This window comes from Amphiura filiformis, chromosome 20, assembly GCF_039555335.1.
Source record: "Amphiura filiformis chromosome 20, Afil_fr2py, whole genome shotgun sequence".
Lineage (NCBI taxonomy): Eukaryota > Metazoa > Echinodermata > Ophiuroidea > Amphilepidida > Amphiuridae > Amphiura > Amphiura filiformis.
The window spans coordinates 32,041,567-32,157,503 of record NC_092647.1 but is presented as its reverse complement, the minus strand read 5'-3'; the positions used below and the strand labels follow the sequence as shown (position 1 = coordinate 32,157,503).

General features: G+C 37.1%; 4 protein-coding genes across 5 annotated transcripts; 2 read left to right on the top strand and 2 right to left on the bottom strand.

Moving 5' to 3' along the window:
• Positions 1-3,544: 3,544 nt before the first annotated feature.
• LOC140142604 (uncharacterized) lies at positions 3,545-70,901 on the bottom strand. 2 transcript variants are annotated; one of them, XM_072164602.1, is made up of 7 exons: positions 70,792-70,901; positions 70,349-70,420; positions 17,284-17,497; positions 16,308-16,370; positions 9,933-10,127; positions 6,588-8,111; positions 3,545-5,200 (listed from the first exon to the last, which is right to left on the bottom strand). In XM_072164602.1, exons 2-7 carry the CDS (start codon positions 70,357-70,359, stop codon positions 4,649-4,651), a joined length of 2,559 nt encoding a protein of 852 aa, XP_072020703.1. In that variant the 5' UTR covers positions 70,360-70,420; positions 70,792-70,901; the 3' UTR covers positions 3,545-4,648. The 2 variants fall into 2 exon arrangements, with proteins under 2 accessions (XP_072020703.1, XP_072020704.1); XM_072164603.1 differs by having other exon boundaries at positions 70,349-70,425; positions 70,792-70,899.
• LOC140142608 (carbohydrate sulfotransferase 11-like) lies at positions 58,115-61,790 on the top strand. The gene is made up of 4 exons (XM_072164608.1): positions 58,115-58,282; positions 58,478-58,682; positions 59,325-59,614; positions 60,105-61,790. Exons 1-4 carry the CDS (start codon positions 58,235-58,237, stop codon positions 60,972-60,974), a joined length of 1,413 nt encoding a protein of 470 aa, XP_072020709.1. The 5' UTR covers positions 58,115-58,234; the 3' UTR covers positions 60,975-61,790.
• Positions 70,902-91,303: 20,402 nt separating the features above from the next.
• Positions 91,304-98,781, top strand: LOC140142589 (uncharacterized). Its single transcript, XM_072164584.1, has 2 exons — positions 91,304-92,843; positions 93,873-98,781. The coding sequence occupies exons 1-2, from the start codon at positions 92,670-92,672 to the stop codon at positions 94,422-94,424; spliced, it is 726 nt and encodes a 241-aa protein (XP_072020685.1). The 5' UTR covers positions 91,304-92,669; the 3' UTR covers positions 94,425-98,781.
• Positions 98,782-99,501: 720 nt separating this feature from the next.
• Positions 99,502-108,701, bottom strand: LOC140142587 (arylsulfatase I-like). The gene is made up of 7 exons (XM_072164583.1): positions 108,160-108,701; positions 107,280-107,463; positions 106,855-107,039; positions 104,903-105,113; positions 103,824-104,073; positions 102,896-103,056; positions 99,502-100,121 (listed from the first exon to the last, which is right to left on the bottom strand). The coding sequence occupies exons 1-7, from the start codon at positions 108,373-108,375 to the stop codon at positions 100,039-100,041; spliced, it is 1,290 nt and encodes a 429-aa protein (XP_072020684.1). The 5' UTR covers positions 108,376-108,701; the 3' UTR covers positions 99,502-100,038.
• Positions 108,702-115,937: the final 7,236 nt, after the last annotated feature.

Genomic DNA, 115,937 nt, shown 5'->3' with positions numbered 1-115,937 from the left:
TTATTAAAAAACATACATACTTTTCTTGTGAAATCAATTTGTATAATTTCATATATATTTTCATAGTCATTAATAGGTTAGCATCTTTCAATTAAATCAGAACATGCCAACCTCACGAAGAACATGGTCCCTATGAACACCACATTGTCTCCAGTAGCCATATACTTTTAACCGGAACTCATCACCATTGCACCTTTCCCGCAGTGATTTGGTGTAATGCGCCCTTAACTCGACATACTCTTGCTTCTCACGCCCAAAGAGGGCGATATTTTAGTACAATACTTACTTATTTTCAGCTCAGGATATGCCAGACGCGATCGATGCCCGCCAGCGAATAATTCATGATGTAATTGTTAATTCTGTCGGTCCGTGCCACGTCACTTCCTGGTTGATGATGCGACTCACGGTCGAGTGAAAACAAGTCCCTGATTCGATTTTTGTTGATGATTTCTGTCATTGGTGTTATGTAAATTTCGATCGCAAATAGTCAATGGAATCAAACAACCGTTTCTAAGTATTCAGAGAGGAAAAAACTTACTTGATTTACCGTTTATATACTGACAAACTTAAAATTAAATTCCATGGCCGAGTGTCGTTTTTTCCGAAATTGAATGTGACTCCAACAACATCCCTATGTAGCCTCCTTCACAGCCGGTTTCTGTTGTTCATAACAAACCGTGAGCCACATGCAGTTTGGGCCTGTAACCTCAGACGTTTGTTGATAACAAGTCATTTTCGTCCAAGTGCAAGTCATTTTGTCTAAGTCACAAGTAAGTCAAGTCAGTTTGCTAAAGTTGCAAGTCGGTCTGGGTGTGACTGAGTCGTAAACTTGAGTCGAAGTCACACGACTCGAGGTTACAACTCTGGTTGGGGGGCAAGTGGGCACGTGCTGGTGAGTCAGGTCAGTTTGCAAACGTTCTAAAAAAAACGTGACTCGAGTCGTACCTCGAGTCCAAGTCACACGACTCGAGCTTACAACTCTGGTTGGGGGGGCAAGTGCCGTGCGGGTGGGGGGGGGGGGGGGGGGCGAAACGACCAATTCATGGCATGGCTAAGTGAGTCACTACTGCTTTTTTCAGCTAATCGTTGGTAAAAAAGGACTTATTGTTCAAGTAGTCTGTAGCGTAATGAAATGTAACGCTGAATTTATACTACATCGTGAGCGATAGCGATTGAGTTTTCAACCAATGAGGTAGAGCGCTTTTGTTGCATTGGTGAAAGCGCGCTACCTCATTAGTCAAACACCAATCGCTTGTTGCTCAGCGATGGAGAGTAAAATGACCGTATATATGGGTGTGAAGCGTTCTTATGTAGTACTGTTTGCTTTAAGTAACAACCATTGGTGCGTAGATTCAGAATCCACCGGGAGCCACGAGACAACCTTGAGCAAAGTGAATTATTAAGGTCAAAGGTCACACAAGGATTAAATGTAAAATGCTTTTAATATGCCAAGTTTCAAAGGTCAATGTTCGTACGGTAATTATATCTCTGGAATGTCTAATTAATGATATATGGGTCAAAGGAAAACCAAATTATACATGGGTAATAATTTAAAATTGCTCCAAATATAAGGGACCGTTCACAAACACTTGTAAGGGAGGCCTGATGCAAAAAAAATTATCGCGAACATTTTTCGGGCCCCCCCCCCCTTTACAGACCTCGAAAATTTCAGGGGCCCCTTTTGACATGAAAATTATGGGTCAACCCCATAGAAAAGCATATAAACTCAATTTTTCGAGGAAAATTTGTGGTCATTTTTTTTCAGTCCCCCCTAGGAGGGTAAAAAAAACCCTCCCCCTTTTTGCATCAGGCCCCCAACAAGTGTTTGTGAACGGTCCCTAAGTCTTGACAAAAGGAAACGTAAAATGTATTGTTTGCCATATCTGCGTAGTCTAAATTTCATGTTATGAACTGTCAATGTTACATTACGCTATAGGGTGTATAGGGTTGTTGAATTTGGACCCATGATTCTAGAATAAGATGACTTCTCAGATATAGCAAATTATATCTCTTTGGTATTAATTTGGAAAGACGAATGTGATACTATTGTTTATTCAATTTGGAACATTTGACCCATTTTGACATAAATCACATTGATCCTGCAGAAAACACTACCATTGACTTTTTTTAATTCCTTGAACCAGACCAGTGGAACAACGTCCTAGCAAATACTAAAAAAACGTTTTTAAAACGTTTTAAATCAGTTATATTTTGGGTTTTGGTTTAGGTAAAACGTTTTAATAACATTAAAATGTCGGGTTATATAAAGGTCATGAAATCGTTTTAAAACGTTTTGTATGAAAACACACTACAACAATATTTTTAAAATGTTTTCGAAATGTCATTGTAAACTATTTTTGCAAACATTTTTGGCCAAATATTTTGTCAACACTTAAATAACATTATGTTAAAATATTTGCACCAGGCAAACACAGAAATGTTCTTAAAGTGTTTTTTACAAAACGTTTTATAACATTTAAATGTCGGTTTATATAAAGGTCATGAAAACATTTAAAAAACGTTATTGTAAATATTTTGGGCAAACATTTTTTGCAAAATATTTTTTCAATCCCAAAATAACATTCTGTTTAGAATGATTTGCAAGTAGTTTTCAAAATATGTTTTTGGAATGTTATTAAAACGTTTTTATACCATTTATATAACCTGACATTTAAATGTTTTCTGTAAAACATTTGTGTTTGCTGTGCAGTAAATTACGAACAAATGTTTTTTAATGTTATAAAAACGTTTTATACCATTAATGTACCCTTTATATAAACCGACATTTAAACGTTTTCTGACAACCTTTTATAACCTTTTGCGAATGATGTCGAAAACGTTTTGTGTTTGCTGGGACATTAGATCATCAATGATCTCTATCCTCGACTTTTACATGTCTTCTGGTATGACAACACTTTTTGCTGGAGGATATATCTCAATTAAGCATTTAGATTCTGTCTTCAACCAGACACGTGCTTCTATTGGTTATGATATCGTTGAAGATACGTCTTTGCTTAAAACTTAGCTTGTCGAGAAATTATTTCATCCTATAAGGTGATAAAGCAACATGCCCAAAGTCAACGAGGAAATCTGTGTCACAACTCAGGGAGGTAATTAACATTTACCCACCCTGTTAATTTATAGTTTGCCCACCCTGTTAACTTATAGTATTCCCACCCAGTAAGTTCAACTTGACCATTATCTAAAAATACCCCCGCCCATGTAATTATCAAAACTAGTACAAAAACTGGGTCTATTTATAGGGGTAAAATCACTTTTTTACATCCAAGCCGATTTCCTAGCAAAAACAAATCTACATTTTACATTTTGGAAAATCCACGCGCCTGGATACCATTAAATACAACTGCCCACCCAGAAAATTATTGCCTAATTTGAGGGCAAAATTTAATTAAATTGGCCACCCAGTCAACTATCGTCCAGTTTCTCTCCTACCGTGATTTTCAAAAATTCTTGAAAATTAATCTTTAACAGATGTACGGATTACATTGAAAATAAGCAAATCCTTAACACCAAACAATTTGGCTTTCGGTAAAAACATTCGACCTTTATGGCTATAGAGCAAATGGTAAACAAAGTTACTGCAGTAGTTGAAAGAAACGAAACCACTATTGGAATTTTTTTCTGGACTTGTCAAAAGCCTTTGATACAATCGATCATAACATACTCTTACATATTAAATTAGAACACTATGGCTTTCGTGGTATTGTGTTAGAGTGGTTCAGAAACTAGCTAAGCAACAGAAAACAATATGTTTATTATAATTCTTATAAATCAGAATCACGCGATATTATATGTTGTGTTCCGCAAGGATCAACCCTGGGTCCACTTCTATTTTTACTCTATGTCAATGATATAACTTATGCATCCAAAGTACTCGAATTCGTCCTTTTTGCAGATGATACCACTATTTTGTACTCCCATAAAAACGTAGAACGCCAAATAAACATTGTTAATGAAGAATTCAAAAATGGGCTATAAGAACTGTGGCAAACGGTCACTATAGAGACGCCATTGTTTGCTAATTATAACGTATTTAAGGTTGAAGATATGTATACACTGGAATTAGGTACATTCATGTACAGGTACTCCATAAATGAGCTGCCCTGTTCATTTGATAATTATTTTACTAAACGTTCTGACATATATAACTTGTTCTGACAAGATATGTAAATGACCTAAAATTAACCAAAAATAAGTGTTTTCTGATCCTGCCATACGTACAAGAGGTCCCATTCTTTGGAATTCTTTAGATAAAAATCTAAAAGCTTCAAAATCTGTCAAACATTTCCGCAATGAATAAAAACCAACTTATTTCTCAATATAATTAATCTTTTCCGTGAGCACGTCCCTTGTCTTGTCTTTTGGTTATGTTTGGTAAAGTTGCTTATTTTCTGTGCTAATTTCATTTGATTTTAGGGAAAGGCTAACTTTCAGGCCTTTTTGGTCTTCCAGCCTTTTCCTCCATATGTATCGTGTTTGTATATTTTTTGATGTAATGTAATGTAATGATTTATATGGAAATAAAATATGAATGAATATAAACGAATGAATGACTTATCCTTATTTACCTCCCTGTCAAAATTGGGCATTTCATTCTGCTAATATATTGTATACAGGTTGCGTCTGTCTAAAATATTTGTCTGAATTGCACATCGTATTCCAATGTCCATTTGTTTGAAGGGTCTAGTTGGTAAAACGCAGAAAGGAAATATATTCTCTGATACTTTATGGTTATTGTTTGTTGATGTAATGTAGTAGAAGATACAACATTCAATGAGTTAACAATAACAAGTGCTATCTCGAATACTCCATTCGGCTGCTCACAAGATACTTCTAGAATGATCCCATAAAGTGACCTTCTTTCGTAAATAAAAACATGTTCATTCAGACTAATTACTTTAGTTACTGTACCAAACACTACGGGAGGCTCTATATGCCATTGCCTAATTGGAGTAGACCGATTGGATGGCGAGCAAATACATAATTTAGCCTCGACCCCCTTATCACGGCATTGTTCATACACGACATATACGGATGTCCGTTCATAGTGGACGAGATGCAGTGACGGACCATCTTGTGAGTTTGACGTTACTTCTACAACTGCTGAGAAAACATCGTCCGCTTCTGGAGCATGTGGCTTTGCTGGTAGGTGCAGATCCATTTCTATTACCGTAGTATCCTATCAGAAAAAATTATATTTGATAGTAATCATGTTAGCTGAATATGTATTTTAAACATTCATTAAACAAATATTGCAAAATATCGTCAGACATGATAACGGCGCAAAGAAGATATCTTACACTTCTCATAATAATGCATTTCTTTCATTTCCTACCACAATGAACAGAGCACATCCAGATCTTGCAAAATATGTTTATTTCTTAATTATCAACACATGTTCAGCTAGTCTATTAACAAAATGAAAACAAAGGAAGCTGTACAAGGTAATAAGAGTGTCATTTGATGAAATGAGGTGATACATCATGTTGCAAAGGATTATGGTAAGGGTAGGATATCTATGATAACGACGTATCGCACAAAATACGCATTTCAAGATTGACTGAATTGCATTGCAAAGACACTACTATTGCAGGTTCGAGTACTCAGCATGATATGAACATTTTATACGATTACGATCCAGGTCTTTATCCCTGTTATTTGATAGTGCAGGGCAATACACCAAAGAATAGTGTAAATCCATTGCTATGGCAATTAATCCTGTTATATTACTACTTCTACGGCGAATTAAGAAAGACTATAAATATGCTGTATCCAAGTACGCATTTTAAATTTTAAAGGGATAAGAAAAGCATTTTGTTTTTGCCAGGGAAACTAATGCCAAAAATTTCATTTATTGTAATAGCGCTTTATCCGACAATAACCCATTTTTAGTGTGCCTACGCCTGCAATTGTTGTTATAGTGTTAAATGTGCCCATCTGCTTACGTTTTAGCTTCAGTAAGAGACCATTCACAAACACTTCAGATCTCAAAGTTTCAACCCCCCTTTTTTTGACATGAAAATTATGGGTCAACCCCATAGAAAAGCATATAAACTTTATTTTCCCGGGAACATTTGTGGTCACTTTTTCAGCACCACCTCTTAGGCCTCTTAAGCCCCCCCCCCTTTGCATCAGGCCCTCCCCTAACAAGTGTTTGTGAACGGTCCCTAAAAATTATGAATATAATATTGTTTTTAGATAGTTAAACATTATGTTTTAAAAAATCGGGATAGCCACAAGTGACCTTAAAAGTATGTAAAAGGCATAATCCACAATATGTCCATGTATCTCCATTTCAATAACATATCACCTTTCCCCGGCAATCGCGGGGAAAAGGGAATTTTGAGGACCAAAAAAAAAAAGAGCCTGAACTTGGAACATCACCACAAATGTTTAAATTGGTGTCAGGCCTGTTATAATGATACAGTACTTACCCTTCCAAAGTTTATTCTAGCCCTTATTGTTTAAGTTGCGAGTTTTAATACTACAGAAATAAAGCGGAAAACTGGGATGGAAATGTCACCTTTGTGTCCAATCCCTTAAATGCATCGTATCTGTCTACTTACTTGGTGATAAGATTCGACCACGTTGCCAACCCATGTTCCAACTAGTCGTTCGCACGAACCGAATCCAGATGGACTTTCTTCGTTCGCAGCAACAAATTGGTCCTGGATGATGTTGTTGATCTGTCCCAAAGCAAAATCTGCTAGCACTTTCACTCTGGTTTCATTTGACATCTTATGGCTCCTGCGACCCTCTTCGCAGATGCACTTCTTACTTTCTAAATCAATACCCAAAGTCCTGCAAGATCTCTTTGGATCAATGGGATGAAACAGTCCATTGGGATGCGTGTCGTATTTCTTGTCAAGTCGAAAAATAGACTTATCATTATCGGGTGAAAAGGTTAGCAGGGTTTGTCTCAAATCTACAATATCAATCAGCCTGTCCTGGTTTAACCTTAAAGATTCCATTTTGTATTTTCCCAGTTTTTCTTCCAAGTCATTTGAAACATGAATGAAAGAAACCGGGTGAGCCAATTCTACTTTGGCTTCAGCCGTTGTCTTTAAAAATGGTCCATATGCTAATCCATGATCTCCAAATATGAAAGTAAATGTATTGCTTTGTTTGTTAAGGAAGTTAATAAACTTAGCAAGACTTTCATCTAAAGTTTGACATCGGCGCCCACTAGGTTCATGGCATACGTTAAGTTCTAAATAATTTAAAAATGGTCCTTTACAAGTACCATTTGATAATTGATTCTGTAGCGATTCCATATATGAGAGCATGTAGTCAACTTGATATTTTCCATTGTAGCATATCGGTTTTGGATCTTCTCCGAAAGGATGTTCAAGTCCGTTGCTTTTCCATATCTCACAATTAGCTGCAGATAATCCTATTTGGTCAACACCTTTCGATTTCAATACTTTATGTAGTGTTTTCCAAGACTTAGAAACGGTGCTCTCTTCTTTTTTTATACCAAGAAATCTAGGCATACCTACAACCCGCTTTGCTTGTATCCGTTCTGACCAGCAGAGATCATCTATCCATGTCACATGGTATCCACCGTTTTGAAACAACTTAAATAATTTACCGATACCTGTCCTAGCCCGATGATTTCCTAATGTAAACATCATAGTATTTGCAAAAGTGCGTCCTGCCATTGTTTGCATCAGATTATAATTAAACACGTGAGCAAGCTTATTTTCCTTAGCATTTCTTAATGCAGTAACCGATTTTGGCAAAGATCGAAAGAAATGACTATGCGATGTTGAATCCAACCATATGACGTTGATGGTTATTGCATCGCAACAGGTTTTATCTTTACATGTGTTCTGGGTAAAGTGTTGTGGTATAAGAAGCAACTGATTGCCAAGTTTCTTGTCTTTAAGTGTACACTTCAGATAGCAAAATCCATAGTTACCATTGCTCGAGTTCTTGTTGAGAAAATCAAGGATGCTGTTTTCTAAGTCATTGATGTCGGTAAATATACTCCATTTTAGAGTTCCGTCTTGTGGGTTTATAGCACCTAGCGATATGGGCGATTCACACATGCTGTCGGAACATTTAATTCCATGATAAGTGTTGTTGTTCTGCAAGCAAATTGAGTAATAATGATAATAATTTAATATGCAGAAAATCATGTATAGGCTGCTAGAATGTTGGTTAGATATATTTTGTAGGTTTAATTACACGTATTTCCATAACTTTAACTTTTTAACCGACATTCTGAGTTCCGAAAAAGCGACGATGCCTTATTTCACTCAAATTCACACAGATGACAATTGTCGACCCAAGTGTGTTTTTAAATTTGTTGAAAAATAAATCTTAACATACGTCGTATATTAATGTTTTGTACACAAAAAGTAAATGTTTGATTATAAAATAGACCTAAACATGACCTAACAGTTGAGTCCGAGCAATTGTGTAAGAAGTGATCAACATTTAAATCACATTAAATATTATCCAAAAGTTGCTGATAACATTAACATATTGGCTCAACGTTGGATATAGTAAAACCATGCCCAACATTCGAGCAGTGTAGTTTGTAAAGAGACAATGAGCACTATACTTAGTAGATCTTGCGGACATGGTCGCCAATCCGTTTTGAAATCTAGGGACACATATTAATTTGCGTTAAAGTAGAGTTCGTCGAGTGAGTTGGAATTTTCCGCCCTTGCCCGCTTGTGGTCTAGACTTACGAGACGTAGGGGTGTACGTGTCCGGGAGTATGCGTTCCTCAGATGTCAGATTTGTAACTTAAAAATTAGGGTCCCACTTGACGCCATTTGTACATATTTTTAAACACTAACTGTTGGTTATTGCAGAACAGACCTCTAAATATATAATTTTGTGCTTATGTTAATCAAACGATTGTGCTTGAGATGTTTTGATTGTTGGCAAAATATTGGGAGGGGCATTTTGATATTGTGGCCCACCATTTAAAAACTGCCCACGGGCGTCAATCGCCGTTTGAAAAGTAGTTGGGACAAATGGGGAGGGAGGGGGGGGTAAAGAGGATTTTATCGGGTGCAGCACGTCACGAACGCCTTAGCACAGACCTAAATGCATGGTTCGAGTACTCAATCAACTGTGACTCTGTCATTAAAGTAGCCAAAACAGCAAGCTTAGGCTTAAATCCGCCTTATTTAATGCTCACGTGACCAGATGGATACTGACATTACTACTCAGGAAGTGTTGATAAATACTTCGTTGGTGGGGGGGGGGGGGAAAGTTGGAACCTCGGACATCAAAAATTTGGATTTTTTTATCCCCCTTTTATGTTCTAAAATATTTTTGACCCCCCCCCCTCCCTTCATTCCTAAAAAAGAAACCACAAATATACGTCATTAACTTTAAATTACCGTTTGGAGTCATAGTGTTATACCCAAATTGTAAAGTTTCTTTTATTTTAAACTTGAAAGTGCACAAATGAATATTTAACGTTCAATTTAAAACAAAATGGAATGTGCATGCCTTCTCGTACATTTTACTTCAGACTTTTACCCCTTTTTATGACCCAAACTTTTTTTTTGATCCCCCCCCCCCCCAATATTTTCCACCAGCCCCCATCATCAAAGGATTTATGAACACTCCCTTACTGGAAAAGGAACCTTCTGCACAGTTGTCCACCGTCCAGCTCAATTGACTTCCTTGCTTGTGGAATGACATGACTGTGTTTACGTTTGTTGTAGTGTCCATTGGTAAACACATGTCGTGGTATGCGTTTAGGCTCATTTTAGGATCATTTTGATATTCGGTTAATAAGGTTAAATTGCTTCTTTGGAACGATTGTACCTGATTATAAACGTTTGATAAATGTTGCGTCTTAAACAAACCCTTCAAATTCGAATATAGTTGAATAGACCCAATCCCTTAAAATCTCCACCGTGCCATTGATGAAATGATTTTACCTGAAACTGGCAAATACTAAGCTCCCGTTGGTCAGGACACACTGGCTTCGGCTGTGATAAGTAGATCTTATGTGCCAAGTCGCATGAGTCTGGTAATGGTTGGACTCGTTTGCAGGAAACATATGGCGGATGATCCGTCTTGGGGTCGAATCGAGGCACCTTGCATTTTGTGCTGTTTGAGCTCTCTGAAGAATTCTAAACATGATAGTGAGACAATTACGATTACTGTAGATTAATGTATCTTAAATGATAATATTATTGTACCCTCTGATACTGTTCATGTTATTATGTCCGTGACCAAGTCGGAGGAGCACTCAAATAGTAATGTGACATTATTTGTGCTGCCGCAACATTTAGGAAGGGATATTACATAGCCGTTGACTACGGCAGTGTCTTTTTTCTGACAGGATCTTCTTCTTTTTACACGGCCGTGACGTACGTTAGTCACGGTTGTGTATTTAGAGAATAAAGGTATTGGTTTTAGCCACTGGAGTGCATCTATCGTCTCATATAACACGGGCGACATCATTATTTTAAGTAAAACAACGAGGCGAAGCCGAGTTGTTTTACGCCAAAAATAATGATGTCGCCCGTGTTATATGAGACGATAGATGCACGACAGCGGCTAAAACAATACCTTTATTCTCATTCTTAAACACTTTACAAATTTTAATCCAATTAAATCCTACATTTTACAAGGAACTACCTAGGGCTTAAAATCGATCAGTCCCGTTGTTGCTATGCGCCTCCGATTGGCTCAAATGGCGAGCACGCGTATCGCGTTGATGCACACGCGCTGACCCGTGTGATATCGTGTCATGTCACACGGGTAAGAACCAATGAGATTCCAGGAACGTTCTCAAGTGTTTAAGAATTTATCTTACAGGATCTTCTGCTTCTTCTGTCGACCTTTACATTTGCTCTAGCACTGACATGCTTACACAGGCTTTGACCTAACTTGGTCACAACCATCATTGACCATGCCCTTACATGTCACATGAAACTTGTGGGGTCAAAGGTCACGCAGTGTCATAGGGGTCAAATGGGTGTACACAGATTTGGGGTCAAAGGTCATTAAGGGGTCACTTCCGGTATAAATAGAAATATCTTTAAAATGTTACATATGGAAAGGTTTCTATACAAAAACGATTCTATTATAAACCATCATGCGCATAGTTTCCACCTCGATACACATGAGCAAACATTTTCGTCCCAAGAGCTTCCAAGCAAAGAACAACAAGCAGCGAATGTCTCCACCACAGTCTTTGATTACACTACACGGTTGAGTGCATAGCAGTGTAGGTGCTGTGAAGCTTCTAGCTAAAAATGGGCCTCTTTGATTGGTTTTTGTCGACACCTCAAGACAAGTTTTCCCTTCATCCAATCAGATTTTTTTTTATATCAAACGAAAGCTAACACTTCTCTCTGAAAACACTTATAGTCACTAGGTCAACAGATAACACAATTCAATGTTATAGCAAGGCGAATGTGGAAAATATGTTGAAAACTACCTTTTCAATCACACTTTTTGACCAAAATGTAGGTTTTAAAGTCAAAACCTCAAATTACGTAGGACAGTGATGTCACTTACACACATGCAATGTTTTTACCCAGTGTCTGTGGGGTGTACACAGATTTGGGGTAAAAGGTCATTAAGGGGTTTCAAAAACGTCATTTCAGCTCAAATGCATCTTCTCCCACAAATTACGTAGGACAGTGATGCCACTTGCACACATGCATTGTTATTACCCAGTGTCTATGTCTAGAGGTCTATTTTTCAAGAGCATTTTAAACAACATTGACTTTCTTAAATTGTTATTATTATTGTCATCATCATCATCATCATCATCATCATCATCATCATCATCATCATCATCATCATCATCATCATCATCATCATCATCAGTAGTAGTGATAGTAGCAATAGCAGCATAGTAGTAGTAGTTTTTGGCTCTATGGGTCAAAAACATCAAAGTGCTCCGATTTTGCCAAAAGTGGTGTCAAAATGTTTGTTTTAATAACACAATTAAAAAATAGCATCGCCCACGTTATTAGATGGGACACAATATCAATTCGCCCGTGTTCTTCAACAGCTGTGACATTTTTGTTAAATTTAGGAATCATTGTCGTTCGAATATTTAATACAACAAATTAGTAAATAACTATGATTATGTTAAAAATAGTACCGTGTATAATGCGATATCAAAAATCCGATCAAATAACCAGGGACATTTTATTTAACCACTGAATTTACTCAATACACTACAAGATTATGATGATACGATCGATTGTAAGCTTGGTGACAACACCACTTAACAGTGGCGTAGCGTCATAGGGGCACGGGGCACGTGACCCCAATCATGGTCGGTGCCCCCTCCCATACGGATGACCCACGCCACGCCACTGCCACTTAAGATACCTTGAGTGCAATCGGCGATTTCAAAGGAAGTTTATTGACCCAATTATAGTGGTTCGTCGTGGTGGCCACCAGTCTTCGCGATAACGAGTGCTGTGAGTGTTGAGCCATGCATTGTTGGTAGCCGATATATTGTCAGTCAGTGATCGTTTAAGTTCTAACGGTGAAACTTGGGGGTTACCACCAAAGTGGGCGGCGATAATGTGCAGACTCGCCTAGGGTTGTTGGCATTAAGCCTTTCTGCAGAGCAGTGATGACATATTCAAATTACAATGTGTATTACGTGTAGTTGTCAAATTATGGGAACAATTTCAAAACTCCCAACTAAATATAAACACATGCACATGTGCAACTATGTAACTTAAGACAGAATTGGATTTCTGAAAGCCTTTTATTATTTCAGACTGGATATTACTCCATTATACACCCAGTCAGCTACCTGCACAACCGATTCTTTTGTTCTGCAAGGCTCACTCAGTCATTTAATGAGGCAATACAAACGATCGAAATTGGTGTTGAAATGAGCAAAATTTTGAGTTACACCTTTTCAAAAAAAAATTTTTTTCTCAGCCAAATGAAAAGCAATAATTTTCATTTTTCAGTAAATGGCTGGAAAAACTATAATGCTTGATACTGATTTTTTTTTAAATCCTGGTGTTAAACTAGGCCTGAAATTCAGTCATTTAGTGTAAGATATTCGATTTTATAGGCTTCAGCTCGGCCCGCGAGCTTTTTCTTGGATCAACCTTTTAGCTTTTCAAAGTAATATAGTTCGCTAATGAAGGATTTTCCCTAACTTTCTAAAGCACATCACCGTGAGCTATATATCATAGTTTTGTCAGAATTTCCGTTTTGATTTCACCATCTTTCACTGTCGGCTGAAAAAATTTCTAAATCAACACGTGAAATCTAAAGGCTAGTACTAGCATTGTGGATCGATATCCCTGGGTTTAATAGGAATACCGGCATGGCTATAGTGTTGCCAGAACTTCAATATAGCAAAGAAATTCCCAGACCTATAGCGCTCCTACTGATCATGTTTAACCAGAACACCCAATTGGGGATTTAATCGCTGGTCGGGCAATTTGCTTTCAATGAAAAATTGACCTGGATAACAACAAAGGAAATATCGACTATTTCAGCTGGTTGCTCTCGAGATAAAAGTACTCACCATTGCCTACTTTACTTAGTTTGACATTTTCGGAGACTGAATGGAAAAAGGGTAAAACAAAACGGAAATTCTGACAAAACTATAACATATAGACCCACACGATGTGCTTTACAGAGGTGGGAAATATCTTTCTTTAGCAAACTATGTTAGTTTGAGACGCTAAAACATGAATTCCGTAAAAAGCTCGCAGGCGAATTCAAGGCCTATAAAAATCAAAAATATCACACTAAAAGACACAATTTGATGCTTAATTTTAACACCAGGATTTAAAAAAAAATGTATATCCAAGCACCAAGTTTTTAACTCACATTACTGAAGAAAAAAAAATATTGCTTTATATTTGACCGAGAAAATTAATTTCATAGCAAAAAAGGTGTATCTCTGAATTGTGCTGATTTTTACATGTATCGATCGACTTTTAGCGCGACTAAGCATTTCTAAAGAATTGGTTGTCCAGGCGGCAGACTGCACCGTTGAGTAGTGACCCCTTTATGACCATTGACCACAAATCTATGGACACTCTAAAAGCACAGCACGTGTGCAAGTGGCGTCACTGAACGATGATGCTTGAGAAGCAGATTGACAGAAAGAAAAAAACTAGCTAGATATGCTGCGGTCTTTAAAAAATTCCAGTCGTGACCTTCAAATGACCTCTGACAACCTTGAAATGACTTTGGACAAAAAATCATTTTCTTGAAAAATGCATGCACTAATTTTCGTAACAAAATGTAACCCTTGTTTGGCCTATGGTGACATTGACCTTCATCATATTTTGAATCATATCAACATCCAAGATGGTTTCACAAAATTTCAAAATGATTATCAATAATAATAATAATAATAATAATAATAATAATAATAATAATAATAGTAATCTTATAAGGCGCAAAATCTTCCTTGCAACTCAGAACACGCAAACACATACTTAAGCAATCTTAAGCATAAGCAAGTCTAGAACCTCTCGCAAGTTAGATTAAAATTGTAGCCCATTTGGCTTCAAGACAGTAGCATTATGCATGATATACATGTGTGATCAACGGGGCTGCATTTGTAGCACAAGATGCAGTGCAAAGTGACAGATATCTTGATCTTGTGTGTAGTCACATGTATGCAGACGCTACTGCAACTTGCTACTGCAAGGGGGCGACTGCAACGTTTGCTTCTTGTGTGACCATTTGATCCCTTGTAACATTTAGGTTTAACCAGTGGCGTGCGCAAAGGGGGGGCAGTGGGGCCATGCCCCCCCACTTTTGTTGGTTATTCGGGGATCCGGGGGAAAACGGGGCCTCACCACTTTCAACAAAGCTGCACGCCACTGGGTTTAACCATGGAGGTATATAAATAAATGGAGATTGATCTAGCCAAGCATCTTTTGTACTACGTTGGTTATGACCAATTATTGTTGAATAGGCAATTTCAGGGGATATTGATTATGCTAAGCTGATTACATTGTTAAGTCTTTTTCACTGGTCATTTATTTCAATGGGGTGCTAAATGCAGTTACTTATAATGTTTATTGGAAAGTGCTCATGCTTCAGAAAATTTAATATCAAAATGTCATTTTCGCCAAAAAATTGCATTGAAATCAGTCTTTTTTAATAAAATAAACACCCTATCTGTAGGCCTATATCTGTGGTCATATTGTGACCCCCTACATTTTGGTCATGATTCTTGAAAAATTAAATTAGGCTATGACCCTCTATTTTTCTTTTCAAAAATTATGACCCCCCCGGTATAGGCCTATTTGGAACCCCCCTCCAAAGAAAAAATGATGCCCCTAATAATATTAATAATAATTTAGGCCTAAATACTGATAATTATTTATTATAAAATGAGAAGTTTAATGATGATGAAAAGATTTTAGCTGAATTCGAAGTACTTCCGGTAAATTTTACTCGCTTTAACTCAATTGGCCCAAATTGGCCCAACATAATTTTTTTCACAATCGGAAGGTAAAAACGTTTTGCTTTCATTTGCACTATATTTGAACTCCCTCAGACCCCCTTAAAAGCTTAATATATGAACATGAAAACTAAGTTTATTTGTCAAGTTACGGCACAACTAGTGTTGAAAACAGTTTCATAACTTGAGAACAGAACATCCAAATTTCATCGGGTTTTCGCACAATCATACATTGAAACTATAAGCTATCAAAACTGGCGACTTTGAACATCTAATTGACTAGCTGACGTCATTATACAGTCTCTTTTACAAGCCTTCCGGTACGGGTCAATGTAGGGTCAATTCCTATGAGGAAATTTTGGGAGTGACGATCAATGAACCATGGTAGAGTCTCATAACCATCGTGGAGATCAATAGCTTGGCTGAAGTGGCTAGTCATTCAAGTTTGGTGACTCATTGAATAGAGGTAATCGGATAATCTCCACTTAAGAGATTAGAATTCTGGCGATCATTCTCCATTTATTTATATACCTCCATGGTTTAACATTTATAGGCGGACATCTTGAAAAATGGCGGTCATCTTGAACTTTGAATTTGCTGAAGGTTTTACCTTAGTAACCAGAACGACTGAATGTTCCAATTATGTTGCACATCCTGCTAGGAGTATTATCATAAAAGCTAAACTGAGCAGCGGGGCTGAGTCACATTTGCGCAAGAGAGAAAGTTATATTTTCCGTCGACACCACATGATGTATAAGAAGGGGGAAAGTAAGTGAAGTAAATGCATGGAACATGGAACATAACAGCTTTTCATAATTATTTTAGTTAAACTTGGGTAAGATACATGGTACATGTGGCAATGTATTATTTAACTGCAGAAACTTACCACTGACTTAGCGTTTTCGATCTGTTTATCCCCAGCTCCATGAATTATCAGATGAGACCAGGACTGAAATATGAACAGTAAAGTGTATTGAAAATGAAGAATTGAAATGCCTTGAGTAGAATAGGAAACGGTACTTTCGTTCATTTGCTTGCGAAAACAATAACAAAATTTGTCCAGTTTAAGGGCTGGGTATGAACGTTTGGACAGTATTTATTGTGGGACATTAGAGCACATCAGACATATCAAATTGCATTCTAAATACGAAGAATGTCATTCTGATATCCAATAATTTTGATTTTTGACATTAGCAATTTAATACACATTTTATGGCAAATCATTAAAAATTGATATTTTTGATATTTAACAGTACTTGAAGTAAACTTTATAAATCTGATGATTTATACTTAAAGTATGTAGGTGGGATGAAAAGCCGACGATCAATTGAAAATTTGACCTTTTTCGTATTGAAGATATGGATTTTTTCCCCAAAACACCAAAAAAATTAGGTCTTTTGGGAAAAAATCCGTATCTTCAATATGAAAGGTCAAAATTTTCAATTGACCGTCGGCTTTTCCTCCCTGCTACACACACTTTAAGAATATGTCATTAGATTTATATAATTTACTTCGAGGCCTGTTATGTATCACAAATTTGAAAAATATCAAATTTTTATAATTTGTCATAAAATTTGTAATATATTGTGATTTTCGAAAATGAAAATTATTTGATATCAGAAAGACACGCTTCGTATTCAGAATGCAATTCGATAGGTCTGAGGTGCTCTCATGTCCCATAAAAAATACTGTCGAAAGGCAATAAACGCTCATTTTAGATCCCTTAATGACCTTATACTAGCATTAAATAAAAAGTAACGTTTATAATCCTTTCTTTTGCTGATTCTGTAGCCACATTAGATTTGCCGCATATTTGATCGAGTGATAAATATGTAAATATACCAATTTATATATATCCGTACTTCTTTTGCGTGAACATTGTGAAGACTAACAGGATGTCCGGTGATATATTTATCCACTACCCCGATTTGGAATATTGCAACGATGACACATACAAAGCCGATCAGGGTTAATAATCCCCATGGTCTTCTCTTCTTACAACCAGGACCTGTGTTAGAACCGATGTAGATATCAGCAGCTGCTGGTGTAGGCCTATTGTATGCTCTGAAAGTAGATCTATAATATAGCAAGTTGTATAAAAACATTATTTCGGATTTTGTCCAGCGATAGCTTGATTTTAGATTGATTTTACAACATAAAACTATTCGCTGTATATAATATACCCAGCGATAGCGGAATGCATGTTTAATAACATGTGGACTCATGCTGTAATTTTAAATTACTCATGCGTGACGTTTGGCCTCAAATGGGTAATATCAAATGTAAAGTCTGGGGTAGTGAATCTTAATTGCCCAAGTTTGATATAAAATTGGATCGGTTGAGCCCATATTTATTGGTCGAGCTATGAGTTTTAAAATATTGGACGAGACGTAGTAGAGTCCAATATTTTAAACTCATAGCAAGACCAATAAATATTGGGCGTAAAGCATCCAATTTTATCATTATTATGTTTTGGATCCAATATTATCACAACTTGGATCCATCAAAACATAATAATGGTCATTATTATGTTTTCAGAATCTTAGTCCCTATAGACGAATCCAAATCCACGCATTCCTACACCTGACTAGCAGCCTTTAGTTGGGTAGCCGTCGGCTACAATGCACCCAAAATGTGAAATGATTCGGCCTTGGCGTAAATTTTAAACTGCATTCCATCGCCCGTTTTACACATTCCGCGAAAACACAGGTAGACAAAAGAATGATTAAACACAATAGGCCCTATAGTTCCCTTCGGCTAAACACACAGCTTCTACATGGTCTATTCGCTGTTGAAGTGACATAATATTCGGATTAACTACACCATATCAAACGCTACAAATGGATGTACTTGCGAACAAAAGGACTATGTATGAATAGATGCGACGGGATTACCTGCGGAATTATCTCTATTGTATATATTATTCTATTAACCCTCCTCGTCCTTGCATCTTCTCTAGGTGTTAGGCGGCTTTTATTTGCACAATGGGGCGCTCAAAACACCATTTTGTGCTAGCGGCTACCCAAAGATGGCCGACCAAATCCTGACCATGACTTGGCTCGTTGGATTCGTCTATACTTTGTACAGAGCTGAAGAGCCCGATTTTTTCACACACTTGGACGCTATTTATTCAAAACCGCGGTTGTTTTTCATATTCTCATACCCAAATATTTAGCGTGAACATTTTAAATCTTAAATTTCCCGCCAGTGTACGTTCAGCTTAAGGACCACTCGTATGGGGAACATAAATTGCATAAATGAGACTATCGTACCGTCCTTGGTATCGTGTGCAAATTATGTTATTGAAAATGAAAATAATAAAATGTAGCTGTCAGCCAGCCAGCGCGGCGGCGACGGCTCTCTTAGCGACAGAGAATTGTCCACAGATTCCAGGCACGAAAATGGACCACTCGTATGGGGACCATAAATTGCATAAATAAGACTATCGTACAGTCCTTGGTACCGTGTGCAAATTATGTTATTGAAAATGAAAATAATAAAATTTAGCTGTTAGCCAGCCAGCGCGGCGGCGACGGCTCTCTTAGCGACAGAGAATTGTCCAAAGATTCCAGGCACGAAAATGCAATGTGACATTTTTACTTGTTTATAGAGATAAACAAGAGTGGTTTGGTGAAATTACCCTGACAATAATTATAGTCAAGTAAGTTGTGAAACCGGCCCTAAATCTCAATGTGAAAAGGTTCCGAATTCGGCACCCTCGCCGTTTTTCTGGTTAGAAAATGAACCAAAATTATTCAATTTCCTGACAAAACCTGAGAATTTCCTACCTCTCAATGGGTTTTTTCGAACTACCATGACTACTAGAAGACTCGACAGGCTTGACAGGGTTTGCGATTAGCACAAACACGTTAGGGTTTTGGATGGAAATGGAAGATAATAAGCTTACAACATGATGATCATGCATGAGATGAACGTGTCATGTGATATGGTTGGTCCAAATTATGTTGAAGCCTGCACTTTAGTTTGTTTTATATCCGGGGCCGGTCCATTTCACGAATAGTCGTAACTTTACGAAGGGTCCTTGTTCAGTAGGCAGCCCTATCGATCATAAATAATTTTACCGGTACTTAATTAAATGTATGACTATGTGGCAATGCATTGAAAGTTACCATCGATTTCTAATCTTAGACTTAGGAAGTTAAGAAGAGCTGCGAAGCGTCATAAATGTTGGGTATGAACCCCTGGACGCTATTCCACCCCGCCGGCAACGGCCAATAGGCGCTAGCCAGCAAATCTCCAAATCGGTGAGCCCTGCCATATTTTTTCCTTGGTACCTGTATTTGGCCCGCAGATTTTGTCATCAAATAGGCTAATTATATATTTTTGAAAATTATTTTTTAACAAAAACACAGTTAGGTTGACAATTGGCATCCCTTTTGAAAATAAAATAAAATAAAACAAAAGAAGATTTTCAAAAGGGATGCCAATTGTCAACCCTAATGGGTTTAAAAAGTAAATTTCAAAAATATATAATAAAACGGGACGGTAATTATCCCAAATAACCGGTTATACAGGAAGATAGATTATTAAAGTATGAATTTCTGCCGTTCATTCTTGGAATGGACTGTTATTTAAGAGTTTGAGGGCTAATTAAAAAAAATTAAGAAGCCGTGACGTCACACCATTGTTTAAAATATTATTATATGCCCCTGGGGGACCCACTCAGATATATAGGAGCTACATAAACCTCTAACAAACATTTGGGAAAAGGGTCGGATCATTCGCTATCAGACGGCGTTTAGGGAATAAGGGGTTTCACCCCTGTAAATCGCCTCATTATAATTTGTATACTGCTACGTGTGACTTTGTACATATCATGACTGCAATTATTTGACTTGAATATATCATTTTTAAAATTCCCGTATTAGTTCAAATGTTCTCGTGGTTCAGTGGTAGAATTCTCGCCTGCCACAGGTCAGGCGAGAACCCCTGGATGTAAATTAATTGATCTCGCTATGAGTATTAAAATATTGGACTCGACTACGTCTCGTCCAACTCACAGCTCGAACAATTAATTTGTAGTATTGGGTTCAAACCATCCAATTTTATATCATAATCGGTCAAATAATGAAGGAGATGCGACAGGAAGAAGCAGAAGGAGGAGGAGGAGCAGTAAGAGGAGGAAAAGACCACGAAGTCCAGACGTGACCTTGAAATTTGGGGTCAAACTGTCAAAGGTCATTAGGAGGTCACTTCCAGTGTAAAACCAAATATGTAATGAAGGGAAGAACAGATGATTATTATCATGATTATTGTGTTATCAACTGATTGAGTGTCCCAGATTAGAATCGAAATAAAACAAACAGAAATGTTTTAGCCATATAGTGATCTTTGACCTCGAGTTGTTCACAAAATATTTGTGCCACCAATAGTACTATTGACCAAGTGTCATCATTGTACTATGTAAGTTGCGGAAGCCGTAGCATTTTTAAGGTATTTGACATCAATTCTGTGTACACCATATAGACAGTGGTTATAGCCGATGCATATGTGCATGTGACGTCATTGCCCTATGTAATTTGTAGGAGTAGCATTTTAAGTTGAAATCACATTTTTTGGCCATACTGATCTTTGGATGACCTTTAAGCCCGAGTTGATCACGTGACATTTGTGGCACCACATAATGGTCCGAGAGACCAACTAAGGTTAAAATAGCTCAAAGTATGTGACTACGAGGGTTTATTATGTGATTGACAGAAGAAAGAAAGAAGAACATGAGCGGCTGTGGCCCTTGGCCATTTTGCTAATGACTAAGGGAACTACACACAGAAAAATCGGACCTTCATTATGTAAAAAAATACCAAGTATAATGATATTGTGTATAATTTCGACAATTTTTTACACAGGTTAAGTAAAATGTCATCAAAATGCTTTACCAGTTGTAATGTAATTTTAAAATGCACCTATTCGAAAGGCAAAACATACATAGGCCAGATATTTTGCCGAGTTTATGTAGTTTTTACCTATTTCAGGTAAGAATATAGCGCCGACCGAAAGCAATCATGGCGGACACGACGTGTATGTGATCGTGTAGCGCATGCCTCCTGAAACATCATTCAAATAGGTAGGTTTCGAAGTCATAAGTTGGAACCAAACTGGAGATTCGTTCGATAAGCTCATGTATGGATATCTTTGAGACATTAAAAATGGCTATTTATGGGTTCATTTACTAGATTTATCAACATTGGAATTTACATTGCAGCGTACGTATTGCCGCGATCATGATTACGTGCTACGGCGCGGCATTCATTACAGTACGATACTGTATACTGCGCCCGGACACTGCGTGTATACATGGTATAGCAATGTGTGTGTTGAGATAGATAGCGATGTAAAACGGTGTAGACGTGATAATGCATTGAAATGACTTTGGTAGGTAGTCCTACAGTACCAAAGGCTTGAAGCATTTCAGTGGCTTAGTGTATTATTATAGCATTGTATCGTACATGTAATACATGCGAGAGAGAAATGAGTACGAATTACATTGAACATTAACTAGATAGCGGGTTGAACTGATTAAAAGGAAAACAAAAACAAAATAAAATATTTCATGCATGAAATTGTATTGTTGAACGAATCTGACAGTTGACCAAGATCTGATGACTTCAAATCTATCATGAATTATGTTTCAGCATAAAATAAAACAGAAAGAAAGAAAGAAAGAAAGCCCCAATCCTACCTAATAATGAAGTATTTTTTTTGCTTAACTGGTATGTTTTTTTACAAATTCAAGGTTGTATGAAAAATACCTATTTGTTAGGGGGTTCATATGCTACATAAATGTTATGTATGTTTTACATAGGTTGTGTAAAAAATACATAACAATTATGTAGTAAAATACCTAATAGCCGAGGTAACAAATTCTACATAAAAGTTATGTAAATATTTTACTTAATAGCCATAGTATTTTTTACTTATCTGCTATGTTATTTTTACATAATTCATGGTTATGTAAAAAATACCTATTTGTTTGGGAGTTCATATGCTACCTAATGTTATGTATATTTTTTACATAACCTGTGTAAAATTTTTTCTGTGTGTAGACATGTTGTATAAGACCACGAACACCGCCGTGGTAACCCCTTAACGACCGCCGGCCCACCCCATACAATAGACCTGGCTAAAGTCGATGCATGTGTGTAAGTGACGTCACGGTGTAGTGTGTTATGTTATTTGTGGCAGAAGAGGCAAGGTATTTCATCTCGGACCGGACGTGACCCCTTAAAGAACTTTGATCCAAAACAAAAAAACCCACAAATAACACATATACATTGAGTAACAACAATTCATGTCTGAACTTATCTTCACTCTGCTGTTTTTCCTGGCAAATACAACTTTTGAAGGTATTTGCATTTATACCGGAAGTGGCCCCTAAATGACCTTTGAGTCCGAAATAAACTTACAGGACAATGTGTTCTTATGACCACGAAGACTGTCGATTGTTTTAGTCAACTGGTAGCGACACCTAATGACCTTTGACTATGATCTATGAATATAATACCTCATAGAAACAGAGCAATTAGACCACGTGAAATCGTTACATTAAATTGAAAACTGAATGCTTAAGGGGTGAAGCTGGTAAGGTGACGATCTCCGAAAAGTTTTTCGATAAATTCATTAATTTCTCAAAAAGTAAAAATCTCAGTTCAATAAATAATGGTTAAAATGAAAGCCAATATTGGGGCATAATTATCGTATCATTATAATAGGTCTGGCACCAATGCAAGCATTTGTTTCGGTGTCCCAAGTTCATAGTCAAATATGCTGACGCTATTTTTTACAAATCGCCTGGAATTGCATATTTAGGTTTCAGCGATTGCTGAAAAAAGATAGGTATGTTTCTGAAAAGCGTTTCCGCTTGGAATGTAGATGGCTATTGTGGAGCTTAATGTCCGTGATTTTAATTTATAAGCTCTTCCATTGACAATTTGTAACGTCTTTTGCACAGCATGCGGGTCGCCTGCTTGAATCCCGATATTTTAAAAATTATGTTGTTTTTTAACCAAACAACCAGCTAAAAGAGTTCTCTAAACTGTCCTCTAACCGCAGATAACATTAGATCGACTGTGCTATCGGTAGAATTTAAACGAGAACCAAAAGTGTTCGCCAAAGTCATGTAAATATGGACTATCGCGGAATATGGCGTTTTAGTAAAAGTTGCATTTTGCCAGTGCTTTTACTGTTCTTGCTATGAAGAACATTATGAACTTACCTCCAACGTAGAACATAGTTGGCAAATATATTCCGGTTCAACTATGACTTATTCCAGATACTTGATCTTTGCTATTGGCAAACTTATGAGCATATTTGTATTTTGTAAAATGGCGAAAATATTGCAAAATTGACCACTCCACCAGTCATACGTTAACACCTAGTTACAACGTGTCAAAATGTTGTCCTTTCCGATTCTGACAGAATCCTCTTATAGAGGAACTATCCAAAGAACAACAAAAACTTAGAAATGATATCAATGCTACCACTGATAAGACCAAGTGCAGAGAAAAGAAAACAAAGAGGAATAAAATCCTCAAAGAAATACACAAACTGGTTGAAAAAGAAAAGACAAAGAAAATAATTGAACAGGTTGAAGAAATAGAAAACAATAAAAATGACTCAAACAGAATGTACCAAGCAGTTAGACAACTCCAACAGTCTAAACCAAAGAAAAAACTTGTGGTTGATGGAGAACATGGTCTAACAACAAATGTCAAAGAACAAGTTGAAATAATAACAAATCATTTTAGAACAGTTTTTCACATTGACTCAGAAGAAGAAATACCTGAAGTAAAACCAAGAGAAATGAAAGTACCTTTCACAGCAAGTGAAGTACAAAAAGCTGTAAAATCACTAAAATACAATAAAAGTCCAGGCTGTGACCAACTCAAAGCTGAACTTATTAAACACAGCCCACCAGTCATACATCAAGGAAAAGCAGATTTACTAAATCATATGGCCAAAACTGGAGATCATCCTAAAGAAGTAAAAACAGGAATACTAATACCTATACCAAAACCAGGGAAAAACAAGGACCACCACAAAATTTAAGACCCATCATTCTTTTATCTGTAATTAGAAAAATTCTTGCCATAATCATGATCACAAGAACGGCAGAAAAGTTAAATAGCCGCATACCTATAACTCAAGCAGCATACAGATCAGGTAGAGGTACAACAGAACATGTATTTACCATCAAAACTCTTGCTGAAAAAGCAATAACATCATCAAACTATGAAATAACTATTCTTTTACTCGATATGAGTAAAGCCTTTGACACTATCAAAAGAGACTTACTCATGCAAGATTTAAAGGAAGTACTTGATGATGATGAATTACACATGTTCTATCTACTACTCAAAGATGTAGAAATACAAATACAGGTAGATAAACACACTGGTGATAACATAATCACAAACATAGGAGCTCCACAGGGAGATTGTGCCAGTGCAATACTTTTTACTTTTATCTAGCTAAATCCCTACAAGCTGAGAGAGATGCAGATGAAACTGAACATAATTATGCCATACCAAGAGAAGTCTCCAATGATACTCTACCATCACATACAGGATCACTCCTATTTCAAATCCAGCCCAGATCAAACATTTCAAATTGATCAACAATATGCAGATGATATAAGCTGGATAACAACAAATACTGGACAAATCACCAAAATAAGAGAAACAGTACCACCAAAACTAAAAACGAGAAATCTAACAATAAATCAAGACAAAACAGAACAATACAAAGTACACAAAGATGGTCCATCAGACTGGAAAAAATGTAAATACCTAGGAACATTACTACATGTAGATACTAACGAAGATATAAAAAGGAGAAAATGTCTAGCAATAGCATCATATAATCAACTCAAACATTTCCTCAAACAAGAGCAAACATTACAACAAAAATGAGAATTTTTAATGCGTATGTAGGATCCATTTTTCTATACAATAGTGAATTATGGACATTGACAACAAAACTTGAACACAAAATAGATGTATTTCAAAGAACTCTACTTGGAAGACCAATATCCATCACAAAACTAGACAAAATGACAAATGCTGATCTATATACAAACACAAATGCTGAACCATGGAGCAAAACCATCAAAAGAAGAAGACTAAACTGGGTGGGAAATAATCCCATTCAATTACACGGTTGACGATGGAAATTTACTGAATTTAGAGAATGCACGGCGACCACCACCTGGATCTTGATCAATTTTGCAACAGCTGTGCTCAGTCTGGCGTAGGCCCTATAATAAGCGTCTCTTTGTTATTTACATTAGATAAATGAATGGGAAAAAAAGAGAGTTTATTATCGTGAGTTATACCGTAGGTTTGTTGGTTTAGGAATATCGCTATGTACAGCTCCAAGATATAGTATAGTGCGTTTTATTTTTTAATTTATCCCATTATTTTGGCTGCAACTGGACATAAACCATTTGTTACAGTTATTACTTATATTATTTCTTCATTTTTGGTAAACCGAAATAATAAACTATAAAACCATTAACTGATGGAATATATTTCCTATAAGGCGCGTGAAAGTCGATTCCGAGTTTATCGTCCCTCGCCCGCGGCACTTTTTGGAAACCAAAAAATTAATACCCGCGTCAAATTTTCAAAAATGCCTAATAAATAATTAATTATTTCCAAAGTATCAGTGTTTTCACCAGTTTTAGCAATTGGAAACATATATTTTCGTTTGTAAAACATATATTCATAACTTGGATGCAAAACCAGGCTCTTTTCTAACTTTTCTAGTCCTTACCCATATAAAAAACATGTTTATAAATCAAATGTATGAGTTTGGCTTTAAATCAACACGCATTTTAGGTCAATAATAAAATCTGATGAAATAATAAAAAATGAAAAAGTCACCTCAAAAAAAAAAAAAAAAAAGTGACGATAAACTCGGAATTGACTTTCATGGGCCTAATCTATACTGTCATGTTGGTGCAAAGTAGAGCATTTGTTCATCAGGTGGTAAAAGTTGTTCCTGAGAGCATCCTATGTCCCGCTGCCTTCAAATTTCAAGCCGTAACAGTATCAGAAATGTTGAATGATACCAGGCAGCTGTTATCACCCACCCCTCCCCATAAACCCCGGGCCATAAACACAACACACGCCCTCACATCCCACACACCTCGCTCTGCTTTCACTTTGCAATTGAGCTTATAACTCCCCATTAAGAACTCACGAAATCATTTTGTATTCTTACATGTCAAAACTAAGCATAAGCATGCCATTATCTTGCTATTCGGGGGGCACTTCAATTATATGAGAATGATGCCTACTAATCTCAAAAGACTATTCGGCAACATCATTAGTGATAAATATCATTAATAAAAGTTGTAAATGAAACAATAAAAGCGTCTGAATTAGGATGACGATAGAGCCAATGGAAAAAAGTGTGTGTAGGGGTGTGGAGAGGGGTACGGTGGTGGATGGCAAAAGTTTTTCGATAAATTCATTAATTTCTCAAAAAGTAAAAATCTCAGTTCAATAAATAATGGTTCAAATGAAAGCCAATATTGGGGGCCTAATTATCGTATCATTATAATAGGTCTGGCACCAATGCAAGCATTTGTTTCGGTGTCCCAAGTTCATAGTCAAATATGCTGACGCTATTTTTTACAAATCGCCTGAATTGCATATTTAGGTTTCAGCGATTGCTGAAAAAGATAGGTATGTTTCTGAAAAGCGTTTCCGCTTGGAATGTAGATGGCTATTGTGGAGCTTAATGTCCGTGATTTTAATTTATAAGCTCTTCCATTGACAATTTGTAACGTCTTTTGCACAGCATGCGGGTCGCCTGCTTGAATCCCGATATTTTAAAAATTATGTTGTTTCTTAACCAAACAACCAGCTAAAAGAGTTCTCTAAACTGTCCTCTAACCGCAGATAACATTAGATCGACTGAGTGTGCTATCGGTAGAATTTAAATGAGAACCAAAAGTGTTCGCCAAAGTCATGTAAATATGGACTATCGCGGAATATGGCGTTTTAGTAAAAGTTGCATTTTTGCTAGTGCTTTTACTGTTCTTGCTATGAAGAACATTATGAACTTACCTCCAACGTAGAACATAGTTGGCAAATATATTCCGGTTCAACTATGACTTATTCCAGATACTTGATCTTTGCTATTGGCAAACTTATGAGCATATTTGTATTTTGTAAAATGGCGAAAATATTGCAAAATTGACCACTCCACCAGTCATACGTTAACACCTAGTTACAACGTGTCAAAATGTTGTCCTTTCCGATTCTGACAGAATCCTCTTATAGAGGAACTATCCAAAGAACAACAAAAACTTAGAAATGATATCAATGCTACCACTGATAAGACCAAGTGCAGAGAAAAGAAAACAAAGAGGAATAAAATCCTCAAAGAAATACACAAACTGGTTGAAAAAGAAAAGACAAAAAGAAAATAATTGAACAGGTTGAAGAAATAGAAAACAATAAAAATGACTCAAACAGAATGTACCAAGCAGTTAGACAACTCCAACAGTCTAAACTAAAGAAAAAACTTGTGGTTGATGGAGAACATGGTCTAACAACAAATGTCAAAGAACAAGTTGAAATAATAACAAATCATTTTAGAACAGTTTTCACATTGACTCAGAAGAAGAAATACCTGAAGTAAAACCAAGATAAATGAAAGTACCTTTCACAGCAAGTGAAGTACAAAAGCTGTAAAATCACTAAAAAAACAATAAAAGTCCAGGCTGTGACCAACTCAAAGCTGAACTTATTAAACACAGTCCACCAGTCATACATCAAGGAATAGCAGATTTACTAAATCATATGGCCAAAACTGGAGATCATCCTAAAGAAGTAAAAACAGGAATACTAATACCTATACCAAAACCAGGGAAAAAACAAGGACCACCACAAAATTTAAGACCCATCATTCTTTTATCTGTAATTAGAAAAATTCTTGCCATAATCATGATAACAAGAACGGCAGAAAAGTTAAATAGCCGCATACCTATAACTCAAGCAGCATACAGATCAGGTAGAGGTACAACAGAACATGTATTTACCATCAAAACTCTTGCTGAAAAAGCAATAACATCATCAAACTATGAAATAACTATTCTTTTACTCGATATGAGTAAAGCCTTTGACACTATCAAAAGAGACTTACTCATGCAAGATTTAAAGGAAGTACTTGATGATGATGAATTACACATGTTCTATCTACTACTCAAAGATGTAGAAATACAAATACAGGTAGATAAACACACTGGTGATAACATAATCACAAACATAGGAGCTCCACAGGGAGATTGTGCCAGTGCAATACTTTTTACTTTTTATCTAGCTAAATCCCTACAAGCTGAGAGAGATGCAGATGAAACTGAACATAATTATGCCATACCAAGAGAAGTCTCCAATGATACTCTACCATCACATACAGGATCACTCCTATTTCAAATCCAGCCCAGATCAAACATTTCAAATTGATCAACAATATGCAGATGATATAAGCTGGATAACAACAAATACTGGACAAATCACCAAAATAAGAAAAACAGTACCACCAAAACTAAAAACGAGAAATCTAACAATAAATCAAGACAAAACAGAACAATACAAAGTACACAAAGATGGTCCATCAGACTGGAAAAAATGTAAATACCTAGGAACATTACTACATGTAGATACTAACGAAGATATAAAAAGGAGAAAATGTCTAGCAATAGCATCATATAATCAACTCAAACATTTCCTGCAAAGCAAAAGAGCAAACATTACAACAAAAATGAGAATTTTTAATGCGTATGTAGGATCCATTTTTCTACAATAGTGAATTATGGACATTGACAACAAAACTTGAACACAAAATAGATGTATTTCAAAGAACTCTACTTAGAAGAACAATATCCATCACAAAACTAGACAAAATGACAAATGCTGATCTATATACAAACACAAATGCTGAACCATGGAGCAAAACCATCAAAAGAAGAAGACTAAACTGGGTGGGTCATCTATACAGACTCCCAGAAGAAACTCCAGCACGTCAAGCCCTAGCTGAATTTCAAAGAAAACTAAGCGTCCTGTCGGACGCCCAAAACCAACGTGGGTGGCGCAAATGCAGAAAGAAGTAGATGAACAAACTCTTACACAGACCAATGACAGAATAGCCTGGAGAGCAGTAGTAGCGTGCGCAATGGCAACATAGCCGGAAAGCGTCTACGATGATGATGCACTGAGCGTATTGGAATTCTGATTCTTTCCCATATATTGATTGATTTTAAACAATTGATTCGAACCAACGTCCTTGATCCTACTGTAATGTCTATGGTAATGTGTTCAGAAGTTTTTGGATCTTGACAGGCGGCGAGTGGAACTTCCGAAGCCTCACGAAGAATCTTCGGCACCTACGGCATCAGAGTTTGTTTTAAACCCACTCAAACTCTGAGGCAGCTACTTGTCTCACATAAAGACAAAACTGAGAAGAAAGACATTACCGGACCAATTTATTACATCCCCTGTCAGGGGAAAACCCTGCGGGGCCAGTGTTCAGAATCTTACATTGAAAGATCTTTGAAAACCAGATTCTCAGAACACCGTCGTCCGAGTACTACCTCGTCGGAAGTCTCCCAGCACATCCACATTGAATCCCCGGCCACCAAGTTGATTTGGATGAGGTCAAAATCCTCGACCGGGACGCTAGATACTTTGAAAGGGGTGTGAAGGAGTCAATTTACATCAGAGTCAACCAACCATCTCTCAACCGCGACGGGGGCCGATACAAGTTACCCAGAGTGTACGACCGGGTTTTGGGGTCAAGTGTCCAAAAGGTCACTGATCCCAAACTTGGGTTGCCAGTCTCCAGATGAAGGTCAAAGTTGTGACCGAAAATTTGAGGTACGTCTTAATTTTGTGTTGAGATCATAAGTTTAAATTTACAATTATTATTATGTACATTATTATGTTCATTATCCAACATTATTTTGACCTTTTCTATTACTGCCACCCACCCCCACCCCCATTGACCTTGTGAATTGTTCATTCATAACTGTGACGACCTTGAGACCATCCAATCAGAACAGATCAGAATCGATCAATACGCCATAGGTCATGACCTCCTGATTGTAAACATAAAACAAGCCAAAATCATGGCGAGATCGGGGACCATCGACGTAACATCGATCAAATAAACCTTGGTCTTGAATTTCTTAAGAAGTCCTGGCCTAAAACCATGTTGTTTTTCAAGAGAAAACATATCAATCTTTGATATTCTGAAGTATAAAATTGTTGTGCAAAGTGGAACATCATTTATTTAGACTGTTTTTGCTATGGAAAAATACGGAAATTGTTCAATATTGCGAAGTGGGGTAAAGTAAAATCTCATTGAAAATATAATTTTCCCTCAGAATCATGTCCAGAATATGATTAAATTGACTTTTTAAAACTATATTCTAACAAAACTACAATGAGTGTGATGAAATACGAACATTTTTCATGACTTTCTGTCCGTGTTTTGCACAAAAATTGAGGTCACAAAAATATGTGCACTTGCGCAAGGAAAAATAGTCAACTAGGAAATTCATTTACCCGATTCATTAGTTCAGATTTATTCAAGATTCAGACATGTTCTTGACCATTTTTTGACATTCCTCAACTATTTCTTTATTTAAATTGTAAAGAAATAGTTAAGAAAAGTTATGAAATAGTAAATAACTTCTGAATCTGAACTGAATCTTAAGAAATTACCCTCCGTTGGTTTCCGTCACTTTTACGCAACTTAAATTATACAGACCAAAATAATCTCTAGCACACACAGGGTACCACAAAACAACTCGTTCATCGTGGCTTTTTTACCAAAAAATCACATTTTATCGACAGTATTTGAAATCTACCTGGAGTGCAATCGATTAAATAATAAATAAGCAAAATTTAGAAACAAATTTCAAGACCAAATATCAAACAGACAAACATCCTTAGCATAAAAACCAACGCCCGAATTGGCTCTCTAATTGTTGCGATCAGTTAGGCCCTTTTAGCTTCGCTCAGAGCCAAAAATGCAGTATTTTAAGTCTGCCAGACACGTACAAGTCAAATAAAGTTTAAAATTTGTCTTTGGTGGAATTTCTGTGGTTATATCAAACAAGTACTTCACATTACTTTTGGTACATGTACATGAAAAAAAAAACATATAAGAAAATAAATTCTTTTCCCGACCGAACTACCCAACTTCTAAAAGTGATCTATGGACAAGCAAACAATGTATTTTTTTGGCCTGACTTCAAAGATGTTAAAAATCAAGGTTTTGATACTATTGGATAGCCCTATTTTACGGTGTCTGATCTCCGCCAAACTCCCCCTTTTATAATTCATCTCCCCAAATTTTAAGTTTTCCCCTTTTGCGAAATGCTTTCCCCTTTTTCAAATATTTTCCCTTTTAACTTTCCCCTTTTCAAATAGTTCCCCTTTTCGACTTTCTCCTTTTCAAATAGTTCCCCCCCTTTTCGAATTTCCCCCTTTTCATATAGTTTCCCCTTTTCGAATTTCCCCCTTTTCATATAGTTTCCCCCTTTTCGAATTTCCCCCTTTTCATATAGTTCCCCCTTTTCGAATTTCCCCTCTTCATATAGTTTCCCCCCTTTTCATATAGTTTCCCCCTTTTCGAATTTCCCCTTTTTATATAGTTTCCCCCTTTTCGAATTTCCCCCTTTTCATATAGTTTCCCCCTTTTCGAATTTCCCCTTTTCATTGTTTCCCCCTTATAGTTTCCCCCTTTTCGAATTTCCCCCTTTTCGAATTTCCCCCTTTTCATATAGTTTCCCCCTTTTCGAATTTTTTTTTCACCTTTTACATAATACCATTTTAAAAACAGATATCCCCCATTAAAATAGTTTCTCCTTCTTAAATTTTTACTCCTTTTTTATTCCCCGTTTGACGATGCGTAGGGTTTACCAGTAGGCCTAGGCACCGACCATCTATAGTGCCAGCCTTCATGCTTCGATCCTCAGACATGTATGAGGCAATCGCTAAAATTAACATCTGATTTAAAACTTTTGGCTGTAACTTTAAAATTACTTGATAGAATTACTCCAAATTTTCAATGAATATTAGTTAATGCATAAGCTATGATGTGGATATAAAATAAAACAACTTATTGTATCAATTTTGACTATATCGCCCTGCACTACAAGCAGGTTGCACCCATCACCTGTGTATGTCTACAATCATAGATTGAATACAATAGCGCTCTTTTCAAACATTACTAATCTTACAGATGTGAGTGATCAGCATGATATAGTTCAGTGGATATGTATCGCGTGAACGCTGCAGTGCAGGGCAATATAGTCAAAAAACGACCTTTTCACCTTTTTCAGATCAACGCCCTCCCCCAAAGCAAAAAAACACACACAAAAAAACGAACCAATAAACAAATCGCATTAGTACGCTCATGAAGTAGGCCTACTCATGCAGAAATATCTTTAAAATTGATCATTTTATTTGCGTGAAATGGTAAAGTGCGATTGTAAATCGTCCCATTGAATCACATAGTGATTTGACGGTTTACCATAGTCTAATACTGAATATTAATACAAGGAGTTTCTTTAATTTAGAAATGGTAAACCGTTGACAAAATTCATAATTTAGGCCGATTTGGTGTCAACTTTTATTTGGAAAGTGTTTTGTTTGAAAGCTTGTTCAAAACTACATCTAATTTTACTATTTTACGTTTTGTTAGCTCTAACATTATTTACATTTTACTGATTTTAGCAAATGTAAATCGTCTGTCGAGATTTACCATTTTCATAATCACGAGAATGCAATGCGCACCCATATATCACGGAATCCCGTAATTATTTCAACATGACAGCGTGGTGTAATGGACAGTACTTCAGACGGTGAAAACGAAAGGCTAGTGGTTCGAGCCCCAACAGTTTCACTTTTTTTTTGTGTGTGTGTGTGACTTATTCAAACCAGTAAACTTTTCTTCTATATTCATGACAATTGACATTGTGAAACACGAAAATAAGTTTTAAAACCCTAATTTATCTATGGCATGATAATTGATTGTTTTTTTAATTGTAATAAAGACACACATAGATCCGGACATCTTTAAATGTCATGAATATGGGCAATATAGCAATTGTCAGATATAGGAGTTCGTGATCACAGTCTTTATTTAACACGCCACGCCGGTAGATGTCGTTGTTAAGCTGTGTTTGAGTTGTTGGTGGTGGTGGGAGGGGGGGTAATAGACAGTCGAAAACCGACAATCAATGATCAATTAATTGTCAATATTCAATTAAATTCTAAAACCTAACACGGAAATGATGATCACAGACTGTCATGTTCAATCGCAGTCGCTAAGGATGATTAGGGAGGGGTTATATTTGTGTGGTTGAGGGTGGTGGAGGAAAATCGATAATCGATTATCGTGTAACCCCCTCCCCCACACACCCCCACGTTCAAGTTTCATACGTTTTCATAAGTATTTACTTATAGAGTGCACATAAGGTCATTAGTTCAAATCATCTCCTCTATAGGCACGCTCCAGAAGATATGCAAATGGATGCAGTACAAAAGAATTATTTGACCACTATCTAAATAAAAGATTAGTTGTTTTATTTTGTGCCCACATCATAGCCTATCTATTAATAAATAGTCATGGACATTTTTCACGCGGTACCTATGCATTGAACTATATCATGCTGATCACTCACATCTGTAAGATTAGTATGTATTGAAAAAGAGCGCTATTGTATTCAGATCTATGATTGCCTCAGACATGTATGAGGCAATCGCTAAAATTAACATCTGATTTAAAACTTTTGGCTGTAACTTTAAAATTACTTGATAGAATTACTCCAAATTTTCAATGAATATTAGTTAATGCATAAGCTATGATGTGGATATAAAATAAAACAACTTATTGTATCAATTTTGACTATATCGCCCTGCACTACAAGCAGGTTGAACCCATCACCTGTGTATGTCTACAATCATAGATTGAATACAATAGCGCTCTTTTCAAACATTACTAATCTTACAGATGTGAGTGATCAGCATGATATAGTTCAGTGGATATGTATCGCGTGAACGCTGCAGTGCAGGGCAATATAGTCAAAAAACGACCTTTTTCACCTTTTTCAGATCAACGCCCTCCCCCAAAGCAAAAAAAAAAACACAAAAAAAAACGAACCAATAAAAAAATCGCATTAGTTCGCTCATGAAGTAGGCCTACTCATGCAGAAATATCTTTAAAATTGATCATCATTTTATTTGCGTGAAATGGTAAAGTGCGATTGTAAATCGTCCCATTGAATCACATAGTGATTTGACGGTTTACCATAGTCTAATACTGAATATTAATACAAGGAGTTTCTTTAATTTAGAAATGGTAAACCGTTGACAAAATTCATAATTTAGGCCGATTTGGTGTCAACTTTTAATTGGAAAGTGTTTTGTTTGAAAGCTTGTTCAAAACTACATCTAATTTTACTATTTTACGTTTTGTTAGCTCTAACATTATTTACATTTTACTGATTTTAGCAAATGTAAATCGTCTGTCGAGATTTACCATTTTCATAATCACGAGAATGCAATGCGCACCCATATATCACGGAATCCCGTAATTATTTCAACATGACAGCGTGGTGTAATGGACAGTACTTCAGACGGTGAAACGAAAGGCTAGTGGTTCGAGCCCCAACAGGCTCACCTATTTTTTCTTTTTTGTGTGTGTGTGACTTATTCAAACCAGTAAACTTTTCTTCTATATTCATGACAATTGACATTGTGAAACACGAAAATAAGTTTTAAAACCCTAATTTATCTATGGCATGATAATTGATTGGTTTTTTAATTGTAATAAAGACACACATAGATCCGGACATCTTTAAATGTCATGAATATGGGCAATATAGCAATTGTCAGATAACACTAGTGGAAGTTTTGGATGAGAAAACGGACATTTTGATGAGAAACGGCCAAAATGGTGAGAATTTAATTTTCTCATTCTTTTGGATGAGAAAATAATAATCGGGGATTAGCAATTGTCACCAGTTTTAATAAGACAATAATGATTGACACACACACCAGGAAGTTTCTCATCCAAGAGAATGAGAAAATTAAATTCTCACCATTTTGGCCGATTCTCATCAAAATGTCCGTTTTCTCATCCAAAACTTCCACTAGTGTCTCCAGGGTCCAGGCTTACTGGTAAAGCCTACGCACGGAAAACGGGGAGTACCCAAACAAAAAGGGAGTATTAAAAACAAAAAGGGAGTATTATTTAAAAAGGGAGAAACTATTTAAAATGGGAACCTATTTGTGAAAAGCGGGAGGAAAGTTAAAAGGGATTATTTGTAAAAGGGGAACTATTTACAAAATGGGTGAAAATAAAAAGGGTATTATTTGTAAAGGGGTAATTCGAAAACGGGGAAACTATTTGAAAAGGGGAAATTAAAAAGGGGGAAACTATTTGAAAGGGGTGATTCGAAAAGGGGGAAACTATATGAAAAGGGGGAAAGTCGAAAAGGGGGAAACTATTTGAAAAGGGGAAAGTCGAAAAGGGGAACTATTTGAAAAGGGGTAAGTCGAAAAGGGGAAACTATTTGAAAAGGGGGTAAGTCGAAAAGGGGGAAACTATTTGAAAAGGGGGGAAAGTCGAAAAGGGGGAAACTATTTGAAAACGGGGAAAGTTAAAAAGGGGGAAATATTTGAAAAAGGGGGAAAGCATTTCGCAAAAAGGGGGAAAACTAAAAATTTGGGGATATGAATTATAAAAGGGGGAGTTTGGCGGAGATCAGACACCGTACTATTTGTCTCCTGCTTCTCCTAAGATTTTACACCTAAAATCTTTATACTTTTAAATTGTGAAATAAAATGTCAAAGATATAAGCATTTTCTTTAATGGTTTTCATACAATTTGTTCAAATGTACAATGACTTTTGAGCATAAAAATTATGAGCTTGAGAAAAATAGGGGCTTTATGATTAGTGCCAAAAGTTTTTAATGTGTGTCTCTTGTGTGAATAGACCTGGATGTGTATCAGAATTCAGAATGGGGAAGGGCACTTTTTTACAGGTGGAATGATCTGGAATCACAGACATCTGCTTGTGAATTGAAATGCTGAATTGAAATCAAAGCTGAATTTAATTTCAATTCCACTTCATTCACCATCACTCAACATGATTTCAATTCCAATCCAATTCAATTCTTCATTGCTCACGATGATTTCAATTCCAATCCAATTCAATTCATGCCCAAGCCCACTCATTTCGATTCCAATTCAATTCCAATGCATTGAAATGAAAATTGCCCAAAATTCATTTCAATTCAATTCGATTTCGATGCATTGAATTAACATTAGTATATACATTGATATGTGTGATATACTTGCAATGTTAACCCAACCCTATAACCTAAACTCAAACATATTTATACTCAACAATTGTGCGAATGTAATAGCAGTCATGTAATTTAATACCGGTAGTCGCCAGGCGAAAAAGGCTGAAATTATAGTCACGTTACTCTCGTAATGCAAAAGCCTGTAAAAGAGTAAAAAGATAACTCTCCAAAAGAGTGAATATCACTCCTAAACGAGTGAATATCCTCCTAAAAGAGAGTAAATTACTCTTTCAAGGTATGATATTTTCGAGTAATTTCCCTTATATCATATTTTCTCAGCTTTGATTTACACTCATTTAGGAGTGGTTTCCACTCTTTTAGGAGTGATTTTCACTCTTCTCACTCCTTTGAAGAGTGAGTTTTTCGCTCTTTTACATGGCTCATGGGCAAAAAGACGCTCATGTCCAGTTGTGTGTCCAGTAGCGAATCATGTAAAATCAGCTTATTTTTGGCACATTTCAGCCACTCAGCCCATCCCCGCGCCGCGGGTATACAGTACCCAACTTTGACTCCTTAACTCTTCGGGAGACAAAGGTGGGTTTTTTTTACATATTCGTAAACCGTATTGTCTTTGAACATGCTTGAAATTGTGTAATTAGCATCTTGCATCGTTGAGATATGACAATTTAGGGGCCGTTCAATGTTTATGTCAGGAGGCAATTGGAGATGAAAACGAATTCGACTAAAAAGTTCGCGTTCCCGCCTCGCGCTCCCTTGTTTTCCCAATCTTCTCCATTTGAAACTTAGCATTCCCCATCATGGTTCAAAAGTTTCAGGATTTCCCCCTTCAATCTCGCATCTCTCTTGGCGTATTATATGAGGCAAAATGGGTCAAAATTAAGTTTGTCCATCAAATTTGATATCCTGTAGTATGCACTTGAGTAATATTTCGTGTCTATGGGTTACATTTGATTTGGCCTATATCTCGGCCTAAATTGTCATATCTCAGCGAAGCAAAATGCTAATTTCACAATTGTTTCGGCAAACATTTTCCAAGACAATGCAGTTTAAGAATGTGTAAATGTTATAGGTAAGGTTAAATCGTGACGTTGACCGTTGACTTTTAATAAACCTTGAAAATGTCAAAGTTGGGTAGCGTTCTTTTTGAGACACCATGTATTGTTTTGTAGCGTTTTTATTGAGACACCATGTATTGTTTTGTAGCTCTTTTATTGAGACACCATGTATTGTTTTGTAGCTCTTTTTTGTGGTAAAATACCGTACTCCAAACAGTGGTAGGCCAGACTTATCAATATTGTTTTCGATATAAAGATTCAAGAATGTGCATTAAATGCACCCTATATTTTAATGGTGTTTACGTCTGTATAAGTTTCGGTGTGACAGGGTTAAGGTAAGGGGCATATCAAAAGTGTTAGTTTTTAGACGGAATCAGAAGCAAAATATACACCACAAGCAATAGTATGCGTCATTATGCCATGCGTCTTATTTATATCTGCGCGTGATGTTCATTGCACATTGAGCCGATCAACCTCATTAATGATCGATGGACTGATCATAGACTCTAAGGGCCGGTTTCTCGAAGCATGGCTAGTGGTCAGGATTCCTAAGCCATCGGGCTTAAACCCAATTAGTCTTATAGTGCTTACAACATCGTACATCACCTAGAAAGATAAATTAATATGGATCCACATGGGTAGGGCTAGCCTGCTGGCTTAGGAAGCCTACCCACTAGCCAAGCTTCGAGAAATCTGACTTAAGAGTCTATAATGGACTGATACACGCATTGACGATAGACGCTGGAATGAAATAACCATTTCTTTGTTTTAACTTCAAACTTGGTCAAACTTTGTTTAAAACCATGCCAAAGTATTCCTCTCATCTTAAGATTCAGAAAAAGTATAGTTTAACCTACCTGCGACATACCGTTCTCGAGTTATATGCCTAAGCAAAGAAGTCATAGCTGAGGTGGTGGTCAGTTCGCGAGGTCATAATATAACACGTCAAAAGGACCGACGTCAGTCACGTTCGACGGAGTGGCTCGCATTAGCGACTACCCAGCAAAATGCTTTTAAAAACTTATGGTTAAAACATAGTTAAAACGTTTTAATAACATTTAAATGTCGGGTTATAGGCCACGAAAATCTTTATAAAACGTTTTTGTCAAAATGTTATTTTTGTTTGGCAAACACTTTCGCAAAATATTTTGTCAACACTTAATAACATTATGTTAGAATGTTGTGCATAAAGTTTTCAAAAGGTACTTTGAGTGTTATTAAAACGTTTTATACCCTTTATATACCCCGACATAAACGTTTTCTGTATAACGTTTTGTGTTTGCTGCATGGGTGGTATTTAATGCCGATTTTCTTTGTACTGCCTCAAGTGAGCACCTCATCTGTTCGGACCAAAATTAAAAGGGGACATACATGTGATCTGAGAAAACGAACATTTTGTGGACAAGAAATACAACTTATTTTTTATGGAAATGTTACAATATGGCTTTAATCGGTCCTTAAAACGTTGAAACACTCCAAACGCTGATTAAAATTCGTTTGGTTTAAACGATAAATTGTTAATAAAATATTAGCCAACAATAGTAAATTTATTACCAACGTTTGTTAAAATTTTACCAATGTTGGGTAAAATGTTTAACCAACTAATTTTAGCCAGCGTTTTGAAAGTGGATAGTTCTATTTTATTATAATTGAGTTGACCAGTGTTAGTAGGATATATTGTTAAGTAAAAGATAAAATAAACACCAGGAAACGTGCAGATGTCGGTATCAAATGCTTTTAAACATGAAATAAGTCTGTTGTATCGATTGCATAAAATCTTGAAAAAAACACCGGCAGTTTAAATGTTACACTCTTTAAATTAGGGTTTATTTATTAACACTTTTGAGTAAATGAAGGGAGAAAAGAAAATTTGACTGAAGCGCGATTCGAAGCCGTGACCATCGATTGATGTCGAGTGGTGTTAACTCATTTTGTTTCAGATTTCACACCACCAAATTGAATTATATGGTTGTACGTCCTTAATTTCACCAAAAAAAACATGTACAGCTAAAGTAGGCCTAAGCATTAAAATGAGCAGAAATTTGCATAATTTTGGCAAAATTTGGATTGGTCATGATTAGTAAAATTTAAATACTGCAAGTGCACCACAGATGGGAGAGATCGAATAACTTTTATTGATTTTAAGCAGCCTTTTCTTTACAGAAACACTGGCATGATTTTGCCTGTAAAATAGGCAATTCCCGGATCGTAGACTTCGAGGGCCAGTCGTAAAAAATAATGACGGTCAACCTATATTTTTTCCCAGCCAGAGGGTCAGGCAAGGGCTGATTTTAACAATCATAGCTGTCGCTTAAAACTGAGTCGCTCCTGTGAAGAAAAAATGACGTTTTCTTAAGGCAAATTTAGCACATAATCTCTATGGGACTCTGATTTGGTGGTGTGAGATCTTCAGTTCCAACAACGAAAAGACGTTGTGTAGGCCTATAGAGTTGCATTAAATTGTAAGTTATCTGAACTGTTGAATTATTGTAACAACTTTAATTTTTCAGTCAGTAAAATCAGATACATATTAACCTTTTTTGACTTGTGGGCACGAAACTTGGTGGGTACAATCAACATTTAGAGTAAAATTTTCGGAAGGTTATTTCGGGGTCATCTGAGGTGAAATTACTAAAAACTGTCGTATGGGCATGAAACTTGGTGGGTATACTCACATGTAGAGCCAAATTTTTGGAAGGTCATTTCAGGGTCATCCAAGGTCACCCAGGGTCTTTATTAACATAGTGGAATAATTGTATAAAAAAGAGACTTCATGAATAATAAAACATTGATAAATATAGAAAATAAACATGACAAACTTGAATGTTACGACTTAATTACTGTAGTTAATTTAATGAACAACATGTATCAGTTCAGCTCAAAGGTCATTCTGAAGAAAAGCATTTTTGTAACAGTGCTGCACCGAAACCACTCATCAACTTCTGTTGACAATAGGTCAGAAGTCAAAGGTCAAATTACTAAAAACTGTCGTATGGGCAATCTGAGGTCAAATTACTAAAAACTCGTATGGGCATGAAACTTGGTACCCACACTCAACATTTAGAGCCAAATTTTTGGAAGGTCATTTTGGGGTCATCCAAGGTCACCTAGGGGTCATCTGAGGTCAAATTTCTAAAAACTGTCGTATGGGCATAAAACTTGGTGGGTACAGTCAACAGTTAGAGTCAAATTTTTGGAAAGTCATTTCGGGGTCACCCAGGGGCCATCTGAGGTCAAATTACTAAAAACTGTTGTATGGGCATGAAACTTGATGGGTACAGTCAACATTTAGAGTCAAATTTTCGGAAGGTCATTTCGGGGACATCCGAGGTCACCCAGGGGTCACCTGAGGTCAAATTACAAAAACTTGTCATATGGGCATGAAACTTGGTGGGTACAGTCAACATTTAGAGTCAAATTTTCGGAAGGTCATTTCGGGGTCACCCAGAGGTTATCTGAGGTCAAATTACTAAAAACTGTCGTATGGGCATGACACTTGACTTGGTGGTTACAGTCAACATTTAGAGTCACATTTTTGGAAGGTCATTTCGGGGTCACACAGGGGTCATCTGAGGTCAAATTTCTAAAAACTGTCGTATGGGCATTAAACTTGGTGGGTACAGTCAACATTTAGAGTCAAATTTTGAAAGTCATTTTGGGGCCATCCAAGGTCACCCAGGGGTAATCTGAGGTCAAATTACTTAAAACTCGTATGGGCATGAAACTTGGTGGGTACAGTCAACATTTAGAGCCAAATTTTTGAATAGTCATTGCAAGGTCGTCTGCGGTCACTCCGGGGTCATCTTAGGTCAAATTACTAAAAACTGTCGTATGGGCATGAAACTTGATGTGGTGCATCAGCATTTAGAGCCCAATTTTGGAAGGTCATTTTGGGGTCACCCAGGGGTCATCTGAGGTCAAATAACTAAAACTGTCGTATGGGCATGAAACTTGATGTGGTGCATCAGCATTTAGAGCCCAATTTTGGAAGGTCATTTTGGGGTCACCCAGGGGTCATCTGAGGTTAAATAACTAAAAACTGTCACATGGGCATGAAACTTGGTGGGTACAGTCATCATTTAGAGCCAAATTTTTGGACAGTCATTGCAAGGTCATCTGAGGTCACTCAGGGGTCATTTGAGGTCAAATTACTAAAAACTGTCGTATGGGCATGAAACTTGATGGGTACAGTCAACATTTAGAGCCCAATTTTTGGAAGGTCATTTCGGGGCCATTAGGGGTCATCTGAGGTCAAATTAGTAAAAACTGTCGGATGGGCATGAGACTTGGTGGGTACAGTCACCATCAGCCAGGTAATTATGCCCAGCCGAGACTCACCAAAATTTAGGGGTCAAAGGTCAAATTTCAATATTGGTCCAATCAAGCTCAAATCGAACAGGCAAATCACCATGGGTTGTTGCAGGTTCATTTACTTCTACCAAAAGTAATCGCAAAAGCAGGCGGTCGCGAAAGCAGGCGAGACTCGTGGTTTGAGAACCGCCTTGTTAAAGAGCTAAGAGTCATTTAAAGGGGCATTTTGTGATCCACAGCCTCATCCCCCCACTTTTCCCAAAAAAAGTTGAGATTTTTACACCACTGGATACCTCTGGCTTCATAATGTTTATGTACCAAATATTTCTTGCAGATTAATTCGTTTAGCAAAAATATCGCCAAATTTGAATTTCGTTCTGGTGCACCAGAACGAAATTACAACACATTGTCTATGGGGCAGTGTAATACACATAATCATGCATAACTCGCAAACGCAAAATCGGAATCAACTGAAATTTTGGAAATAAGCTTTTTCGTGGATATCTACTAAAAATGTCATAAAAAGAGGATGCTAGGATCACGAAATCCTCCTTTAAATTTAAATTGTACGCATTAAATACAAAACCTGCTTTAACTACCAGGCTATCATCAGTAGATAACAAAATATTTTCAACCTTTCTTAATTTCTTTGTATTTTGTAAATAAATACTATCTCGAGTAGATAGCGGAAAAACAAACAAACAAAACAAAAAACATCAAAAACAAACTTTACTAACAGACGTTTTCTAAATTTGTGAAATATTTTATGTTGTTTTATTAGGCCTGCAATTATGCTATCTTCAGAAGATAGCTGTTTGCGCCTTCCGAGAAAGTGATGCAGGCCGTAAGTGGGATATGCTCGCGTGTGTTCACAGAACTTGTTGCATGTCGCAAAGGGCCTGTAATGATAAATCTGATATAATGGTGGGTTTTTTGTGTTTTTTTTAACTCAAGGTTCCAAATGCTATCATCAATGGATAACAAAATATTTTCAACATTTCTTAATTTCTTTGTATTTTATAAATAAATACTATCTTGAGTAGATAGCGAAAAGCAAAACCATCAAAAACAAACTTTCCTATAACAGACGTTTTCTAAATGTGTGAAATATTTTCTATTGTTTTATTAGGCCCGCAATGCTATCTTCAGAAGATAGCTGTTAGTGCATTCTGAGAAAATGATGCAGGCTGTAAGTGGACTATGCTCACGTGTGTTCACAGAAGATGCGGCATGTCGCAAAGGAAGGGCCTGTAATTAATGATTGGCAAATCGCACCGTAGATGCTATCTTGAGTTGTTTGTGTTTTTTGTTTGTTTATTTGTTTTGTTTTGTTTTGTTTTGTTTTTTAATACGGGAACATTTAAAAATCACTTATTTTCCGGGGTGAATGTGGTGGGTTTGTGGTGGCGTGGGTAAAGCCGGAGGGGTAAAGGGTACAGTCACCACTTCCTATGACACAGACGGTGTGGAAGTGGGGTTATACTGGTCCCGTTCATTAACGCACTGGTCAGTATAGATTTCCAGAGGATGATTTAAGGAAGCCCCATCATGCACACTGCAAACGTGTTATCACTAGAGTTTCAACTGCCACTTTACTTTTCAAATCCCATTGAATTCTGTGCAAAAGATGTTGTTTAAGAATTGTGCGTGTGTCATTATTACTTGGTCGATTTCAGAACAAAAGTGATGTATACATAAAGGATAATTCACACATTCTGTAGGTAACATAAAATGTGAAATCGACTAGCATTTTGAATGCGCTTTTATTGTAAATATATCAGTCCAAATTCAAATTTAACCATGCCCGTCAATGCAATGTGCGAGCAGTGATGTCATGTTCACTCACACAGCTGTGCTAACAGCAAGTCAACACAGTGGCGTGGTGGGAAGTGCTTAAATCATCCTCTGGTAGATTTCCAGTTGGCATAGAAGTTCTTTAAACAAAATCTTTGCCCACTATAATGAAAGACAAAGATAAAGACAATTTATCGCGTCTGACGTCACCTGTCAATCAAACTCGATCACGGTTTGTTTACAAGTGTCGTGATGATGACTTGCTTAACGCGGATTTATAACCGGGCGCCTTATTGTTGATTTTGCACCTTTCGACATGCAAACCATCTCAAAAGTTAGGTATTTATAGTAGGAAACTTTCTTTGGTGAAGGCACCATGTCCACAATGCCTAGAAAAGCTGCTTTTTGCCTTGTAAAAGTACGTAATTTTTCGCCATTTGCTGCTATTCCTTTTCTCCGATCAGCACCAGATAGATCGGTCTTCCTTTTACGCGCTGATTAACCTGTGTAAACCAATCAAGGATCGTAATTGACAGTGACATCAGACGCGATAAATTGCTTTTATCTCTGTCTTTAATTATAGTGAGACGGAAACAAGTATTCCTGAAAAAAATTGGTGTCAGTTCCAATTTACAATGTAACTATTATTTTAATGTAATGTTAAAGAGAAGTTTTGCACTGCAGCACTGACAAGAACATTTAGTGGTAGTTCATTTTATCATTAAATAGGCCTAATTATACACTTGGCGCAACGTCAGCCTTCTATTCTTCAAATTTTTTCACAGGAGGAAGATGGCGAATTTCATCATTCGATATCAGCAAAGTATCAGGCCCTTGCAACTCCTATACCAGCGCAATACAAAAAGATTTTTGTTTAATTAACACTGGACATGCTGGATGTTTTATAAAAATATTGTATGTGATGAAGAAGGGGCTGGTGGTTTATTTGTGTAAAGGTCAAAATAGGATTCGGATAGGGTCAGGACTCTGTTTTGTCATCTTCCTTCTGTGGGTCTTTGAACCTGCTCATTGTCTGATGTTTTTTTTTTTTTTTTTGTAATTTTGATTTTGAAATGGAGCCTTCATCTTTGGTTCGAGTTGTATTTTTTCCTGAATGTATTTTAATGCTTTCTCTCCCCCACCAGCTCTAAGTAGGCCTACTGATAAAATACAAAAAACTGAAAAAGAAAGAAAGAAAAAAAAAAGATGTGGACACCGTCAGTTCCCCCCGTGTATTATCAGAAAAATGCTGCTGCCACCAGATATAGGCTAAGTAAAACAGCGTATATTACTATCAAGACTTATTTATCGATATTATCAAGATAGAGATAAGTGTCTGACGTCATCTGTCAAAGTGGTTGATGATGACTTGCAAAACTCGGCGGTAAACCGGGCCATGATTTTAAGCTTATTGTTAATTTTGCACCTTCAAACATACAAACCATCTCAAAAGTTTGGTCTTTATAGTAGGAAACCTTTTTGGGCGAAGGCACCATGTCAACAATGCCTAGAAAAGTTGCTTTTTGCCTTGTAAAAGTACGTAATTTTTCGGCACTTCCTGGTCAGCATGGAAGCAGATCGTTTCGGCCAAATTAATTCGTCCACAGTTGACTTGGCCATATGCCAATTCATGCATTTGGCCCCAAGCTAAGTCAGCCACAAAACAATTCGATATTGACCAAAAGGGATAAACGATTTAATATGTTAATGAATATATTTGACCGTCCATCTCGAAACAGCTGTAAAGTCGGCTCGCGGTCAATTTTGTTTTATTTCGTGTTTAGAAAATATATCATAAGCTTTAAAATGAAAAATCATTTGACTCCAAACGATATCCAGAAGTAAAAAAAAAAGAGGGTTAAGTGCACAACGTACAAAAAAGTGACTATATCTCATTGACCGATGATCCTACAGATATGCGACCACTGACTTTTTTTTTCCCTGATGACCAGAGGAAAATTTCGACATATGGCACGACTCGAGGATATTTGGTTAAAAAGATAGAGGGTTAAGTGCACAAAATTAAAAAAAAGTGACTAGGCCTATATCTCTCTGATCCTACAGATATGCGACCACTGACTTTTTTTGTTCCTTATGACCAAGGGAAAAGTTTGACATATCTCACGACTCTGTACGAAATGATGTACATCATCATCATCATCATCATACATCATCATTTTATTTTCATTCAAATCAACATACAAAATATAAAAGACACAACATTTGAATGAGGAGATGCTCAAAAGGCCCAAAGGCCTGAAGCGAGCACCCCTTACACTGCCTTAAGTTACAACATACAATTACACAAAGTTAACAAATAAAAGAAAAAAGAAAGAGGAGAAGAACATGCAAAGAAAGACTCCAATATAAATATTTATAACATTTCATATAGATGTTCCACAGTCCACACAAGAAATTGATAGTTGGAGTGGAGATGGGGGGATGGGTGAGGTCATTAAATAATCCCTAAATATTAGATGTAATTTTTTATTAGACTTTTCTTTATTTGTAACTTAAACTGGTTTACTGATTTTGCCATCTTTATATATTTATCAGTAATATTCCATTTCCTAGGACCGGAAGCCCGTGTTGTGGGGCCCCTCGCTTCGGCTACGTACAGATACGCCGCTGACATGTTTTGTTCTTTATGACCAGAGGAAAAGTTCGACATCGCACGACTCTTTAGGATATTTGGTTTAAAAGATAGAGGGTTATTGCACAAAGTACAACGAATTGGTTTGTGACCGAATGCAAGACATCACAATTCATCTAAATATACAGATTTGGTGTAAAAACAACGGTTATGGAGAAAATCACGAAATAGTTAAATTTGGCCAACTTTTTTTTTGTACATCAATATACAGGGTTCGAATTGGCATGTGGGCGATTTGGTTTGGGGCTGAATTGACGAATAGTATCGATATCGATATTGATATTTTTACAGAGCACGTGATATTTCGATATGATGATTCGAATTGTCACGTGATCGTCAAACCTGTACTAAAGGTGTCAGTTCTGCAGGAACTGACACAAAAAATTGCCCAAATTTTTACATGCAACCATTATCAAAAACATTTCAAGGTTTATGTTTTATTATATTGCGTGATCATAAAGAGTAGTAGAGTATTATATATACTTAGCAAATTGACTGTGTGTCAACCTGCTACATATAGGCCCTACATCTGTACATAAGGCGCAGAATCGCACATGACGATGAAGAATTAAACAAAGTGAGTATTTGCTACAAAATACATTATAACGTCTATACGGAAAAAACTTCAATTACGCACGAACATTAATTCATTTGCTCTACAAAATAAACACTGACAACTAAGAAAACCAACAAGTAGCCTATAGATGACTTCGTATGGGTCTTTAGAAACTTTCATAAATGGGACCAAGTTTAAAAAGGGTGAAAAGCCACACAGGAAAGATTTTTAAACTTTGGCCGCTTTTTATGTTTTGAAACGTTTTTGGTAGATATTAATTCTTTTTTGAGGTAAAAAATATTGCGCGCTAAGTGGTTCTTTGTAGCCATGCGAGGTGAACTAGTTGGATATCCATATTTCGCGGTTAATGGTGCTTTGTATTTGCGGGGCAAACTAGTTGGATATCCATATTTCGGGGTGAGTGGTTTTTGAAGCTCCGAGGGCAAACTAGTTGGATATCCATATTTCGCGGTTAGCGGTTCTTTGTATTTGCGGGGCAAACTTGTTGGATATCCATATTTCGCGGTTAGTGGTTTTAACGACCCGTAACCACCCCAATCAGCTGCATACCGCATCCAGCTATTTTATTTATCAAAATACTAGTTTTTTAATGCTATGGGGTTAACAGAATTATTAAAAAAAATAATAGCTGAACCCAATAGTTCAGCCAAGGACTGGAAACGACATATTGATGAATTTATATAGAGTGTATTCAATAAACCCAAGGCGGAACGAGAGTTGCTAAGTAACCGCTATCCGAACCATAAACACACATGCATGATCAGACAACGAGTATTCAATTTCCTCATAGCATCCCACGTTGTTCACACGTCAGTCGAATTTGGCGGTGTTGGTTTGTTAGCCCTCCAAGTTATAACATCGTTCACTTTGTGTTGAACATTGTATGTGAGCCTCGCTGTAATAACATAAAGATCAGTCTGATCAGTGTGATATCAGGGCCATGACACTCTATTCACGTGGTTTCTTTTCCAACGCTAAAAGATTACGAATTTTGGTGGTTTCTAAATGAAAAGTGTCCGCACTATCGATTGATTACGTAACTGTTATGAATAATTTATTAGTTTTTCAATGCAATCGCCTCGACCCATTAATACATATTATCTGTATTTATAAAAGTACTTGGAATAGCAATCTGGTGAGTTCACTGAACTACGCCCAAATACTGATGGAGTTTTAATGGCGCTAATCCTCTCCATACACAGATGAACAAATACAATAGGAGAAGGTCAACACATATGACCTCCTATATGACATGTTATATGAGATGTACAACAACCTGAATATCATAAAGATCAGTGTTCGTTTGTGCATATGAACTGCATATTTACAATACTAAATATTACTCGTTATATATTATGACAAATATTGGTATTATGACAACACGGTATATACATTGTATATAAAACGACTAATAGATCCTACTATCATGGCGTCAGGTCATTGGTTCATCATATCCCGTATGTTTCTTAAAATTCATTCATATTTGAGACACATTTCTGTGCCCATTTTATAGGCGTACAGGTGGATCCGGTTTTTTTTGTCATTTTCATTTCTTTTTGATGAAAGAATTAAGGTTTTCCACTGCACGGAGGCCACTATGTGATACTAATTTAATGCTATTTGTAAATGAATGCGGATTCCCGGTTGTTGTTTTTCCACAGTGTGACAACTGTCCACCCATCCAGACAACATCATCACATAATAAAACGTCTGTATTTTTACGATGAGTAAATATTAAACTGAACTTTGCCTTGGAACATTGTGTAAGACGGTGTAAGATTTTGTGGGCGCCCTCAACATTATTATCCTCTTTGTATCCGTAAATGACATGGCATAGACTGTGTGAATTCTATGAAGACTACTTATACATGGGGTCATATCCATGGACACAAGTAACGATAATTGACAACACGATACGCGACTGTATTTAGGGAGGCTAACCACTAATAATTAATAATGCCGGGTAGGGCCTACTCCTGGGCGACTCGTGTGGGCAAGGACGCTTAGGACGGTGACCAAATGAGTCTCAAATTTCACCGGGGAGGGGCACTCAAGTATGATAATGTAGGCCTATACGCATGTGTGGCCAACTTTTTTAAACACCCCCCTAAAACGAGTTTTACCCTACCAGCAAATTTAGGATCAATAGGCCTAAGCTAACTTAATACACTAAACAGTACGACAGCAACTTCGTGACCTCTTTTGTTCGACAGAAAATGTATTCGGGTTGGTGAACACGGGTTACGTAACACAATGTTGAAATTTTAGCCGGCAAACGCTTTTTATCAAAATAGCTCCAGAAATGGAAGACACGGGTCGTATATTGCTCCATTCATGTACCCTGACCACAGATAAGACATCAAACATTTGTGTAAAGCAACAAATAACGTGTAAAAGTTGAATTAAATGGAAAAAAAGAAGCTTGAACATGTCCAAAGTAGCTCAGAAAATGAGAAAACTTGCATGTCACGAACACAAAAATGTTCATATCATCAAGCAAGAAAAAGCGCCGGAATCAAAAATGGGTGTCATGTTATAGAATAACTTAAGTTCACTTGCCTGAAAATTTCGAGAATTTTGGTTGGGGTATATTCGTAGTCGTATATTGAACATGTTGAAATGTTTATCTTTGTGCGTGACTACTGTCACGCCATATATTGTACGGCCGATGTTTTTCCTGCAAAGAAACTTTCATTGTCAATTGTCCATTGTTGGTTATTTAACTTGAAAATAATACTCCCAACGTTCAAACAATTATAAAAGTCAGCATAAAGGTTTGTGTTACATTATTTGGACGGTGTTAATTCATTCCAGAAATAGAATGCACGAGTGAGCCACTGATTGGGAATAACATTGCTATTATTGTCACCGAATTAATCATATCTCAGGTATGGCTTAGTGGTAAATACATGTATTTGGAAGTTCGATCTTGGTTCGAACCCCGCAAGCACCTCTCTTTGATTTTTGATTTGATTTTTACTCATATTTTTTAATCCTAGTTTTCTTATTTTTATTAAAGCCATAATATACGATTTCGGGCCAATTTGAAGTTTTGTTATTCCAAAAATTATAACAATATTTATAATATTAGTAAATAACTGTCAGGAAGGTTTTCACGTTACATTTGAAGCATTTGTAGCGAGATAAAAATGAAAGAAAACACTTAATATCTTGACCGCTTAACTGTGGTGTTCTATGGGGGAGTAGTCTTAATAAGACATCATTTGAAGTTAGTTGCTCTATCTAGACAACGAACTTGGCTGATTCCAATTAGGTGTAATCCGAGGTGTAAGTTGGACATTGTGTAAAAATTACAAATATGCCAAAATATTAGGTTTGAAATTCGTGCATCTCATGATTTGATATGTATGCATAAAAGCTCATAAAATATGTTGCCGATAGGGGAGGGTCTAGTCCAATTAAAAATCGTGAAAATCTGTGTTGACGTTCCTTTATTTGATAGGCCTATATATATTCTTGAACTTTTAAAAATTACTTAAGTTTGACATGCTTTATTTGATTATTTCATATTGAAAGCTGCTGAACTTCAATGCATTTTTTTTAAAAGATATGAACTCGAAGGTAGGATTAGGCTTAAACATGAACAAGAAATAAATCATGAAAAAAGTGGGCTTTCAAGCTGACATTCATTAGGCCTATATTATTAAAGACAAAAGGGAGAGGAAAAAAGAAAAGAAAAACGAACTGAAAAATTCCACATCATCGATAAGATAACATGGGAATCGAACTCTCAACCTTCCGCACTGCACACTTTCGCTCTGTCCACTAAGCCATCGCAACTTGTTCGGGCGAAGCGTATTCTTTTGCTATCTTATTTCTCGTTCAACATGTTCAAGGATCTCACTCAACAACAATCTTTTCAAAACTGCTTGTACTTCAGTTAAATGAGATGATACTACCTTCTTTGACGACTACAATAATTTGTTACACAATAGAGTATTTTGCATTTATAAAATATATAACAATAGACGTTTTTAATTGCTATATTAATCAATATAACATGTATAATAGACAGCGCCGGCTGGGATCCATTTCGTGAAGCATCGTGACACTTGCAACGTGCGCTTACCGTCACGCGGACTCAAAGAATGCAACTTTTCAACCTACGACTAGGTTGTTCCACCGCTCATTTTCGCTGAAATTTTAATACAAGCTGTGATTAATTAATGTTTATCACAACAGAAAAGCATTAGACCGGCGTTTCCTCAAAGTTGTAGATATAACCATTTTAGTGATCGTGACATGCATTTTCTCTCATTTTTTAGGCTACTTCGCGCACCAAAAGTATTCATTTTTCCACAATAATTCAACTTTTACACGTTATTCTTTGCCTTATACTCATGTTTCATATCTTATCTATGGGCTCAATATGGAAATGAAGGGAGAAACGACTGGTGTATTCCATTTTTTTGATGTTTTCTGAAAAACCGTATTTGCCACCTGATTTTCAACATTGCGTTACGTAACAGCAGAGGTCACGCCGGTAAAAATTACCGGAAGTGAGCTAAGTTGCTGTCGTACTGTAAAGGAAGTTTTGGATGAGAAAACGGACATTTTGATGAGAAACGGCCAAAATGGTGAGAATTTAAATTTTCTCATTCTTTTGGATGAGAAACTTCCTGGTCTGTGTGTCAATCATTATTGTCTTATTAAAATCCGGGACTTTGGTTGACCTGTGCTAGACTCCAGCACATGTTAATGACGCAAAGACAGTTGTGGTAACACCATGGTCGCAGACCTGCAAAAAAGCTCAAAAACAGATAGTAATGAAACCAGTTTTTATTTTCCTTGCTCTAGCGAGTTCACAGAGAAGGTGTTGCTAGTACAATGCAGCGTCGGACTCTAGCTGAGAGCGTAGCCTGAGTCCAAACGGACTCCAAGAAGGGCTCTCCATACACAAATGAACAAACACAAAGGAAAGTAGTCTCCTCCGTGACCAGCTTGATTTCGATGGAGCGAAACCAAATTGGCTGCACAGGAGACGGGTAATTTTGCCATGCAAATGAGGTGAGTGCCCTCTCAAGAATAACTACTCTCTGGTGATATCACAGAGCAGACCCTTGAGAGGGCACTTGGCTCATTTGCATGGCAGTCGGACTCTCCATTGTATTTGATCATTTGTGTATGGAGTGCAATGGCGACCCGTCATTGTATTTGTTCATGTGTGTATGGAGAGCCACTCTTGGAGCCCATGGGACTTAGGCTAGGTCCTCAGGTAGAGTCAGACGCTGTATGTACTAGAAACGCCCATTCTTGATTCTGCGTTCATTCAATGTTAGCATTAAATTTGTATTGCCCGGCGGCCCCGCGTAATGGAAAAACCTGAATTTGTTACATAAAAAGAAATGAAAATTAAAAAGGCAAGGTTCCACCTGAGTACATATTAAATGGGTGTAGAATTTTTTTTTTTTTTTATATATGAATTTAGACAAACATACGGGATATAATGAACCTTTGACATGACGCCATGATGACATGATTTTATTAGTCGTTTTATATATCACCTATACCGTGTATCATAATACCAGTATTTGTAATTTTATATTATATAGAACTAATATTTTGCATCATAAATGCGCAGTTCATATGCACAGACGATTACTAATCTTCACGACTTCAAAATAACATGTTACAAAGCAGGTAATAGGTCAGAGAGTTGATATTCTTGAGAGGGCACTCTATTCACGTGGTTTCTTTTCCAACGCTAAAAGATCACGAATTTTGGTGGTTTGCAAATAAAAAGTGTCCGCACTATCGATTGATTACGTAACTGTTATGAATAATTTATTAGGTTTTTCAATGCAATCGCCTCGACCCATTAATACATATTATCTGTATTATCAAAGTACTTGGAATAGCAATCCGGTGAGTTCACTGAACTACGCCCTAATACTGATGGCGTTTTCATGGCGTTTAATGGCGCTAATCCTCTCCATACACAGATGAACAAATACAATAGATGAAGGTCAACACGTATGACCTCCTATGTGACATGTTATATGTGATGTACAAAAACCTGAATATCATAAAGATCAGTATTCGTTTGTGCATATGAACTGCACATTTACGTTGCTAGATATTACTCATTATATATAATGACAAATATTGGTATTATGACAATAAGGTATATACATTGTATATAAAACGACTAATAGATCCTACTATCATGGCGTCAGGTCAATGTTCATCATACCCCGTATGTTTCTTAAAATTCATTCATATTTGAGACAAATTGCTGTGCCAATTTTATTGGTGCACAAGTAGATCCGTGTTTTTTTTAATTTTCATTTCCTTTTAATGAAAGAATTAAGGTTTTCCACTGCACGGTGGCCACAAGGGTGATACTAATTTTAATGCTATATTTGCAAAACGAATACGTGCTCCCGGTTGGCTCTATAGCGATTTCACAGAAAAGGTATTTCTAGTGCAATGCAGCGTCGGCCTCTAGCTGAGAGCGTAGCCTAAGTCATTCCGGACTCCAAAAAGGGCTCTCCATACACAAATGAACAAACACAAAGGAGGGTAGTCTCCTCCGTGACCGGCTTGATTTCGATGGAGCGGAACCAAATTGGCTGCGGAGGAGACGGGTCATTTTTCCATGCAAATTTTTCAGTGTCAGCCGCCTGTAATAGGTGCTGGCCTTGTCCTATTGTACTTGTTCATTTGTGTATGGAGAGCTCACTGACCTGTTAATAGAGGTCAATGGAATAGCTTCTTTATGGGGCACCTCTCCATCGGTTTCAGGGCGCAGTTCATTGAACTCAGCGGGATTCTATTGCAAGTGCTTTTATATTATTACAAAACGGATCGTGGTTATTGCCTTGACAAACCTAATAAATAATTCATACCAGGGATGAATAAATCCAGGGGTGCGGACATTTCATTGGTCGCAAACCACCGGGATTCGATACAAGTTTGCGTTGTAAATGAATGCGTGAATAAGAGTGTCATCCCCTTGGCGCGATATTTGATTTCTGAATACTCAAGTTGCCGTTGAAAATGCCTAAAAATCATCAAGATATTGCAATACTGTCTAAAGTGATGTAAAATGGTGGCAAATTTGTATGATTTATCGCACATAATTTCTGGGTAGCGTGGAGAATCATTTACATAGGATTTTGGAGAAAAAATGTGATAATTTTAGGGAAATATAGAATGGCGGAAGAAACAAATAAAACATTTTCCTGGAATGTGTAGACCATACTCTTTCTGTTCCTATTGATTTCTATACAGAAATAATTCTTAAAATGAAGTTGTTGGATGATTTTAGTTGGCATTTCTAGAACGTAAACATGTAGGCAGATAGTAGAGAGGGCACTCTATTCACGAGATTTCTTTTCCAACGCCAAAATAGCACGAATTTTGGTGGTTTGCGAGTGAAGAGTGTCCGCACTATCGATGGACTACGTAACTGTTCAATAGGTTTTTGTAAATGAGCTAGTGTTAGTGGGTAAGCTGTACATCTCTTTTGCATTGTTAAGACAACCACGCTAGGTTTTTCGATCAACGTACTATGCGGGTTTGGTCAAGCGAGGATAATTTGTAAAGCAGCAAGTAATGGTGAGGATGTTGCCCTTTTTAACTACTTCTGACTTTTGATTTAGCCCAAAATGAATCAATAAAATCGTGTATAAGATATTTGTGGGGATATTTGGGCGCTATTACAACAATTTAAATAAATGGGCACTTCTGGGTTGCATATATTATAGACTCTATAGAATTTAAGTATGATATATTTTCGATGGTAAATATATTTTCACTTTCAAAGTTTGTAGTTTTCATAATTGCAATTTCTTAATATTATATAAAAGGTGAGAATAGGACTATAAATGTAAGAGAATGGGATAATTTTGATTGTTAATAAATGCGAAACGCCGGCGGTAGACATCAGCAATATCAGGGATTGCCGCGATTCTTGCAGTAGCTTTTATGAATAGAATACAATAGTGGATACAATAGCGGAACAATAGAGCTCTCTTACGGGCAAATAAACCTCGTCGCGTTTTGCTAAATTTCACTTCTTCTTTTTCATGAACTAACCGTTATTTTTTTAAACTTGTGGCAAAACTTCGACCGAAGTTTTTAATACACATCGTCGTCCGCCATGCTTATTTTTCACAGATATGGAAATTAAGCGGAACTATACAGGGAATATGAGAATCCATTTATATTAGAGGTAAGGTTAATAAATAACACTGACAATAAACTAAACTATAAGAATTTGGAGCGGCTGCTAGCTCGAGATACTCTAGCTAAAATACAGGTTTACATTTACTATCTTACATTATCTTGCTGCTAAACTTATTTTGAAAGATAATAAATTACTATTATAATAGGCCATTATAGTCATGCTCGAATTGGGGCCAGAACAGGATCATGTCAGAAATTAATATTTTGTTCTGGGTCTGATTATTCGGACTAGAATTGGGGCTCGATTGAACATGCTGATTGCTTGGAAGTTGCTTGAACAGTTCGATCGTGTTGCATGGTGGTATGTAATTATACTTTTTGTCGTGTTTTAGAAAGAAACTCCTGCTCTTCTTTGCTCTTCTTACAGCTCCAGCTCTAAGGCCCGGGCTCTAAGCAAAGTATTCTAGCTTTTCCAAGTCCCCAGGGTATTCCATCATGGGCAAAATTGAGATTTTTACATGTTAGCTAAGGTGTGTTTGCAAAAGCCGCACTGGTTTTGTTCTCGAAATAGCCTAATCCAGTGGCGTAGCTAGGGGTGGGCAGGGTGGGCGACTCGTGAACCCATGAGCTTCCGGGGGCTTCGCCCCCTGGACCCCCACCAAGGGCCCTAAAGCGGGCCCCTGGACCCCACGCCAGTGGTCGCTCCACTCCCTATGCTCGCTTCGCTCTAGTATTTATTAACTTGGGGGAAATTTTTGGAGCCTTGCCCACCCTGGCAAAGAGGGCTGGCTACGCCCCTGGCTAATCCGATTATTAGGATTTTGCAACGCATGTTAGGGGCTATGCAATAATTATGAGCCCTGGGGGAGGGTATAAAATGGGGGGGCAAGAAATTGTTGGCGAGCCAAAAGGGGGGGGGAAGCAATTTTTAGCCAGCCAAAAGGGGAGGGGACAAGCGCCATTCATGGGGCGCCTTTTAAATAAAATGCTCAAAAAAGGCTTAGGAAAACAGTACGGAAACGCTTTAATATGCAAATTTTCCTGCTCGCTGCGCTCGCTCGCAACATATAGGCCTAGCTAGACCATTTAAGGTTTGCAAATTGGGATTCCAAAAATTTGGCATGTGTAAAGGGGGGAGATTTTTTGGCGGGCCGAGGGGGGGGGGGCGATTGTTTGGCAGGTCGAGAGGGGTGGGGCAAGCCATTTTTGGCGGGCCGTTCGGAAATACCCCCCCCCGGTGGGTCATAATTATTGCACAGCCCCTTATTATGTAGTCCGAATAATCAGTTCCAGAACAAAATAATATTAATAATTTCTGACAGGATCGTGTTCTGGCGTTATTATGTTAGTTTTAAATTTTAATGAAAGTTCAATATTATTTATATTAGTCAATTGATATAGGCCTACATAATTCCCCCAAAATTATCTACGTGTACCAAAAAAAGCATCAAAGTTGAAAATGTTTCTCTTCAAGTTCACAGTTCCATTAAAAAAAAATCAAATAAATTGTTCCAAATTTTTATAAACAGCAACTGTGGTATAAAAATCTGGTCAGTTTTAATGTAATAAAAATAAAAAGGCATGAAAAAAGCCCGGGAAAAAAGGCGATCGATTCGGATCGTTAATTAGATTGAAACATGCCCGGAAACATGTCAGTTAATTTTATTGTAAATTTTCAGTTGAAAGGCCCTAGGGTAAAATTCTTTTGTGTGTTAGGTGATGAGTGTGTGGTTTGCTTTCAGAATTATTTGTGTACGTTAATTACCAATATCGAAATGAATAACCCATATGCAAGGTAACAGCAAAATATAAAGGGTTAAAAAATACCCCCCCCCCCTAAAATTACAAAACATTTCTTTGCATAACTTGACATACTTTTGGTTGATAGAGGAATAGTTTTGCTACCCTCCCAATATTCTTCTTTTTGAAAATCATTTTTTGTTGGTCAAAAATTATCACATTTTCCAAAAATGATGCTTTCAGAAAAAGTCAGTATTGACTATTGACAAAGTTGAATCCCAATTCAAATACATGTAGCTAATAATATCTCTAAGATATTTCATATTTATGTCTTCTCTATATTATGTTGTCTTTATACACGGCTTTCAGCACATCAATGACACTAACAAAGGTGCCAAACCTGAATTTGGATGTTTTTACGCCCCTCCCGAGGAGCAAATCAATCACTGAATGGGCCTTGAATTGGAATTTCATAGCGATGCCTCAAAAGAGCCCCAAATGCGAGTATTGGGGGGGGCTTTGGGGGCGGGTAAAAGCAGGGGGGGGCAAAAATGAAGGGGCGGCGGCAGATATAGGGGCTGCAAAAAGAATAAAGAAAGAAAAAAGGGCGTGACCTAAGGTGCGGTAAGAATAATTATTAAGGAAAGAGGGCGAAAAATTGTTGAAAATTAATGAAACTATAGGCCCCTACCTTATCGACTGTCTAAGCTCTAGGCGGTGGTGTTAATTAGGGGACGGCGGTGTAACACCTGTAAAATTAAACTTCAAAAAAAAAAAAAAATGTGCGGAAAAAAAATGTGCTCCTAATAAGGACTTCCGGGAGTGGGGGGTGTGTGGGGGGGGTGGCAAAAAAAATTTAAATGAGTAATTATTAAAAAAAATGACGAGGCTTCAAAAAAGATACGAATAGGGACGATAATAAAACTAATATTCTGACTGTAATGTGTGCAAGGTTCATGACCTTGGCCTATTATTGTGCTCCCTTCATCTGTAACAATATACTTTACTTGTTGTTTGATCATTCGAGCTTGTAAATGTTGGCACTGCACTTCGCACACACATAACAATTGAAGCTGTAGGCCTCTTACTGGATAGTACACATGGACTGCAATAATAATTTATATTGATATACAATGTATATATAACATTTTACTGTAAAATATGGCTACTTCATCTGTGGAAATCGAGACTACGCGTGGCGGTGCTAAAGTAAGCATTTTCTAAACAAATAGGCCCTAATCAATAGCTCAAAATCATTTGTAACATATTGATGCCTATGATAGACAATTGACAGCAACACGCAAGCTCCTGCAATGGGCATTTGTTTGTGCCCTTAATGTACTAATAGTTGTATGATGATCTACACATTTTATTTTGCGTATTTATCATTTTACTTTGATACAGGTTCCTTCTCGAGTACTGCAGCAACAGCAGGATTTGAACCGAGATTCAAAAGTTGGCGACTGGGGTCGGACGCCTGGATACATTATGGCATTTGGTGCATGCTCGTGTAGCGCCAGAAAATTATTTGCTGGGGCACTCTGTCTTTATCTTGTTGGTTTCACATTTATGCTCGGCTTTTGGAATGAATCAACAGAAGAAATCGTAGGTAAATATTCAAAATATATAAATTATGTACTTAACACTTGTGATGTGAGCCGGCGATGTGAGCAAGATGATGCCAAACTTATCATTTATGATGTAAACAAAATGTTTAGGCCATACATGAGTAGGCCTAGGTCTATCAAACATGGAGGTAGTTTGATGGAATTATAGAATGTCAAAATAAATAAATCAAACAAAGAATCAAAACAAAGAAACAAAAATCTGGTCCAATAATTTTGCTCATCGATTTACAGCTATTTATCATATTGTGGTCCAAGTTCATCATAAATAATTTAGTGTATTTGTTCACTGTTAACTTATTCATGAAAGATGAACCTCATGGACACAACATATTCGGATATTTACATGGGTAGCTATGGGTACTGCGTTCCGGATTACTAATTGTATGGATATGTGAAGTACAAGAGTGGTACCGTATACATTCAGGCATTGGCACAATCTTGATAGCATAGTAGTTTTACCACTTCTCGCATTATACGTTTGTACAACGGAAATACGGTGATATATTCGTGACAGATTGTGAATTGTTTGCATTTTTAATAAACTCATTTTACGATTGTTGAAGAATTTCCTAAATTCTCTTACATACCATACATGTTAATCGTTATCTTTATCATGTTTATAGACTTGAAAAACTACGATTTCCCTGAAAGAAGAGTGAAGTATGCAAGTGGTAGAGATGAGGCGCAAGAATCCTTTAATGTGATGGCATCTTACTCAAACAACTCATTACAACTTAACCAAGATGAAGATGATGATGCAGATGTAGTTGATGATGGGCACGGAGTTAAGAACGACGCAGAGGCTGAAGGACACGGAGTTAAGAACGACGCTGAGGCTGAAGAACACGGAGTTAAGAACGATGCAGAGGCTGATGGATATGAAGTAAAGAACGATGCAGATGAACCTGATGAGGTACGTCATCTGAACGAAATCATGCTATATCGTCCTATTAGTCATTAACAACTTTAAAACAGTTATAACCAAGTTACTATATATAATACAGGCATACCTTTTCGCTCATATAACCCTAACTTAACTCCACCTGTAAGCTAATCTATATTAACCAAAAGAACCCTTAAACACTTTTAAGGAGTGTTCTTATAGTCAATTAATTGTCGTGCAGAAGTGGATGCTTTATATAGCACAGAAAACATTAAATCAGTTCGAATATTTACAATTCTTTTTACCCATTTGAATTGTCTTCGTGTGTGGTATATGTTAGTTGAATGTAGAATTATATTTTCCAGGCATGTCGTTTATGGTTTATTATACGTAAAAGTAGGCCTTTGTGCGATAGATAATGCGTTCTCCTATATTATTGATATCAGTACAGAATTGTTTATTAATTTTTTGTAGAGGAATGGTGTTTTATTTTAATTTTTACATCACATTTTTCCAACAGGTCCCAATAATGATGACCAAATTACAATGGGAAACATTACAGGAACATCGGCGCTCAGAGCTGAAACAGGCATGTCAAAAACTCGCCGACAAGCCGCCGTTAAATAGTGACATCACAACGGTCATGACAAAAAACAAGCGACTTCTGTGGCCCTTCATAGTCAATGACAAATATAAGCTTATGTATTGTTACATATCAAAAGTAGGCTCTACTCATTGGAAAATGGCTTTTTTAGTTTTACAAGGAAAGTATAAAAGAGTAGAAGATGTACCTGGGAGTAGAGCACACGATCCAAGTCTCAAGAAACTCAACTCATATCCAACAATCGAAGAAATCTCAAAACGTCTTGACAATTACACGATTTTTATATTTGTGAGAAATCCATTCGCAAGGGTAATATCAGGATATAGGAGTAAACTTTTGCAACCTAATCCATCCTATCACAAGAGCGTTGGGAGAACTATAGTGAAACGATACAGGACAAATCCAACGGACGAAGAACTAAAGGGCCATGACGTCACTTTTCCAGAATTCGTCAAGTATCTTACAGATCCGAGAACAAAAAGTCTTGATGGTCATTTTAAGCCGATGTATCAGATGGTTTTACCGTGTAGCGTAAGGTTTGACTATATCGGCAAATTGGAAACCGCGGAAGAGGATGCGAAATACATATTGGAAAACACGCATGTAGATCACTTGATTCACTTTAAACAAACGCAAAGAAACGTTAGTCATGATCAAGCAACTTTTGATAAGTATTTTGCTGAAGTACCGCGCGATGACGTGAAGAAGTTATATCAGCTGTATTATCCTGATTTTGTATTATTTGGATATGAACTACCAGAGTATATGAAACACTGGGTGCAATGACACTGAATGCATGGTGCTATAATTGGGTATATACTATTGTTATTTCACTCCAGAAAATTGATTTCAATTCTATTCAAATTCAATTCTTTCTACACCTGGAGTCTTGCTATTCAATTCCAATTCAATCCACCTTGCTTTAGAATTAATTCAATTCGATTCCAATTCAATTTTTCAATTTCAAAATCATTTCAATTCAATTCCAATCCAATGCAGTGAAATTAACAGCTAATCAATTTCAATTCAATTCTGAGCATTCATTTCAATTCCAATTCAATTCCAATTCCAATATAGTTGCAGTTTGTGTTAATTGACCACAGGCACACTGTAAAAACTGTGTCTAGAGATTGAACACTTCTTTGTCCTCGATTTGTAAACACATTTAAAATCTAAACACAAATGTCAAACTTCAAAACATCAAGTGTTTAATAACTAAACACAAAGCATCAAATTACTAAACATGTTTAGCATTTAGACATGTTTACAAATGAAGGACAAGATGGTGTCTAGGATGGTGTTTAATATCTAGACACTGTTTTTGCCGTGCATGTTTTAAATTTTACAACCAATTTTATAACACTTGAGTCAGCAACACAAAGTCAAAATCAAGTACACTACTTGTCACAAAAGCATTTCAACAAAAGATACTTTATGGTTCTTAACTCACTTTTTACATTCAAACAATGCAGGTGATCCTTGACCTCTGGGTCCTATTTTATGAAACTTTGGAACTTCTTAGTTCTTAGGTGACTGATTTCCTAATATTTGTCTTAACTTCTTGTCCACCACTTATTTTTTACATTAAATCCGAAAAGGTCATGAACTGTTCGTTTGAAAACTGAAGATTTAAAAGATATGTTGTAAAACCATTTCCTGCATGCTTCCCTGTCCAGTCATACCTGGCTGAGGGTTTCAATATTTCGTATTATAATTCTCAGCATCTCCACAAGTAAAACACTGTTAAATTTAACAAGAGCACCAATGGCGCTGTGGCTCTGTGCTTTATGGTGACAGTGAAAGTCGAATGTGCAACAGGTGAAATCATTATTTGAGTATATGTGACATATTACATTCAATGGGTACGTCAGGTCGGTTGGTAGCTATCTCATTTGCAGAGCATACAATGATACATCAATCAATTTTGGGAATTAATATTTAGCCACATGGATCGAAACGGGTGGAATTGGATGGAAAAGGGTCCAAATGGGTCTAAACTAATCAAAATGTATCAAAATAGGCCTATGTCAAGAATAGTGTTAGTCTGAATAAGAATTTGGCTCTAATTGGTGACTACCCACCAAGTTTCAGACTAAATACAACAGTCAGAGATGTCACAAGCTGACCCAAAAAAATCCTGAACTAGCTAAGCATAGCGAGCGGAACTCTTGCCCAGCACGGCCGGGGGGTCCCCTTAAGGGTCCCCGGTGGGGTCCAGATGGTTTTTGCACATTTAGCACCACAGGAAAGGCCATTTCAGAGGGTAACAAGGCGGTTCTCAAACCACGAGTCTCGCCTGCTTTTGCGACCCCCTGCTTTTGCGATAACTTTTGGTAGAGGTAAATGAATTTGGCGGTTATCGGCTGGGCACGATTATCTGGCTGATGGTAACTGTACCCACCAAGTTTCATGCCCATGCAACAGTTTTTACTAATATGACCTCAGATGACCCCTGGTGGCCCTGTAATGACCTTCTAAAAATTTGGCTCTAAATGTTGACTGTACCCCCCGTGCTAAGTTTCATGCCCATATGACTGTTTTTTCTGCCCTGGTGGCCTCAAAAATGACCTTCCAAAAATGTGGCTCTAAATGTTGACTGTACCCACCAAGTTTCATGCCCATACGACAGTTTTTACTAATTTGACCTCAGATGACCCCTGGTGACTCCGAAATGACCTTCTAAATATTTGGTTTTAAATGTTGACTGTACCCACCAAGTTTCATGCATATACGACAGTTTTTACTAATTTGACCTCAGATGACCCCTGGTGACCCTGAAATGACCTTCCAAAAATTTGGCTTTAAATGTTGACTATACCCACCAAGTTTCATGCCCATCCGACAGTTTTTACTAATTTGACCTCAGATGACCCCCCTTGAAATGACCTTCCAAATATTTGGCTTGAAATGTTGACTGTACCCACCAAGTTTCATGCCCATACGACAGTTTTTACTAATTTGACCTCAGATGACCCCTGGTGACCCCAAAATGACCATCCAAAAATTTGGCTTTAAATGGCCGGGGTTCAGGGGCCCACCTTACAAATTTGCAATCAAATTTGGCAATACCAAAGAACTATTTCATCAAAGTAATAAATCAAAACAGAAAGATGCTTCCTTTACGAGTTATCACTCATTAAACGTGCTACTTTGCTATACTTTACATGGAAAGCGACTATCTTAAAGTCATCATATTTCCTTAATTACATGACCGATCAAGCTGGTATTTGGTTATATGATGCACAATTAAAAATTAATTATTAAAAGGTTTGGTGACCTCCGTTGACCTTTTATGTGACCTTTGACCTCACGAAATTGGATAAAATATGTTGCGCTGAAAATCTAATCAGGTCGAGAACCTCTGGCCACGCAACTCCCCACCAAGTTACGTCACTGTACCCCATACGGATCTCCAGATAATCTGTTCACAAGGTATTTTGCTTATTACGCATATATTATGCAAATTAGGTACTTAATTACCATATTTTACGATCAAAATCTAATCAGGTCGAGAACCTCTGGCCCCGCTACTCCTCACCAAGTTACGTCACTGTACCCCCATACGGATCTCCAGATAATCTGTTCACAAGGTATTTTGCTTATTACGCATATATTATGCAAATTAGGTACTTAATTACCATATTTTACGCTCAAAATCTAATCAGGTCGAGAACCTCTGGCCCCGCTACTCCTCACCAAGTTACGTCACTGTACCCCATACGGATCTCCAGATAAGGTGTTCATAAGGGTTTTTTGCTTGATATGCATCAAATACGCATTTAAAATTATGCAAATTAGGTACTTAATTAGCATTTTTTGCGCTGAAAATCTAATCAGGTCGAGAACATCTGGCCACGCTACTCCCCACCAAGTTACGTCACTGTACCCCATACGGATCTCCAGATAAGCTGTTCGCAAGGGTTTTTTTGCTTGATACGCATCAAATACGCATAAATTATGCAAATTAGGTACTTAATTAGCATATTTTGCGCTGATAATCTAATCAGGTCGAGAACATCTGGCCACGCTACTCCCCACCAAGTTACGTCACTACCCCATACGGATCTCCAGATAATCTGTTCACAAGGTATTTTGCTTATTACGCATAAATTATGCAAATTAGGTACTTAATTACCATATTTTGCGCTGACTGAACCTACCAAGTTTCATTCCCATATGACAGTTTTTACTAATTTGACCTCAGATGACCCCTGAAATGACCTTCCAAAATTTGATTCCAATGTCGACTGTATCCACCAAGTTTCACGCCCATCCAGTAGTTTTTACTAATTTGACCTCAGATGACCTCTGGTGACCCCGAAATGACCTTCCGAAAATTTGGCTATAAATGTTGACTGTAGGCCCTACCTACCAAATTTCATGCCCATAGGCCTACTAGTTGTTTTTTTTAGTTTCCGAAAGCAGCCATCGGTTCAAATAATTGATCTTTGTAACTTTTTTCTGATCAGGGAATACTATAAAAAAAAGTGATTTCCCCACCCACTGTCATTGATTGCTTGCCATTCCTTTTGATTTCTCTCAAAATTTAGCTCATGATTAATATTGCACAGCCTATAGTAAAAAATGAAACTTTGCAACTTGCAATCAATGATTTCTGAAACCACTAATTTCAGTCACATTTGAATTCAATTATTATTATTATTATTATTATTATTATTATGTACTAACATGAAAGTTCATCTGTGTTGGTAGACTTCATAATTGTAAATTTAAACTTATGATCTCAACACAAAATTAAGACGTACCTCAAATTTTCGGTCACAACTTTGACCTTCATCTGGAGACTGGCAACCCAAGTTTGGGATCAGTGACCTTTTGGACACTTGACCCCAAAACCCGGTCGTACACTCTGGGTAACTTGTATCGGCCCCCGTCGCGGTTGAGAGATGGTTGGTTGACTCTGATGTAAATTGACTCCTTCACACCCCTTTCAAAGTATCTAGCGTCCCGGTCGAGGATTTTGACCTCATCCAAATCAACTTGGTGGCCGGGGGATTCAATGTGGATGTGCTGGGAGACTTCCGACGAGGTAGTACTCGGACGACGGTGTTCTGAGAATCTGGTTTTCAAAGATCTTTCAGTCTCACCAATGTAAGATTCTGAACACTGGACCCGCAGGGTTTTCCCCTGACAGGGGATGTAATAAATTGGTCCGGTAATGTCTTTCTTCTCAGTTTTGTCTTTAGGTGAGACAAGTAGCTGCCTCAGAGTTTGAGTGGGTTTAAAACAAACTCTGATGCCGTAGGTGCCGAAGATTCTTCGTAAGGCTTCGGAAGTTCCTTTAACGTAGGGCAAAACTACTTGTCCTTTTGTCTCAACGTTTGTAATTTTCAGGTTACTGTTCTTAGACTTCCCTTCTTTTTGCTTTCTTAGCTTTGTCAAAGGACCAGTTCGGATAACTGCACTTCTTTAATGCACTGTTAATGTGCGATTTCTCCTCCGCTATGTCCTCTTGCTCAGATATGATACTGTCCGCTCTGTGGTGAAGAGTCTGGATTACACCCAGTTTATGCTGGACAGGATGATTTGAATCAAAGTTCAAGTATTGATCCGTGTGGGTCGGTTTCCTATAGATTTTGATTTTTAGCGTACCGTCCTCTTGGATGACTGTATGAGTGTCGAGGAATGTGAGTGACCTATTTTCCTCGCCTTCTGTCGTGAACTTGATGTCCGGATCGATTGAGTTCAAGTGATTCGTAAACTCCTCCGCGTATTGTTTCTTTAACTTTGTATGGGTATCGTCGACATAACGGAACCACCACAAGGGGGGGGGGGGGCTGATCTTATCACTTCCTGTTCTAATTGTTCCATATATAAGTTACAGACGATCGGGGATACAGGTGACCCCATAGCCGCGCCATGGATTTGCTGATAGTAATTTCCATTATACACAAAGTAAGTACAATTCAAACACACTTCGAGAAGTTTTGTCACATGTGCCGCAGACAGGCGGGTCCGATCACTAAGTGTGTTATCCTGTTCCAGACGAGCTTGAATAATTCTTAATGCTTTGTCAACGGGTACAGAGGTAAAAAGAGCAGTGACATCATAAGATCTTAATTCTTCGTCCTCCTCTACAGTTTCGTTCTTAATTCGCTCTGCGAAAATCTGAGAATTGGCAACGTGGTGTTCTGTCTTACCAACAAGAGGGGCTAAAATGTCAGCAACCAATTTAGCACTACTGTATGTGATTGACCCGACGCTACTCACAATGGGTCTGAGTGGAGTGTCTTTCTTATGAATTTTAGGCAACCCGTAAAATTTAGGTGGAGTTTCGGTGGTGGGGTACAACTGTCTGTACTCAACTCTGTTGATACCACCCTCTTTCTCGATTTCAAGAAGCACAGATGTTAATTGTTTCTTGTACTTACTGGTTGGATCCTTTTTGCCTAAGTTCTTGTAGGTATTAGTGTCAGAAGTTTCTCACACTTGCGATTGTATTCCTCACTATTCAAGATGACCACTAATCTTCCCTTATCGGCTGGTAAGATTTGGATTGACTGATCTTTCTGAAGCTGTTGCAAAGCTTCCCTCTCCTCTTTAGAAAGGTTAGAGTCAATCTTATTACAGTTCGGGCGAGTGACAAGGGAAAATCTGTCATGGAATGACCATGTACAACATATTGAAAAGAAGGTAAAACCAGGCTTGTACTATCTTAATAAAGCAAGGTCACTTATTCCATCCAAGACACTCGATGTGTTATATAAGACCATCGTTGCACCTCACTTTGATTACTGTAATGTTATATGGGGTACATGCAACCAATATTCTTTTCATAAGGTCCAAAAACTCCAAAACAGAGCTGCTAGAATCTCTACTGGTGTTGGTCGATATGAATCTGCGACGGCAGCATTAAGCACTATGAAGTGGCACAATTTAAGAAAAGGCATGATAATCACCTTGCAAGTACTATGTATAAAATAATGAATAACCATGTGCCTTCCTATCTGACAAATAGATTTTCTATAAGAGATTCTGGGTACAATCTAAGGGGCCACAAAAACGTTCTCATCCCAAAACCCAGAACATGATTTGACTAAACAAGCGTGCAATATTTCGCAATTTCAAAACAGGTTACTTAACAAACATTATTTTTAAATGCAATCCATCTCAATATGTTTTATGTTTTAACTAGATCATATTTGTGTAATTGTTTTTGGTGTTATTATTTTGAAAAATTAATGAGATACACGTAGCACCAAATTGAAATACCTATGAATATGACCTTCATGCCCATTTTACACTGTAACTCAGAATACAATTGAGGACATTTACGGCTCATTCGTGCTGTACGGTCACATATACTCGGTTAGTTTTGTGGGGTTCATTATCGAACCCCAACGGTTTTAGCATGTATTTATATTATTTATTAACATAGGCCTATTTGTTTGTGATATTTCAAGCGTTTTAAAATTTCAAAATAATCCCATTCAATTACACGGTTGACGATGGAAATTTACTGAATTTAGAGAATGCACGGCGACCACCACCTGGATCTTGATCAATTTTGCAACAGCTGTGCTCAGTCTGGCGTAGGCCCTATAATAAGCGTCTCTTTGTTATTTACATTAGATAAATGAATGGGAAAAAAAGAGAGTTTATTATCGTGAGTTATACCGTAGGTTTGTTGGTTTAGGAATATCGCTATGTACAGCTCCAAGATATAGTATAGTGCGTTTTATGTTTTAATTTATCACATTATTTTGGCTGCAACTGGACATAAACCATTTGTTACAGTTATTACTTATATTATTTCTTCATTTTTGGTAAACCGAAATAATAAACTATAAAACCATTAACTGATGGAATATATTTCCTATAAGGCGCGTGAAAGTCGATTCCGAGTTTATCGTCCCCCGCCCGCGGCACTTTTTGGAAACCAAAAATACCCGCGTCAAATTTTCAAAAATGCCTAATAAATAATTAATTATTTCCAAAGTATCAGTGTTTTCACCAGTTTTAACAATTGGAAACATATATTTTCGTTTGTAAAACATATATTCATAACTTGGATGCAAAACCAGGCTCTTTTCTAACTTTTCTAGTCCTTACCCATATAAAAAACATGTTTATAAATCAAATGTATGAGTTTGGCTTTAAATCAACACGCATTTTAGGTCAATAATGAAATCTGATGAAATAATGAAAAATGAAAAATGAAAAAGTCACCTCACCAACCTGGAAAAAAAAGTGACGATAAACTCGGAATTGACTTTCATGGGCCTAATCTATACTGTCATGTTGGTGCAAAGTAGAGCATTTGTTCATCAGGTGGTAAAAGTTGTTCCTGAGAGCATCCTATGTCCCGCTGCCTTCAAATTTCAAGCCGTAACAGTATCAGAAATGTTGAATGATACCAGGCAGCTGTTATCACCCACCCCCCCCATAAACCCCGGGCCATAAACACAACACACGCCCCTCACATCCACACACCTCGCTCTGCTTTCACTTTGCAATTGAGCTTATAACTCCCCATTAAGAACTCACGAAATCATTTTGTATTCTTACATGTCAAAACTAAGCATAAGCATGCCATTATCTTGCTATTCGGGGGAGCACTTCAATTATATGAGAATGATGCCTACTAATCTCAAAAGACTATTCGGCAACATCATTAGTGATAAATATCATTAATAAAAGTTGTAAATGAAACAATAAAAGCGTCTGAATTAGGATGACGATAGAGCCAATGGAAAAAAGTGTGTGTGGGGGTGGGGAGAGGGGTACGGTGGTGGATGGCAAACCATGTGTTCTGGGTGATAGCGAATGGGGGGTCTTAATTTATGGGTTATTCAGTGATATCAGCGAACGTATAAAATGGTAAAACAAATTTAAATTGTATATAAAATGCCGAAAAGTGAAGGATAAATCATTAAAATTGTCATTAGATATTTTAAAACGTTTTGGCAAGAACCGAGGAAAGCAGCAGTAGGCCCTATTGATAAAGTTGAAGCCCCGTTCAAATGCATGTTGCTAATTTCTCTACTGAGTAGAGAAATTACAGATTCATGTAAAATAACTTATTTTGTCTTTAATACAGGGCTTAATGTTTGCACATCGAAACTAACAAATGTGCTGGGCAAGGTGCTAAAATCTAAATTTTGCTGGTTCATGGATTTCTACATTCTCCGGATGAAATCACTGAACAGGTTTTTTACAGCCCTACATAGGCCTACTACGCATCAGTCACCTTCACCATAGACCCTAGAAAATAACGCCACTGAGCGCCCCCGGGACAAGACCAATTTTAATACCAGTTAGAGGTACTTGCCACTGAAGCATGATTAATATTAGCTGCTAGTATTGCATAATATTGTATCGTGTGCACAAAAAAAAAAAAATATTACTATAGTCTGGTCAGTACTAAAAGCGCAGAGTGATTTCATTTATTGTATTTTTAATTAAAAGAACCACTTTTTAGGTAAGTTACACAGCTGAAGTTGTGATAGTATTGAGATACAACAATATCATGGTATAAACAAGAATATGTTACTTTGGTAAAAATTTCTATTGTCTCTACCCTTAAGTGGAAGAATGACTCAACTTTTTTGGTCATCAGACTGTTTTTCCTTGTGTGTGAAAAAGGGCCCAGAAAGGACCAACTACATGGAGTTGGGCCTTTCGTTCGCAAATTAATATTGGGTGTAGTTTTGTTTATCCATGTTAACATTATTGCATGCTTCTACTTGTTCGACGTGCAATTAATAGATAATTAACACAATAACTCATTCTGTAGCTATTAATAACATCTGCTGTACGGAACTAGCATGTACCAGTGCCACATCATATATTTATTTCACGTATATATAAGATGAAAACATTATGAAGATGAAAACAGTTTTGATGGAATTTGACCCTTCTTCCTTTTATTAAAAATCATGTTTTGTTGAAACTAAGTGTGTGAAAATATTAATATAACAAACAGAGGTCAAAAGTCATATGGGTTCAGGCTATTTTGCTGTTATATACATACGGGCATATTGATCTTAATAATCATTTACGCACACGTGTATATAGCTCTAGTAATAATAATAATAATAATAATAATAATAATAATAATAATAATAATAATAATAATAATAATAATAATAATAATAATAATAGTAATAATAATAATACAATTTATCAAATATTCTTACCTATTATCCATGGTGTAATTGTAAGTCTTCTATCTGGTTGGTTAGGCAGTGGTTGTATTTAGCCCGATATAACTGTACTAATGAAAATAATAATAACTGTTTTGACCTTCATAAAAATAATTATATGAGAAAACTCAACACCACATATAATTATTGCGTTGTTTGAATAGCCCGTAAATTATCAGTTGACGAATCATCAAGAGTCCTAATAAAATCTACAAAATCTGTACACTTTTCTGTTGGTTTATATGTCGCATTAGAGTACCTCATATAAACATAATGTGGGTGGGGGTGGGTGTGTGTGTGGCTTAGACCAGGTCACACAGCAACTGTCCCGTGCCAGACAATTGACTTTAACTCAGATTAAACATGTTTAAAAAAATTTTAATATTATAGTTAGCCGACAAGAAATTAATTTTGTTATTGTAGTATTTAGTACTTACATGTTCCTTGTATGCATTACCATGTATGCTTTGTATGCAAGCAAAATCAACAAATATTACTGTATATGCCAAAGCCACGTAATGTACGTCAGTTGACCGTGGTGTCATTTTTTACAGTTGTATGATCATATATTGTTATGAACACAATGAAATTCCAGTATGACCTTAAGGCGAGTGGAATGGCAGAACGCCGCAGAAGCCATATTTTTTCAGTTTTAACCATATTATCCAAAACAACGGCAGTGTACTTCTTCAGATTAATATATTATAATTGATCTTATATCGTATGATCAAGTAAATCGTATTCATATTCTATAAGGAGTGGTGCAATAATTATGTGCACCCCCGGGTGGCGAATTATAGGGGGGGGGCGCAAAGATTTTTTGGCACGGCCAAAAGGGGGGAGGGCAAGCGATTTTGGCAGACCATTTTGAGAATTCACCACCCTGGGGGTACACATCTTTATTGCACCACCCCTAATGGTATCTTGCGGTTTTTGAGTTAACCCTAAAACTACTTAAGCTAATCGCAGATCCATCGTTTGCGCTCATTTAATGATAAAATTTGATCCCAGCAACTTAACCAGGGGTAGGCTCGAACATCAAATATGCTCGGGGGGTGGAGCCCACCATAGGTTTCTAGTCAAATCCATAATTTTTATATCCCTCTTGTAAAATTATTGTTACAGAGATAATCCTTATTTAGGCGAAAATTCGATGGCATTTGCATGTTCGTAGAATTTTAAGCCGAAAACCAACTTTGCCTATACTTTTGTACATAGCTACATTCTTAGAATTATTGTATTGGGACACGTGGTCAATTTTACTCTTTGTTTCCATCCTCAGTCACGTAAATTTTGACGGACGTTTTTCAAATAATGTTCTATGCGTAGCTTCAACCCTCCTGTAAGCTATATCCATCCCCTTCACCCACCAATCAATGTTGCAGAGTCCAACAAGGAGCCTGATGATAAGACCCCGGGGGAAGGGGGGATCGATTTTAGTTCATGGTCCTAAACTGACCCAAGACTATAACCATATCTACTCCAATAACGCACCCACTAAAAGCCACCCTCCACACCCTTAATCCTACAAGCACCCCATAACCCCCCCCCACACACACACACACCCACCCCCACCCCACCCCACAAATCACACCCTCAACCCCCCCCACACACACACACACACACCCACCACGCGACATAGTAAATCGGCTCTTGCGTCTATTAGGGGTCTGTTTTAAAGCACGTGTTCATAGGTCACAGAAAAAATGTTGTGATTGACTTTTTGGAACAAGACATCCATCTTAGTAAATCGATATACTTTCCAAGATGCATATGTCATTTTTCAAATATTTTCCCATGTAAAAATTACATTTTTTGGTCAAAACTGAACAAAAATCACCAAAGAATGTATTGATTCAGCGATGATTTTGGTCGCATATTTTAGATATCATTGTGACATGTGTTCTGCACACCAAATATGAAGTTTCTACTAAATTTTCAAGAATCAGCTAGTTAAAATATGCCATTTTTAGCTAAAAACAATAAAAATCCTTAAATAGCGTGCCCGTTGCCATGGAAACGGAATAGAACGCGCGTGTTACAAATTTGGCAAATTATGACAGAAAAGATTCTCCAGACTCTTCTGAACATTTTGATATATGATTCGTCCATTTGAAACATGTAGCATTTTGAAGGTATTTCGTAAATGACCAAGTCCCAAATTTGAGTCAATAATATCATAACAGAATAAGGGTTATCGTCGAAATGTCGCTAATAAAAAAGATGATGGGCGAAGTCTAACATTCGATTCAACAATTCACAACGAGAAACGCATATTTTTGTCACCAGTATTGACATGTCGCATTTGAGGTCGTGTTGTTAGTTGGTCATGTATGTCGCATTAAGGAATGCCAGGAGGACAATATTCCTCTCTGCGTATCATTTATAGATTACGAGAAGGTATTTGATTCTGTCGAAACCAGTTAGTTCCGAATGCACTTAAAGAACAAGGAATCAACAATGCATACCTGAAGATCTTCAAAGACATTATACTCAGATTGCTACAACACGGTCCCAATGCACAAAGACAGTGACCGAATTATGACAAAGAGGGGCGTGCGCCAGTGTGACACTATTTCCCGAAGCTTTTACAACCCTAGAAGGTATTTTCAAAACACTTGACTGGAGCAAAAAAGGAATCAACATAAACAGAGAGCACCTCACTTGCGCTTTGCAGATGACATTGTCACAATATCAAGCATCCTAAATGAACGTGAGACAATGCTGCAAGAGTTGGACGAGGCAAGCAGGGTAACCGGAAAATAGGTCGGCTTTGGAGCAAAGCTAGCGCCTAGCGTGCGAAAATTTGCTGTTTTAATGCAAAAATTCATAGGGGGATGTACCAGAGTGACCGAGCCAGGGGGTAAAATTTTCTCACTGATCTGCTTCTAAAAGTACATTAGCGCGAAACAATTGCGTTCTCAATGCTAAAATGAACACAATTGAGGACAATGTGACCTAAAATCGTGCCAAATGAAAATGCACAGGCCTTTTACAACTTTTGGTTAATTTAGCATTTTGATTCAGTATACAAGTTTTATGCTTTTTCCAGGCATCAGAGGAGCTGCCCTAGCACTTATATTATTTGTGATTTACATTGCAAAAAGGATAGAATTACAATATAACTCTCATTTTTTAGATTCGTGTTCAAGTTCAAGTTGAAAAAAAGGACGTCACGCAGATCAACTCACAGAATACTTTACCGAGATAAAGGCGCGCGGAGCGCCCGGCAATTTGGCATTTTAATACTAAATGGGCCAAAATGGGGTTAATTTTGGGTCTAAAATAGACTGAAAGGAAGATAAAAATCGTAAACTTTGTCACAACATATCTGTCGACTGAGCAGAGGAGGGGACTGACTTGCCACCCTGCCCTATGGCTAATCTCACCTCTCCCCACCGCGCTCTTCATCAGCATAGGCATAGAGGCGGGGAATGGGGGGATAATTCCCCCCCCCAATATTTTGCTAGTTGGGATGGTAAATACAATCATCCCCGGTCCCCCCAATGTTGACGCCTGTATGTCGGTTCTGACCAAATTAATCTCATATTTGAGTTACAAAAGTGCCAATTTTGCGCACTTTGCGCGAATTAATTCCATTTTTGCGCCATATTTTACCAGTTAAGCTTCAATATGACATAATTTTTCACGCGTTTTGCGCGCTTTTGTACCATAAACTTATTATGTCGCCAAAAGGTGATGGATTCACCATATTTCAAGAAATTTTCCCCAACCCCACCCCACCCCCCCTCAATGTCAAAAACAAATCTGTTCATCAGCAGCAATTGAGATTAGCCATAGGGCAGGGTGGCAAGTCAGTCCCTCCTCTGCTCAGTCAACAGATATGTTGTAGCGTTGGGCGATACTCGATACCTCGATACCGCCGATACCAGTGGTATCGGTATCGATGGTCGATACCTTTGGTATCGGCCATTCTCCGATACGATTCTTTTGACAGAATATAAAAAATAAAATGTATTATTTTAATTGAACCTATTGAAAACAAAAATATTCGAAAATTAAAAACAAATTATTCATTCTCTATTAGCAACTTCAGGTAGCAAATAAATTGCGTGGTATTGCGTAATATTCACATTCCAGAAAAAAAAACTTGGTATTAACAAAAATGCGTTTTACAATAGGTAAATGTTTGCAAATAATTATGCAAAAAATAAATGCAGTGTTTCTATATTATAAAAGTTAAAGCACCGTGATTTTATTCTTGCAGAAGGTGGGTCAATGTCTCTGCCCATCCATCCTACGATATTAGTAAAACAATCCAGCCTGCTGACCAATTGAGCAATATAACATAAAAAATGCCTAATTTTTACCCAAAATGCCATATATTTTTACTTTTTCTGGATATAAAATTACTGGATTGACTTCTTTGTTCATGAACAATAATGAGACATAGCGACCGACTGCTCAGTGCCAGAAGTGGGCAAGTGCAATAGCTGATATGTGTAGATACCATGTAATATACTATGTATAAATTGGCAAACCTTCACGGGGCAGCTATTGCACTTACCCACTTCTAGCACTAAACAGTGAATCTTTTGAATGCTAACTAAAAGGCACTTTGGCTGCTTTCACTTAAATTGCTCCTGATTCCTTGGCTTTTGAGTAATAATTTTGGTTTTATTAAAAAATTTTCCTTTTAAGTTTGCTTGTATTTAATGTGTATTTCTAAGTGTTAACAGTTTTTAAAGTGCAATATATTCATGTTCCTGAGAGGCTGATGGGAAGTGAGTGTAATGTTTCTGTGCATGTTTTTTTTATTATTTTTTTTATGTGAGTAAGTTGGGGTGTGTGTATTTTAGGAGTGTCCATGTATTGTTTTGAGACTGCATGTTTGCTGCATCAAGTATGACTGTGAGTGTAATTGTGTATGTTGCTTGTTGCCTGTAAGTAGTAAGTGCTTGAGTTATGCAAATGAGTGAGTGAGGATTTCTAATTTGGGGTTTTTGCGGCGTGAATAATTTTAAATTAGTTTGGTGTGTTGTGGCAATATCAGTGCTTGATTCTTGTGCAATATTTTGTTATATATTTTATTAATAAGTGTTTTTCTATTCTTTTATACCATGTAAAAAAATACGCAATTTGGCCTTAGGGCCACGAGGTTATTTTTTAATCAAATTGAATTGAATGAATTGAATTGAATCTAGTAAGTATCCGTGTTACTTACCATGTGCTATTGGTAGGCAGGTGTTGGTAAATTGAAGCACATTTTGATTAATTTATTGTCAATTTTCGTCACTGTTAACTTTATACCACAGACTCGATATGAGTTAAATGTGTGGTTCCGTATATATGTATACGCAGGATACAGAATACACTCTGAGAATTGCGCTGTGCTGATGAGAATAGGTGATTCCTTTATATCGTTTATATTTTAGAACTATTTTTAGAGGTTCCGCGACAAGGTGAGTAACTGAAGTATTTGCAATGGAACACATATAAAGTATATTATATTTAGTATGCTCGTTGTGTCCAAATAGTGCAAATATAATGAAAATCATAAGAATATACTGTGTAAATATTTATATTTAAAACAATGTGGTTCAGAGGGTCATTTTGGACGCCATTTTGGATTTTTGTACATACGGCAGCTATTTGTGAATTTGAAAATGATCGGAATCGGTTTGTAATACTTGAAAACATATAAATAGACACCAAATATACCATATTTGACCAGAGAATGCTTAAAAACAAATTTTTACCCCCAAAATGGGAGCACCCCCGGAAAAAGGCATTTTGGGCACATTTTTTCAAAAAAGGCCCACCGGGATCGTGTTTCTCGGAAAATGTTGGTCTGGAATCAACTTCAAACATAAAGTGAACATCATTTCCCAATTGCGCGTGGTTCAGAGGCTAACTACCTGGCCTGGCTTGTCAGTCCATTGAAGACATAGGCCTACCTACCGAATTTTGAACCTGCATGACAGGAATGCCTTTGGCGCTGATAAATCAGTGGTGCGGTGACGGAGGTGGGGGGAAGCCCACACATATTGCTAATCTTGCGTAATCAATTCATGCACCCATCATTGCCATCTATAACATCCTTGGACCCAGCATAGACATGATACTTGATAGACTAGTGTCCGGTTATTAGTAGGGTCCCACAACTGGACCCCCACTATACTGGGCCCAAGAATTTTCAACCATATACAATTGAAGGTCCCGGGTTCGATCCCCAGATGCACTAGATAGTTAAAGCGTTTTGCGTGATGGTAAGGTGAAATCGTCGTCGACTCTATAATACACGACTTTTAGCATTATAATCAACCGATACAAATGGGGACATGTTGATTAATATTAGGCTAATAATGGTTAGATTTTTTGCTTGACAAATCCAACAAAAAAATACTCCCTGACTTAGACTTTCATTATCTTGGCTGATGGCTTCTTCAGAATGACCATTGGGATCCACTTTTCCCGCGGGATTGGCCGATACTTCTTCTTGCGACTTTCGCATCCCTCGGTGGCTTGGTTCAGCCAAGATGGGAAAAGTCTAAAAACAGTGTGTAATTGTTTGGATTTGTCTAGCAAAAAATCTTACCATGTTTAAACTACAATCGTTTAAGGGGGTACTACACCCATTGCATTTTTTTTGCATTTTGTGAAGAAATGAGAAAGAAATTGGACAAAGTGGTATGCAAAATGAAGTGGCAAATCTTCTCGTTCTATTGGTGGCATCGGTATCAACGTAGCTTACATGCTTTTATAGAAGCCAAAAGGTGGTACATCACTGATGTTTTAAATTCACTTCATTTTGGAAAGCTTACTATCAACGGATTTCGTTAAAATTTTGGATATGTGTTGCTATCACATTAAATAAATAATGTTTATAATGTAAAATGGGAATAAGTGGTTCCTGATTTCTTTTATGACTTCATGAACTTGGTGCTCCACATCTATCAAAAAACGAACTGGTTATAATGCTTCTATTTTCAATGTTGAGCTATATTTTGTATTTTTAACTTGCGACTTTATTTCACTGAAACTTAATTAAGCTATAGGTAACAGGTTACCACAACCACACTACAGAAATGTTGGGAAAAAAATTATATTACTTGTATCCTATACCACCATATTTGGTAGTTTTTCGTAAGCTTCACTTTTGTGATTTTGGTAACTATTTTATATTTAGTTGTCCAATCCATTTCAACTAGGCAATCTAAATTGTACTCACCATTTACATCCCAGGGTATCTTAGTATATCCACCTCACACCTTTTCAATATATATCCAGTAAAAGTCAAAATATCAAAATTGATGCCTCATTATGATATCACAGACTATCACATGTATTCAAAATGGATGCTTAAATGGACATGAACAAGTGACCTATAACCTGATCTATGGCCTTTTTAAATCTCTTTTCCTAGCAACACATTATATAATAACACATACTATTAAATTGGCTATTGCATCCATTGTGGAAGAGCCTATTTAATTTATTCAGTGTTATTTAGCATGCATCGCTGAGTACATTTCTATAGATAATATAACAAAGGATTTAATGTATTCTATTCATGTACTCTACTTGAAAATAATAAATTATGGTTTGTTATGAAACACACATCTGAGTTACTAGGATACAGTAAACAAAAATATATAGGGCCAAAATTATTTACTAAAATGGTTTAAAAGCACTTTGAATGTAGAGATATTTTATAAGTTCAGGACATGAGGTGATGGACATAATTATTTATGTACTTCATAAATTTGCAACAAAAACAGAAGAGGGATACTGATGAAAATCATGGTATTCTACCCCCTTAAATATCTCTATTTCAATTTGATTGGTGCAATTAATTATTGATGGATATTTTTAAAACGGTTATTCATGCAGTGTTTAGTTAAATAACATTTTGAAGAAGAAAGCTTTACATAATGAGACATCATTAGGAAATGAATTTGGAGAAAACCATCTGTTAATAAAATATTATGCTGAGCCACCAGCCTGGGTGACTCACGCTCCAGTAATTTCAGATGATTGAGCTCAGTAATACATCAAAGAATGTCTTCCAATTCATGAAAACAAATAGATAATCAGCTTATCGGACTAAAGGCTCAGAGGGAAGGTCTTGCTGCTCAGCGAGTGTTTGTAATTATCAGAAGGTTTTCTCCAAATTCATTCTCTAATGATTCTTCAAACCATTGTTTTTTGTAGCTTTCTGTACAAACTTAATCGATAATGTTCACTTCCTCATTTCTAGTTTCATTTTACAGGACGTCATCGATCTTTGGTATATTAATGCAATATTTATACTGGGTTGAGTTTTTTCATCCAATAATTATTCATGATTTTATAACGTTATTGTCATTACTGCAGTTTTACACCAGTCTTGAATCGAGCTCCTTACAACCACTGCCTAACCAGATCATACTAGCACCATGGATAAAAGGTAGGAACTAGAGGAAATGCGTGAATAGCCGCATCCCGGGCACGCATCTTTTAAGGGACCGTTTAAGCCTTAAAATACTATTCGACAAATGGGGCTCAAGCTTTTTTGTGCGATAAAAGTAACACGTATTAGTGTTATTTTCACGTTAGGTTATATTGATGTTCAACCGTAATGGGTAAATAATTAATTTGGACTTGAGAAGCATAGGGCCTCACTGATCAGAAGCACATAGCCATATGGTTATGGTTATCATGTGCTTCTGATGACTGAGGCCCTATGGCCTTATCCTTACGAAACAGATCTGTCAAGTAATATACCGGGGTAATATAATGTAACTGTATCAACACAAGTCCAAATTAAATATATATTACATATCTACTTTCAGGACATACAATACACCAGTAGCAGCTGATATCGCCATCAGTTCTAAGAAGATACGACGACCATGGCGATTGTTAATCCTGATTGGCTTTGTATGTGTCATATTAGTAACATTCCAATTCTGGAGAGATGACGAATATATCGCCGAACATCATATTGCTCCTCAACAAGCAAAAGAAGTACGGATATGAATTATAATATTTACATAATTATAAAAATCTCTCAATTTTTCAGTGTACATGCACCACAATCGTGCAAATGATGTTAAAATTGAAAATTATTAATTTAAACTTCAACACTACTTGTTTATTTCGCTTACCGGGAGCGCTTTCGAGGAACTTCCTCGTCATTAGCCGATGTTGTTAGCTCTGATGTTTTCTTGGAAACGGCTAAGGACCAACCTGATCAGGTGACATCACACTTGATGACGTCACCGAAGTCGGAAGTTTCCTGCCCCTTAGCCGTTTCCAAGAAAACATCAGAGCTAACAAAATCGGCTGATGACGAGGAAGTTCCTTGAAAGCGCTCCCGGTAAGCGAAATAAACAAGTAGTGTTGAAGTTTAAATTAATAATTTTCATTGTTATTACCACTACGTATGAATCTGCAATTCGATGTTAAAATTATCTTATAGTAATAGTACATTTATAGTGTTGATTTATCTTGGCTATGGAGACATTTCCCCAGTTCAAAATCTACTTGCAATAAGGATTCAGAACAAAGTATACTTTCACCTATCTATGATGTACGGTTAAACAACAATTGTATTAAAATGGATTCAATGTGGTACCAAGGTGATACATCATACATAACGCAAACTACTCATGAAAGTACATCTCTGTTGGTATAAATCATGATTTTCATTTAAACTTTTGATCCAAACACACGGAATAATTCCTACCTCAGAATTTTCAGATGGTACTTCACCTTTCATCAGCAGCGAGTGATTGACCGTATCTTTTTGACCTTTGACCTGATAACAGACTCGTAGTAACAGACTCGTCGTCTATGAGTCTGTTATTAACAATAACAATAACAATAACAATGTTCGCGGTTTGAACTTCGCTGTCACTGAGGAGGAAGTTCCGGTAGTGGAATTTATCACAGCTACAGAGGCTGCACGTCGGAATTTACCCGAGACTTAAGCGAATGAATTGCATTCCAAAGTTGTGAATCTCGTAAGGAAACCCAAGAAAATTGATTCTAACATTAGTAAAGACGAAAAGAAAGCGCTTCAGGACTTAAAAAAGATCTATCTATTCGCATTTTACCTGCCGATAAAGGCCGTTTATGTGTGATTTTGGACACCACTTAATATCACCAAAAGTGTGGGGATACCACACATACAAAAAGTTAGGAAAACGGGATCCTACCTCCAGCTACAAGCAAAATCTTGTGTCAGTACTGCAGGACATTGAAATTGAAGGTGCCATAAACAGGGTCGATTATCGGAAGTTGTACCCAACTGCGGAAGTTGGGTAGTTTTATCACGGATATGGTTTTATGCACTACCTAAGGTGCACAAACCGAACACTCATTTGCGCCCAATAGTTGTTCCAAGTTGCTACAATTGTTCCAAGTTAGTAGTGGACATTTTATCATCTCTTGACTTATTAAAGATCAAAGAGTGGAGGAGGATGAAGAGTTCAGCTCATGTACCGTCAGTGATTTATTCACATCTGTCCCGGTTGACAAAGCACTTAGGATTGTACGCTCTCGCCTAGAACAGGATAGCGGCCTCGGCGATAGAACTGAATTATCACCTGACAAGATAGTTAGACTCTGTGAAGCTTGTCTAAAACAGTATTTTGTCTACAACGGAGAGTATTACGAACAGTTTCACGGTGCGGCCATGGGCCTTCCGCTTTCTCTAATACTGTGCGACATTTACATGTAAGATCTTGAACAGAGACACTACCCCACCACCCACGTCTGTGGTGGCTTCGCGATGTAGATGACACCCATTGTAAACTTAAGAAATGTCACTCTCAAGAATTCACTAACCATCTCAATTCGCTGGATAAGGACATTCAATTTTACCCCCGAAGTAGTGGAGAATAACTAGCGTGCCTTTCTAGATAGTCTCACCGTTATCCAACCAGATAGATCCACCAAAGTCACTATTTATCGCAAAAGCACACACACGGATCAATATCTAAATTTCGCCTCTAATCACCCCATTGATCACAAACTTGGAGTCATCCGCTCTTTGTACCATAGGACCGATTCCGTAGTCACCAACCACCAGGATCGCGAGGACGAGAAATCTCATGTGAACAAAGCTATAGCGAAATGTGGATATCCCAAATGGGCACTCGATAAGGCTAATCAACCAAAAACTCACAAAACGAGCGATGTGGGTGATAAATGCCCAAATAAAGGCCACGTAGTGCTACCCTACATCAAAGGTACCTCTGAAGTCATTAGAAGGACCTTTATCAATTACGGTGTTAGTGTGTTCTTTAAACCAACCCGCACACTAAGACGTGTCACCCAAGGACAGGACAGAAAATAAGGACATTACATGTCCGGTATATTACATCCCGTGTCAAGGCAAAACTGGAACCGTACAGTGCAAATAATCTTATAATTGGTTTAACTGAACTCTCCCTGAAAACACGATTTCAGGAACATAGGAGGCCCAGTAGTACAGCATCAGAAGTCTAAAACCATATTCACATCGAGTTTCCTGGACATTTCGTGGACTTAGATAAAGTTCACATACTCGACAGGGACAGCAGGTGGTTCCAACGTGGAGTCAAGGAAGTAGTTCACATCAAAGCCAATCAACCATCTCTTAACAAAGACGGGGACCGGTTCAAACTCTCAGGAGTCTTCGAGTCTGTTATCAGGTCAAAGGAAAAAAGATCACGACCTGATACAGTCACTCACTCGCACATGATAACCATGGTGTTCCATCTAATAATTCCGAGGTAGAAATTAATTCCTTGTGTTTGGATCAAAAGTTTAAATCAAAATCAATGCAAACTATTATGTTTCAAATCGGAACAATTTTCATTTTTACTCCATGTGGAGCCAAATGTAGACAAATGACGTCACAATGTTAGCTCGTTAACGAATAACTCCATAAACGTACATCGAAAATAGGTCAACTATACTTTTCTGAATCCTTATGACTAGGGAAACACATAACATAAGTATTGTTTTTAACCAAGTTCGAGCAATTTTGAGCATGGCCCATGTGTAAGCATTTATCGACCTTGTCCTACTAAATAAGGGTTCGGTTAAAATGCCTCCATATCACCTATGATGATCAAGTCTATAAGTACTATATCGCTGCTAAATAAGGCAAATTTAACATGATTTGCATGATGGTTTACGGGATTCTATTGACATGTTTTAGTGATCGCTCCCGGTTTCACCTAACGGGGGACCGTGTGATCAGGGGCGTAGCCAGCTTTCTTGGTCAGGGGGGCAAAATAAAATTTTGGGGGCACAGACGAAAACAATTGCAGTTGCATCATACAATACATAGAGACTGTATGTTTTCGAGCTTCACGAAAAGGGCCTTATTGGGATGATGTGCGCGCGTAGCGGGAAAAAATGGTATTTTACACTATTTTCGTCCATTATCCGGCTAAAAAAGGGCTTTATTGTTACAATGTTGGCCCTGAATTTTGCTAGAAAAGGGGCTCCTTGCCCTTTTTCTTTTCATTTGCCCTCCTGATTTTCTCTTTCATTTTTTTGTCAGGGGGGCACTCTGCCCCCCCTGCTGCCCCCCCCCCCGCTGGCTACGCTACTGCGTGTGATGCACCAGTATCTGCTATGCGAGTCTTATATAAATCCACGATGATATCACTCAGAACGCTAGTGAATCGATGGCTATTGTTATAAGAGGCTCACTTAGTCATTTGAAATGAGCAAAATTTTCACTGTAAAATTAATTTTCTCGGCCAAATGAAAAGCAATAATTTTAATAATTTTTACAGTAAATGTCAGAAAAAAAAACAATAATGTTTGGTACTGTATTTTTTTCAAACCCTGGTGTTAAACTTAAGTATGAAATTTAGGCTTCTAGTGTAAGATTTTCGCAGGCTGCAACTTGCCCCATGAGCTTTTTTTTTGGTGGGGGGGGGTCAATGTTTTTGCTTTTCAAAGTAACATAATTCGCTAATGAAAGATATTTACCAACTTTCTAAAGCACATCATTTAGGGCTATATGTCATAGTTTTCAATTCCAACTACTGATTTGGTTAAAATCAACTCGCAAATGTACCCATGGATGGATGATTTTGCAAGCCACAATAGAAATATCGATTATTTCTGCTGGTTATATTAGAAATGAAGTACTGACAAAAAAGTGGATAATGGTGAATCCAACGGACGAGGATACAAAACGAATCAAGGCTCAATAAATGATACAAGAGGATACCTTGAATATGAACAACTGGAAATCGAGTAAAATACAGCCTAGACGGTACGCAGAAGGGGGGGGGGGCAAAAACAGCAAATGTAGGCATTAGAAGTAGGTAACGTTCGATAGCGATTTGCTGTTGTCCCCCCCTCTGCGTACCGTCTAGCCTGTATTTTACTTTTTCGGGACAATTTTCTACACACGTGACCAATGCGTATCAATGTGAATGTAACCTCGAGCCTGATCCCTGATCGACCCCCGGCGGTGACCTTGCTATTCAATTTTTAGTCGTTTTGAATTGGAATAGAATTTTGGCTGCATTTTCGATAGAAATTTGTGCACAGCAAAATTAATTTCTTCACAATATCATCAAAACGTAATTTCAAAAATAGTATCCCTACGGAAACTCTTCGCATAACATTATTAACTTGCGACAATTAAATAACCTATTTTGTTTTAAAGGAGGAATTTCACCCGCTGTGCTCGGGGTCACATTCCATAATGCTAATATGTCTGCGCCCATGGGTGTCACGTGTCCAGAAAACTTTCACGAAAAAATTTACCCATTAATCTTGACTGACTGAGTTGGACATTTTGGCAGTCGCAAGTGAAACTAGACTTAGCTGTGGTCTAAGACCACGAACACAGCCGTGTTGTGACCCCTTAATCACCTTTGACCCCAAAATATATGAAAACCCCATAGACATTGGCTAATGTCAGTGCACGTGTCCACGTGGCATCACTTTGCTATGCTTTATGTGGCTGAAGGGGCATTTTGAAGGTATATCGTTTTATACCGAAAGTGACCCCTTACTGACCTTTGACCCCAAATGTGTGTACACCATATAGACACTGTGTTATAACAATGCCTGTGTGCAAGTGGCGTCATTGTCCTACGTAATTTGTGGAAGAAGAAGCATTTTAAAGGTATTTCGTTTTATACCGGAAATGACCTCTTAATGATCTTTGACCCCAACTAAAATAATACCACATATAAACTGGGTAACCATAATGCATGTGTGAACATACCGTTACTGTGCTACGTTTTTCTTAGCTAATAGAAAATTTTGAAGGTATTTCGTTTTATACCGGAAGTGACCCCTTAATGACCTTTGACCCCAAATCTGTGTACACCCCATAGACACTGGGTAATAACAATGCATGTGTGCAAGTGGCGTCACTGTCCTACATAATCTGTGGAAGAAGATGCATTTTAAAGGTATTTCATTTTATACCGGAAATGACCCCTTAATGACCTTTGACCCCAAATAAAAAAATACACATATACATTGAGTGACTGCAGATCATGTGTGAACATACCGTTACTGTCCCATGTTTAACTTAGCTAATAGAAATTTTTGAAGGTATTTCGTTTTATACCGGAAATGACCCCTTAATGACCTTTGACCTAAAATCTGTGTACACCCCATAGACACTGGGTTATAACAATGTATGTGTGCGAGTGGCGTCTCTGTCCTACATTATTTGTGGAAGAAGATGCATTTTAAAGGTATTTCTTTTTATACCGGAAGTGACCCGTTAATGAGCTTTGACCCCAAATAAAAATAATACCACATATACATTAGGTGACTGCAGATCATGTGTGAACATACCGTTACTGTCCCATGTTTTACTGAGCTAATACAAAATTTTGAAGGTTTTTCGTTTTATACCGGAAGTGACCCCTTAATGACATTTGACCCCAAATATGTGTACACCCCATAGACACTGGGTAATTTAGTTGAAATCACGTTTTTGACCCCTATGACCCCTGCGTGACCTTTGACCCCACAAGTTTCATGTGACATGTAGGGGCACGGTCAGTGATCATTGTGACCAAGTTAGGTCAAAATCGATGTAAGCATGTGAGTGCTAGAGCAAATGTAATGGTTGACAGAAAGAAAGAAAGAAAGAAGAAAGAACCTGTAAGAAAAAAGACACAGCCGTGACTAACGTCACGGCTGTGTAAAAAGTGAAATCAAAACGGATATTCTAACAAAAAAACTATAATATAAACTCACACGATATGCCTTATAGAGGCGAGAAAAATCTTTTTAGCGAACTATACCGACCCAGAATATTTGTTTTGGAGATTTTCTTTTTGTTTTTTAATTTTGCTAAAAGCATGTAAAATCAGCCATTTTAGAGCAAAAATTGACTAATTTTGACTGAACAATTTTAACCTCCAGAACAAAGGGAGAAAATGCCCGCCCACCCAACCTTAAAATGACTGTCCGCCCGCCCGTATAAAAGGTTTTTTCGTCTCCCTAGCGCGCGATTTTGTCACAACGCATTGCACTAAATTACATAAATGACGCAAACAACCTCGCATTTTGAATCGAAGTTTGCCAGACGCATAGCGAAATAATCCGGATGTACGTTGAAGACCTTTCTCCCATCTTCCTATCATGCACTATTCCAGGGGGTTATAAGGTAGTACGTCAACCTCATAGATCATGTATAACTGATGGTTTTCGCAATTATGTTGCCTTAATATGTGCATAGTAGGCGCGGTTACAGAACTCCAGCAACCGGGGGCGCGAATTTCTTGGTGACCTAAGAAAGGATCACGAAACGTGTAAATATAGACTTTATATTTAGTATGTAATATTTTTTCGCAAAATTCCACCACTGGTCTGGGCGGAATCTGCATAAAACCACACGGGCTAAATATTAGTTGGGGTGTGTCGGTAGATGGTGTAAATTAACTGTTTGATAGAAAATGTATTTTCCCTATTACGTTTACATATGGTGCTCATAATGTAGCGGATAATGATAATAACAGAACGATGTTGCATAAAGTCCGAAATTGTGTCCCCCACAAAGCTCAAATTCAGCCTCCCTAAATCTGCCATTTTAGGCAATTTTGCTACATGATGAGCTGAGCACCATATGAAAACTTATGGAAAGCACATTTTCTATCAAACAATTATTTTACACCATCCCCCGACACACCCCAATTAATATTTAGCCCGTGCGGTTTATGCAGATTCCATTCAGACCAGTCGTGGAATTTTGCGAAAAACTATTCCATACTAAATGTCAAGTCTGTAGAACATATTTAAGGTTATGATCAAATATTGTTTAACTTGGAACAAATTCGTGCGAAGCGGGCCTAAATTTGTTTTTGTAAGTTGAAATGGTCAAATAAGAGATTAATCTCATCAAAATTACATGCACACATGAGTTGTTCTTCTCCTTTTCTCCAATTTCTCTTCTCTTTTATTGGATACGGGAGGGGGCATTTAAGAAGGGCTGTATACGCTACTGCATACTGATCCCATATGTGAATTATCGTAAAGTTCATCGATGTTACTAATAATTATGTAATTATTAAATACATGAGTGGTGCAGTTATAGAACGAGAGATCAGTGTTAACGCAATTTTAACATTTCTGAAACGGGCGCCAACAGTATATCACTGCTTGTCCTGTCATTAATTAGGCATCTTCAGGTCTATAAAATGTATAAAAAGCCGAAATGTTCGTATTCTAAACTGTAATGAACAGATTTTGCGACACTGTCCTGGCGGAATTGTGGCGGAAGTACACCCCTGAAATAGTGCATGATGGGAAGTGGGGGAAAATGTCTCCAGAGCAACACCAAAACATGGCGGACTCAGTGTTCGTTGAAAATCTATAACATCTGTGACAGATGGGCATGTCTGAGATCCTAGCACAAATTGCGAAACCAATTTTGGACAATCTTAATAATTATGATTATCTTTCTACCATGTAAAGCATTCCTCGGACGGTACAAAGGACACATCCGATGATCGATGCAAGGTGCCTAGATTCGACCCCAAGACGAAACATCCTCCTTATGTCTCCTGTAAACGAGTGCCACCGATACCAGATTCATGTGACACGGCTCGTAAGTTATTCTTATCAAAGCCGAAGCCGATGTGCCCTGACCAACGGGAGTTAATCATTTGCCAGATGGAGGTAAAATTGCGTCAGTATTAAAAGGCGACGAAAAAACACCCTGATCTACTTGCCCAACCGACCCAGAAATTACGGTTTGGTGATGCATGTATTAAAATTAATTGATTTGGATTATAGAAAATGCAAGCGAAAAAAAAGCTATTGTGTAGATTTTTATGATATTCAAACACATTATTATAAATGTTTATTTTAGGGTCGCTTCCAAATCAAATGAAAAGGTCCGTACGTCAATAGAACAAGGTTTTTTTTCGTTGCCTAATGGGATTATACACGATTGAACATTATTGAGTGATTGGGTTGGTTAGGTGAGGGAAACCAAAGTTGGTCCCTTCCCTACTCCTCCCCATCTGGTTACTCCTAGTATATGAACCCATACCAGTTCTGTTTTTTGTAAAGGTGTTAATAATTTACCCGGGGTGATTCAATTGCCAATTATGACTAAGCTTTAAACTATTTATGATCAAACTTGCATTTGCAGATGATCTTATTAATACCCTCCTTGATTGGTTCAAAATTGGACACAATGTTCATTTTGGCCAATCGGCAGGTATATAGTTCTCATGGGGTTAACGGGTGGAAAATAATCTGCATCGTTACAGGAAGACAAAATGTTTGTGCACTATCAAATTTGCACTTGACCTACCTTGACCTTTGCCGTTCACTCCAACTGAGGGTTGAGTGGCAACATCCGCATCATAATGTCCCGCCAAACTGTTCTGTCGTCTTATATATGGCTGACTTTTACTATATGGAATTTTGGTTGGTTAGCACCTCTTTGCTGGTCTTCCTTTAGGTCCGATTGCCTGGATGAGACAATCGAAGGAAACAATCTTGGGAATTTTGGCCGATCGATTCCATCAATATCATTAATCTTCGACTGCCTACATTTAAAATTATTATACGGGTGTCACTGATACCAGATTCATGTGACACGAAGCCGTTAATCAAAGATTATTTATTAAAAACATATTTATACATACCCTTCAGATAAATCTGCTATTACAGGAGCCCTGTAATACGGTCGCATTTCAAGGTGGCAAAATCTGAACGCTCTCACGCCATGCTCAATTGTACAGAAGGTGTGTTTCTAAATAAGATGAAAGCGTTCCAAAGAAGCAATTTTGTTAGGCCATTCAATGACATCTATCATTGAATTAGTGCTTATTCCGTTTTCTCAAACTACATTGTTACATTTTTGTATGTATCATATCTTTATTTTACTTATTTATTTGCTTATTTTCATTTGTTAAATTTTATTTTATTGTTTACAGAACTACAACACTAGCCACGGAGTCAGTTGTACCAACAACATGTGTGCATCAGACATATCGCTAGGTTTAATAAACCCACTTGATGGAACTCTAGTATGGAGTATATACCCCGACATCAAGGAAACAATCTTGGGAAGGCCGGAGGGAGGCATACTCTGGATGTGGCCATAATAATGCAGTCTCTTCGGGTAATTTTTTTTTACCGAGAGGGAAAACTCAACACCCTAGATTTTGCGGATGGGGTGTTTCTGATCCTGTCTCTCCGCGTTACTACAATTATCTTGGCAAGGCAAATCTTCAAACGTCAAACGTGATATCCAGGATTCTGCTCCCTCCCTATAGTAATATTGATCAAAAAAGAACTTAGTTTAGTAACTTCTGAGCAGGATCCTTTTGTGGATGATCTTTCCTCCCAGGTAGGTAAACGCCTCCACCTGTAGAAGCTTAGTGTTGAGAATTCGTCGTCCGTATTCCATAGTGGCGTATAGTGGGGCGCCGCGAATAAACAACTTTTCGAGAAAATCGGGTTTGAAGAAATGCCAATTTAAAATCGAGTTGTGTAAATCAGACATTCATTATATTTTGTAAATGATGTGAAATTTCTGTAGTAAACTAAATAGATTTTATTGTTATATATTTTTCAAAAGAAATAAATACATACTATTGCTGGCAAACTGACAATAAAACTATACGTCACTATGGAAAACGAACAAAACGCAATACCCTAACCTTACGTTAACCGTACGCCACCTCGGTCGCCGTGTAATCCCTATGGCGTTACTTTTCGTCGTTCGTATTCCATAGTGGCGTATAGGTCCGATACGCGTACGCCACTATGACATACGATGTTTTTCATTTTGCCGATATTTCATAATTATAAAATGTGTATAAAAAGTGGCGTATGGTCGATACGCCACTATGGAATACAAAAATGTCACTTTGTAACTATACGCCACATTTAATTAATTAATTACTAATTAATTAGCTAATTATGACTGATGAGACTTAGAAAAAATGAAAGAGAACATTATTAAAAACATATGTGCCAATTTTCAAAAAAATGACCAAAAATCACTATACGCCACTATGGAATACAGCCGACGAATTGTGATGTTCAGGTGGATGTCCTCTTTGCTTACGGCCTGAACTTAGTCCAAAAGCTGAGATGTTTAGCTTCAAAATAGCTTCGCGCGCATTTGTACCATAAACTTATTCTGTCGCCATAAGGTGCTGGATTCACTTTTTCCACCCCCCCCCCATGTCAAAAAGAAATCTACGCCCCTGGTGCAGAGCATGTAACATAGCCATCTCCAGTATGATGTTAAAAATCTGAGGTGAGATCACACATCCTTGACGAACTCCAAACAAGGTTGTAAACCAATCTGTTAATTTCCATTTACCCTAACTGTACTTGCCGATTTCTTGAAAAGGTTGGGGGCTCTCAGGAGACAGGTTATTTTGTTTGGGAAGGTCGGGCGACATTATCGGGTATCATAACACTGGATTTCCCGGTATATCGATATTTTGCGATAAATCAATAACCTTTTCCGAAGCTGTCGGCTGTTTTCGTGCTCTGTGAGCACAAACTTCTGTCTAGTGCAATCTGTTTCAATTCATTTTCTTTATATTATTTTTACTCAAGAATGTTTGTTGACGAAAAAGAACATTATTATTATGTGACGTCGAATATTATAAAAAATACTTTGAATACGTCACAAAGTTTGAAATTAAATTTTTATTGGAACTTACTTTTACAACTTGCTACGTTGTGTCTGCTACCAGACTTCATCAGGCAACTGAATCGCTGTGCTGACACTTGAAGACAACTAGGGATCTGACTGTCCGTTCCCATGGGAGTGAGTAGAGCAGCCGTCACTTAACAAGAAAGGGGGGACTGAGACACAACTTATCTCACGCACGGGATCGGGCGGTCAAGAAGATCCTTAGTCGTCTTCAAGTGTCACATGACCAGCCCAGCGGGTCAGTTGCCTGATGAAGTCTGATGGTATCAGACGCAACGTAGAAAGTTGCAAAAGTATGTTCCAGTAAAAGATTTAATTCCAAACTTTGTGATTTTAACGACTGGATGACTGAAAATATTCACTACTTTGAATAGTGTTGCATGAACAATAGAGGCTTGCAAATCAATGATAGCCAGTATAAAAAAATTTTGGCCGATCGATTCCATCAATATCATTAATCTTCGACTGCCTACATTTAAAATTATTATACGGGTGTCACTGATACCAGATTCATGTGACACGAAGCCGTTAATCAAAGATTATTTATTAAAAGCATATTTATACTGTAATACGGTCGCATTTCAAGGTGGCAAAATCTGAACGCTCTCACACCATGCTCAATTGTACAGAAGGTGTGTTTCTAAATAAGATGAAAGCGTTCCAAAGAAGCAATTTTGTGAGGCCATTCAATGACATCTATCATTGAATTAGTGCTTATTCCGTTTTCTCAAACTACATTGTTACATTTTTGTATGTATCATATCTTTATTTTACTTATTTATTTGCTTATTTTCATTTGTTAAATTTTATTTTATTGTATACAGAACTACAACACTAGCCACGGAGTCAGTTGTACCAACAACATGTGTGCATCAGACATATCGCTAGGTTTAATAAACCCACTTGATGGAACTCTAGTATGGAGTATATACCCCGACATCAATGACTTAGAAAACGCTATCTTGGACCTTCTCAACAAGAATGCGAGCAACGGCAACTATGGATTCTGCTATCTGAAGTGTAAACAAAAAAAAACCAAACAATATGGCAGTCAGTTGCTTCTTATACCACAATACTTTACCCAGAATACATGTAAAGGTTCGGCTTGTGATGATGCAATAAATATCAACGTCATCTGGCTAGATTCAACATCACATAGTCATTTCTTTAGATCTTTACCAAAATCTGTCAAAACTTTACAAAATACCAAGGAAAATAAACTTGCTCACGTGTTTAATTATGACCTGATGCAATCTATGAGGGGAGGAACTTATAATAATACTATTATGTTTACATTAGGAAAAGATTTGTTAAAAGACCTAAAATCCAAAAATAAGACAGGTATCGGTAAAATATTTAACTTGTTCCACAATGGCGGATACTACGTTTCATGGATTGATGATCTTTGTTGGCAAAATTCCATGCAAGAATTTCGAAGAGCAGGAATGGGCAGATTTCTTGGTATAAACAAAGAAGAGAAAAACACTTCTAAGGCTTGGAAAACCCTGCTTGAAAAGTTGAAATTGAAAGGTGTTAACCAAATAGCATTAACTACAGCAAGTTGTGAGGTTTTGAAAAGCAACAAGCTTTTAGCTCCTTATCAAGGCGATGGAAAAGCGATATGTTATAATGGAAAATATCATGCTGACTATCTGCTCGCATATCTGGAATCGTTACAGAAGCAATTAACGACATGTAAAAGACCGTTTTTTTAACTACTTAGATCTCAACATAGGCCACGAATCTAGTGGACTCCGAATTCAAACTTTAGATGAAAGTTTGGCAAACTTTATTAACTTCCTTAACAACCAGACCAATACATTTACTTTCATGTTTGGAGATCATGGAATGAGATACGGAAAGTTTTTAGAGACGGCTGAAGGCAAAGTTGAATTGGGTCATCCGGTTTGTTTCATTCATGCTTCAAAGAACTTAGAAGAAAAGCTGGGAAAAGACAAAATGGAATCTTTGAGGTTAAACCAGGACAGGCTGATTGATATTGTAGACTTGAGACAAACACTATTCACTTTTTCACCTGATGATGATAATTCTATTTTTGAAATTGACTAGCAATACGACACACATCCCAACGGACTATTTCATCCAATTGATCCTAAGAGATCTTGCAGTAGTTTGGGAATATGTTTAGAAGGTAGCAAATGTATCTGCTCATCAGAAGGTCGCACGAGTCATATGATGTCAAATGACACCAGAGTGAAAGTACTGGCAGATTTTGCTTTGGGAGAGATCAACAACATCCTCCAAGACCAATTTGTTTCTGCGAACAAAGAAAGTGGATCTGGATTTGGTTCATGTGAACGACTAGTTGGAAAATGGATTGATAACGTGATGGAATATTATGACCAGGTAAGTAACCATAGTTGCTGTACATTTAAAGAAACCTTACCAATCTAAGGAAAACAAAAAAAGAAAACAAAAAGTATTGGGAAACCTTTCGGCATTTAAGACTTCATCTAATTATGCTTTAGCGTATGACAGTTTAAGCACTTTTACCAAAAATCTCGAAGGTCAAATGAATACAGTCATCTTAAGTGATTATGATTAGTGTTGGTCATTCAAGTTGAGAGTGCTTGGAAAATTTGCTCGTTCTTTGGGCTTATTTTAGGGGCGTAGCCAGGGAGAGCCAAGGGGAAAATTCCTCCCAGAAAATTTCCAGGGATAAAATAGGGACGGTAAGGATCCTTAAAATGGCGTAAGGGCATTAATCGACGTATGCACTTTTACATTTAATTGTTGTAGGCTCTACAAGAGAGTAATGAAACATTCCGTCCCGCAGTAGTATAATATGCTGAACTGTCCCATCTTTTCTTAGAGATCTACATGAATTGATTTTCAAATTGGGATCTATCAACAAATTTTAGCATGCAGGTTAATATTTTAATTATTTTAAACATCTTTTGCTTTCTTCAGGAAAGGTATCGACCAAGGTTACTGCGAGTTTTCAAAGTAAAAAGTCCATGTTGACCCCATAATCCGAAAACAATATAGGATTTGCCAAACTTTTTTCTAGTCTGTAAACAAAAATACTGGTAAGGATATCCAGTATTAGGACTCGTAATTATTATCATTTGCCCATAATCAAAAAAAATCTAAAAAATATCTGCCATAATTTATTGCATTCAGCATTGGGTCAAAGAAATGAACCAGCAAAACCCCGTCTATCGGAAACCCGTCTGGATCTGAAAGCAACTGCTACATGCTCACTAGCCAGGAATGAATAAGACACTTGTTCATGTTATTTCTGGAAGTGGGCCATCACCCTTTACCTTACATATTACACAGCCTAGACAGACGACATTTTGCAACATATTTTTAACGTAAAATACAGCATATTTAACTAACATGATATATAAACTATGATATTTTCTTGCACAGAATACTACGGCAATAGAAATGAATCTGCACTTACCAGGAAAGTTACCTACTCCAGAAAAAGACGAGATTTTCTTCGTAGCTGTACAAGTAACTTCAAGTTCACAAGATGGTCCGTCACTGGTTCTCGCCCACTACGAACGGACATCTATATATGGCGTGTATGATGAATGCCGTGATGAAGGCGTCGAGGGTAGAGTATGTATCTGTTCGCCATCCAATCGGTCTACTACCACTAGGCAATGGCATCTACAGCCTCCAGTAGTGTTTGGTACATTAACTACAGTAGTTAGTCTGAATCAGCATGTATTTATTTACGAAAGACGATCACCCTATGGAGTTATTCTAGAAGCATCTTGTGACCAGCGAAATGGAGCTTACGAGATAGTGCTTCTTATTCTTAACACATTAAATGTTGTATCCTCTGATACATCACATCAACAAACAACGATGATAAAGTATCAGAGGATATATTTCCTTAATGCGTTTTACCAACTAGATCCTTTACACAAATGGTCATTAGAATACGATGTTCAATTCAGACAAATATTTTAGGTATAGACGTAACCTGTATATTTTAGCAGAATGAAATGTCCAATTTTGCCAGTTGTTACACTGTTTCCTCGTTGCTTCTGCTCAAGTTACATGGCTGACCATTCGTGATGAAATAGTGTCTTGGCAAGCTTTTGGCAATGGTATCTCATAAAAGGCGTGGCTTGATTAAAACATTTCCTCCAGTAAGTTTATGTCTGACCAGACGACCTAAAAGTTAGGTGTGTGCCAAAACTGGTTTCAAGTAACACGCTTACTTTTCATCATGTTCATTGGGCAGACTCCTTTAGTGATGTTGAATTAAAGATGACGATTTCTCTCCCAGTTTTTCATTTTTAATCTATTTTTCTTAAAAAGTAAAAATCGCAAATTAACAAATAATGATAGTCAATAATTACTGTATCATTTTAACAGGTTTTACAACAATTGTTGCGATGTTTTAACTTCATACCCATTATAGACTCGCGGTCTTTCCTACAGATGTCCTCGAGTGCCGCATTTATTTCTGTGCGATTGCTGGGGAAAATTTTTGTATATATTTTAAATCGGTTTAGGTTGAAATGTAGATAATTATTGTTGACAATACTAATGTTCGTGATTTTAATTTTGCGTTTCTTAGCTGACAATGTTTTCAATGCCTTTTACCCAGATCACTTGCGTAAATACCGATATTTTTAACAGTATCGGTTTATTTAACCAAAAAATTAGCCACAATAATTCCATAGACTTAGATCAAAGATACCATATCGCACGACAGATGATATTTAAAACTAGAATTAAAAGACAAAACGTATGCCCTCTAAATATAGATGAATGCGATTTATCGTGTTGTGATAACTTTAATTTTGGACATTCCTCGAAGTGAACTTAATCAATCCAATGATATTTAAAAAGTGTACGTAGGTGGGAGGAACAGCCGTCCATCATTTGAAAATGTTGACCTTTGCTAGTGATGATATGGATTTTTTCCCCAAAACATTTAAAAAAATGTAGGTCTTTTGGGGAAATGGGGATGATTGTATGGACCATCCCTACGTATCAAAATATTAGGGGGAAATCCCCATCCCCGGATCTACGCCAATGTTATATCCTGCAGGTGGCCATGAAATGCAAAATGCATTTTGGTTTGGTTTTGGGTGGTTTTTGGGTGTTTTGTTTTGTTTTTTATAACCCGGATGAATGGTAACACATGCGTCAAATTACTTTCATTTATTGTTAATTTGGTGCAGAGCTAGACTTGGCTATAGTTTCAAGAAATGTGTAGATTGATTTTAATAGAATATTTGGTGATTTCATATTGCTTGTAAATGAAATGGATGAGAAAAAAAAATAAGAAAACATTTATCATCAATATACAGGGGAAAGAAGAATCACGCATCGCACACTAGCACAATTAAACATGGAATAAATGGAAATTATATACAGTAAGCCAAATAATTAAGGTATCAGTTATGTTTACCCCCTGTATATCATATACAAAGATAGATATGTCCAGCAGGCAATATCGGCATCTTTTAGCTCGAATTTAAGGCCTCATTCGTTGAAATTGTTCAAGAAATAAAGACACGACGATCCAAAAACCCAAGGAAGATGCCAATTTAAAAATTGCAGTTTGCTCCATTGCATGCCCTATTTATTTGTACACAAAGCGTTCGCGAACAAGAGAACTACTGTCTGTTCAATTAGCTTAGATTCTTGAATTTTTAAGATATTTGGAAAAAATAAAAAATTGTGGTCAAAGTCATCAAAGAAAAGTGTTAGCACAGCCTTAGACCTAACATGATTTATACTTTTATAAAAAGTACCATAACTTTTTATAAAAAGTACCATAACTTTTTTGAATCAATCCATTTAGAGCAATGGGGACGAATGTCACAATGCGCAGAGAAAGTATTTATTCTACCATCCTCATCTGCTAGTGATGTAGTACTAGGACACCTCCGATGATGTCACAGATGTTGATGACGTCAAACTTGAAGATGTTGTGCCGCCCCTTGGTTCCTGGGGTCAGGAGGTTGTCCCAGACAGGGTCGATGTCCAACCCTTTGTCACGGTCCAGTCTGGGTCTTTTAGTTCTAATATGGATTGCTTCCAAGACCCTGCGAGGGAAGTCCTTGGACTCCCTTTCTAACACTTTTACGTTCTCCCAGTCAATCAGGTGTCCTTTGCTCCTGTCGACGTGTTCCTTGATCGCTGACTTGTTACTGATCCTGACGACAGATCTAAGGAGATAAGACACAAGAAGGAGGTGCTACACGAGAGCAGCTATCAAAAATGGTCATTGTGCAGGGCTCGTCCAAAACAGAAAAGACAAAATAAGGACAATGACGAAGATAGCAATAAGAAGGGCATTTTTGTCACCTTACCTTACGTGGAAGGACTTTCGGAACGGCTGCGCAGGGCTTTCAACTCTGCAAGTGTTAGCACAGCTTTTAAACCTCAGAATACTTTGCGCAGAACATCTTCAAGTTTGACGTCATCAACATCTGTGACGTCATCGGAGGTGTCCTAGTACTAACATCACTAGCAACAACAATCTTCAGAGCAATAACACCCGCTGAAGACGCCGGTTGACCCGGTGAAAGCGCTCCGGTTAGTGTACCAAATTTGAGTAGCGTAGAAGTATAATTTGACCTTTGATTTTTTTGCATGCAACTCAAGAACTATATGTCGGAGGTTTGTCAAACTGTACTTATTCTGAATCCTTATGATGAGAACAACACATTGGTATGGTTATTAACAAGATTTGACAAATCTTTATGCAAATTAGGCACTGTTCCACTACTTGAATGTTTTGAAACTTTTGATATGTTATTAAAAACCGTAAAACCCGTCTACAAGCATATAGAGTGCTTCTGATGAAAGCTACATTAATCCAGGCACCATAATGGAGTTTGAACAAATAAATTACGGATCCAAGCATATACAAACAAGTATTATTTTAAGACCAATCTATTGTATCGGTATATTCACGCTTGCTTCGAATTAATTTAGCTTTCATAAAAACACTATATATGCTTGTAGACGGGTTTTACGGTATGCTTTTCTGAAATGAATGGTGATTAAATCGATGCTGGTGCAATTAGTGGTGAGTTAACCCCTTATTTTTCTTAATTTGACTAGCCTATATCGAAATGATTGGTACCCATCAATTTGGATGTTTATTTAAAAAGCCTGTCTCTTCCAAATTCAACATTGGACACTCTTGAAATGTGCAGAATGTTTAGTCATAATAAATTCTTTTTACCTTGGCAGTTACGGGGGGTCCTTTAGAACGTTCCAATGAGTCAAATATGGCCCAAACTTTACGGTAGAGTGAACACGATAATGCGATTGATTTTCTTACACGTAAAAATACCGACATTTCAGAGAGAAAATATTGTTTTGTCGCATATGGCCTACTATAGAAAAAAAATTGTTGGCCGCTGAGCTATATCTTTTCACTAATTATAGATACTTCACAACATGTTCCCATGTTGAAAGTTATATTTCTACTTGCTTTAAAGAGAACACCAATATGCACATAGTATAGACAATTGAATGAAGACGATTTATTTGTACTAGGATTTCATTTAATATAACTCATACCTAATCAAGAACATAAGAAAATATTGTAAAGGCCATAAATATACGCACTTATGCACAGGGTGACAAACATGATTAAGTTAATCTGTTCTTTTAAATTCTCGATCGTTAACCTTTCGAACATTTCACATGCATGCTTGGTAACAGCAAAATAGGTCAAGTTAGGCCTATTTACCTATTTTGCTGTGTTACCTAGGTAACGAAACATCCAAGATGGTGCAATCCTATCCTTATTTGAATTATCAAAACGAACAATATTTTGACACCTCTTTTGGCAAAATCTGAGCACTTTCATATTTTTGACCTGCATAGTGCCAAAAACGTGACCTTTGACCCTTTCGGCTATAACTCAAGGAAGGGTTTTCCTAGATATGTCAAACTATATATTTTCTGAATCCTTGTGGCTAGAGGAATACATTGGGATTAGAAATTTTTAACACAATTTAAACAACTTTGAAATTTGACCCTGGGACGTGTAAAATTCGATGACCTTTTCCCGCCGAAAGTTACTCCGGTTCAATTGCTATCATGCATTTTTGTGTAGCCCATGATGTTTAACATCTCTTGTAGCAGTGCAGCTTTACCACCCCCCCCCTCCCCAACTGGTACCAAACACCCCATATGTCAGGGTCATACACTAAAATTTGCACGTATATGTGGGCGAAGTCGTCGCAAACATAAATATCATAATGGAAAGGTTTAATACTACTGTAACCATATTTTTCCAGAATATTTAGTCGTGACTGTAAAAATCTTTAAAAAATTTATATTTAAGACAGGATAAAGTGTACTTTTGTTCTACTTGTCTGAAATCATTAAGTCTGTTCCTTACATTTAAGATACAAAAAAACGACTGTTTCTTGGAAAAGTTGATAATACATTTATTTTTTGTGTGACATCTTAGCTAAGATGTCGGGATCATTAACGGAACAACCCAAAAGTTCGATAAAGTCCTATAAACGAAAGTCCTTTCGTTAGAAGGCTTACCCCTCCCCTGCCCTAACGTAAATGTCAAATATCGAAAAATCCAACCCGTATTCACAGGCTACAGGGGCCGTTGCTATGGTGCATGGGGTTGTGGAGGTGGCCCCACCTTTGTTTCCAATGGACATTCTATTGTGAAATTTCATTGTATAAGGAATACATTAAAAAAGATTCCACATAACCCCCGCATGAAAAGTATTTAATTATCTTTGTAATCACTCAAAAAGCATTTTGTGTGAATTTTACGTCGGAACTAGGTGCTATTAAATCGTTATGAGCCTTTTTATTTTACATGTAAAGTCTATGGGGGGGTGACGATTAGAAATGGACGGCAATATCGAAGAACCCTCATTTTGGGCCATTTTAGACACTAAAATGCCCATAAAAAGAATAGCACTTAGTTCGGAAGTAAAATTCACACGCAATGCTACCTGGTGGGTGAGTACAAACATAATTAAATACATTTCATTCGGGGCTATAGCAAATACAAAAATATCCTATACCTTAATGGTTATGGAACAAAGGTGGGTGCGACAATGTTAGGATATTGATCACGTTTATAGATCACGTGTATTGATTTGAAATCATTTTTGAAGCAACCATTTGAAAATGCAATATCGTACTTCGGAAAATACTAAAATTTTAAAGTGATAAATTAAATCCTTAAAAAAAGGATCAGCTTTGATCGGACTTTTGACCCCCTCCCTCCCTAACGAAAAGAATTTCGCTTACAGGACTTCGTCGAACTTTTGGATTGTTCCCTAAATTGAAAGGTCTTCACGCTTTATTGAATGAGGAGGTCACTGACTCCGTTCTGTCTGTTATATAGATCCACGACGATTGATCTTGCTTCTGTCTAGATATCTCTGCAATCATTTATGTCACATGTTCACAACCAAGGTCCAAATAGACCATCGTGTAATCGTGGGAAATTATTGTCATCCTTTTCAATCTTTAGGTACTTGACGTGTGTTTTACAGTGTTCCTTGAGCCTTTTCAGTAGATCTTCAAATATGTCCTGGTGGTTGGCCAATTGATTTTTTTTTTTTTATGGATCATCGTCAGTGTTGAACAGCGATACACCGTTTGGTCCATTTAAATAATCGTGATTTCCTGAGACTTTCTGTTGCACTGCAATAAGCCAATAATAAATATAATAAATTATCAGCTACATTTCTTGACACAAATACACAAAATATATATGGAGCTTATTAAATGTTGTAATGTACTCAATTTAAGAGAATACGTGTTTTTGAATATTTTCGTTTTATTTTTCGCTTTGTATTTGACTGAAATAGGAACAGTCCATTAGTCTGAAGGATCTTTAGTCCAAAACAGGTTTAATTTAGAGTTTAGTGCATTTAAGTTAGGATATGGGATTAGATCAGGTTTGGTATTAGTGTTAGGATTAAAGTTACGGTTAGAATTGGCTAGAGTTATGGTTAGGATTAGGGTTAGGATTAGGGCTCAGGTTACAGGCTAGGATTTAGGGTGAAGCTATGAAGTTTAGGGTTAAGGTTAAGTTGATGGTTAGGGTTTATTGTTTTGGACTACTGTCCCTTTGGACTATCGACCTGTAAACTACAGTTAGGAGTTGTACCGGGTTCTACGAGCTCTTAATCGTTGAATGGGTCAAATGATAAATTACTGTGTGGACGTAAGTCGTTGCTAAGGTACTACACCCCTTGATAAATTTGTGACTATTTTTACATTTTTCTCAAATAACACACTGGTAACAAAAGTTATGTTTATTATAGGGGAAAAGAATCCAGTTACTACACTGGAATTTCGGTGACTCAAGACAAGCCGTACGTTGATAAGAAAAGCGGTACCGCTAGAATGTACCTCATTTCTTATCATATATAATGAACCACTTGTTTTGAATCACTGACATTTCAGTGAAGTAACTGGATTCCTTGCCCCTATAATATACATAACTTTTGTTACCAATGTAGCTATTTTTGAGAAAATGCAAAATTAGTCACACAATTTATCACGGGGTGTAGTACCACCTTAAAGGATTAAAATCTGTCATGCTGATAATTATGATAGCCAACTACGATCTTACTTTGACCTACGATATGCTAAACATGTCCATTTAAAGTTGCTCATCATAGGCAAGTTTACCATCGATTGTTAGTTACCGTTTGTAATAAGTAACAAAAGCCCAATACGTACTATAGTAAATGTGATTGCGTTAAGGTGGTACTACACCCCTTGATAAATTTGTGGCTATTTGTGCATTTTTCCTCAAAAAATAATAACGCACTGGTAACAAATGTTATGAATATTATAGGAGCAAAGAATCCAGATACTACATTGGAATTTCAGTGACTCAAGACAAGCGGTACGTTATTTATGAAAAAAGAGGTACCGTTAGAATGTACCTTATTTCTTCACATATATAATGAACCACTTGTCTTGAATCGCTGAAATTTCAGTGAAGTATTTGGATTCGTTGCCCCTATAATACACATACCTTTTGTTACCACTGTGTAATTATTTTTTGAGAAAAATGCAAAATTGGTCACAAAATTTATCAGGAGGTATAGTACCACCTTAAACCTCTGCAACCCATGACAAACAACTGACACAAATATAATGCATCAATATAGCCCATATTTAGACAGTTGTTTGAACCCAATACGTTACAAAAGCCCAATATTTTATTTGTCTCCTTCTGACAAAACCAAACACTCTAATTAAAGTTACATTATTCATACTCCTTCCTTCTGTAATGAAAATATTGGGTTTGACACGTATTGATCCCTGGTTGTTTTTTTAAAGCAAAGCGTGTGCATATGTTTGTTACTTTCTTAGCTTAACCAGAGACCAATACGTCACAAACCCATTTTTTTTTAACTACAGAGGAGTATGAATAATGTATTTAAATAAGATTTTAAATTTTCATATTGGGCAGGATGCTTTATTGTTTGTCAGTTTTGCCGGGAGTTTTTGGTCATGTTGGCAAACTAGAAGACAAGTTAACCGGGAAGTTAACCATACCGTCTTATCAAATCGTAATGTATTGGGCTTTTGTTGGGTATTGGCTCTTACAACTGTTTAAAGGAAATCTGTACCATAAACTAATCAATGGCTAATATAGTTATATACCCCTAAATTAAACATACCAGACGGTCTATATGAATTTCGGAATATTCCTAACAAAGAAAAAGCACTTTTAATCCTTCGTTTCTGCGATTCATGGAAGCCGTCATGATAGCTGCTTGCGAATCCTTTCTGCCACAAGCGGTAGTATAACCTTTCACACAGACCCTCGGCTACCTTCGGCGAGCGTGTGTTGCTTTATGGCATTCGCGACCCCACAGCGAATTTTGGTTTTCAGTGCTGTTTTTACACTTTTCGTTCTCAAAAGACATTGTTGATCATAAATATTACTTAAAATACATTTTTTATGTTCTTCTGTAGTTTTATGGGTAAAAATTGTCGCGTTTTCTTTTGAACGAATGTTGAATCTGAACTTTGGTAGTATTCGCTTCGTGTCACCAAAGTTCACGAGGGACGAGGCTTGTGGCACGGATTTCGCTGGTTTCAAAATCGGGGTACCGTTACAGCGTAATAAAAATACATCGGGTAGCAATATGGCAGCCACCATGGATTTCAAACTGACGGCTGATCGTCGTAAGGAATTATGAATTTCTCTTTTATTTTTACGTATATAGCGTAGGACTTTTACTGTTTGTCGTTTTTATTATTACTGCAACTATATAGCCATTGATTAGTTTATGGTACAGATTTCCTTTAAACATGGATATTGATACATGCTTTATTTCCATGTGTTGGAATGTATAATTCAGATCATTGGCATATGAATCTCATGTCCATTGATATGGATAATGGAACAATGATGTAAGATTTGACAACAGGAGAAATAGACAACGTACTTTGATCACCAATCATCAACTTCCATGGACCATGTCTTATTGTACCATACATCGAAGGGACATTCTTTGGATCACGATCGCGAAATGGAAGTGTAGGAGTCCAGTTACAATTGCCTCCTACTGTGTGAAGGTATTCTGTCCTAATTGAAGGTGAACCAAACCTGTAGTAAAAGATTTACGTTTTAGGTTGTTAACAATATTGTTTGCACCGGATGGAGTCAGTCTTGGAATTTTTTTTTCCTTGGGAGCACTTTTCCACCCTATATCCCATTTTGTGCGGCCACACATGAAAAAGTTGCGCACAAAATACTTTTTTTTAAATAATCAAATAAAACTATTTTTCCAAAGGGGTGCAATTATGTTTTGTTTTTTGTTTTTTGTTTTTTTGTTGTTTTTTTACAATCTTGACCCTCAGAGCAAAATCCTGTGCAAAATGCAGACAATTTGGTTGTATGATTTAGGAAATACAAACATTTAAAGGTTAATATTGGCACATAACAGCGCCTTCAACGGTGAAAATTATACATATTTATCTTTAAAGTACCAGCAAAAGTGTACGTTATTATGCAAATTTATGACAAAATTTGAAGGCTGTATCTTCACAACGGATTGTCTAATTCAGCTGATTTAAAAAGTGTTTTAATCTTTTTAATAATATAATATAATATAATATAATATAATATAATATAATATAATATAATATAATATAAAATAATATAATATAATATAATATAATATAATATAATATAATAAATATATAATGTATAAAAATTACAATAGTTTGGCCCATATTCAAGATGAATGAATAATGAATGAATATGAATGAATGAATTTGCAAGACCAAAATCAGTATTATATGAGTAAGAAGTCCCGGCAAAACCGAGATTTGGAATAGTACTCTTTATAGCACTGATATAATTGATCTCACCTTATGGCATCCCACATATTATAGCCGTCCGTTTGATTGACATTCATTTCCCCACCAGCTATTCCTTCCACTAAAGTAGAATACCAATCTGCTGCACCCAGGAGGCCATTATATGAAGTACCTTTCACCTTGGATGATAGTAGTGGACTGTTGACAAAACCAACTACTCTGATACCGCCTTGGTAATAAAGATGTTTCGTACCTCGAAGTGGCTTGTTGCTCCCACCATGTTTACCTATTCCACCATTGTCTTGTAAAGTGAGCAAGAAAACCAAAGTACGATAAGTAAAAGATTGTTATAAAGTGAATTGTTTTCATATTTTCCAGGCTGATGTACAAGATATCATTGAAAAAGACATTTTGAAATATTCAAAAACGCGATTGCGTTTTGCGCCAAAGTTTGACAAATGTTGCATAAAGTATTCATCAATTAAAAGTAATATATATAGAATATATTTTACATACAGTTGAATTCATGTGCAGGTGCAGGTAGCAATCAAGAAATAGAACGATAAAAACATTCAAATGCACTCGCTAGGTTATTTTCTCAGATAATTTCAGAACCAACTGATTCCTTCCTCAATGGGTAATGGTCTTGGACTACAGAGAATAGTCTGTGGTGTTTGAGATGCTGAGATCGGTGTTTCTAGAAGATCTTCTACTAGAGTTGCCAGTTGGTTTCACTGATTTCAGCAAACTGCAATGTGTTGATTTTGGGCTGGTGGTCTCTCCTCCTAATGTCGATCGTTTCACGGATTGAATCGCTTCATATAATTACCCACTTAGGAAGAAACCAGTTGGTTCTGAAATTATCTGGGAAAATAATCCAGTGAGTGCGGTTGATTATCTTAATCTTCCTACTTCATGTTTTACATACAGTTTATGCATTTCGGAATGTATGTATCTGTATTTACCAGTAATAGAGAAAAGTTTTAAACTTCGGCGCCTCTTTCCGTGCTTACGCTCTGAAACATTTTTGGTAGATTATACTATCTGATACTGTAAGTAGGACAAAGGTTTGTCAAAACAGTTTGCTTCGGTTTATGACAGGGAAATCTTTTGCGTATGTGTTATATTACCTGATGAAAATATGATGACGGTGTTATTTCTTATCCCATATTTGTCCAGGGCCATAGTAACATTTTTCACAGCCTCGTCAAGACAGGCGACCATTCCAGCAAAGTCCTTTCGTAATGGATCTTTTATCTTTAGATACGGAGTAAGATATTCTTTGGGTACTTGTAACGGATAATGTGGTGCTTGCATAGCTAAGTACATAAACATGGGCTTCTGCAAAAGTATAGAATTAATGTTGCTATAATAAATTATGATAAGGCTATGAATGTGTCGGAAGTGTATATAGAATTTTGTGGCGCTCAAACATTTCTGATACGTCAATCAGAAAACCGGAAAGAAACCCAAAATGTGAATCCCGAAATAAGGAGGAGAAACCCTTAAGTTTGGTGTTCGCTCACGTTGGTTTATAAAATTGCTATCAGGTTTCATTCCCGAAAGATTAGTATCCGATTAGAAGAGGCAATACTCATGGCACACTTGAGTAACTAGACAAAGGCCATCGTTCCTTGTCAGCAGATTGCGCGCGCATCATGTTTTGTTCAGGACCCGTGCTTTTTAAACTCCCGCCACATCACAATAAGGCCCTTGAACAGCAGTCTGGTGGTCATATGTTGTTCGCTCATGCAAATAAAAAAAATAAAAAACGCAGTGATTTATAGTGCGCTAGGCACAGGCACAAACGCCTAGACGTTGATCCACAAGCCTCAGCACACTTTACAGGTTGTCGCTGACCACTACGACCCACATCATTCCATAAACCAGTTAGCAACAACACAGAGACTTTGCAGCTTCAAGAGCGCACACACTAGTCATTCCACAAATGACCATCGCAACCACCAGGATTAGCTCCCCGAGTTTCGTACCGATTAATACAACGAGACAACTAGCAGACTACGTTCCTTGTCCACGGGAATTTCAAGCTAACTCATTTTTTTCCACGAGAGCGTACTAGCCACCACCTGGGTTCGAACCCACAACCTCTCGCACTATAGTCAAACGCCTTATCGATTGAGCTAGCCTGATTGTATTTCGACCAGTCCCTTGCCTTTGTTGGTAAACATTGATGTCATCTCATCTTTTCGCTGTACATGTAGAAGTAGTGATGTAAAAGGATTAATTATAGCGATAGGTGAAAACAATTGTTTAATGTATTGCCCTGCACTAGACGTATGTTGGTGCATCGCACCACTGATTACAAAGATTGAGCATAAAGATATGATCGTGGATTATCAACATCAATGTACTCACACCTGTACGATTAGTGTCTTTGAAAAGAGCAGTATTGTATTCAATCTATTATAATTGCACACATACACATACATGACAGGTGATGAGTGCATGCCTACTAGTAATAGTCCAGGGCAATACATTCAAAACTTGTTTTCACCTATTGCTATGGTAATTAATCCAGTTACCAACCCATTTTCTGGAAAATCGGCACTGAACTTATTCAGTGTTTTCATACCTGTTTCAGGGTTTTCATAACTAATCCCCACAATGGGCAGCAACACTGCGGTAAATCGGTTAACTGTTGTTAAGCGGTGTAACCCTAGAATCGTTACTGAATTTGAGTTTTACAGAGTCGGAAACTATATACCATGGTATTGCCATGCCGGCATTCATAGGAATGTGCTCCCAAACCCTAGAATCGCTACACGGATTTGGGTTTTACCGAGCTATATCTAAGATTCGGAGGCTTTACCATTGTACATGTTACATTACTCCTAGGAGTGGGCTCCAAAACCCTAGAATAGCTACCCGTTTTGAGATTCTGCGTGTTGTACTGTTGTTTGGTTTGGGGTAGCAAAAACTGTTGTTTGGTTTAGGGTAGCAAACCCCCAGAATCGGCTGGCGAAATTTTGGTATAGCGACCGAGACTTGCTTGAGATTTGCTCAAAATGATGCCCAGGATAACTAATATGCTCCCATACTCGTACTAGTTTACCATAATTACCTTAACTGTACCGTTCCCATGTGAAGCAATGATTTCCTCAGCCCTTTTAGCATAAAGGTGCGTTGAATATTGGCCCACAAGTTCTTTAGCAGCTCTACCATTATCCCAAAAATCATGGCCTGAAAGCGTAGGCCCTGTCTTGCTAACGATATGAGTGAAGTAGTCAACTAAGGCACCGTAAATCCCTGTCAATTGGAAACACATAATTTTTTTTTATTATCATTACTTTGATGTTGTATGTAGGGTTAATTTTCTCGTTTTGGGCGACTCTCGCAAAAATATCTAGCCCGGAGTGAATATTTTCCACATTTCTTATTTACTATTTTTGTATCAGAAAAAGGGCTACAAAGCTATGACTATTGCTTTCTGTGCGGTAATTTGTAGGATATCATTTACACTTTACAAATCTCTGTCAGTACACCTACCAAAGAATGTATCGAATCCTCGACCCATTGGAAGACACGCATTGCTTGACCTGCCAAGATGCCATTTTCCAACCATATGTGTAGCATATCCATTCTGTCGTAGACTGGCGGGAATGAGTGGCAATTGTAACTGTAAACAACCCGGTTCCTCTGAAACAAGGTACCTGTCAATGCCTGTATGGCTCTTTGAAATGAATAAAACATAGAACGACCACGACGATCTCATTAAAATGAATAACTACTCAAAGCTTCAAATGTCAATCACAAAAAGCGCATCATACAGTCACGAATATCATTAATTGCCCAGGATTACTTGTTATCCTTTATATTTGAAATTAAATCTAATACTGGAACTGTTGCAATTAACTCACAATTATTATGAACTAATACTACAAATCCAATGAGTAATAACTCATTTATTTTGGCTGGCTACAAATTCCTAGTCCCGCCCCCAATTTTACCCTCATGGGACACTTTTACTAAAAATGGGTGACAGGGATGTGCTGCCACATTGACCCCCATTTTTCAATTCCCTCTCACCCAATGACACACTTTTTTGTTTTACTGAACTCCTTACTTTTCTTCAAATTTTTCAAATTTTGTATTAACTTCTATATTTTGAATTTGACCCAACAGTTTTCCCAGTCTCATTGAATGACCCCCTTTTTTGGTAAGATTTTCCCCAGTCTCACAGGAAGATCCTCTTTTCTGTGCCTTTTCACTGAAAGACCCTCCCTTCGGTGTCTAGGCAGGCTCTCACCGAAAGATCCCTAGTTTCGAAATGCTGTCCGTCACTTACAAAGTCGAGTGCCGACCACCCCAACCCCCACCCCCACCCCCGCCACAGTCCCTCCCCACAGGAAAACATATTAATTTTTACCTGATATAGACCCGTCAATATGGATGCCCGTGAAGGTGAACATACAGCTTGAACATAATAATTATCCAAGCGTACTCCAGTTGTAGCTAACTCATCTATAAACGGGGTACTGATTTCGCTTCCATGGTAGCTAACATCATTCCAACCCAAATCATCCACTAAAATGAAAATTATATGTGGCATATCACTGGCACTTTGATGGGTGTCATTTGACATGTTTAATAATCCGGCATCCCTATTTTGTCATTTGACATGTCATTTGATATGTTTGATAATCCGGTATCCCGTAGTGTAGGAAATTGACGGATAGCCTTAGCAGGGCTACTGTATTCCGTATATATATACCCATAAATCACCGTTATTGACACAAAGACCAGCATGGGAATGGTCAGTAAAAGAAAGATGAACTTCCTTCTTGACATAGTCACATTTTTAGCTCGGACAATTGTGTTCACTTCTTGCTGTTCGTTCCCATATGTATTACCCCGTCGGGCAAAAAATTGATGCTGTCGCTTGGCTGATAACATGTTGTAGATTCAACTCTGGTAAAAAAAAAACAATCATAGCGTCAGTTGGCAATAATACTAATAGCGATACTTTACTATACGTGGTATTGATGCAAAGATCCTAAATGTCATTCAATTCAATTTTATTAAAAAATAACCTCGTGGCCCTAAGGCCAAATTGCGTATTTTTACATGGTATGAAACATACAGAATCAATACATTCATAATCAAATTACACGACTAACAGAAAAACACATATTAATACAATAAATATAAAGAATATTGCACAAGAATCGAGCACTGATATTGCCACAAGACACCAAACTAATTTAAAATTATTCACGCCGCAAAAAAACCCAAATTAGAAATCCTCACTCACTTATTTACCTAACTCAAGCACTTACTACTTACAGGCAAACGAGCAACATACAAAATTACACTCACAATCATCAGCAAGCATGCAGTCTCATATACAAAACGTACACTCCTAAAATACTCACAGCTAAACTTACTCACATAAAAACATACACAGAAACATTACACTCACTTCCCATCAACCTGTCTGGAACATGAATATATATTGCACTTTACATGCTAAACATTTAGAAATACACATTAAATACAAGCAAAAAATATATATCCTGAAAACAAACTTAAACTGGAAAATTCTTTAAAAAAAACAATATTATTGCTCAAAAGTCAAGGAATCAGGAGCAATTTAAGTGAAAGCAGCCAGAAAAAAATGCCTTTTAGTTAGCATTCAAAAGATTCACAAAATAAGGCACAGGGCTTTGCTGGAAACTGTTTGTTTTTAGAGCCAATTGAGAAATATTTTGGCTATTTCTCAAGTTTCTACCATGGATGGTCCTCCCTTCTTTCTTGCAATTAAGCCCACATGTATTTAATGCATCAGAATATGATTTGTAATTATTGAAGCCCACTATGGTCTTACAAGCTCTCTTTTGAATTCTTTCCAGCTCATATGTTTGCTTTATAGATAAACCAGAATGCTGCACTGCATCTCCATATTCAACAACTGGTCTAACATAACTTTTGAAGACTGTCAAAAGCTCTTCACGGTCAAAGCCAAATTTGTTAAGTGATCTCAACATAAAAAGCCTTTGGTTGGCTTTCTTAGTCATGTTTTCAATTTGTGACTCCCACTTAAGATCATTTTGTAGGTAGACACCAAGAACTTTAGGTTTGTTGACATAGGACAGCTTCTTAGAACAAATCATTAAGTCAGCATACAGTGGGGCAGACTTATTGAAACATATTTCCAGTGCCTGGCACTTCGATGGATTTAACTTGAGTTGATTAATTCTAGCCCATTCTGAAAACTCATTCAAATCTTCCTGTAATCCCTTCTTCTCCCCAATCTTCCAACAAAAGTGAGGTCATCCACATACTTCCCGTATTGAGAATGGGAACCAATGGCAGCATTATTGATGATGATTTGGAAGCCAATGGGACCAGATTTTGTGCCTTGAGGCACACCGCCATTTAGGAAGACATTATTGGAAAGATCACTGTTATACCTCACACACTGCTGGCGGTGATGAAGAAAGTCACAAATCCAGGGAATAATATTTCTGCGCACACCCATTTGAATGATCTTATTTATGACCACAGTGTGGTTCACAAAGTCAAATGCCTTTGAAAAATCAGTCAATACTACCGTCCCAACATTGTGACTCTTTTCAGCACCTACATGAAGATAGTGGAGTAAATTTAGAATGTAATGACTAGTAGATACACCAGGAACATTACCAAATTGTTTTTCGTGTATAATATCACTGATATCATCAAGTACCCAGCCTTAAATGAAGCCTTCTGCAATCTTAGCAAAGATATATGTCAACGAGACCGGACGCAGTTTATCAAGACCAGCAGAACTCTGTTTAGGAACAGGAACAACGATGGCTTTTTTCCATTGGCTTGGAACTGTGCCTTCTTTGAAAGAGCAATTAAGGATGTCCGAAAAGGGACATTGATCTCGTAAGCAAATTCTTTGATTAATTTTGCCCGGACTCAATCAGGACCACTAGATTTGTTGGGATTTATTTTCCTGAGTTCATTGTACACTACCCATGGGTAAAGATGAGGAGGAGGCTCTTTGGAAGGCAGATAAGCAGGCAGCTCGTTGAAATCAAGAGGATAGACATGAGTAGACACATTGGCAAACATATCATTTATGGAATTAGCCTTGCCTACACCATCCTTGTCATCAATTACCGGGGATATTTAATTTGAGATCCTTTTTCGTTGAGTTGGTAATTTTTTTTGCAGTTCTCTTTTAACTAGATTTCTAAGCTTACGCCATTCACTAACATTACCTGATTGAAATGCCTTTTGACGCAACAATTAACTGTTCCAGGGTTTATCATTGGCCAGGATTTTCCTCTTTTTTTCAGGAAAGTACTTATCAATACCAAGTTCAAGAATTGAATAAAAGGCATCAGTCTTATTTTGTGTGGAATCACATTCTAAAACATCATCCCAGTTTTGAATAATGGTCAAAAACATACAAAATGTACAGAGCTGATATGAGCAGCACCCTGCGCGTCCAACATCCAGTCTGCCATTTTCATGTATTTTCATGTCTATATAGCGGTATAGATAAACTGCTATTGGAAAACTAATCTGATACGAAGGGTGGTTGATCTCGGTGGTTGATTGGTTCGAAGCTTAGGGTAGAAAGAGATGAGATGTGCAATTAAGACGAAACTTGTTTGTAGTTCAACATGTTTACACAGGAAGTTTAAGATCATGATTTTTTTTTATTGTTATTCTCTTACAGATAATTAAACCACAGTTAGTGGTTCCTGAGAAATAGAACAATGTCCATGAAGACATGTATTATGATAGCCACACTTGGGCAGGATGGTCTTTTGTACAACATGGCAAAGAAGTGAGTTGATGAGTGCAAACGTGACAGGGAGAACCTGGACAACAACAACCCCCCCCGCAAAATTATGTGGGGGTTGTATATCTTTAATACGGAATGTCAAAATTGTCAAATGATGATTGGCTTTTCCTCCCAGCTACATACACTTTAAGTGCATATCATTACATTTATAAAGTTTACTTCAAGGATTGTTAAATGTCAAAATGTCTTTTTAAATAACTTGTTATAAAATTTGATTATATCGCGAATTTAAAAAAAAATCTAAATTATTTGATATGCAATTTGGTTTGTCTGATATGTTCTCAGGTCCAACAAAAACACTGTGCAAAGTAATTACTCAAAAAGTTCCTATTTTTAAAGCAGGCGACTCCAATTTATGCAACAATAATATTGTCCAATATTATTGCAATCCTTCCGTGTTTTTAATAGTATTTGAGCGTATTATCGTATACTTCATAATTGTCTTTAATAATATTCATTACTTCATCAAAGTCAACTTGGTTATAGAATAAATTATTCATCTTACATTGCTGTTTAAACTATGATCGTTTCTCATCTTGATAAAGGTCAGCATATATTAGATAAATTCCTGGATCTGTCCAAGGCTTTCGATACGATCAATCACAATATTCTCATCAATATACTTCACCATTATCAGTGATTATGGCATACGTGGAAAGGCCTTGGAGTAGTTACCAATAGAAAATATATATAATGTGTTTAATATTCGTAAATCTCATTTAACGCGGCTGTGTACTCTAGCCATTGTTTCTTTCTCAAAATTGAGTTTTTATGATATGTTTGTACCTTGTTATGTTTTTTATAAATACAAGGAATGAAAATCCAGATTTGTAAACTCCAACTGCAATATTTTAAGGATTTTATTTCACTATTCCACTCGTGTTTGAAATTGAAAAGGAAAGAAAATCTTTGTTGTACCAGCAAGGTACACGCGCGCAACAACTCATCGCGTTGCGTATCGCGCAATTTGTTAACGCACAAATACGCGACGCTTATCTACATGCGTGGCGCATCTTATGGAAACACCACGGAAGCACTGATTTCACAAAAACCTAGTGGTCAAATGGCTCCGTTTTAGCTGATAAAATGTGGGTTTTTTCAAGTTCTTTCCCCGATTTAAATATCAAGTTATGAATGGATTTCGCTCAAACTTCTCAAGGGGCTGTGGATTTACCCGATGTTCACGTAATATAAGTTACAAAAACGAAAACTGTCGCATTCTCCTGTGAGATTCGATGAAAGTGCAAAATGTGACCACTTTAAACTTCAACGGCCATTATTTCAATGTTCATTTTCTCGGTAAAATGACGATTTAGGTACACGATAACTCAATAAATACAGCATCTATAGGTAAGCAAATATGATCATCGTAAAAAGCATGATCGACTCAAGAAACGGTTTTCTCATTTTTTTTATATTTTGGTCTATTTCTGATTTTGGGCATCATTTTGTGCAAATAGGCGTTTTTGAATTTTAAAAAGTTCATTTTGATGCCTTATATGGTCAATATCTCAAAAAATAAGGGCAATATCAAAAAAATAAAAAAAACGTTTTTGGAATGGAGCCTCAAGATTGAGCTAAAAACAAAATAAAATATTTTGGAAAGAGTGTTTTTTGTTATGATGTACCTAACAAATATTGCCAAAAACTCACTTTTTTGTGATTTTCTTCAAAATTGTTGTTTTTACCCCAAATCTGTATTTATATTAAGATTTATTGATGTCTTGCCTTCATAAAAATGTATACTTTTATATGTTTTGCGCGAATAATTACAAAGTTATTGCACTTTTACTACATACATGTCTGAGAGTACACAGCCACCTTAAGTACTGTACAAACGCGGTATTCCTCAAGGCTCGGTATTGGGCCTGGGCCCCCTTTTATTATTTTTTCTTAATGTTATTGTATAAAGATGCTACCAATGCTGTTATGTCCACACGGAGCTTGATTAGCTTATTTATTCTGTTAATTGTGAATTAATTCATATTTCCATGTGGTTTAAAGTTGTCCCTTAATGTTCAGAAAATTAATGATGTACCTTTAAGAACCGTCATAGCAATGGTACGTGTCATTATATCCACATGGCGTTGAACTTGTTAAAGTAACTCAACTAAGTTTTCGAGTATTATTATTGATGAATCTAGCGTGAATATGCCAATACAATAGATTGGTCTTACATGTTGGTATATGCTTGGATCTGTAATTTATTTGCTCAAACTCCATAATGGCGCCCGGATTAATTTAGCTTTCATCAGAAGCACTCTATATGCTTGTAGACGAGGTTTTACGGTATTTCTATAACTTTCAACGAATACAGGGTTGAAGACTCACAATTTGATATTGTCTAAATTATTGCCAACATAATCGAGTTAATGCAATTATCTTTAATTGGTAGTGCACATACCCAACAAACGGGTTCCAATCCTAGTATGGTCAATTTATTCTTTTCTGCTTTTCTGAGTACAAGATTTTTAATTTTCACTTTCATTTACTTTTATAGATTTCGGATTTTAGTTGATCTAAATAGTATCATATGCATTTATAAGCTTTTATAGACTCATAGTTTGGTATTTAAAGTGATAGATAGTGTGTCCAGACATTCCATCAATCTGAAAGATTAGCCATTCTTAATTATTCATTTCATAGCCAAAATAATAATTATAATTAGATTTTGTTAAACTTGTGAAGCAAAATCCATTTCCTAACCTCCAAAATCTGCCCCTTTGTGCTCCATTCAATGCTGATTGTTGTAATTGTTTAAAGAATATTTTCGAGCCTCTGATTAGATTTTGATAAGAACTAAGAAACTAATCCTCTAATCATTATAATATGAAAGGGAATGTATAATTTCCATTAAAACGCTTTGGTCTTTATTATATGTCGGGTAATAAAAAACCTAGTTATATGTATATAGGTATTGATGAGCAGGGCTGTCAACTCTCACGCATTGGCCGTGAGTCTCACGCATTGGGTCACTTTCTCACGGTCTCACGCCAAGGTAGAATAATCTCACGCCAAGGTAGTAAAACTCACGCAAAAAGCTTGAAAATGAGTAAAATCTCACGCATCGTCATGAATAATTTGTTGCTCCTACCCCCGCTTTTCACATTCTCGAGCGCCGTGATACAATAATCATGGTACAAAATGAACATTGGAGTCGGCAAATCCCGGTACGTCTCTGTCTCACGCCAAGCAATTCCAAAAAGTTGACAGCCCTGTTGATGAGTACTGGTGTAACTTTACTACGCAAACATGCAATACAGTGGATTGGACAGCCTATAATGATTACATTCGTATTATGAAGTTGCGTTGTAATAGTTAATTTATAATATTATAGATATTACCATCCAAAACGTATAGAAGTATCAAAACTGGAATGAATGTCCCCCATTTGCCTTTATTTACTGCATATAAATCTAGTAAAACTTAGTTAAAGCATAGAAACATATCTTCAGTGTCAAGTTGGTTATGCTATATTTGGCTTGTATTGTATGAATGCATTCGACTGTAGCTTAAGGTCTGCAACGTAAGCGCTACCAGTGAGTGAGAGATATTGTAGTAATAAACTAATATGCATGTACATACCGTTACTACAACAATTGTCATATAATTATATTCCTTTCCCGGTTCAACGATTTCAACTCGACAATGAGATATCAAGGTTATGCAAAAAAAAAGGAAGTCGACAGAAGAATGGTAGGTGTATTATTATGACTAATTTAATAAAATATTCATAGCTCAAAAAATATTTACTGATTTTTTTTTTATGTAATGCGGTGTTTCTTTACGAGGGGTTATCCAAAAGTTTTTGACATCATCCAGAAGTGAAATTTTGTCAGTGTAATCATTGGTCCTAATTATGTACATTATGGTCCAAAAATGGTCTCATAAGTATGTTTACTTTCTTTACAGGTGGCGCTAGAAGGGCATTAGGCGCATAACCTTTTCATGATAAGATCCTCCACTTTCTTGAGTTTCTTCACTGTGGCCGCACCATCCATAAGGGATGGACGTCCACGTTTTGGCTCATCTGTGAGGGACATGTGGCCAGTTTGGAAATTCCTTTTTCAAAAAGCAACAGTGCCATATGATGGGCAATCATCACCGTAGATAGCTTTCATTTCATCATAGAGTTCCTGACCATTGTAGGCCTAACCCTTCAAATGCAGGAACCTTAATCACGCTTACGTTCCTCAATTTTCACCATCTTGCAGGTTATGCGCCTACTGCCCATCTAGCGCCACCTGTAAAGAAAGTAAACATACTTATGAGACCATTTTTGGACCATAATGTACATAATTAGGACCAATGATTACACTGACAAAATTTCACTTCTGGTAAAC

Excerpts from the sequence above, each read along its gene's own strand:
- LOC140142608 (XM_072164608.1), top strand. The coding sequence starts at position 58,235 with ATGGCTACTTCATCTGTGGAAATCGAGACTACGCGTGGCGGTGCTAAA. Across the intron at positions 58,283-58,477 it reads CTACGCGTGGCGGTGCTAAA|GTTCCTTCTCGAGTACTGCA; the intron begins GTAAGCATTTTC and ends ACTTTGATACAG. Across the intron at positions 59,615-60,104 it reads ATGCAGATGAACCTGATGAG|GTCCCAATAATGATGACCAA; the intron begins GTACGTCATCTG and ends TTTTTCCAACAG.
- LOC140142604 (XM_072164602.1), bottom strand. Across the intron at positions 16,371-17,283 it reads ACAATGTTCACGCAAAAGAA|TCCTGGTCTCATCTGATAAT; the intron begins GTACGGATATAT and ends TTCATATTTCAG. Across the intron at positions 10,128-16,307 it reads TCGAAAACGCTAAGTCAGTG|AATTCTTCAGAGAGCTCAAA; the intron begins GTAAGTTTCTGC and ends TATCATGTTTAG.
- LOC140142589 (XM_072164584.1), top strand. The coding sequence starts at position 92,670 with ATGATGTCAAATGACACCAGAGTGAAAGTACTGGCAGATTTTGCTTTG. Across the intron at positions 92,844-93,872 it reads TGATGGAATATTATGACCAG|AATACTACGGCAATAGAAAT; the intron begins GTAAGTAACCAT and ends TTTCTTGCACAG.
- LOC140142587 (XM_072164583.1), bottom strand. The coding sequence starts at position 108,375 with ATGTCAAATGACACCCATCAAAGTGCCAGTGATATGCCACATATAATT. Across the intron at positions 107,040-107,279 it reads AGGATTCGATACATTCTTTG|GGATTTACGGTGCCTTAGTT; the intron begins GTAGGTGTACTG and ends TCCAATTGACAG. Across the intron at positions 100,122-102,895 it reads GTTGATGATTGGTGATCAAA|TGCAACAGAAAGTCTCAGGA; the intron begins GTACGTTGTCTA and ends GGCTTATTGCAG.